The sequence below is a fragment of the Heterodontus francisci genome, chromosome 21 (assembly GCF_036365525.1).
Source record: "Heterodontus francisci isolate sHetFra1 chromosome 21, sHetFra1.hap1, whole genome shotgun sequence".
In the NCBI taxonomy this organism is placed as follows: Eukaryota; Metazoa; Chordata; class Chondrichthyes; order Heterodontiformes; family Heterodontidae; genus Heterodontus; species Heterodontus francisci.
In genome coordinates, this window is record NC_090391.1 from 75,626,776 (window position 1) to 75,770,954 (window position 144,179).

The following is a 144,179-nucleotide window of genomic DNA, read 5'->3' on the forward strand; positions in this document are numbered from 1 at the left end:
ACACACACAGAAACAGACACACACAGAAACACACACACACAGGAACAGACACACAGAGAACCACACACGGAAACACACGCATTGAAAGACACACACACAGAAACACACACACAGATACAGAAACACATGTACACAGAGAAACATGCACACAGAAACACACAGAGAAACACACACACACAGAAACACGCACGAACAGAAATACACACACAGAGAGACACACACACATAAAGACACACAGAGAAACAAACGCACAGAAACACACACACAAAGAAACACACACACACAGACACATAGAAACACACACACAGAAACACACACACAGAAACACAGACAGTGAAAAATACTCACAGAGAAACACACACACAGAGAAACAAACACACAGAATCACACACACACACACAGAAACACACATACACAGAAACACAAACAGAGAAACACACACACAGAAACACACACACTGAAACACACACACAGAAACACACACACAGAAACAGACACACACAGAAACACACACACACAGGAACAGACACACAGAGAACCACACACGGAAACACACACATTGAAACACACACACACAGAAACACACACACAGACACAAACACAGAAACACACACAAAGACACACAGAAACACACACACACAGAAACACACACACATAGAAACATACACGAAGAATCAGACACACAGAGAACCATACACTCAAAGAAGCACACTCACAGAAACATACACAGAAAGACACACACACAGAGAAACACACTCAGAGAAACACAGAGAGAAGCACACAATGAAGCACACAGAGAGAAACACACACATAGAAACACACACAGAAACACACACGCACAGATACACAGAGAAACACACACAGAAACACACAGGGAAACACACAGAGGAACATACAGAGAAACACACATGGAAACACACACACAGAAACACACACAAGCTGAAAAACACAGCGAAACACACAGAGAAACACAGACAGAAACACACACAAACGCACACACAGAGAAACGCACACACAGAAACACACACACAGATACAGAAACACATGTACACAGAGAAACATGCACACAGAAACACACAGAGAAACACACACACACAGAAACACGCACGAACAGAAATACACACACAGAGAGACACACACACATAAAGACACACAGAGAAACAAACGCACAGAAACACACACACAAAGAAACACACACACACAGACACATAGAAACACACACACAGAAACACACACACAGAAACAGACACACAGAAACACACACATAAACACACACACACAGAAACACACACACACAAACACAGAAAAACGCACACACAGAAATACACACACAGAGAAACACACACACATAAAGACACAAAGCGAACCACACACACACACAGAAGCACGCACAGAAGCACACACACACAGAAGCACACACACAGGAACACTCACAAACAAAGAAACACACACACAGAAACACACACAGAGAAAAACACACACAGAGAAAGACACACACACAGAAACACTGACAGAAACACAGACACAGAAACACACACAGACACACATACACACACAGAAACACACACACACACAGAAACACACACACACACACAGAAACACACACAAACAGAGAAACATACACACAGAAGTACAGACAGAAACACAGACACAGAAACACACACAGACACAGATACACACACACATAGAAACACACACACACACAGAAACACACACACACAGAGAAAAAACACAGAGAAACACACACACAGAAACAGACACAGAGAAGCACACACATAAAAACATAAACACATAAACACGCACACACTCACAGAAACGCACACACAGAAACAGACACAGAGAAGCACGCAGAGAAACACACACAAACACAGACAGAAACACACACACAGCCAGAAATACGCATCCACACAGAAACTCACACACAGTGAAACACACACAGAGAAAAATACACACAGAGAAACACACACACAGAGTAACACAAACGCAAGATCACACAGAGCGAAACACACACAGAAACACACACACACAGAAACACACATACAGAGGAACACGCACACAGAAACACACACACACAGAAACAGACACACACCTAAACACACACACACAGAAACAGACTCACAGAAACACAGACAGTGAAAAATACTCACAGAGAAACACACACACAGAGAAACAAACACACAGAATCACACACACACACACAGAAACACACATACACAGAAACACAAACAGAGAAACACACACACAGAAACACACACACTGAAACACACACACAGAAACACACACACAGAAACAGACACACACAGAAACACACACACACAGGAACAGACACACAGAGAACCACACACGGAAACACACACATTGAAACACACACACACAGAAACACACACACAGACACAAACACAGAAACACACACAAAGACACACAGAAACACACACACACAGAAACACACACACATAGAAACATACACGAAGAATCAGACACACAGAGAACCATACACTCAAAGAAGCACACTCACAGAAACATACACAGAAAGACACACACACAGAGAAACACACTCAGAGAAACACAGAGAGAAGCACACAATGAAGCACACAGAGAGAAACACACACATAGAAACACACACAGAAACACACACGCACAGATACACAGAGAAACACACACACAGAAACACACAGGGAAACACACAGAGGAACATACAGAGAAACTCACATGGAAACACACACACAGAAACACACACAAGCTGAAAAACACAGCGAAACACACAGAGAAACACAGACAGAAACACACACAAACGCACACACAGAGAAACGCACACACAGAAACACACACACAGATACAGAAACACATGTACACAGAGAAACATGCACACAGAAACACACAGAGAAACACACACACACAGAAACACGCACGAACAGAAATACACACACAGAGAGACACACACACATAAAGACACACAGAGAAACAAACGCACAGAAACACACACACAAAGAAACACACACACACAGACACATAGAAACACACACACAGAAACACACACACAGAAACACAGACAGTGAAAAATACTCACAGAGAAACACACACACAGAGAAACAAACACACAGAATCACACACACACACACAGAAACACACATACACAGAAACACAAACAGAGAAACACACACACAGAAACACACACACTGAAACACACACACAGAAACACACACACAGAAACAGACACACACAGAAACACACACACACAGGAACAGACACACAGAGAACCACACACGGAAACACACACATTGAAACACACACACACACACAGAAACACACACACAGACACAAACACAGAAACACACACAAAGACACACAGAAACACACACACACAGAAACACACACACATAGAATCATACACGAAGAATCAGACACACAGAGAACCATACACTCAAAGAAGCACACTCACAGAAACATACACAGAAAGACACACACACAGAGAAACACACTCAGAGAAACACAGAGAGAAGCACACAATGAAGCACACAGAGAGAAACACACACATAGAAACACACACAGAAACACACACGCACAGATACACAGAGAAACACACACACAGAAACACACAGGGAAACACACAGAGGAACATACAGAGAAACACACATGGAAACACACACACAGAAACACACACAAGCTGAAAAACACAGCGAAACACACAGAGAAACACAGACAGAAACACACACAAACGCACACACAGAGAAACGCACACACAGAAACACACACACAGATACAGAAACACATGTACACAGAGAAACATGCACACAGAAACACACAGAGAAACACACACACACAGAAACACGCACGAACAGAAATACACACACAGAGAGACACACACACATAAAGACACACAGAGAAACAAACGCACAGAAACACACACACAAAGAAACACACACACACAGACACATAGAAACACACACACAGAAACACACACACAGAAACAGACACACAGAAACACACACATAAACACACACACACAGAAACACACACACACAAACACAGAAAAACACACACACAGAAATACACACACAGAGAAACACACATACATAAAGACACAAAGCGAACCACACACACACACAGAAGCACGCACAGAAGCACACACACACAGAAGCACACACACAGGAACACTCACAAACAAAGAAACACACACACAGAAACACACACAGAGAAAAACACACACAGAGAAAGACACACACAGAAACACTGACAGAAACACAGACACAGAAACACACACAGACACACATACACACACAGAAACACACACACACACAGAAACACACACACACACACACAGAAACACACACAAACAGAGAAACATACACACAGAAGTACAGACAGAAACACAGACACAGAAACACACACAGACACAGATACACACACACATAGAAACACACACACACACAGAAACACACACACACAGAGAAAAAACACAGAGAAACACACACACAGAAACAGACACAGAGAAGCACACACATAAAAACATAAACACATAAACACGCACACACTCACAGAAACGCACACACAGAAACAGACACAGAGAAGCATGCAGAGAAACACACACAAACACAGACAGAAACACACACACAGCCAGAAATACGCATCCACACAGAAACTCACACACAGTGAAACACACACAGAGAAAAATACACACAGAGAAACACACATACAGAGGAACACGCACACAGAAAGACACACACACAGAAACAGACACACACCTAAACACACACACACAGAAACAGACTCACAGAGAAACACACACGGAAACACACGCAAGAGAACCACACACACAGAAACACAGACACAGAAACACACACACACAGAAACGCACACACACAGAGAAAGACACACAAAGATATACACACACAGAGAAAAACACACACAGAGAAACACACACGCAGAGAAAAACACACAGAGAAACACACACGGAGAAACGCACAGAGAAATACAAAGTGAAGCACACAGAGAAAGACACAGTGAAACACACACAGAGAAACACACACAGAGAAACACACACACACAGAAACACACACACACAGAATCACAGAGAAACACACACACACACTGAAACACACACAGAAACACAGACACAGAAACACACACACAGAAACACACACACAGAGAAACGCACACACACAGAAACACACAAACACAGAAACAGACGTACAGAGAAACACACACGGAAGCACACACACACAAGGAACCACACACACAGAGAAACACACACAGAGAAAAACACACACAGAGAAATACACACAGAGAAACACACAGAGAAATACAAAGAGAAACACGCAGAGAAACACACAGTGAAACACACACAGTGAAACACACACAGAGAAACACACACACACACACACACACACAGAAGCACAGAAACACAGAGAAACAGACACATACAGAAACACGCACAGAAACACAGACACAGAAACACACACAGACACAGATACACACAAACACAGAAAAACACGCACACAGAAATACATACACAGAGAAACACACACACATAAAGACACAAAGAGAAACACACACACAAAGAAACACGCACAGTAGCACACACACACAGAGGTACACACACAGGAACACTCACAAACAAAGAAACACACACACAAAAACACACACAGAGAAAAATACACACAGAGAAACACACGCACAGAAACACAGACAGAAACACAGACACAGAAACACACACAGACACAGATAGACACACACACAGAAACACACACACAGAAACACAGACACAGTAACACACACAGACACAGATACACACACACAGAGAAACACACACATACAGGAACACACGCACGCAGAGAAACACATGCATAGAAACACGCACATACAGACACACACACAGAAACACACACGCACACACACAGAAACACACACACACACACAGACAGAAACAGACACAGAAACACACACAGACAGAAACACACGCACATAGAAGCACACACGCACACAGAGAAACAGACACAGAGAAACACAGACACAGAAGCACATACAGAGAAACACACACATACACAGACAGACACAGACAGACACAGACATACAGAAACACACACACACAGAAACACACACAGAATCACAGACAGAGAAACACACACAGAAACACACACGCACAGTAACACGTGCACACAGAAATACACACACACAGAAACACTCTCACACACAGAAACACACACACAGAGAAACGCACACAGAGAAACAAACACACAGAAACACACACACAGAAACTCAGAGAAACACACACACAGAAACGCACACAGAAACACACACACAGAAACACAGGCACAGTAACACACACAGACACAGATACACACACGCAGAGAAACACACACATACAGGAACACACGCACACAGAGAAACACACGCATAGAAACACACTCAGAGAAACACACACACCGAAAAACACACAGAGAAACACGCACAGAAGCGCACACACACAGAAGCACACACACAGAAACTCAGAGAAACACACACACAGAAACACACACAGAAACACACACACAGAAACACAGACACAGAAACACACAGACACAGGTACACACACGCAGAGAAACACACGCACAGAAACACACTCAGAGAAACACACACAGAAACACACACAGAGAAACACACACACTGAAAAACACACAGAGAAACACGCACAGAAGCACACACACAGACACACGCACACACACAGAAACACACACAGAAACACACACAGAGAAACACACACAGAGAATAACACACACAGAGTAACACACACACACAGAAACACACACACAGAAACACACAGAGAGAAAGACACACAGAGAAAAACACACACAGAGAAACACCCACACACAGAAACACACACGCAGAAACACATATAGAAACACACACACACACACAAAGAAGCACACACCCACAGAAACACAAACCGTGAAACACACACAGAGAAACACGCACATACAGAAACACACACAGAAACACACACGCACACACACAGAAACACACACACACACACACAGAAACACACACAGAGAAACACACACACAGAGAAAAACGCACACACAGAAACACACACCGAAACACACACGCACACACAGAGAAGCACACACACACACAGAAACACACACACAGAAACACACACAGAGAAACACACACACAGAATCACACACTGAGAAACACACACAGAAACATACATGCACAGTAACACGCGCACACAGAAAGACACACACAGAGAAACACCTACATACAGAGGATCACGCACTGTGAAGCACACACACAGACACACGCACACACACAGAAACACACACAGAAACACACACAGAAACACAGACACAGAAACACACACAGACACAGATACACACACACACACAGAAACACACACAGAAACACACACAGAAACACAGACACAGAAACACACACAGACACAGATACACACACACACAGAAACACACACAGCAACACACACAGCAACACAGACACAGAAACACACACAGACACAGATACACACACACACAGCAACACACACATACAGGAACACACGTACACAGAGAAGCACACACAGAGAAACACAGACACAGTAAAACAGACACAGAAACATACATATACACAGATGCAGACACACACACAGACACACACACACAGAAACACACACAGAGAAACACACACACACAGATACACATTCACAGAAACACACACAGAAACACACACATGCAGAAACACACACACAGAAATACACACACAGAGAAACAGACACACAGAAAAACACACAGAGAAACACGCACAGAAGCACACAGAGACACAAAAGCACACACACAGAAACACTCACACTTACAGAAACACACACACACAGAAACACACACAGAGAAAAACACACACAGAGAAACACACACACACAGAAACAAACACACAGAAACGCACACAGAAAAACACACACACACACAGAGAAACACACGCAGAAACACACACAGAAACACACACACACACAAAGATGCACACACCCACAGAAACACAAACCGAGAAACACACACACAGAGAAACACACACACACAGAAACAAACACACAGAAACGCACACAGAAAAACACACAAACACACACAGAAACACACACAGAAACAAAGACACAGAAACACACACAGACACAGATACACACACACACACACAGACACACACACAGCAACACACACAGAAACACAGACACACAGAAACACACACATACAGGAACACACGTACACAGAGAAGCACACACAGAGAAACACAGACACAGCAAAACAGACACAGAAACATGCACATACACAGATGCAGACACACACACACACACACAGAAACACACACACACAGAAACACACATAGAGAAACACACACACAGATACACACTCAGAGAAACACACACAGAAACACACACATACAGAAAAACACACACAGAAATACACACACAGAGAAACACACACACAGAAAAACACACAGAGAAACACGCACAGAAGCACACACAGACACAGAAGTACACACACAGAAACACTCACACGTACAGAAGCACACACACACAGAAACACACACAGAGAAAAACACACACAGAGAAACACACACACACAGAAACACACACACAGAAACACACAGAGAGAAACACACACAGAGAAAAACACACACACAGAAACACACACACACAGAAACACACACGCAGAAACACACACAGAAACACGCATACGCACACACAAAGAAGCACACACCCACAGAAACACAAACTGAGAAACACACACACAGAGAAACACGCACACACAGAAACACACACAGAAACACACGCACACACACAGAGAAACACACACACACAGAAACACACACGGAAACAGACACAGAAACACAGACACAGAAACACACACAGACTCAGATACACACACAGAAACACACACATACAGGAACACACGTACACAGAGAAGCACACACAGAGAAACACAGACACAGAAAAACAGACACAGAAACATACACATACACATATGCAGACACACACAGACACACACACACAGAAACACACACACACAGAAACACACACAGAGAAACACACACAAAAACACACACATACAGAAACACACACACAGAAATACACACACAGAGAAACACACACACAGAAAAACACGCAGAGAAACACGCACAGAAGCACACACACACAGAAGCAAACACACAGAAACACTCACACACACAGAAACACAGGCACAGAGAAACACACACAGAGAAAAACACACACAGAGAAACACACACACACAGGAACACGCACACAGAAACACACAGAGAGAAACACACACAGAGAAAAACACACACACAGAAGCACACACACACAGAAACACACACAGAAACACACACACGCACACACAAAGAAGCACAAACCCACAGAAGCACAAACTGAGAAACACACACACAGAGAAACACGCACACACAGAAACACACACGCACACATAGAGAAACACACACTCACAGAAACACACACGGAAACTGACACAGAGAAACAAACAAGCAGACACAGAAACACACACACACTCGCCGAAACACACACACAGACAGAAACGCACACACACAGAAACACACTCATACAGAAACAGACACACAGAGAAACACACACGGCAGCACACACAGAGAAACACACACACAGAAAAACACACAGAGAAACACGCACAGAAGCACACACAGACACAGAAGTGCACACACAGAAACACTCACACATACAGAAACACACACAGAAACACAGACACAGAAACACGCACAGACACAGATACACACACACACAGAAACACACACAGCAACACACACAGCAACACAGACACAGAAACACACACAGACACAGATACACACACACACAGAAACACACACATACAGGAACACACGTACACAGAGAAGCAAACACAGAGAAACACAGACACAGCAAAACAGACACAGAAACATACACATACACAGATGCAGACACACACAGACACACACACACACAGAAACACACACACACACACAGAAACACACACAGAGAAACACACACACAGATACACACTCAGAGAAACACACACAGAAACACACACATACAGAAAAACACACACAGAAATACACACACAGAGAAACACACACACAGAAAAACACACAGAGAAACACACACACACAGAAACACAGACACAGAAACACACAGAGAGAAACACACACAGAGAAAAACACACACACAGAAACACACACACACAGAAACACACACGCAGAAACACACACAGAAACACGCATACGCACACACAAAGAAGCACACACCCACAGAAACACAAACTGAGAAACACACACACAGAGAAACACGCACACACAGAAACACACACAGAAACACACGCACACACACAGAGAAACACACACACACAGAAACACACACGGAAACAGACACAGAAACATAGACACAGAAACACACACAGACTCAGATACACACACAGAAACACACACCTACAGGAACACACGTACACAGAGAAGCACACACAGAGAAACACAGACACAGAAAAACAGACACAGAAACATACACATACACATATGCAGACACACACAGACACACACACACAGAAACACACACACACACACAGAAACACACACAGAGAAACACACACAAAAACACACACATACAGAAACACACACACAGAAATACACACACAGAGAAACACACACACAGAAAAACACACAGAGAAACACGCACAGAAGCACACACACACAGAAGCAAACACACAGAAATACTCACACACACAGAAACACAGACACAGAGAAACACACACAGAGAAAAACACACACAGAGAAACACACACTCACAGGAACACGCACACAGAAACACACAGAGAGAAACACACAAAGAGAAAAACACACACACAGAAACACGCACACACAGAAACACACACAGAAACACACGCACACACACAGAGAAACACACACACACAGAAACACACACGGAAACAGACACAGAAACATAGACACAGAAACACACACACAGAAATACACACACAGAGAAACACACACACAGAAAAACACACAGAGAAACACGCACAGAAGCACACACACACAGAAGCAAACACACAGAAACACTCACACACACAGAAACACAGACACAGAGAAACACACACAGAGAAAAACACACACAGAGAAACACACACACACAGGAACACGCACACAGAAACACACCCGCAGAAACACACACAGAAAAACACACATGCACACACAAAGAAGCACACACCCACAGAAGCACAAACTGAGAAACACGCACACACAGAAACACACACGCACACATCGAGAAACACACACTCACAGAAACACACACGGAAACAGACACAGAGAAACAAACAAGCAGACGCAGAAACACACACACACTCGCCGAAACACACACACACAGACAGAAACGCACACACACAGAAACACACACTTACAGAAACAGACACACAGAGAAACACACACGGCAGCACACACAGAAACACACACACAGAAACACACACAGCTACACACAGAAATACACACAGACAGCAACACACGTACACAGAGAAGCACACACAGAGAAACACAGACAAAGTAAAACAGACACAGAAACATACAAATACACAGATGCAGACACATACAGACACACACACACACAGAAACACACGCACACACACAGAAACACACACAGAGAAACAGACACACAGAAACACACTCAGAGAAAGTCACACAGAAACACACACGGACAGAAGCACACACACACAGAAATACACACACAGAAAAACACACAGAGAAACACGCACAGAAGCACACACAGAGAAAACACACGCACAGGAACACACACACACAGAAACACACACAGAGAAAAACACACACAGAGAATCTCACACACACAGAAATACACTCGCAGAAACACACACAGAAACACACACACACACAAAGAAGCACACACCCACAGAAACACAAAATGAGAAACACACACACAGAGAAACACGCACATACAGAGAACACACACACACAGAAACAAACACACAGAAACACTCACAGAATCACACACGGAAACACACACAGAGAGACATAAAAACAGACGTCAGAAACACACACACAGTCGCCGAAACACACACACAGACAGAAACGCACACACACAGAAACACACACACACAGAAACAGACACACAGAGAAACACACACGGCAGCACACACAGAGAAACACACACATAGAAACAAACACACAGAAACACACACACACACACACACGCAAACACGCACACAGGGAAACACACACACAGAGAAACACACACATAGAAAAACACACACGGAGAAACACACAGGCAGAGAAACACACACACAGAGAAACACACACACAGAAACACACAGAGAAATGCAAAGAGAAACAAACAGAGAAACACACAGTGAAATACACACAGAGAAATACACACAGAGAAACACACACACTCACATACAGAAACACACACACACTGAAACACGCAGAGAAGCTCACACAGAAACACACACAGAAACACACACACAGAAACACACACACAGAGAAACACACACGCAGAGAAACACACACACAGAAACACACACAAAAAAACATACAGAGAAACATACACACAGAGAAACACACACACAGAAACCTACACTGAAACACACACACTCAGAGAAATACGGAGAGAAACATACAGAGAAGCACAGATAGAAACACACATTGAAATATTCAGTGCAACACACACACAGAAACATACAGACACACAGATAAACACACAGAGAAACACACACACAGAATCACACACAGAGAAGCACACACAGAAACACGCATGCACAGTAACACGCGCAAACAGAAATACACACACACAGAAACACACACACAGAAAAACACACAGAGAAACACGCACAGAAGCACACACACACACAGATGCACACACACAGAAACACTCACACATACAGAAACACACACACAGAGAAACACACACAGAGAAAAACACACACAGAAAACACATACACACAGAAACACACACACAGAAACACACAGAGAGAAAGACACACAGAGAAAAACACACACAGAGAAACACACACAGAAACAGAAACACACACATACAGAAACAAACACACAGTAATACATACACAGAGAAACACACACACAGAAAAACACACAGAGAAACACACACAGAAGCACACACACACAGAAGCACACACACAGAAACACTCACACACACAGAAACACAGACACAGAGAAACACACACAGAGAAAAAAACACACACAGAAGCACACACACACAGAAACACACACGCAGAAATACACACAGAACCACACACACGCACACACAAAGAAGCACACACCCACAGAAGCACAAACTGAGAAACACACACACAGAGAAACACGCACACACAGAAACACACACGCACACATAGAGAAATACACACACACAGAAACACACACGGAAACAGACACAGAGAAACAAACAAGCAGACGCAGAAACACACACACACTCGCCGAAACACACACACAGACAGAAACGCACACACACAGAAACACACACATACAGAAACAGACACACAGAGAAACACACACACAGAAACACACACACAGAAACACACACACAGAATCACACACATGCAGAAATTCAGAGAAACACACACACACACGCAGAAACGCACACACAGAAACACACACACAGAAACACACACACACACAGCTACACACACACAGAAACACACACATACAGCAACACACACACACAGAGAAGCACACACAGAGAAACACAGACAAAGAAAAACAGACACAGAAACATACAAATACACAGATGCAGACACACACAGACACACACACACACATAAACACACGCACACACACAGAAACACACAAAGAGAAACAGACACACAGAAACACACTCAGAGAAAGTCACACAGAAACACACACACACAGAAATACACACAGGGAAAAACACACACAGAGAATCTCACACACACAGAAACACACTCGCAGAAACACACACAGAAACACTCACACACACACACAAAGATGCTCACACCCACAGAAACACAAAACGAGAAACACACACACAGAGAAACACGCACATACAGAGAACACACACCCACTGAAACACGCAGAGAAACTCACACAGAAACACACACAAAAACACACACAGAAACACACACATAAACACACACACAGAGAAACACACACGCAGAGAAACACACACAGAAACACACACAGAAAAAACATACAGAGAAACATACACACAGAGAAACACACACACAGAAACATACACTGAAACACACACACACACACACACAGAAACACACTCAGAGAAACACGGAGAGAAACATACAGAGAAGCACAGATAGAAACACACATTGAAACATTCAGTGCAACACACACACAGAAACATACAGACACACAGATAAACACACAGAGAAACACACACAGAATCACACACAGAGAAGCACACACAGAAACACGCATGCACAGTAACACGCGCAAACAGAAATACACACACACAGACACACACACACAGAAAAACACACAGAGAAACACGCACAGAAGCACACACACATACAGAGGCACACACACAGAAACACTCACACATACGGAAACACACACACAGAGAAACACACACAGAGAAAACACACACAGAAAACACATACACACAGAAACACACACACAGAAACACACAGAGAGAAAGACACACAGAGAAAAACACACACAGAGAAACACACACAGAAACAGAAACACACACGCAAAAACACACACAGAAACACACACACACACACACACACACACACACAAAGAAGCACACACCCACAGAAACACAAACCGAGAAACACACACACAGAGAAACACGGACGCACAGAAACTCACACAGAAACACACATGCACACACAGAGAAACACACATACACACACACAGAAATACACACACAGAGAAACACACACACATAAAGACACAAAGAGAAACACACACACAGAAGCACGCACAGAAGCACACACACACACACAGAAGCACACACACAGAAACACACACACACTGAAAAACACACACAGAGAAAGACACACACAGAAACACTGACAGAAACACAGACACAGAAACACACACAGACACACATACACACACACTAAGAAACACACACACACAGAAACACACACACACAGAAACACACACACACACAGAAAAAAACACAGAGAAACACACACACAGAAACAGACACAGAGATGCACACACATAAAAACATAAACACATAAACACGCACACACTCACAGAAACGCACACACACACAGAAACACACACACAGAAACAGACACAGAGAAGCAAGCACAGAAACACACACAAACACAGACAGAAACACACACACACAGAAATACGCATCCACACAGAAACTCAAACACAGTGAAACACACACAGAGAAATATACACACAGAGGAACACACACACACAGAAACACACACGCAAGATCACACAGAGCGAAACACACACAGAAACACACGCACACAGAAACACACACACACAGGAACACAAACAGAGAAACACACACACAGACACACACACAGAAACACACACACACAGAAACAGACATACACCTAAACACACACACACAGAAACAGACACACAGAGAAACACACACGGAAACACACGCAAAAGAACCACACACACAGAAACACAGACACAGAAACACACACACACAGAAACGCACACACACAGAGAAAGACACACACAGATATACACACACAGAGAAAAACACACACAGAGAAACACACACGCAGAGAAACACACATAGAGAAACCCACACGGAGAAACGCACAGAGAAATACAAAGTGAAGCACACAGAGAAAGACACAGTGAAACACACACAGAGAAACACACACAGAGAAACACACACACACACACACAGAAACACACAGAGAAATACAAAGAGAAACACACAGAGAAACACACAGTGAAACACACACAGTGAAACACACACAGAGAAACACACACACACACACACAGAAGCACAGATACACACAAACACAGAAAAACACGCACACAGAAATACACACACAGAGAAACACACACACATATAGACACAAAGAGAAACACACACGCGCAAAGAAACACGCACAGTCGCACACACACAGGAACACTCACAAACAAAGAAACACACACACAAAAACACACACAGAGAAAAATACACACAGATAAACACACGCACAGAAACACAGACAGAAACACAGACACAGAAACACACACAGACACAGATAGACACACACAGAGAAACACACAGTGAAACACACACAGTGAAACACACAAAGAGAAACACACACACACACATACACACACAGAAGCACAAACGCACAGAAACACAGAGAAACAGACACATACAGAAACACGCACAGAAACACAGACACAGAAACACACACAGATACACACAAACACAGAAAAGCACGCACACAGAAATACACACACACAGAAACACATACACATAAAGACACAAAGAGAAACACACACACACAAAGAAACACGCACAGTAGCACACACACACACAGAAACACACACACAGAAACACACAGAGAAAAAGACACACAGAGAAAAACACACACAGAGAAGCACACACCCACAGAAACACAAACAGTGAAACACACACAGAGAAACACGCACATACAGAAACACACACAGAAACACACACGCACACACAGAGAAACACACACACACACACCCACAGAAACACACACAGAGAAACACAGACACAGAATCACACACAGAGAAGCACACACAGAAACACACATGCACAGTAACACGCGCAAACAGAAATACACACACAGAGAAACACACACACAGAAAAACACACAGAGAAACACGCACAGAAGCACACACACACACACAGAAGCACACACACAGAAACACTCACACATACAGAAACACACACACAGAGAAACTCACACAGAGAAAAACACACACAGAAAACACATACACACAGAAACACACTGACAGAAACACACAGAGGGAAAGACACACAGAGAAAAACACACACAGAAACACACACACACAGAAACACACACGCAAAAACACACACAGAAACACACACACACACACACACACAAAGAAGCACACACCCACAGAAACACAAACCGAGAAACACACACACACAGAAACACGGACACACAGAAACTCACACAGAAACACACATGCACACACAGAGAAACACACATACACACACACAGAAACACACACAGAGAAACACGCACACAGATTCACACACAGAGTAAAACACACAGATTTATACACGCATAGTAACACGGGCACACAGAAATACACACACAGAGAAACACACACACATAAAGACACACAGAGAAACGCACACACACAGAGAAACACGCACAGAAGCTCTCACACAAACACACAGAAGCACATACACAGAAACACTCACACACACAGAAACACACACACGGAGAAACGCACACAGAGAAACACACACACACACACAGAAACACACACACACAGAAACTCAGAGAAGCACACACACACACACACAGAAACACGAACAGAAACACAGACACAGAAACACACACAGACACAGATACACACACACACAGAAACACACACATAGTGGAACACACGTACACAGAGAAGCACACACAAAGAGACACACACAGAAAAACAGACACAGAAACATGCACATACACAAAAGCAGACACACGCAGACACAGACACACAGAAACACACACAGAGAGAAACACACACACAGAAACACACTCAGAGAAACACACACAGAAACACACACATACAGAAACACACACGCACAGAAACACACACACAGAGAAACACACACACAGATAAACACACAGAGAAATACGCACAGAAGCACACACACAGAAGCACACACACAGAAACACACACACACAGAAACACACACAGAGAAAAACACACACATAGAAACACGCACAGAAAAACACAGAGAGAAAGAGGCACAGAGAAAAACACACATACAGACAGAAACACACAAGCAGAAACACAAAGAAGCACACACCCACAGAAACACAAACCGTGAAACACACACAGAGAAACACGCACATACAGAAACACACACAGAAACACACACGCACACACAGGGAAACACACACACACACACACAGAAACACACACAGAGAAACACACACACAGAATCAAACACAGAGAAGCACACACAGAAACACGCATGCACAGTAACACGCGCAAACAGAAATACACACACAGAGAAACACACACACAGAAAAACACACACACAGAAAAACACACAGAGAAACACGCACAGAAGCACAAACACACACAGTTGCCCACACACAGAAACACTCACACATACAGAAACGCACACACAGAGAAACACACACAGAGAAAAACACACACAGAAAACACATACACACAGAAACACACACACAGAAACACACAGAGAGAACGACACACAGAGAAAAACACACACACAGAAACACACACACACAGAAACACACACGCAAAAACACACACAGAAACACACACACACACACACAAAGAAGCACACACCCACAGAAACACAAACCGAGAAACACACACACAGAGAAACACGGACACACAGAAACTCACACAGAAACACACATGCACGCACAGAGAAACACACATACACACACACAGAAACACACACAGAGAAACACGCACACAGATTCACACACAGAGAAAAACACACAGATTTATACATGCACAGTAACACGCGCACACAGAAATACACACACAGAGAAACACACACACATAAAGACACACAGAGAAACACACACACAGAGAGAAACACGCACAGAAGCTCACACACAAACACACAGAAGCACATACACAGAAACACTCACACACACAGAAACACACACACAGAGGAACGCACACAGAGAAACACACACAGCAACACACACAGCAACACACACGCAGAAACACATACAGAAACACACACACGCACACAGAAAGAAGCACACACCCACAGAAACACAAACCGAGAAACACACACACACAGAAACACGCACATACAGAAACACACACAGAAACACACACGCACACACAGAGAAACACACACACACACAGAAACACACACAGAGAAACACACACACAGAATCACACACAGAGAAACTCACACAGAGAAAAACACACACAGAAAACACATACACACAGAAACACACACACAGAAACACACAGAGAGAAAGACACACAGAGAAAAAAACACACACAGAAACACACACGCAAAAACACACACAGAAACACACACACACACAGAAACACACACAGAAACACACACGCACACACAGAGAATCACACACACACAGAAACACACACGGAAACAGACACAGAGAAACACTCAAGCAGACGCAGAAACACACACACACTCGCCGAAACACACAAACAGACAGAAACGCACACACACAGAAACACACACACACAGAAACAGACACACAGAGAAACACACACACAGAAATACACACACACAGAAACACATATACAAAAAGACACAAAGAGAAACACACACACACAAAGAAACACGCACAGTCGCACACACACACACAGAAACACACAGAGAAAAAGACACACAGAGAAAAACACACACAGAGAAACACACACACACAGAAACACACCCACAGAAACACAAACCGTGAAACACACACAGAGAAACACGCACATACAGAAACACACACAGAAACACACACGCACACACAGAGAAACACATACACACACACAGAAACACACACAGAGAAACACACACACAGAATCACACACAGAGAAGCACACACTGAAACACGCATGCACAGTAACACGCGCAAACAGAAATACACACACGGAGAAACACACACACAGAAAAACACACAGAGAAACACACACACAGAAAAACACACACACACAGAAGCACACACACAGAAACACTCACACATACAGAAACACACACACAGAGAAACTGACACAGAGAAAAACACACACAGAAAACTCATACACACAGAAACACACACACAGAAACACACAGAGGGAAAGACACACAGAGAAAAACACACACAGAAACACACACACACAGAAACACACACGCAAAAACACACACAGAAACACACACACACACACACACACACAAAGAAGCACACACCCACAGAAACACAAACCGAGAAACACACACACACAGAAACACGGACACACAGAAACTCACACAGAAACACACATGCACACACAGAGAAACACACATACACACACACAGAAACACACACAGAGAAACACGCACACAGATTCACACACAGAGTAAAACACACAGATTTATACACGCACAGTAACACGGGCACACAGAAATACACACACAGAGAAACACACACACATAAAGACACACAGAGAAACGCACACACACAGAGAAACACGCACAGAAGCTCACACACAAACACACAGAAGCACATACACAGAAACACTCACACACACAGAAACACACACACAGAGAAACGCACACAGAGAAACACACACACACACACAGAAACACACACACACAGAAACTCAGAGAAGCACACACACACACACACAGAAACACGAACAGAAACACAGACACAGAAACACACACAGACACAGATACACACACACACAGAAACACACACATAGTGGAACACACGTACACAGAGAAGCACACACAAAGAAACACAGACACAGAAAAACAGACACAGAAACATGCACATACACAAATGCAGACACACGCAGACACAGACACACAGAAACACACACAGAGAGAAACACACACACAGAAACACACTCAGAGAAACACACACAGAAACACACACATACAGAAACACACACGCACAGAAACACACACACAGAGAAACACACACACAGATAAACACACAGAGAAATACGCACAGAAGCACACACACAGAAGCACACACACAGAAACACACACACACAGAAACACACACAGAGAAAAACACACACATAGAAACACACACAGAAAACAGAGAGAAAGAGACACAGAGAAAAACACACATACAGACAGAAACGCACACACACAGAAACACACACGCAGAAACACAAAGAAGCACACACCCACAGAAACACAAACCGTGAAACACACAGAGAAACACGCACATACAGAAACACACACAGAAACACACACAGAGAAACACACACACAGAATCAAACACAGAGAAGCACACACAGAAACACGCATGCACAGTAACATGCGCAAACAGAAAAACACACACACAGAAAAACACACAGAGAAACACGCACAGAAGCACAAACACACACAGTTGCACACACACAGAAACACTCACACATACAGAAACGCACACACAGAGAAACACACACAGAGAGAACGACACACAGAGAAAAACACACACACAGAAACACACACACACAGAAACACACACGCAAAAACACACACAGAAACACACACACACACACACACAAAGAAGCACACACCCACAGAAACACAAACCGAGAAACACACACACAGAGAAACACGGACACACAGAAACTCACACAGAAACACACATGCACGCACAGAGAAACACACATACACACACACAGAAACACACACAGAGAAACACGCACACAGATTCACACACAGAGAAAATCACACAGATCTATACATGCACAGTAACACGCGCACACAGAAATACACACACAGAGAAACACACACACATAAAGACACACAGAGAAACACACACACACACAGAGAAACACGCACAGAAGCTCACACACAAACACACAGAAGCACATACACAGAAACACTCACACACACAGAAACACACACACAGAGAAACGCACACAGAGAAACACACACAGCAACACACACAGCAACACACACGCAGAAACACATACAGAAACACACACACGCACACAGAAAGAAGCACACACCCACAGAAACACAAACCGAGCAACACACACACACAGAAACACGCACATACAGAAACACACACAGAAACACACACGCACACACAGAGAAACACACGCACACACACAGAAACACACACAGAGAAACACACACACAGAATCACACACAGAGAAACTCACACAGAGAAAAACACACACAGAAAACACATACACACAGAAACACACACACAGAAACACACAGAGAGAAAGACACACAGAGAAAAAAACACACACAGAAACACACACGCAAAAACTCACACAGAAACACACACACACACACACACACACACACACAAAGAAGCACACACCCACAGAAACACAAACCGAGAAACACACACGCACACACAGAGAAACACACACACACAGAAACACACACAGAAACACACACGCACACACAGAGAATCACACACACACAGAAACACACACAGAAACAGACACAGAGAAACACTCAAGCAGACGCAGAAACACACACACACTCGCCGAAACACACAAACAGACAGAAAAGCACACACACAGAAACACACACACACAGAAACAGACACACAGAGAAACACACACACAGAAATACACACACACAGAAACACATACACATAAAGACACAAAGAGAAACACACACACACAAAGAAACACGCACAGTAGCACACACACACACAGAAACACACAGAGAAAAAGACACACAGAGAAAAACACACACAGAGAAACACACACACACAGAAACACACCCGCAGAAACACATACAGAAACACACACACACACACACAAAGAAGCACACACCCACAGAAACACAAACCGTGAAACACACACAGAAAAACACGCACATACAGAAACACACACAGAAACACACACGCACACACAGAGAAACACATACACACACACAGAAACACACACAGAGAAACACACACACAGAATCACACACAGAGAAGCACACACAGAAACACGCATGCACAGTAACACGTGCAAACAGAAATACACACACAGAGAAACACACACACAGAAAAACAAACAGAGAAACACACACAGAAGCACACAGACACACAGAAGCACACACACAGAAACACTCACACATACAGAAACACACACACAGAGAAACTCACACAGAGAAAAACACACACAGAAAACACATACACACAGAAACACATACACAGAAACACACAGAGGGAAAAACACACAGAGAAAAACACACACAGAAACACACACACACAGAAACACACACGCAAAAACACACACAGAAACACACACACACACACACACACACACAAAGAAGCACACACCCACAGAAACACAAACCGAGAAACACACACACACAGAAACACGGACACACAGAAACTCACACAGAAACACACATGCACACACAGAGAAACACACATACACACACACAGAAACACACACAGAGAAACACGCACACAGATTCACACACAGAGTAAAACACACAGATTTATACACGCACAGTAACACGGGCACACAGAAATACACACACAGAGAAACACACACACATAAAGACACACAGAGAAACGCACACACACAGAGAAACACGCACAGAAGCTCACACACAAACACACAGAAGCACATACACAGAAACACTCACACACACAGAAACACACACACAGAGAAACGCACACAGAGAAACACACACACACACACAGAAACACACACACACAGAAACTCAGAGAAGCACACACACACACACACAGAAACACGAACAGAAACACAGACACAGAAACACACACAGACACAGATACACACACACACAGAAACACACACATAGTGGAACACACGTACACAGAGAAGCACACACAAAGAAACACAGACACAGAAAAACCGACACAGAAACATGCACATACACAAATGCAGACACACGCAGACACAGACACACAGAAACACACACAGAGAGAAACACACACACAGAAACACACTCAGAGAAACACACACAGAAACACACACATACAGAAACACACACGCACAGAAACACACACACAGAGAAACACACACACAGATAAACACACAGAGAAATACGCACAGAAGCACACACACAGAAGCACACACACAGAAACACACACACACAGAAACACACACAGAGAAAAACACACACATAGAAACACACACAGAAAACAGAGAGAAAGAGACACAGAGAAAAACACACATACAGACAGAAACGCACACACACAGAAACACACACGCAGAAACACAAAGAAGCACACACCCACAGAAACACAAACCGTGAAACACACACAGAGAAACACGCACATACAGAAACACACACAGAAACACACACAGAGAAACACACACACAGAATCAAACACAGAGAAGCACACACAGAAACACGCATGCACAGTAACATGCGCAAACAGAAAAACACACACACAGAAAAACACACAGAGAAACACGCACAGAAGCACAAACACACACAGTTGCACACACACAGAAACACTCACACATACAGAAACGCACACACAGAGAAACACACACAGAGAGAACGACACACAGAGAAAAACATACACACAGAAACACACACACACAGAAACACACACGCAAAAACACACACAGAAACACACACACACACACACACAAAGAAGCACACACCCACAGAAACACAAACCGAGAAACACACACACAGAGAAACACGGACACACAGAAACTCACACAGAAACACACATGCACGCACAGAGAAACACACATACACACACACAGAAACACACACAGAGAAACACGCACACAGATTCACACACAGAGAAAAACACACAGATTTATACATGCACAGTAACACGCGCACACAGAAATACACACACAGAGAAACACACACACATAAAGACACACAGAGAAACACACACACACACAGAGAAACACGCACAGAAGCTCACACACAAACACACAGAAGCACATACACAGAAACACTCACACACACAGAAACACACACACAGAGAAACGCACACAGAGAAACACACACAGCAACACACACAGCAACACACACGCAGAAACACATACAGAAACACACACACGCACACAGAAAGAAGCACACACCCACAGAAACACAAACCGAGAAACACACACACACAGAAACACGCACATACAGAAACACACACAGAAACACACACGCACACACAGAGAAACACACGCACACACACAGAAACACACACAGAGAAACACACACACAGAATCACACACAGAGAAACTCACACAGAGAAAAACACACACAGAAAACACATACACACAGAAACACACACCCAGAAACACACAGAGAGAAAGACACACAGAGAAAAAAACACACACAGAAACACACACGCAAAAACACACACAGAAACACACACACACACACACACACACACACAAAGAAGCACACACCCACAGAAACACAAACCGAGAAACACACACGCACACACAGAGAAACACACACACACAGAAACACACACAGAAACACACACGCACACACAGAGAATCACACACACACAGAAACACACACGGAAACAGACACAGAGAAACACTCAAGCAGACGCAGAAACACACACACACTCGCCGAAACACACAAACAGACAGAAACGCACACACACAGAAACACACACACACAGAAACAGACACACAGAGAAACACACACACAGAAATACACACACACAGAAACACATACACATAAAGACACAAAGAGAAACACACACACACAAAGAAACACGCACAGTAGCACACACACACACAGAAACACACAGAGAAAAAGACACACAGAGAAAAACACACACAGAGAAACACACACACACAGAAACACACCCGCAGAAACACATACAGAAACACACACACACACACACACAAAGAAGCACACACCCACAGAAACACAAACCGTGAAACACACACAGAAAAACACGCACATACAGAAACACACACAGAAACACACACGCACACACAGAGAAACACATACACACACACAGAAACACACACAGAGAAACACACACACAGAATCACACACAGAGAAGCACACACAGAAACACGCATGCACAGTAACACGTGCAAACAGAAATACACACACAGAGAAACACACACACAGAAAAACACACAGAGAAACACACACAGAAGCACACAGACACACAGAAGCACACACACAGAAACACTCACACATACAGAAACACACACACAGGGAAACTCACACAGAGTAAAACACACACAGAAAACACATACACACAGAAACACATACACAGAAACACACAGAGGGAAAAACACACAGAGAAAAACACACACAGAAACACACACACACAGAAACACACACGCAAAAACACACACAGAAACACACACACACACACACAAAGAAGCACACACCCACAGAAACACAAACCGAGAAACACACACACACAGAAACACGGACACACAGAAACTCACACAGAAACACACATGCACACACAGAGAAACACACATACACACACACAGAAACACGCACAGAAGCTCACACACAAACACACAGAAGCACATACACAGAAACACTCACACACACAGAAACACACACTCACAGAAACGCACACAGAGAAACACACACACACACACACAGAAACACACACACACAGAAACTCAGAGAAGCACACACACACACACACAGAAACACGAACAGAAACACAGACACAGAAACACACACAGACACAGATACACACACACACAGAAACACACACATAGTGGAACACACGTACACAGAGAAGCACACACAAAGAAACACAGACACAGAAAAACAGACACAGAAACATGCACATACACAAATGCAGACACACGCAGACACAGACACACAGAAACACACACAGAGAGAAACACACACACAGAAACACACTCAGAGAAAAACACACAGAAACACACACATACAGAAACACACACGCACAGAAACACACACACACAGAAACACACACACAGATAAACACACAGAGAAATACGCACAGAAGCACACACACAGAAGCACACACACAGAAACACACACACACAGAAACACACACAGAGAAAAACACACACATAGAAACACACACAGAAAACCACAGAGAGAAAGAGACACAGAGAAAAACACACATACAGACAGAAACGCACACACACAGAAACACACACGCAGAAACACAAAGAAGCACACACCCACAGAAACACAAACCGTGAAACACACACAGAGAAACAGGCACATACAGAAACACACACAGAAACACACACAGAGAAACACACACACAGAATCAAACACAGAGAAGCACACACAGAAACACGCATGCACAGTAACACGCGCAAACAGAAATACACACACAGAGAAACACACACACAGAAAAACACACACACAGAAAAACACACAGAGAAACACGCACAGAAGCACAAACACACACAGTTGCACACACACAGAAACACTCACACATACAGAAACACACACGCACACACAGAGAAACACACACACACAGAAACACACACAGAAACACACACGCACACACAGAGAATCACACACACACAGAAACACACACGGAAACAGACACAGAGAAACACTCAAGCAGACGCAGAAACACACACACACTCGCCGAAACACACAAACAGACAGAAACGCACACACACAGAAACACACACACACAGAAACAGACACACAGAGAAACACACACACAGAAATACACACACACAGAAACACATACACATAAAGACACAAAGAGAAACACACACACACAAAGAAACACGCACAGTAGCACACACACACACAGAAACACACAGAGAAAAAGACACACAGAGAAAAACACACACAGAGAAACACACACACACAGAAACACACCCGCAGAAACACATACAGAAACACACACACACACACACACAAAGAAGCACACACCCACAGAAACACAAACCGTGAAACACACACAGAAAAACACGCACATACAGAAACACACACAGAAACACACACGCACACACAGAGAAACACATACACACACACAGAAACACACACAGAGAAACACACACACAGAATCACACACAGAGAAGCACACACAGAAACACGCATGCACAGTAACACGTGCAAACAGAAATACACACACAGAGAAACACACACACAGAAAAACACACAGAGAAACACACACAGAAGCACACAGACACACAGAAGCACACACACAGAAACACTCACACATACAGAAACACACACACAGGGAAACTCACACAGAGTAAAACACACACAGAAAACACATACACACAGAAACACATACACAGAAACACACAGAGGGAAAAACACACAGAGAAAAACACACACAGAAACACACACACACAGAAACACACACGCAAAAACACACACAGAAACACACACACACACACACAAAGAAGCACACACCCACAGAAACACAAACCGAGAAACACACACACACAGAAACACGGACACACAGAAACTCACACAGAAACACACATGCACACACAGAGAAACACACATACACACACACAGAAACACGCACAGAAGCTCACACACAAACACACAGAAGCACATACACAGAAACACTCACACACACAGAAACACACACTCACAGAAACGCACACAGAGAAACACACACACACACACACAGAAACACACACACACAGAAACTCAGAGAAGCACACACACACACACACAGAAACACGAACAGAAACACAGACACAGAAACACACACAGACACAGATACACACACACACAGAAACACACACATAGTGGAACACACGTACACAGAGAAGCACACACAAAGAAACACAGACACAGAAAAACAGACACAGAAACATGCACATACACAAATGCAGACACACGCAGACACAGACACACAGAAACACACACAGAGAGAAACACACACACAGAAACACACTCAGAGAAAAACACACAGAAACACACACATACAGAAACACACACGCACAGAAACACACACACACAGAAACACACACACAGATAAACACACAGAGAAATACGCACAGAAGCACACACACAGAAGCACACACACAGAAACACACACACACAGAAACACACACAGAGAAAAACACACACATAGAAACACACACAGAAAACCACAGAGAGAAAGAGACACAGAGAAAAACACACATACAGACAGAAACGCACACACACAGAAACACACACGCAGAAACACAAAGAAGCACACACCCACAGAAACACAAACCGTGAAACACACACAGAGAAACAGGCACATACAGAAACACACACAGAAACACACACAGAGAAACACACACACAGAATCAAACACAGAGAAGCACACACAGAAACACGCATGCACAGTAACACGCGCAAACAGAAATACACACACAGAGAAACACACACACAGAAAAACACACACACAGAAAAACACACAGAGAAACACGCACAGAAGCACAAACACACACAGTTGCACACACACAGAAACACTCACACATACAGAAACACACACACAGAGAAACACACACAGAGAAAAACACACACAGAAAACACATACACACAGAAACACACACACAGAAACACACAGAGAGAACGACACACAGAGAAAAACACACACACAGAAACACACACACACAGAAACACACACGCAAGAACACACACAGAAACACACACACACACTCACAAAGAAGCACACACCCACAGAAACACAAACCGAGAAACACACACACACAGAAACACGGACACACAGAAACTCACACAGAAACACACATGCACGCACAGAGAAACACACATACACACACACAGAAACACACACAGAGAAACACGCACACAGATTCACACACAGAGAAAAACACACAGATTTATACATGCACAGTAACACGCGCACACAGAAATACACACACAGAGAAACACACACACATAAAGACACACAGAGAAACACACACACACACAGAAACACGCACAGAAGCTCACACACAAACACACAGAAGCACATACACAGAAACACTCACACACACAGAAACACACACACAGAGAAACGCACACAGAGAAACACACACAGCAACACACACAGCAACACACACGCAGAAACACATACAGAAACACACACACACACAAAGAAGCACACACCCACAGAAACACAAACCGAGAAACAGACACACACAGAAACAGACACACAGAATCACACAGAGCGAAACACACACATAAACACACACACACAGAAACAGACATACATAGGAACACAAACAGAGAAACATACACACAGATACAGAAACACATGTACACAGAGAAACATGCACACAGAAACACACAGAGAAACACACGCAGAAAAACACTGACTCAGAAACACAGACACGGAAACACACACACACAGAAACGCACATACACAGAAACACACACACAGAAACAAACACACACACAGAAACACACACAGTGAAACGCACACACACACAGAACCACACACACAGATAAACACACACAGAGAAAAACACACACATAGAAAGACACACGCATAGAAACACACACAGAGAAACACACACAGAGAAACACACAGAGAAATACAAAGAGAAACACAGAGAGAAACATACAGTGAAACACACACAGAGTAACACTCACACACAAACACACACACACACAGAAATACACACACACACGTCAGAAACACAGAGAAACACACACACAGACAGAAACAGACACAGAAACACACACAGACAGAAACACACGCACATAGAAGCACACGCACACAGAGAAACAGACACAGAGAAACACAGACACAGAAGCACAGACAGAGAAACACACACATACACAGACAGACACAGACAGACACACACATACAGAAACACACACACAGAAACACACACAGAATCACAGACAGAGAAACACACACAGAAAAACACACGCACAGTAACACGTGCACACAGAAATACACACACAGAGAAACACACACACACACAGAATCACGCACAGAAGCACACACACACAGAAACACACACACAGAAACACTCACACACACAGAAACACACACACAGAGAAACGCACACAGAGAAACAAACACACAGAAACACACACACAGAAACTCAGAGAAACACACACACAGAAACACACACACAGAAACACAGACACAGTAACACACACAGACACAGATACACACACGCAGAGAAACACACACATACAGGAACACACGCACACAGAGAAACACACGCATAGAAACACACTCAGAGAAACACACACACCGAAAAACACACAGAGAAACACGCACAGAAGCACACACACACACAGAAGCACACACACACAGAAACTCAGAGAAACACACACACAGAAACACACACAGAAACACACACACAGAAACACAGACACAGAAACACACAGACACAGGTACACACACGCAGAGAAACACACGCACAGAAACACACTCAGAGAAACACACACAGAAACACACACAGAGAAACACACACACTGAAAAACACACAGAGAAACACGCACAGAAGCACACACACACACACAGAAGCACACGCACTGAAACACTCACACACACAGAAACACACACACAGAGAAACACACACAGAGAATAACACACACAGAGTAACACACACACACAGAAACACACACACAGAAACACACAGAGAGAAAGACACACAGAGAAAAACACACACAGAGAAACACACACACACAGAAACACACACGCAGAAACACATATAGAAACACACACACACACAAAGAAGCACACACCCACAGAAACACAAACCGTGAAACACACACAGAGAAACACGCACATACAGAAACACACACAGAAACACACACGCACACACACAGAAACACACACACACACACAGACAGAAACAGACACAGAAACACACACAGACAGAAACACACGCACATAGAAGCACACACGCACACAGAGAAACAGACACAGAGAAACACAGACACAGAAGCACAGACAGAGAAACACACACAGAAACACACACGCACAGTAACACGTGCACACAGAAATACACACACAGAGAAACACACACACACACAGAATCACGCACAGAAGCACACACACACAGAATCACACACACAGAAACACTCACAGACACAGAAACACACACACAGAGAAACGCACACAGAGAAACAAACACACAGAAACACACACACAGAAACTCAGAGAAACACACACACAGAAACACACACAGAAACACACACACAGAAACACAGACACAGTAACACACACAGACACAGATACACACACGCAGAGAAACACACACATACAGGAACACACGCACACAGAGAAACACACGCATAGAAACACACTCAGAGAAACACACGCACAGAAACACACTCAGAGAAACACACACAGAAACACACACAGAGAAACACACACACTGAAAAACACACAGAGAAACACGCACAGAAGCACACACACACACACAGAGGCACACGCACTGAAACACTCACACACACAGAAACACACACACAGAGAAACACACACAGAGAATAACACACACAGAGTAACACACACACACAGAAACACACACACAGAAACACACAGAGAGAAAGACACACAGAGAAAAACACACACAGAGAAACACACACACACAGAAACACACACGCAGAAACACATATAGAAACACACACACACACACAAAGAAGCACACACCCACAGAAACACAAACCGTGAAACACACACAGAAAAACACGCACATACAGAAACACACACAGAAACACACACGCACACACACAGAAAAACACACACACACAGAGACAGAAACACACACAGAGAAACACACACACAGAGAAAAACGCACACACAGAAACACACACCGAAACACACACGCACACACAGAGAAGCACACACACACACAGGAACACACACAGAGAAACACACACACATAAAGACACACAGAGAAACACACACATACAGAGAATCACGCACTGTGACGCACACACACAGACACACGCACACACACAGAAACACACACAGAAACACAGACACAGAAACACACACAGACACAGATACACACACACACAGAAACACACACAGCAACACACACAGCAACACAGACACAGAAACACACACAGACACAGATACACACACACATACAGAAACAGACACACAGAGAAACACACATGGCAGCACACACAGGGAAACACACACACAGAAAAACACACAGGGAAACACGCACAGAAGCACACTCAGACACAGAAGCACACACACAGAAACACTCACACATACAGAAACACACACACACAGAAACACACACAGAAACACACACAGAAACACAGACACAGAAACACACACAGACACAGATACACACACACACAGAAACACACACAGCAACACACACAGCAACACAGACACAGAAACACACACAGACACAGATACACACACACACAGAAACACACACATACAGGAACGCACGTACACAGAGAAGCACACACAGAGAAACACAGACACAGTAAAACAGACACAGAAACATACACATACACAGATGCAGACACACACACAGACACACACACACAGAAACACACACAGAGAAACACACACACAGATACACATTCACAGAAACACACACAGAAACACATACATACAGAAACACACACACAGATATACACACACAGAGAAACAGACACACAGAAAAACACACAGAGAAACACGCACAGAAACACACACAGAGAAACACACACACTGAAAAACACACAGAGAAACACGCACAGAAGCACACACACACACACAAGCACACGCACTGAAACACTCACACACACAGAAACACACACACAGAGAAACACACACAGAGAATAACACACACAGAGTAACACACACACACAGAAGCACACACACAGAAACACACAGAGAAAGACACACAGAGAAAAACACACACAGAGAAACACACACACACAGAAACACACACGCAGAAACACATATAGAAACACACACACACACACAAAGAAGCACACACCCACAGAAACACAAACCGTGAAACACACACAGAGAAACACGCACACACAGAAACAAACACACAGAAACGCACACAGAAAAACACACAAACACACACAGAAACACACACAGAAACAAAGACACAGAAACACACACAGACACAGATACACACACACACACATACACACACACAGCAACACACACAGCAACACAGACACACAAACACACACAGACACAGATACACACACACACAAACACACACATACAGGAACACACGTACACAGAGAAGCACACACAGAGAAACACAGACACAGCAAAACAGACACAGAAACATACACATACACAGATGCAGACACACACACACACACACAGAAACACACACACACAGAAACACACATAGAGAAACACACACACAGATACACACTCAAAGAAACACACACAGAAACACACACATACAGAAAAACACACACAGAAATACACACACAGAGAAACACACACACACAGAAGCACACACACACAGAAACACACACAGAAACACACACACGCACACACAAAGACGCACAAACCCACAGAAGCACAAACTGAGAAACACACACACAGAGAAACACGCACACACAGAAACACACACGCACACATAGAGAAACACACACTCACAGAAACACACACGGAAACTGACACAGAGAAACAAACAAGCAGACACAGAAACACACACACACTCGCCGAAACACACACACAGACAGAAACGCACACACACAGAAACACACTCATACAGAAACAGACACACAGAGAAACACACACGGCAGCACACACAGAGAAACACACACGGAAAAACACACAGAGAAACACGCACATAAGCACACACAGACACAGAAGTGCACACACAGAAACACTCACACATACAGAAACACACACACACAGAAACACACACAGAAACACACACAGAAACACAGACACAGAAACACACACAGACACAGATACACACACACACAGAAACACACACAGCAACACACACAGCAACACAGACACAGAAACACACACAGACACAGATACACAAACACACAGAAACACACACATACAGGAACACACGTACACAGAGAAGCAAACACAGAGAAACACAGACACAGCAAAACAGACACAGAAACATACACATACACAGATGCAGACACACACAGACACACACACACACAGAAACACACACACACACACAGAAACACACACAGAGAAACACACACACAGATACACACTCAGAGAAACACACACAGAAACACACACATACAGAAAAACACACACAGAAATACACACACAGAGAAACACACACACAGAAAAACACACAGAGAAACACGCACAGAAGCACACACAGACACAGAAGTACACACACAGAAGCACTCACACATACAGAAGCACACACACACAGAAACACACACAGAGAAAAACACACACAGAGAAACACACACACACAGAAACACAGACACAGAAACACACAGACAGAAACACACACAGAGAAAAACACACACACAGAAACACACACACACAGAAACACACACGCAGAAACACACACAGAAACACGCATACGCACACACAAAGAAGCACACACCCACAGAAACACAAACTGAGAAACACACACACAGAGAAACACGCACACACAGAAACACACACAGAAACACACGCACACACACAGAGAAACACACACACACAGAAACACACACGGAAACAGACACAGAAACATAGACACAGAAACACACACAGACTCAGATACGCACACAGAAACACACACATACAGGAACACACGTACACAGAGAAGCACACACAGAGAAACACAGACACAGAAAAACAGACACAGAAACATACACATACACATATGCAGACACACACAGACACACACACACAGAAACACACACACACACACAGAAACACACACAGAGAAACACACACAAAAACACACACATACAGAAACACACACACAGAAATACACACACAGAGAAACACACGCACAGAAAAACACACAGAGAAACACGCACAGAAGCACACACACACAGAAGCAAACACACAGAAACACTCACACACACAGAAACACAGACACAGAGAAACACACACAGAGAAAAACACACACAGAGAAACACACACACACAGGAACACGCACACAGAAACACACAGAGTGAAACACACAAAGAGAAAAACACACACACAGAAACACGCACACACAGTAACACACACAGAAACACACGCACACACACAGAGAAACACACACACACAGAAACACACACGGAAACAGACACAGAAACATAGACACAGAAACACACACAGACTCAGATACACACACAGAAACACACACCTACAGGAACACACGTACACAGAGAAGCACACACAGAGAAACACAGACACAGAAAAACAGACACAGAAACATACACATATGCAGACACACACAGACACACACACAGAAACACACACACACACAGAAACACACACAGAGAAACACACACAAAAACACACACATACAGAAACACACACACAGAAATACACACACAGAGAAACACACACACAGAAAAACACACGGACAGAAGCACACACACACAGAAATACACACACAGAAATACACACAGAGAAATACACACAGAGAAACACACACACTCACATACAGAAACACACACACACTGAAACACGCAGAGAAGCTCACACAGAAACACACACAGAAACACACACACGGAAACACACACACAGAGAAACACGCACAGAAGCACACACACACAGAAGAAAACACACAGAAACACTCACACACACAGAAACACAGACACAGAGAAACACACACAGAGAAAAACACACACAGAGAAAACACACGCACAGAAACACACACACACAGAAACACACACGCAGAAACACACACAGAAAAACACACACGCACACACAAAGAAGCACACACCCACAGAAGCACAAACTGAGAAACACGCACACACAGAAACACACACACACACATAGAGAAACACACACTCACAGAATCACACACGGAAACAAACACAGAGAAACAAACAAGCAGACGCAGAAACACACACACACTCGACGAAACACACACACAGACAGAAACGCACACACACAGAAAAACACACATACAGAAACAGACACACAGAGAAACACACACGGCAGCACACACAGAAACACACACACAGAAACACACACACACACAGAAACACACACGGACAGAAGCACACACACACAGAAATACACACACAGAAAAACACACAGAGAAACACGCACAGAAGCACACACAGAGAAAACACACGCACAGAAACACACACACACAGAAACACACACAGAGAAGAACACACACAGAGAATCTCACACACACAGAAACACACTCGCAGAAACACACACAGAAACACACACACACACAAAGAAGCACACACCCACAGAAACACAAAATGAGAAACACACACACAGAGAAACACGCACATACAGAGAACACACACACACAGAAACAAACACACAGAAACACTCACAGAATCACACACGGAAACACACACAGAGAAACACAAAAACAGACGTCAGAAACACACACACAGTCGCCGAAACACACACACAGACAGAAACGCACACACACAGAAACACACACACACAGAAACAGACACACAGAGAAACACACACGGCAGCACACACAGAGAAACACACACATAGAAACAAACACACAGAAACACACACACACACAAACACGCACACAGGGAAACACACACACAGAGAAACACACACATAGAAAAACACACACGGAGAAACACACAGGCAGAGAAACACACACACACAGAAACACACACACAGAAACACACAGAGAAATGCAAAGAGAAACAAACAGAGAAACACACAGTGAAATACACACAGAGAAATACACACAGAGAAACACACACACTCACATACAGAAACACACACACACTGAAACACGCAGAGAAGCTCACACAGAAACACACACAGAAACACACACACGGAAACACACACACAGAGAAACACACACGCAGAGAAACACACACACAGAAACACACACAAAAAAAACATACAGAGAAACATACACACAGAGAAACACACACACAGAAACATACAGACACACAGATAAACACACAGAGAAACACACACACAGAATCACACACAGAGAAGCACACACAGAAACACGCATGCACAGTAACACGCGCAAACAGAAATACACACACACAGAAACACACACACAGAAAAACACACAGAGAAACATGCACAGAAGCACACACACACACAGATGCACACACACAGAAACACTCACACATACAGAAACACACACACAGAGAAACACACACAGAGAAAAACACACACAGAAAACACATACACACAGAAACACACACACAGAAACACACAGAGAGAAAGACACACAGAGAAAAACACACACAGAGAAACACACACAGAAACAGAAACACACACATACAGAAACAAACACACAGAAATACATACACAGAGAAACACACACACAGAAAAACACACAGAGAAACACGCACAGAAGCACACACACACAGAAGCACACACACAGAAACACTCACACACACAGAAACACAGACACAGAGAAACACACACAGAGAAAAACACACACACAGAAGCACACACAGACAGAAACACACACGCAGAAACACACACAGAACCACACACACGCACACACAAAGAAGCACACACCCACAGAAGCACAAACTGAGAAACACACACACAGAGAAACACGCACACACAGAAACACACACAGAAACACACGCACACACACAGAGAAACACACACACACAGAAACACACACGGAAACAGACACAGAAACACAGACACAGAAACACACACAGACAGAAACACACACGGAAACAGACACAGAGAAACAAACAAGCAGACGCAGAAACACACACACACTCGCCGAAACACACACACAGACAGAAACGCACACACACAGAAACACACACATACAGAAACAGACACACAGAGAAACACACACACAGAAACACACACACAGAAACACACACACAGAATCACACACATGCAGAAATTCAGAGAAACACACACACACACGCAGAAACGCACACACAGAAACACACACACAGAAACATACAAATACACAGATGCAGACACACACAGACACACACACACACATAAACACACGCACACACACAGAAACACACAAAGAGAAACAGACACACAGAAACACACTCAGAGAAAGTCACACAGAAACACACACGGACAGAAGCACACACACACAGAAATACACACACAGAAACACACACACAGTAACACACACACACACAGCTACACACACACAGAAACACACACATACAGCAACACACACACACAGAGAAGCACACACAGAGAAACACAGACAAAGAAAAACAGACACAGAAACATACAAATACACAGATGCAGACACACACAGACACACACACACACATAAACACACGCACACACACAGAAACACACAAAGAGAAACAGACACACAGAAACACACTCAGAGAAAGTCACACAGAAACACACATGGACAGAAGCACACACACACAGAAATACACACACAGAAAAACACACAGAGAAACACGCACAGAAGCACACACAGAGAAAACACACGCACAGAAACACACACACACAGAAACACACACAGGGAAAAACACACACAGAGAATCTCACACACACAGAAACACACTCGCAGAAACACACACAGAAACACACACACACACACACAAAGAAGCTCACACCCACAGAAACACAAAACGAGAAACACACACACAGAGAAACACGCACATACAGAGAACACACACCCACTGAAACACGCAGAGAAACTCACACAGAAACACACACAAAAACACACACAGAAACACACACAGAAACACACACACAGAGAAACACACACGCAGAGAAACACACACAGAAACACACACAGAAAAAACATACAGAGAAACATACACACAGAGAAACACACACACAGAAACATACACTGAAACACACACACACACACACACAGAAACACACTCAGAGAAACACGGAGAGAAACATACAGAGAAGCACAGATAGAAACACACATTGAAACATTCAGTGCAACACACACACAGAAACATACAGACACACAGATAAACACACAGAGAAACACACACAGAATCACACACAGAGAAGCACACACAGAAACACGCATGCACAGTAACACGCGCAAACAGAAATACACACACACAGAAACACACACACAGAAAAACACACAGAGAAACACGCACAGAAGCACACACACACACAGAGGCACACACACAGAAACACTCACACATACGGAAACACACACACAGAGAAACACACACAGAGAAAACACACACAGAAAACACATACACACAGAAACACACACACAGAAACACACAGAGAGAAAGACACACAGAGAAAAACACACACAGAGAAACACACACAGAAACAGAAACACACACGCAAAAACACACACAGAAACACACACACACACACACACACACACATACAAAGAAGCACACACCCACAGAAACACAAACCGAGAAACACACACACAGAGAAACACGGACGCACAGAAACTCACACAGAAACACACATGCACACACAGAGAAACACACATACACACACACAGAAATACACACACAGAGAAACACACACACATAAAGACACAAAGAGAAACACACACACAGAAGCACGCACAGAAGCACACACACACAGAGAAGCACACACACAGAAACACACACACACTGAAAAACACACACAGAGAAAGACACACACAGAAACACTGACAGAAACACAGACACAGAAACACACACAGACACACATACACACACACTAAGAAACACACACACACAGAAACACACACACACACACACAGAAAAAAACACAGAGAAACACACACACAGAAACAGACACAGAGATGCACACACATAAAAACATAAACACATAAACACGCACACACTCACAGAAACGCACACACACACAGAAACACACACACAGAAACAGACACAGAGAAGCACGCACAGAAACACACACAAACACAGACAGAAACACACACACACAGAAATACGCATCCACACAGAAACTCAAACACAGTGAAACACACACAGAGAAAAATACACACAGAGAAACACACACACAGAGAAACACACACGCAAGATCACACAGAGCGAAACACACACAGAAACACACGCACACAGAAACACACACACACAGGAAAACAAACAGAGAAACACACACACAGACACACACACAGAAACACACACACACAGAAACAGACATACACCTAAACACACACACACAGAAACAGACACACAGAGAAACACACACGGAAACACACGCAAAAGAACCACACACACAGAAACACAGACACAGAAACACACACACACAGAAACGCACACACACAGAGAAAGACACACACAGATATACACACACAGAGAAAAGCACACACAGAGAAACCCACACGGAGAAACGCACAGAGAAATACAAAGTGAAGCACACAGAGAAAGACACAGTGAAACACACACAGAGAAACACACACAGAGAAACACACACACACACACAGAAACACACAGAGAAATACAAAGAGAAACACACAGAGAAACACACAGTGAAACACACACAGTGAAACACACACAGAGAAACACACACACACACACAGAAGCACAGACGCACAGAAACACAGAGAAACAGACACATACAGAAACACGCACAGACACACAGACACAGAAACACACACAGACACAGATACACACAAACACAGAAAAACACGCACACAGAAATACACACACAGAGAAACACACACATATAGACACAAAGAGAAACACACACGCACAAAGAAACACGCACAGTCGCACACACACAGGAACACTCACAAACAAAGAAACACACACACAAAAACACACACAGAGAAAAATACACACAGATAAACACACGCACAGAAACACAGACAGAAACACAGACACAGAAACACACACAGACACAGATAGACACACACAGAGAAACACACAGTGAAACACACACAGTGAAACACACAAAGAGAAACACACACACACACACACAGAAGCACAATCGCACAGAAACACAGAGAAACAGACACATACAGAAACACGCACAGAAACACAGACACAGAAACACACACAGATACACACAAACACAGAAAAGCACGAACACAGAAATACACACACACAGAAACACATACACATAAAGACACAAAGAGAAACACACACACACAAAGAAACACGCACAGTAGCACACACACACACAGAAACACACACACAGAAACACACAGAGAAAAAGACACACAGAGAAAAACACACACAGAGAAACACACACACACAGAAACACACCCGCAGAAACACATACAGAAACACACACACACACACACAAAGAAGCACACACCCACAGAAACACAAACCGTGAAACACACACAGAAAAACACGCACATACAGAAACACACACAGAAACACACACGCACACACAGAGAAACACACACACACACACACACAGAAACACACACAGAGAAACACAGACACAGAATCACACACAGAGAAGCACACACAGAAACACACATGCACAGTAACACGCGCAAACAGAAATACACACACAGAGAAACACACACACAGAAAAACACACAGAGAAACACGCACAGAAGCACACACACACACACAGAAGCACACACACAGAAACACTCACACATACAGAAACACACACACAGAGAAACTCACACAGAGAAAAACACACACAGAAAACACATACACACAGAAACACACACACAGAAACACACAGAGGGAAAGACACACAGAGAAAAACACACACAGAAACACACACACACAGAAACACACACACAAAGAAGCACACACCCACAGAAACACAAACCGAGAAACACACACACACAGAAACACGGACACACAGAAACTCACACAGAAACACACATGCACACACAGAGAAACACACATACACACACACAGAAACACACACAGAGAAACACGCACACAGATTCACACACAGAGTAAAACACACAGATTTATACACGCATAGTAACACGGGCACACAGAAATACACACACAGAGAAACACACACACATAAAGACACACAGAGAAACGCACACACACAGAGAAACACGCACAGAAGCTCACACACAAACACACAGAAGCACATACACAGAAACACTCACACACACAGAAACACACACACAGAGAAACGCACACAGAGAAACACACACACACACACAGAAACACACACACACAGAAACTCAGAGAAGCACACACACACACACACACAGAAACACGAACAGAAACACAGACACAGAAACACACACAGACACAGATACACACACACACAGAAACACACACATAGTGGAACACACGTACACAGAGAAGCACACACAAAGAAACACACACAGAAAAACAGACACAGAAACATGCACATACACAAATGCAGACACACGCAGACACAGACACACAGAAACACACACAGAGAGAAACACACACACAGAAACACACTCAGAGAAACACACACAGAAACACACACATACAGAAACACACACGCACAGAAACACACACACAGAGAAACACACACACAGATAAACACACAGAGAAATACGCACAGAAGCACACGCACAGAAGCACACACACAGAAGCACACACACAGAAACACACACACACAGAAACACACACAGAGAAAAACACACACATAGAAACACACACAGAAAAACACAGAGAGAAAGAGACACAGAGAAAAACACACGCACATACAGAAACACAGACAGAAACACACACGCACACACAGGGAAACACACACACACACAGAAACACACACAGAGAAACACACACACAGAATCAAACACAGAGAAGCACACACAGAAACACGCATGCACAGTAACACGCGCAAACAGAAATACACACACAGAGAAACACACACACAGAAAAACACACACACAGAAAAACACACAGAGAAACACGCACAGAAGCACAAACACACACAGTTGCACACACACAGAAACACTCACACATACAGAAACGCACACACAGAGAAACACACACAGAGAAAAACACACACAGAAAACACATACACACAGAAACACACACACAGAAACACACAGAGAGAACGACACACAGAGAAAAACACACACACAGAAACACACACACACAGAAACACACACGCAAAAACACACACAGAAACACACACACACACACACACACACACAAAGAAGCACACACCCACAGAAACACAAACCGAGAAACACGGACACACAGAAACTCACACAGAAACACACATGCACGCACAGAGCAACACACATACACACACACAGAAACACACACAGAGAAACACGCACACAGATTCACACACAGAGAAAAACACACAAATTTATACATGCACAGTAACACGCGCACACAGAAATACACACACAGAGAAACACACACACATAAAGACACACAGAGAAACACACACACAGAGAGAAACACGCACAGAAGCTCACACACAAACACACAGAAGCACATACACAGAAACACTCACACACACAGAAACACACACACAGAGAAACGCACACAGAGAAACACACACAGCAACACACACAGCAACACACACGCAGAAACACATACAGAAACACACACACGCACACAGAAAGAAGCACACGCCCACAGAAACACAAACCGAGAAACACACACACACAGAAACACGCACATACAGAAACACACACAGAAACACACACGCACACACAGAGAAACACACACACACACAGAAACACACACAGAGAAACACACACACAGAATCACACACAGAGAAACTCACACAGAGAAAAACACACACAGAAAACACATACACACAGAAACACACACACAGAAACACACAGAGAGAAAGACACACAGAGAAAAAAACACACACAGAAACACACACGCAAAAACACACACAGAAACACACACACACACACACAAAGAAGCACACACCCACAGAAACACAAACCGAGAAACACACACGCACACACAGAGAAACACACACACACAGAAACACACACAGAAACACACACGCACACACAGAGAATCACACACACACAGAAACACACACGGAAACAGACACAGAGAAACACTCAAGCAGACGCAGAAACACACACACACTCGCCGAAACACACACACAGACAGAAACGCACACACACAGAAACACACACACACAGAAACAGACACACAGAGAAACACACACACAGAAATACACACACACAGAAACACATACACATAAAGACACAAAGAGAAACACACACACACAAAGAAACACGCACAGTAGCACACACACACACAGAAACACACAGAGAAAAAGACACACAGAGAAAAACACACACAGAGAAACACACACACACAGAAACACACCCGCAGAAACACATACAGAAACACACACACACACACACAAAGAAGCACACACCCACAGAAACACAAACCGTGAAACACACACAGAGAAACACGCACATACAGAAACACACACAGAAACACACACGCACACACAGAGAAACACACACACAGAAAAACACACAGAGAAACACACACAGAAGCACACACACACACAGAAGCACACACACAGAAACACACACACACAGAAACACACACAGAGAAAAACACACACATAGAAACACAGACAGAAACACAGACACAGAAACACACACAGACACAGATAGACACACACAGAGAAACACACAGTGAAACACACACAGTGAAACACACAAAGAGAAACACACACACACACACACAGAAGCACAAACGCACAGAAACACAGAGAAACAGACACATACAGAAACACGCACAGAAACACAGACACAGAAACACACACAGATACACACAAACACAGAAAAGCACGAACACAGAAATACACACACACAGAAACACATACACATAAAGACACAAAGAGAAACACACACACACAAAGAAACACGCACAGTAGCACACACACACACAGAAACACACACACAGAAACACACAGAGAAAAAGACACACAGAGAAAAACACACACAGAGAAACACACACACACAGAAACACACCCGCAGAAACACATACAGAAACACACACACACACACACACACAAAGAAGCACACACCCACAGAAACACAAACCGTGAAACACACACAGAAAAACACGCACATACAGAAACACACACAGAAACACACACGCACACACAGAGAAACACACACACACACACACACAGAAACACACACAGAGAAACACAGACACAGAATCACACACAGAGAAGCACACACAGAAACACACATGCACAGTAACACGCGCAAACAGAAATACACACACAGAGAAACACACACACAGAAAAACACACAGAGAAACACGCACAGAAGCACACACACACACACAGAAGCACACACACAGAAACACTCACACATACAGAAACACACACACAGAGAAACTCACACAGAGAAAAACACACACAGAAAACACATACACACAGAAACACACACACAGAAACACACAGAGGGAAAGACACACAGAGAAAAACACACACAGAAACACACACACACAGAAACACACACACAAAGAAGCACACACCCACAGAAACACAAACCGAGAAACACACACACACAGAAACACGGACACACAGAAACTCACACAGAAACACACATGCACACACAGAGAAACACACATACACACACACAGAAACACACACAGAGAAACACGCACACAGATTCACACACAGAGTAAAACACACAGATTTATACACGCATAGTAACACGGGCACACAGAAATACACACACAGAGAAACACACACACATAAAGACACACAGAGAAACGCACACACACAGAGAAACACGCACAGAAGCTCACACACAAACACACAGAAGCACATACACAGAAACACTCACACACACAGAAACACACACACAGAGAAACGCACACAGAGAAACACACACACACACACAGAAACACACACACACAGAAACTCAGAGAAGCACACACACACACACACAGAAACACGAACAGAAACACAGACACAGAAACACACACAGACACAGATACACACACACACAGAAACACACACATAGTGGAACACACGTACACAGAGAAGCACACACAAAGAAACACACACAGAAAAACAGACACAGAAACATGCACATACACAAATGCAGACACACGCAGACACAGACACACAGAAACACACACAGAGAGAAACACACACACAGAAACACACTCAGAGAAACACACACAGAAACACACACATACAGAAACACACACGCACAGAAACACACACACAGAGAAACACACACACAGATAAACACACAGAGAAATACGCACAGAAGCACACACACAGAAGCACACACACAGAAACACACACACACAGAAACACACACAGAGAAAAACACACACATAGAAACACACACAGAAAAACACAGAGAGAAAGAGACACAGAGAAAAACACACGCACATACAGAAACACAGACAGAAACACACACGCACACACAGGGAAACACACACACACACAGAAACACACACAGAGAAACACACACACAGAATCAAACACAGAGAAGCACACACAGAAACACGCATGCACAGTAACACGCGCAAACAGAAATACACACACAGAGAAACACACACACAGAAAAACACACACACAGAAAAACACACAGAGAAACACGCACAGAAGCACAAACACACACAGTTGCACACACACAGAAACACTCACACATACAGAAACGCACACACAGAGAAACACACACAGAGAAAAACACACACAGAAAACACATACACACAGAAACACACACACAGAAACACACAGAGAGAACGACACACAGAGAAAAACACACACACAGAAACACACACACACAGAAACACACACGCAAAAACACACACAGAAACACACACACACACACACACACACACAAAGAAGCACACACCCACAGAAACACAAACCGAGAAACACACACACAGAGAAACACGGACACACAGAAACTCACACAGAAACACACATGCACGCACAGAGCAACACACATACACACACACAGAAACACACACAGAGAAACACGCACACAGATTCACACACAGAGAAAAACACACAAATTTATACATGCACAGTAACACGCGCACACAGAAATACACACACAGAGAAACACACACACATAAAGACACACAGAGAAACACACACACAGAGAGAAACACGCACAGAAGCTCACACACAAACACACAGAAGCACATACACAGAAACACTCACACACACAGAAACACACACACAGAGAAACGCACACAGAGAAACACACACAGCAACACACACAGCAACACACACGCAGAAACACATACAGAAACACACACACGCACACAGAAAGAAGCACACGCCCACAGAAACACAAACCGAGAAACACACACACACAGAAACACGCACATACAGAAACACACACAGAAACACACACGCACACACAGAGAAACACACACACACACAGAAACACACACAGAGAAACACACACACAGAATCACACACAGAGAAACTCACACAGAGAAAAACACACACAGAAAACACATACACACAGAAACACACACACAGAAACACACAGAGAGAAAGACACACAGAGAAAAAAACACACACAGAAACACACACGCAAAAACACACACAGAAACACACACACACACACACAAAGAAGCACACACCCACAGAAACACAAACCGAGAAACACACACGCACACACAGAGAAACACACACACACAGAAACACACACAGAAACACACACGCACACACAGAGAATCACACACACACAGAAACACACACGGAAACAGACACAGAGAAACACTCAAGCAGACGCAGAAACACACACACACTCGCCGAAACACACACACAGACAGAAACGCACACACACAGAAACACACACACACAGAAACAGACACACAGAGAAACACACACACAGAAATACACACACACAGAAACACATACACATAAAGACACAAAGAGAAACACACACACACAAAGAAACACGCACAGTAGCACACACACACACAGAAACACACAGAGAAAAAGACACACAGAGAAAAACACACACAGAGAAACACACACACACAGAAACACACCCGCAGAAACACATACAGAAACACACACACACACACACAAAGAAGCACACACCCACAGAAACACAAACCGTGAAACACACACAGAGAAACACGCACATACAGAAACACACACAGAAACACACACGCACACACAGAGAAACACATACACACACACAGAAACACACACAGAGAAACACACACACAGAATCACACACAGAGAAGCACACACAGAAACACGCATGCACAGTAACACGCGCAAACAGAAATACACACACAGAGAAACACACACACAGAAAAACACACAGAGAAACACACACAGAAGCACACACACACACAGAAGCACACACACAGAAACACACACACACAGAAACACACACAGAAAAACACACACATAGAAACACAGACAGAAACACAGACACAGAAACACACACAGACACAGATAGACACACACAGAGAAACACACAGTGAAACACACACAGTGAAACACACAAAGAGAAACACACACACACACACACAGAAGCACAAACGCACAGAAACACAGAGAAACAGACACATACAGAAACACGCACAGAAACACAGACACAGAAACACACACAGATACACACAAACACAGAAAAGCACGCACACAGAAATACACACACACAGAAACACATACACATAAAGACACAAAGAGAAACACACACACACAAAGAAACACGCACAGTAGCACACACACACACAGAAACACACACACAGAAACACACAGAGAAAAAGACACACAGAGAAAAACACACACAGAGAAACACACACACACAGAAACACACCCGCAGAAACACATACAGAAACACACACACACAAAGAAGCACACACCCACAGAAACACAAACCGTGAAACACACACAGAAAAACACGCACATACAGAAACACATACAGAAACACACACGCACACACAGAGAAACACACACACACACACAGAAACACACACAGAGAAACACAGACACAGAATCACACACAGAGAAGCACACACAGAAACACACATGCACAGTAACACGCGCAAACAGAAATACACACACAGAGAAACACACACACAGAAAAACACACAGAGAAACACGCACAGAAGCACACACACACACACAGAAGCACACACACAGAAACACTCACACATACAGAAACACACACACAGAGAAACTCACACAGAGAAAAACACACACAGAAACACACAGAGGGAAAGACACACAGAGAAAAACACACACAGAAACACACACACACAGAAACACACACACAAAGAAGCACACACCCACAGAAACACAAACCGAGAAACACACACACACAGAAACACGGACACACAGAAACTCACACAGAAACACACATGCACACACAGAGAAACACACATACACACACACAGAAACACACACAGAGAAACACGCACACAGATTCACACACAGAGTAAAACACACAGATTTATACACGCATAGTAACACGGGCACACAGAAATACACACACAGAGAAACACACACACATAAATACACACAGAGAAACGCACACACACAGAGAAACACGCACAGAAGCTCACACACAAACACACAGAAGCACATACACAGAAACACTCACACACACAGAAACACACACACAGAGAAACGCACACAGAGAAACACACACACACACACAGAAACACACACACACAGAAACTCAGAGAAGCACACACACACACACACAGAAACACGAACAGAAACACAGACACAGAAACACACACAGACACAGATACACACACACACAGAAACACACACATAGTGGAACACACGTACACAGAGAAGCACACACAAAGAAACACACACAGAAAAACAGACACAGAAACATGCACATACACAAATGCAGACACACGCAGACACAGACACACAGAAACACACACAGAGAGAAACACACACACAGAAACACACTCAGAGAAACACACACAGAAACACACACATACAGAAACACACACGCACAGAAACACACACACAGAGAAACACACACACAGATAAACACACAGAGAAATACGCACAGAAGCACACGCACAGAAGCACACACACAGAAGCACACACACAGAAACACACACACACAGAAACACACACAGAGAAAAACACACACATAGAAACACACACAGAAAAACACAGAGAGAAAGAGACACAGAGAAAAACACACATACAGACAGAAACGCACACACACAGAAACACACACGCAGAAACACAAAGAAGCACACACCCACAGAAACACAAACCGTGAAACACACAGAGAGAAACACGCACATACAGAAACACACACAGAAACACACACGCACACACAGGGAAACACACACACACACACACAGAAACACACACAGAGAAACACACACACAGAATCAAACACAGAGAAGCACACACAGAAACACGCATGCACAGTAACACGCGCAAACAGAAATACACACACAGAGAAACACACACACAGAAAAACACACACACAGAAAAACACACAGAGAAACACGCACAGAAGCACAAACACACACAGTTGCACACACACAGAAACACTCACACATACAGAAACGCGCACACAGAAATACACACACAGAGAAACACACACACATAAAGACACACAGAGAAACACACACACAGAGAGAAACACGCACAGAAGCTCACACACAAACACACAGAAGCACATACACAGAAACACTCACACACACAGAAACACACACACAGAGAAACGCACACAGAGAAACACACACAGCAACACACACAGCAACACACACGCAGAAACACATACAGAAACACACACACGCACACAGAAAGAAGCACACACCCACAGAAACACAAACCGAGAAACACACACACACAGAAACACGCACATACAGAAACACACACAGAAACACACACGCACACACAGAGAAACACACACACACACAGAAACACACACAGAGAAACACACACACAGAATCACACACAGAGAAACTCACACAGAGAAAAACACACACAGAAAACACATACACACAGAAACACACACACAGAAACACACAGAGAGAAAGACACACAGAGAAAAAAACACACACAGAAACACACACGCAAAAACACACACAGAAACACACACACACACACACACACACAAAGAAGCACACACCCACAGAAACACAAACCGAGAAACACACACGCACACACAGAGAAACACACACAGAAACACACACGCACACACAGAGAATCACACACACACAGAAACACACACGGAAACAGACACAGAGAAACACTCAAGCAGACGCAGAAAAACACACACACTCGCCGAAACACACACACAGACAGAAACGCACACACACAGAAACACACACACACAGAAACAGACACACAGAGAAACACACACACAGAAATACACACACACAGAAACACATACACATAAAGACACAAAGAGAAACACACACACACAAAGAAACACGCACAGTAGCACACACACACACAGAAACACACAGAGAAAAAGACACACAGAGAAAAACACACACAGAGAAACACACACACACAGAAACACACCCGCAGAAACACATACAGAAACACACACACACACACACAAAGAAGCACACACCCACAGAAACACAAACCGTGAAACACACACAGAGAAACACGCACATACAGAAACACACACAGAAACACACACGCACACACAGAGAAACACATACACACACACAGAAACACACACAGAGAAACACACACACAGAATCACACACAGAGAAGCACACACAGAAACACGCATGCACAGCAACACGCGCAAACAGAAATACACACACAGAGAAACACACACACAGAAAAACACACAGAGAAACACACACAGAAGCACACACACACACAGAAGCACACACACAGAAACACACAGAGAAAAAGACACACAGAGAAAAACACACACAGAGAAACACACACACACAGAAACACACCCGCAGAAACACATACAGAAACACACACACACACACACACAAAGAAGCACACACCCACAGAAACACAAACCGTGAAACACACACAGAGAAACACGCACATACAGAAACACACACAGAAACACACACGCACACACAGAGAAACACATACACACACACAGAAACACACACAGAGAAACACACACACAGAATCACACACAGAGAAGCACACACAGAAACACGCATGCACAGTAACACGCGCAAACAGAAATACACACACAGAGAAACACACACACAGAAAAACACACAGAGAAACACACACAGAAGCACACACACACACAGAAGCACACACACAGAAACACTCACACATACAGAAACACACACACAGAGAAACTCACACAGAGAAAAACACACACAGAAAACACATACACACAGAAACACACACACAGAAACACACAGAGAAAAAGACACACAGAGAAAAATACACACAGAGAAACACACACACACAGAAACACACCCGCAGAAACACATACAGAAACACACACACACACACACAAAGAAGCACACACCCACAGAAACACAAACCGTGAAACACACACAGAGAAACACGCACATACAGAAACACACACGCACACACAGAGAAACACACACACACACACACACAGAAACACACACAGAGAAACACACACACAGAATCACACACAGAGAAGCACACACAGAAACACACATGCACAGTAACACGCGCAAACAGAAATACACACACAGAGAAACACACACACAGAAAAACACACAGAGAAACACGCACAGAAGCACACACACACACACAGAAGCACACACACAGAAACACTCACACATACAGAAACACACACACAGAGAAACTCACACAGAGAAAAACACACACAGAAAACACATACACACAGAAACACACACACAGAAACACACAGAGGGAAAGACACACAGAGAAAAACACACACAGAAACACACACACACAGAAACACACACGCAAAAACACACACAGAAACACACACACACACACACACACAAAGAAGCACACACCCACAGAAACACAAACCGAGAAACACACACTCACAGAAACACGGACACACAGAAACTCACACAGAAACACACATGCACACACAGAGAAACACACATACACACACACAGAAACACACACAGAGAAACACGCACACAGATTCACACACAGAGTAAAACACACAGATTTATACACGCATAGTAACACGGGCACACAGAAATACACACACAGAGAAACACACACCCATAAAGACACACAGAGAAACGCACACACACAGAGAAACACGCACAGAAGCTCACACACAAACACACAGAAGCACATACACAGAAACACTCACACATACAGAAACACACACACAGAGAAACGCACACAGAGAAACACACACACACACACACAGAAACACACACACACAGAAACTCAGAGAAGCACACACACACACACACACAAACACGAACAGAAACACAGACACAGATACACACACACACAGAAACACACACATAGTGGAACACACGTACACAGAGAAGCACACACAAAGAAACACACACAGAAAAACAGACACAGAAACATGCACATACACAAATGCAGACACACGCAGACACAGACACACAGAAACACACACACAGAAACGCACACAGAGAAACACACACAGCAACACACACAGCAACACACACGCAGAAACACATACAGAAACACACACACGCACACAGAAAGAAGCACACACCCACAGAAACACAAACCGAGAAGCACACACACACAGAAACACGCACATACAGAAACACACACAGAAACACACACGCACACACAGAGAAACACACACACACACAGAAACACACACAGAGAAACACACACACAGAATCACACACAGAGAAACTCACACAGAGAAAAACACACACAGAAAACACATACACACAGAAACACACACACAGAAACACACAGAGAGAAAGACACACAGAGAAAAAAACACACACAGAAACACACACGCAAAAACACACACAGAAACACACACACACACACACACACACACACAAAGAAGCACACACCCACAGAAACACAAACCGAGAAATACACACGCACACACAGAGAAACACACACACACAGAAACACACACAGAAACACACACGCACACACAGAGAATCACACACACACAGAAACACACACGGAAACAGACACAGAGAAACACTCAAGCAGACGCAGAAACACACACACACTCGCCGAAACACACACGCAGACAGAAACGCACACACACAGAAACACACACACACAGAAACAGACACACAGAGAAACACACACACAGAAATACACACACACAGAAACACATACACATAAAGACACAAAGAGAAACACACACACACAAAGAAACACGCACAGTAGCACACACACACACAGAAACACACAGAGAAAAAGACACACAGAGAAAAACACACACAGAGAAACACACACACACAGAAACACACCCGCAGAAACACATACAGAAACACACACACACACACACACAAAGAAGCACACACCCACAGAAACACAAACCGTGAAACACACACAGAGAAACACGCACATACAGAAACACATACAGAATCACACACGCACACACAGAGAAACACATACACACACACAGAAACACACACAGAGAAACACACACACAGAATCACACACAGAGAAGCACACACAGAAACACGCATGCACAGTAACACGCGCAAACAGAAATACACACACAGAGAAACACACACACAGAAAAACACACAGAGAAACACGCACAGAAGCACACACACACACACAGAAGCACACACACAGAAACACTCACACATACAGAAACACACACACAGAGAAACTCACACAGAGAAAAACACACACAGAAAACACATACACACAGAAACACACACACAGAAACACACAGAGAAAAAGACACACAGAGAAAAACACACACAGAGAAACACACACACACAGAAACACACCCGCAGAAACTCATACAGAAACACACACACACACACACAAAGAAGCACACACCCACAGAAACACAAACCGTGAAACACACACAGAGAAACACGCACATACAGAAACACACACGCACACACAGAGAAACACACACACACACACACACAGAAACACACACAGAGAAACACACACACAGAATCACACACAGAGAAGCACACACAGAAACACACATGCACAGTAACATGCGCAAACAGAAATACACACACAGAGAAACACACACACAGAAAAACACACAGAGAAACACGCACAGAAGCACACACACACACACAGAAGCACACACACAGAAACACTCACACATACAGAAACACACACACAGAGAAACTCACACAGAGAAAAACACACACAGAAAACACATACACACAGAAACACACACACAGAAACACACAGAGGGAAAGACACACAGAGAAAAACACACACAGAAACACACACACACAGAAACACACACGCAAAAACACACACAGAAACACACACACACACACACACAAAGAAGCACACACCCACAGAAACACAAACCGAGAAACACACACACACAGAAACACGGACACACAGAAACTCACACAGAAACACACATGCACACACAGAGAAACACACATACACACACACAGAAACACACACAGAGAAACACGCACACAGATTCACACACAGAGTAAAACACACAGATTTATACACGCATAGTAACACTGGCACACAGAAATACACACACAGAGAAACACACACCCATAAAGACACACAGAGAAACGCACACACACAGAGAAACACGCACAGAAGCTCACACACAAACACACAGAAGCACATACACAGAAACACTCACACACACAGAAACACACACACAGAGAAACGCACACAGAGAAACACACACACACACACAGAAACACACACACACAGAAACTCAGAGAAGCACACACACACACACACAGAAACACGAACAGAAACACAGACACAGAAACACACACAGACACAGATACACACACACACAGAAACACACACATAGTGGAACACACGTACACAGAGAAGCACACACAAAGAAACACACACAGAAAAACAGACACAGAAACATGCACATACACAAATGCAGACACACGCAGACACAGACACACAGAAACACACACAGAGAGAAACACACACACAGAAACAAACTCAGAGAAACACACACAGAAACACACACATACAGAAACACACACGCACAGAAACACACACACAGAGAAACACACACACAGATAAACACACAGAGAAATACGCACAGAAGCACACACACAGAAGCACACACACAGAAACACACACACACAGAAACACACACAGAGAAAAACACACACATAGAAACACACACAGAAAAACACAGAGAGAAAGAGACACAGAGAAAAACACACATACAGACAGAAACGCACACACAGAAACACACACGCAGAAACACAAAGAAGCACACACCCACAGAAACACAAACCGTGAAACACACACAGAGAAACACGCACATACAGAAACACACACAGAAACACACACGCACACACAGGGAAACACACACACACACACACAGAAACACACACAGAGAAACACACACACAGAATCAAACACAGAGAAGCACACACAGAAACACGCATGCACAGTAACACGCGCAAACAGAAATACACACACAGAGAAACACACACACAGAAAAACACACACACAGAAAAACACACAGAGAAACACGCACAGAAGCACAAACACACACAGTTGCACACACACAGAAACACTCACACATACAGAAACGCACACACAGAGAAACACACACAGAGAAAAACACACACAGAAAACACATACACACAGAAACACACACACAGAAACACACAGAGAGAACGACACACAGAGAAAAACACACACACAGAAACACACACACACAGAAACACACACGCAAAAACACACACAGAAACACACACACACACACACAAAGAAGCACACACCCACAGAAACACAAACCGAGAAACACACACACACAGAAACACGGACACACAGAAACTCACACAGAAACACACATGCACGCACAGAGCAACACACATACACACACACAGAAACACACACAGAGAAACACGCACACAGATTCACACACAGAGAAAAACACACAGATTTATACATGCACAGTAACACGCGCACACAGATATACACACACAGAGAAACACACACACATAAAGACACACAGAGAAACACACACACAGAGAGAAACACGCACAGAAGCTCACACACAAACACACAGAAGCACATACACAGAAACACTCACACACACAGAAACACACACACAGAGAAACACACACAGCAACACACACAGCAACACACACGCAGAAACACATACAGAAACACACACACGCACACAGAAAGAAGCACACACACACAGAAACACGCACATACAGAAACACACACAGAAACACACACGCACACACACAGAAACACACACACACACACACAGAAACACACACAGAGAAACACACACACAGAATCACACACAGAGAAACTCACACAGAGAAAAACACACACAGAAAACACATACACACAGAAACACACACACAGAAACACACAGAGAGAAAGACACACAGAGAAAAAAACACACACAGAAACACACACGCAAAAACACACACAGAAACACACACACACACACACACACACACAAAGAAGCACACACCCACAGAAACACAAACCGAGAAACACACACGCACACACAGAGAAACACACACACACAGAAACACACACAGAAACACACACGCACACACAGAGAATCACACACACACAGAAACACACATGGAAACAGACACAGAGAAACACTCAAGCAGACGCAGAAACACACACACACTCGCCGAAACACACACACAGACAGAAACGCACACACACAGAAACACACACACATAAAGACACAAAGAGAAACACACACACACAAAGAAACACGCACTGTAGCACACACACACAGAAACACACAGAGAAAAAGACACACAGAGAAAAACACACACAGAAATACACACACACAGAAACACATACACATAAAGACACAAAGAGAAACACACACACACAAAGAAACACGCACAGTAGCACACACACACAGAAACACACAGAGAAAAAGACACACAGAGAAAAACACACACAGAGAAACACACACACACAGAAACACACCCGCAGAAACACATACAGAAATACACACACACACACAAAGAAGCACACACCCACAGAAACACAAACCGTGAAACACACACAGAGAAACACGCACATACAGAAGCACACACAGAAACACACACGCACACACAGAGAAACACATACACACACACAGAAACACACACAGAGAAACACACACACAGAATCACACACAGAGAAGCACACACAGAAACACGCATGCACAGTAACACGCGCAAACAGAAATACACACACAGAGAAACACACACACAGAAAAACACACAGAGAAACACACACAGAAGCACACACACACACAGAAGCACACACACAGAAACACTCACACATACAGAAACACACACACAGAGAAACTCACACAGAGAAAAACACACACAGAAAACACATACACACAGAAACACACACACAGAAACACACAGAGGGAAAGACACACAGAGAAAAACACACACAGAAACACACACACACAGAAACACACACGCAAAAACACACACAGAAACACACACACACACACACACACACACACACAAAGAAGCACACACCCACAGAAACACAAACCGAGAAACACACACACACAGAAACACGGACACACAGAAACTCACACAGAAACACACATGCACACACAGAGAAACACACATACACACACACAGAAACACACACAGAGAAACACGCACACAGATTCACACACAGAGTAAAACACACAGATTTATACACGCACAGTAACACGGGCACACAGAAATACACACACAGAGAAACACACACACATAAAGACACACAGAGAAACGCACACACACAGAGAAACACGCACAGAAGCTCACACACAAACACATAGAAGCACATACACAGAAACACTCACACACACAGAAACACACACACAGAGAAACGCACACAGAGAAACACACACACACACACAGAAACACACACACACAGAAACTCAGAGAAGCACACACACACACACACAGAAACACGAACAGAAACACAGACACAGAAACACACACACACACAGATACACACACACACAGAAACACACACATAGTGGAACACACGTACACAGAGAAGCACACACAAAGAAACACAGACACAGAAAAACAGACACAGAAACATGCACATACACAAATGCAGACACACGCAGACACAGACACACAGAAACACACACAGAGAGAAACACACACACAGAAACACACTCAGAGAAACACACACAGAAACACACACATACAGAAACACACGCGCACAGAAACACACACACACAGAAACACACACACAGATAAACACACAGAGAAATACGCACAGAAGCACACACACAGAAGCACACACACAGAAACACACACACACAGAAACACACACAGAGAAAAACACACACATAGAAACACACACAGAAAAACACAGAGAGAAAGAGACACAGAGAAAAACACACATACAGACAGAAACGCACACACACAGAAACACACACGCAGAAACACAAAGAAGCACACACCCACAGAAACACAAACCGTGAAACACACACAGAGAAACACGCACATACAGAAACACACACAGAAACACACACAGAGAAACACACACACAGAATCAAACACAGAGAAGCACACACAGAAACACGCATGCACAGTAACACGCGCAAACAGAAATACACACACAGAGAAACACACACACAGAAAAACACACACACAGAAAAACACACAGAGAAACACGCACAGAAGCACAAACACACACAGTTGCACACACACAGAAACACTCACACATACAGAAACACACACACAGAGAAACGCACACAGAGAAAAACACACACAGAAAACACATACACACAGAAACACACACACAGAAACACACAGAGAGAACGACACACAGAGAAAAACACACACACAGAAACACACACACACAGAAACACACACGCAAAAACACACACAGAAACACACACACACACACACAAAGAAGCACACACCCACAGAAACACAAACCGAGAAACACACACACAGAGAAACACGGACACACAGAAACTCACACAGAAACACACATGCACGCACAGAGAAACACACATACACACACACAGAAACACACACAGAGAAACACGCACACAGATTCACACACAGAGAAAAACACACAGATTTATACATGCACAGTAACACGCGCACACAGAAATACACACACAGAGAAACACACACACATAAAGACACACAGAGAAACACACACACACACAGAAGCACGCACAGAAGCTCACACACAAACACACAGAAGCACATACACAGAAACACTCACACACACAGAAACACACACACAGAGAAACGCACACAGAGAAACACACACAGCAACACACACAGCAACACACACGCAGAAACACATACAGAAACACACACACGCACACAGAAAGAAGCACACACCCACAGAAACACAAACCGAGAAACACAGACACACAGAAACACGCACATACAGAAACACACACAGAAACACACACGCACACACAGAGAAACACACACACACACACAGAAACACACACAGAGAAACACACACACAGAATCACACACAGAGAAACTCACACAGAGAAAAACACACACAGAAAACACATACACACAGAAACACACACACAGAAACACACAGAGAGAAAAACACACACACAGAAACACACACGCAAAAACACACACAGAAACACACACACACACACACACACAAAGAAGCACACACCCACAGAAACACAAACCGAGAAGCACACACGCACACACAGAGAAACACACACACACAGAAACACACACAGAAACACACACGCACACACAGAGAAACACACACACACAGAAACACACACGGAAACAGACACAGAGAAACACTCAAGCAGACGCAGAAACACACACACTCGCCGAAACACTCACACAGACAGAAACGCACACACACAGAAACACACACACACAGAAACAGACACACAGAGAAACACACACAGCAGCACACACAGAGAAACACACACACAGAAACACACACACAGAAACACACACACACACAGAAGCACACTCGTACAGAAATTCAGAGAAACACACACACACTCACAGAAACGCACGCACAGAAACACAGACACAGAAACACACACAGACACAGATACACACACACACAGAAACACACACATGCAGGAACACACGCACACAGAGAAACACACACAGAGAAACACAGACAAAGAAAAACAGACACAGAAACATACAAATACACAGATGCAGACACACACACACACACACACACACAGAAACACACGCACACACACAGAAACACACAAAGAGAAACAGACACACAGAAACACACTCAGAGAAAGTCACACAGAAACACACACGGACAGAAGCACACACACACAGAAATACACACACAGAAAAACACACAGAGAAACACGCACAGAAGCACACACAGAGAAAATCACACGCACAGAAACAGACACACACAGAAACACACACAGAGAAAAACACACACAGAGAATCACACACACACACAGAAACACACTCGCAGAAACACACACAGAAACACACACACACACAAAGAAGCACACTCCCACCGAAACACAAAACGAGAAACACACACACACAGAAACACGCACATGCAGAGAACACACACACACAGAAACAAACACACCGAAACACTCACAGAATCACACACGGAAACACACACAGAGAAACACAAAAACAGACGTCAGAAACACACACACAGTCGCCGAAACACACACACAGACAGAAACGCACACACACAGAAACACACACACACAGAAACAGACACACAGAGAAACACACACACAGAAACAAACACACAGAAACACACAGAAACACGCACACAGAGAAACACACACACAGAGAAACACACACAGAGAAAAACACACACGGAGAAACACACACGCAGAGAAACACACACACAGAGAAACACACACAGAGAAACACACAGAGAAATGCAAAGAGAAACAAACAGAGAAACACACAGTGAAATACACACAGAGAAACACGCACACTCACATACAGAAACACACCCACACTGAAACACGGAGAGAAACTCACACAGAAACACACACAGAAACCCACACACAAAGAAACACACACGCAGAGAAACACACACACAGAAACACACACAGAAAAAACATACAGAGAAACATACACACAGAGAAACACACACACAGAAACATACACTGAAACACACACACACACACACACACACACAGAAACACACTCAGAGAAACACGGAGAGAAACATACAGAGAAGCACAGATAGAAACACACATTGAAACATTCAGTGCAACACACACACAGAAACATACAGACACACAGATAAACACACAGAGAAACACACACACAGAAGCACACTCAGAGAAATAAGCACAGAAACACACACATACAGAAACACACACATAGAAATACACACACAGAGAAACACACACACAGAAAAACACACAGAGAAACACGCACAGAAGCACACACACGCACAGAAGCATACACACTGAAACACTCACACACACAGAAACACACACACAGAGAAACACACACAGAGAAAAACACACACAGTGAAACACACACACAGAGAAACACACACACAGAAACACACAGAGAGAAACACACACAGAGAAAAACACACACAGAGAAACACACACACACAGAAACATACACGCAGAAACGATTACAGAAACACACACACGCACACAGAAAGAAGCACACACCCACAGAAACACAAACCGAGAAACACACACACAGAGAAACACGCACACACAGAAACACACACAGAAACACACACGCACACACAGAGAAACACACACACACAGAAACACACACGGAAACAGACACAGAGAAACACTCAAGCAGACGCAGATACACACACACACTCGCCGAAACAAACACACAGACGGAAACGCACACACACCAAATCACACACACACAGAAACAGACACACAGAGAAACACACACAGCAGCACACATAGAGAAACACACACACAGAAACACACACACAGAAACACACACACACACACACACAGAAGCACACAGGTACAGAAATTCAGAGAAACACACACGCACACAGAAACGCACACACAGAAACACAGACACAGAAACACACACAGAAACACACACGTACAGAAGCACACACACAGAAATACACACACAGAGAAACACGCACAGAAGCACACACACACACACAGAAGCACACACACAGGGAAACACACACACAGAGAAACACACACAGAGAAAACCACAGACGGAGAAACACACACGCAGAGAAACACACACACAGAGAAACACACACAGAGAAACACACAGTGAAATACACACAGTGAAACACACACAGAGAAACACACACACTCACATACAGAAACACACACACACTGAAACACGCAGAGAAGCTCACACAGAAACACACACAGAAACCCACACACAGAAACACACACAGAAACACACACACAGAGAAACACACACGCAGAGAAACACACACACAGAAACACACACAGAAAAAGCATACAGAGAAACATACACACAGAGAAACACACACACAGAAACATACACTGAAACACACACAAACACACAGAAACACACTCAGAGAAACACGGAGAGAAACATACAGAGAAGCACAGATAGAAACACACATTGAAACATTCAGTGCAACACACACACAGAAACGTAGACACACAGATAAACACACAGAGAAACACACACACAGAAGCACACTCAGAGAAACACACACAGAAACACACAAATACAGAAACACACACACAGAAATACACACACAGAGAAACACACACACAGAAAAACACACAGAGAAACACGCACAGAAGCACACACACACACAGAAGCATACACACTGAAACACTCACACACACAGAAACACACACACAGAGAAAAACAAACAAAGAAAAACACACACTGAGAAACACACACACAGAGAAACACACACACAGAAACACACAGAGAGAAACACACACAGAGAAAAACACACGCAGAGAAACACACACACACAGAACCACACACGCAGAAACACATACAGAAACACACACACGCACACAGAAAGAAGCACACACCCACAGAAACACAAACCGAGAAACACACATACAGAGAAACACACACACACAGAAACACACACAGAAACACACACGCACACACAGAGAAACACACACACACAGAAACACACACGGAAACAGACACAGAGAAACACTCAAGCAGACGCAGAAACACACACACACTCGCCGAAACACACACACAGACAGAAACGCACACACACAGAAACACACACACACAGAAACAGACACACAGAGAAACACACACAGCAGCACACACAGAGAAACACACACACAGAAACACACACACAGAAACACACACACACACACAGAAGCACACACGTACAGAAATTCAGAGAAACACACACAGACACAGATACACACACAGAAACACACACATACAGGAACACACGCACACAGAGAAACACACACAGAGAAACACTGACAAAGAAAAACAGACACAGAAACATACAAATACACAGATGCAGACACACACAGACACACACACACAGAAGCACACACACACACAGAAACACACACAGAGAAACAGACACACAGAAACACACTCAGAGAAACACACACAGAAACACACACGTACAGAAGCACACACACAGAAATACACACACAGAGAAACACACACAGAAAAACACACAGAGAAACACGCACAGAAGCACACACACACACACAGAAGCACACACACAGAAACACACATAGAGAAAGACACACAGAGAAAAACACACACACAGAAACACACACACAGAAACACACACAGAGAAACACACACAGAAACACACACACACACACACACAAAGAAGCACGCACCCACAGAAACACAAACCTAGAAACACACACACAGAGAAACACGCAGACACAGAGAACACACACACACAGAAACAAACACACAGAAACACTCACCGAATCACACACGGAAACACACACAGAGAAACACACAAACAGACGTCAGAAACACGCACACAGTCGCCGAAACACACACACAGACAGAAACGCACACACACAGAAACACACACACACTGAAACAGACACACAGAGAAACACACACAGCAGCACACACACAGAAACACACACACAGAGAAACACGCACACAGGGAAACACACACACAGAGAAACACACACAGTGAAAAGCACACACAGAGAAACACACACGCAGAGACACACACACACAGAGAAACACACACAGAGAAACACACAGAGAAATGCAAATAGAAACAAACAGAGAAACACACAGTGAACTACACACAGAGAAACACACACAGAGAAACACACACACTCACATACAGAAACACACACACACTGAAACACGCAGAGAAACTCACACAGAAACACACACAGAAACCCACACACAGAAACACACACACAGAGAAACACACACACACAGAAACACACGCACACAGAAACACACACAGAGAAACATGCACACACAGAAACACACACACAGACACACACACAGAAACACACACGCAGAGAAACACACACGCAGAAACACACACAGAAAAACATACAGAGAAACATACACACAGAGAAACACACATACAGAAACATACACTGAAACATACACACACACACAGAAACACGGAGAGAAACATACAGAGAAACACAGATAGAAACACACATTGAAACATTCAGTGCAACACACACACAGAAACATACAGACACACAGATACACACAGAGAACCACACAATGAAACACACAGTGAAAAACACAGAGAAACACACACAGAGAAACATCCACACACACACACACACACACACACATAAACACACACACACAGAAACACAGAGAAACACACACACAGAAACAGACGGAGGAACACACAGAGAAACACACAGTTAAACACACACACAGACACACGCACCGAAACACACATACACTGAAAAACACAGCGAAACACACAGAAAAACACAGAAACACACACACAGAGAAACACACACACATTGAAACACACACACAGAGAAACACACACACAGAAACTCACACACAGGTAAACACAGAGAAACACACAGTGTAACACACAATGAAACACACATAGAGAAATACACACACATAAACACACAGAGAAACACATAGAGGAACACACAGAGAAACAGACAGTGAAACGCACACACAGAAACACATACACAGTAAGACACAGAGAAACACACAGAGAAGCACAGACAGAAACACACACACAGACACAGAATCACACTCACACGGAGAAACACACACACACAGAAACACACAGAGAAACTCACACAGAAACCCACACACAGAAACACACACACAGACAGAGAAACACACACACACAGAAACACACGCACACAGAAACACACACAGAGAAACACGCACACACAGAAACACACGCACAGACACACACACAGAAACACACACGCAGAGAAACACACACACAGAAACACACACAGAAAAAACATACAGAGAAACATACACACAGAGAAACACACATACAGAAACATACACTGAAACACACACACACACACAGAAACACACTCAGAGAAACACGGAGAGAAACATACAGAGAAACACAGATAGAAACACACATTGAAACATTCAGTGCAACACACACACAGAAACATGCAGACACACAGATACACACAGAGAACCACACAATGAAACACACAGTGAAAAGCACAGAGAAACACACACAGAGAAACATCCACACACACACATAAACACACACACACACAGAAACACAGAGAAACACACACACAGAAACACACGGAGGAACACACAGAGAAACACACAGTTAAACACACACAGAGACACACGCACCGAAACACACATACACTGAAAAACACAGCGAAACACACAGAAAAACACAGAAACACACACAGAGAAACACACACACATTGAAACACACACACAGAGAAACAGACACACAGAAACTGACACACAGACACACAGGTAAACACAGAGAAACACACAGTGTAACACACAATGAAACACACACAGAGAAATACACACACATAAACACACAGAGAAACACATCGAGGAACACACAGAGAAACAGACAGTGAAACGCACACACAGAAACACACACACAGAAACACACACACAGTAAGACACAGAGAAACACACAGAGAAGCACAGACAGAAACACACACACAGACACAGAATCACACTCACACGGAGAAACACACACACACAGAAACACACACAGTGGAACACACAGACAGAGAAACACACACACACAGAAACACACACACAGAAACACACAACACCGAAACACACACACATACAGAGAAACACACACACAGAAGCACACACAGAGAAACAGACACAGAGAAAGACACACTGAAACACACACACACAGAAACACACACACAGAAACACACAACACCGAAACACACACACATACAGAGAAACACACACACAGAAGCACACACAGAGAAACAGACACAGAGAAAGACACACTGAAACACACACACACAGAAACATACACACACAGAGAAACACACACACACACATTGAAACACACACAGAGAAACACACACAGCGAAAAACACATAGACACACAAACACACACGCAGAGAAACAGGCAACCAGAGAAAATCTCACGGAAACACACACAGAGAAAAACACACACATAAACACACACACACGCACAGAACCACTCACCCACAGAAACACAAGCAGAGAAACACACACACAGAAACACATTCACAGAAACACACAAGGACACAGAAACATGCACACACACAGAAACACACGCACACAGAAACACACACACAGAAACAGACACACAGAGAATAACACACGGAAACACACACAGAGAAACACACACAGAGAAACACACACAGAGAAACACACATGGAAACACACACAGAGAAACACACACAGAGAAACACGCACAGAGAATCACATAGAAACACACACACATACAGAAACACACACACAGAAACGCACACACCCACAGAAGTACACACACAGAGAAACACACACTGAGAAAAACACTCACAGAGATACACACACGCAGAGGCACACACACAGAGAAACACACACAGGGAAACAAACACAGAGAAGTACACACACACACACAGAAACAGAGACACAGAAACTGAGAGAAACACACACACACACAGAGATACACGCAGAGAAACAGACGGAGAAACACACATTGAAACCCACACACACAGAAACAAACAGACAGAAACACGCACACAGACACAGAAACACACACACACATAACACACGCACACAGAAACACACAGACAGCGAAACACATACACAGAGAAATACACACACAGAAATGCACACAGCAACACACACACAGAAACACACACACACACACACACACAGAAACACACACACAGAGAAACACACACACAGTGAAACAAGCAGACAGAGAAACACACACACAGAAACACACACACGCAGAGAAACAGATGCACACAGAAACATACACACAGCGAAACACACACACAGAGAAATACACACACAGAAATACACACAGCAACACACACACAGACACACAGAAACACACACACGCACACAGAAACACACACACAGAGAAACACACACAGAGAAACTGATACACTGAGAAACACGCACACAGACGAACACACACACAGAAACACACACAGAATCACACACACAGGCACACAGAAACACAGACACACAGTAACACACACACAGAGAAACACACTCAGAGAAACACAAAGACAAACACACATAGAAAAACAGACAGAAAAACACACACAGACACAGAATCACACACAGACACAGAAACACACACACACAGAAACACACACACGGTGAAAGCACACACATAGAAACACACACGCACACAAAACACACACACAGGGAAACAGACACACAGAGAAATACACACACAGAAATACACACAGCGACACACACACAGACACACAAAAACACACACACACACACACAGAAACACACACAGAGAGAAACACACTCAGAGAAACACAAAGACAAACACACATAGAAACACAGACAGAAGCACACACACACACAGAAACACACACACACAGAAACACACACACAGTGAAACACACACAGAGAAACACACTCACAGAAACACACACACACAGAAACACACTCAGAGAAACACAAAGAGAAACACACATAGAAACACAGACAGAAACACACACACAGACACAGAATCACGCACACACAGAAACACACACACAGAGAAATACACACACAGTGAAACACACACACAGAGAAACAAACACACACTCAGAAACAAACACACAGTGAAACAAACAGACAGAGAAACACACACACAGAACACACACAGAAACACACACACACACAGAGAAACTCACACAGAGAAAAACACTCCCAGAGAAACACACACACAGAGACACACACACAGAGAAACACACAGATAAACACATAGTGAAACACACACAGAGAAACACACACACACAGAAATACGGAGAAACACACACACACTCACACACACAGAAACACATCGAGAAACACACAGAGAAACGCAGAGTGAAACACACAGGCACAGGAACACACACAGAAAAACACACACAGAAACACACAGAGAAACACACACACAGAAACACACACACAGACACAGAAACACAAACACAGAAACACACACACAGAAACACACACAGAAACACACACGCACAGAAACACACCCCACAGAAACACAAGCAGAGAAACACACACACAGAAATACACAGACACAGAAACATATACACACACAGGAACACACACACACACAGAAGCACACACACACAGAAACAGACACACAGAGGAGCACACACGGAAACACACACAGAGAAACACAAGCACAGAAACACACACAGAAACACACACACATACAGAAACACATACACACAGAAACGCACTCACACAGAGAAACACACACACAGAAACAAACAGAGAGAAAAGCACACACAGAGAAACACACACACACAGAAACACACACACAGATATATGTCTTAATGTCAAAGGTTTCAAGGGTTATGTGGAGAAAGTGGGAACAGGGGACTGAATTAGACCATCGGTCATGACCTTTATTGAATGGCAGAGCAGACCCGATGGGCCGAATGGCCTGCTCCTATTTTCTGTGTCTCTCTGAGAGAGACAAACAGAGAGAGGGACAGATGGAGAGAGAAAGAGAAACACAGGAGGAAGGAGAGATAGAGATGCAGAGAGGTGACCCTGAGATTCTCTCACACACACACACAAGCGTGCAGACACACACACACACACTCACACTCATAGAGACACACACACAGACACACACGCATAGACACACATACAACACTCACAACCACAGACACACACAGACTTTATAATCCACACTGATGACAGTAAAAATGGCCAACAGAACCTCAGTAATAATCCCCGGTGTCTGCCCAGTCCTGAGAGAGTAAGAGAGAGAGATAGGGAGTGACAGAGAGAGACAGTGGAAGAGGGGAGACAAAACAGCTTGTAGGAGAAATTTACATTTATTTGTGTTTTACAGATTTTATTAAAAGTTGAAAGGGACTGGACACTGAAAAAGCTGTCAGTGCGCAACATCAACCCTGAGAGACTTTAGAAGTGAGGGAAGGGGAGATACTTTACAGTCTACACTGATGACAGCAAAAATCCCCAAACACAAACACAGTAACAATCCCCATTATCTGCCCAGTCCTGTATTGCGGGTTTCGTGTGAAGATTTTACGGGTGAGTGTTGGATCACTGTTTGATATTTTCAAACTGTAGGGAAAGAATTAAAGGTTTAACATTAACTAAGAAATGGCTGAAAGCATTACTGTGCTGGGATGAACATATCAATGGACTGGAAGAGTCAGTAAGGTCCTGTCCTGGGATTAACATATCAATGGACTGGAAGAGTCAGGAAGGTCCTGTCTTGGGATTAACATATCAATGGACAGGTCCACGAGGCAGGAGATTGAATGACAACCCAACCTGTCAGAGGCTCAAGGGGTGGAGTTTGCAAACAGCTCACTCAGGATAGAACTGGGTAGAAACATCCCAGTTCCAATCACAAAATCCACCTTTCACTCTCTGTGGAGAGAGTAGACACATTCCCCAGACGGTTCAGTGTGTGTGTGTGTGTGTGTGTGTGTGTGTGTGTGTGTGTGCATGCGCTCTCTCTGTCTCAATCTGGTTTATAAAACTGTGATTTGGTTGTATTTGAATATTGCTGATTGACTGTATAACTGAGAATGGAAACCCTGGGCTCTTGCTGTGCTATTTTGTTTAAAAATGTCCTCGCTTTGTATTTTAATCCAATTTTTCTCCTTCTTTCCCCTGAGGAATTTTCATTCTGAAAACTGCATCGTGAAAGTGAAAAGAGGGAAAGTCTGGGATGAGGAATCCTTGGTGAGAAGCTTCCTCAAGAGGGGACGGACTGAGGCCTTGTCCACAGGCTGCACCAAAAGGGCCCACATGAGTTGTGTCTGTTTATTAGCCCGCGGTTTAATTTCCTCTCTGGGGCCCTGGTTGAAATAGTTCCTGTCGGATTGGGGCCCTGGAGTTTTAAACATGTTGAAAGCCTAAGGTTAAAGGAGCAACCCCAGGAGGGATTCCCATTTGCCACTTGCTCCTTCCAACCTGTCTGTGAGGTATGCTGCTGTTTTGGGCAATGCTATGAAGCTAACAGTTAACTAAAATGCACGGGGCCCATTTTAATTCATTTTACTGTCGTTCTGAGGTTGAATTTCTCTCTGTCTCCACATTCTTTCCCCGTGTTTCTATCTCCCGCACCCCCTCCCCATGCTTTCTCGTCTCTGTCTCTGTTTCACACTCAGCTTCTCCATTTAAACCTTTAATAAATAAAAAAACATGCCACACACAGCAATGCGATTTGTCGTTATTTGAAATGGTGAGACGGAATCAGCAGCTTGTTCCCAGTTTAAAGGGGGAGTTTCACCCTTTCTGGGGACTGAAATCTGGATATTGTCGCATTGCTGCTTGTGGGATCTTGCTGTGCATCTAGTGCCCTGTAGCATTACTTACATGACAACAATGAGGACACAATAAAATTCAGCTTCCTGAGGGTCTGAGTTTGGATTTCTCTCTGTTTTTACAATAATTTTACAATAATTACAAGAGCTGAACGTGAAGCTCTCTAAAGACTTGTTAGAAGTTTAATGATGGAGTTCAGCATTTTTTGAGGACTGTGATGGGATATCTGGCTATGATCACATTGTGGGATCCTGCTGTGCATACATTCCCTGCATCAATTTCTGCATTACAACACTGAGGCAGAAACAGATGGAGAGAAAAAGAGGGAGAGTGGGAAACAGCTGGAGGTGGCAGGTTAAACGCAGAGAGAGAGAGAGACAGGCGGAGTGTGCGTGAGAGCGGGAAGGCAGAGAAAGATGGAAGAAAACAGAGAGAGAGAGAGAGAAATCCACACTCAAAACCTCGGTAAACTGAATTTTGAAGTGTCACCATTGCTGGGATCTTGTTCTGCACAGCTTGCCTGCAGAATTCCCTGTATTGGAACAGTGACTGCATTTTAGAAGTAAATTCATTGTGTGTAAAGCTCTCCTGAAGGCCTGTAATTAAAGTCCTGAGCTTGAAGCCGGTATAATTCCCGAATAATGCTGGTGTTTGGAACAGTGACGTGAATTTCTCTCTCTCTCTCCATCTGTCTCTCTGAATGAAAGTAACAGGAGGGAGATAGTCGCAGGAGAGTGAGGGAAACATGGAGGGAATGAGAGGGGGCGGAGGGGTAGCCGACTGTTATTGGAGTACTGCTTGTGGGGTCTTGCTGTGCACCAATGGTCCACAGCATTTCCAACATTGCCAACCACTTTAAAAATTAATTAATTGGGTGTCAAATACTTCTGTGAATCAGCAATGAAATGGCTTAAATGTGCAGGTGTGTAAAGGCTTGTTCTCATCCACGAATATTGCTGGAGTTTTTGGCTGTGCTTTGAATTTGACAGTGAATGACACACCTGGGGGCCATTTGAATTCAGATTTTCAGGGATGGGAATGTGGATTTCTCTCTCGATCCTTCTATGGCAGAGGGGATGGGGGTCACCAGTGTTTGTGTGTTTTGACGATGAGGCAGAAACAGATGTTTCTTTACAGATGTAATGACAAAAAGTCAGCAATAGAAAAAAGACAGAAAGTCATAAATAGAGAAAAATCAGAAATAGAGAAAAGACAGAAAGTCATAAATAGAGAAAAATCTGAAATACAGAAAAGGCAGAAATAGAGAAAAGACAGAAAGTCAGAAATAGAGAAAAGACAGAAATCGAGAAAAGACAGAAAATCAGAAATAGAGAAAAGACAGAAAGTCAGAAATAGAGAAAAGACAGAGAGTCAGAAATGCAGAAAAGACAGTCAGAGAAATAGAGAAAAGATAAAGTCAGAAATAGAGTACAGACAGAAAGGCAGAGAAGGAGAGAAAAAGCAGAAAGAGACAGAGAAAAAGAGGAGGGGAAAAGTGGAGGAAAAGAACTGAGACACAATGAAATTGCAGGCAGCTAAGGGATAGACAGAACGCAGTGAGAAAGGCACACAGAGAATCAGAGAGATTGAGAGAGAGAAGGACAGAGAAATCCATTGAGACAGAAAGACACATAATGACACCGAGAGAAACAGAGAGAGAGAAACACAAAGTGAGAGAGTGAGAGATGGAGAAACAGAGAGGGAGAGAGAGAAACACAGAGAGAGAAACACAGAGAGGGAGAGAAACATAGAGGGAATGAAATGGATAGAGAGAAACAGAGAGAATGAAGTAGAGAGGTAGAGAAACAGAGAGAGACGCACAGAGAGAGAGAAGCACCAAGTGAGGGAGAGCGAGATCGTGAAATGGAGAGTGAGAGAGAACCAGAGAGAGAGAAAAACACAGAGTGAACCAGAGAGAGAGAAAAAACAGAGAGAGAGAGAAACACAGGGAGAGAAACACGGAGAGACAGAAACACACTGAGAGAGAAACATAACGAGAGAGATTGAGAGAGAGAGATTGAGGAACTGAGAGAGAGAAACAGAGGGAGAGAAACAGAGATAGAGAGAGAAACAGAGACAGAGAGAGAGAAAAACAGAGAGCAATAGAAACAGAGGGATTGAGAGAGATTGAGAAAGAGATTAAGAGAGTGAGAGTGAGTCAAAAGGAGGGTAAAAGGCAGAGAGAGACAATAAAGATATGATACTCACTATCCCACGTGGTCTGCGCTCCATCGTTGAACACTAACACCTTCCCTCCATCAGCTCATCCATGGGGAAAAGTTCCTGGTGAGGGAGATTGGGGTGGGAATTGGAGAAAAGGGTGAGGACTGGGACAGAGAGGGGGATTCAGACTGGACTCTCACACACACACTGTAATCAGCTTGCAATTCACCTGGGCACAGAGGCACAGAGACTGAGGCACAGAAACTCACGTTCACAAACCAGCTGCATGGAAAGAAAGAATGGAGGCTGATGTTGTCGAAATATATCCCAGAACCTGTCACTCAAAACGGACAGTCCACCCAAAATACAGCTCATGCAACCAGCTCTCAGCTTCCTCCATCTGGACACTCCCTCCCAGGTATGGGACAGTCCAAGGTGAGTCTCTGTGTAAACCCTGAGACACTTTAGAAGCAGGGGGACGGGGAGACAGGCTGTGTGGAGACTCTGGAGTAACGTTATAGACAGAAAGGGTAGATGCAGGTAAGATGTTTATCCTGGTTGGGGAGTCTATAACCAGGGGACACAATTTCAAAATAAGGGGGAATCCACTTGGGACAGAGATGAGGAGAAATTTCATTACTCAGAGGGTTGTGAATCTTTGGAATTCTCTATCCCAGAAGGCTGTGGAAGCTCAGTCATTCAGTATGTTTAAAGCAGAGATTGACATATTTCTAAAGGCCAGTGACATAAAGGGATATGAGGATAATGTGGGAAAAAGGCTTTGAAGTGGATGATCAGCCATGATTGTATTGAATGGCGGAACAAGCTCGATGGGCTGAATGGCCTACTCCTGTTCCTATGTTCCCATGCTGCTGAAATGGTTTCTTCCAAACTACCCCATCAGTTTCCCTTACTATCTCAACATCTTTGATCTAATCACCTTGATCCTCCTAAACTACAGGGACTAAATCCCTAGTTTGTGCAATATCACCTCGTAATTTAACCCTTGGAGTCCAGTTACCATTCTGGTAAATCTACACTACACTCAAAAGGACATGGAACCCCCAAGTCTCTCTGGACCTCCAGTGTTTCTATCTGTTCACCATTTATAAAGGACTGTGTTCTAGTCTTTTTTGCTGACATTCAAAGCAATCTACCACAGTTTTGCCCATTTATTTAAGATATTAATATCTCTTTGTAATTTGATGCTTCTGGCTATACTGCTTACAATCCTGCCTATTTTTGCGTCATTGGCAAACTTGGGTATGTGGCATTCTACCCCATCATCTTAAATAGTTAATAAATACAGAAAAACTGAGACTCACACGGGCTTTGCCCTAGTAGAAAAGAGTGAATCATTCCATCCGAGAGGTTTTTTAATGCCAGATTTATGTTTCTTTTCGAAAAAACAGAATTCAAATTCACTACAGCCCAAATGTGGGATTTGAACTCATGCATTTTCAATCATCAGCTCAGGCCTTCAAATTGAAACACATAAAAAGAGTTTCATTTTCCTACTGCTGTTGTCTGACTGTCTCAGGTTTTGTATATTGTTACCTTGTCCTCTTCTTCCATGTGTCTGAAGTCTCTGAAGTTTGTCAGACATTGGTAAACTACTTCATGTAGTGTTCTGTAAATACCTTCAATTCTGTGTATCTGCAAAGGACACAATTCAAATTCTCACCTTATTGCATCAACCGAAACCTGCAGGTCCATTCAAACACCCCTATTTCCTGTCTCTGCAAAGATGCATCACACTTCCAAAATGCAGGAATGTCTGAATGGAAATAGCTTTTGGCACATTTCCCAACACGTTTGCTAACACTTTTCAGGTTGAAGCTAAATTCAACTTACAGAATGCAAGTCCCAAATTGAATCTTCAAGATATAAAAAGTGACACAAATGAAATCCCAGATTTCTCTGTCCCTGCACCCATTTTAACATTGTACCATTTCGTTTATATCGCTTTTTCTCAGCCTTCCTTCCAAAATGCATCATTTTGCATTCCTCAGCATTGAAGTTAATGCCTTGTATCTGACCATTTCACCAGACTGCCTCTATCCTCCTGAAGTCTACTACTAATCCCTTCCCTGTTTATTACATTGCAGATGGCACAATGTTGAAGTTATGCCCTGTAAACCCAAGTCTAGGTCATCAATATGTATCAAAAAGATCAGTGCTTCTAATCCAAAGCCCTGGGGAATATTCGTGTACCTCAATAGACACTGTATACAGTGAGTACAAAAGCAGGGACGTTATGTTATAAAGCTCTAATTAGGCAAAAACCGGAGAATTGTGTCCAGTTCTGGTCACCACACTTTAGGGAGTAGGAGAGTGTCCTTGAGAGGGTGCAGAGGAGATTTGCCAGAATGGTTCCAGGGATGAGGGATTTTAGCGAGAAAGTTAGGTTGGAAAAGCTTGATTTGGTCTCCTTACAACAAAGCAGAATGAGGCGAGATTGAATAGAAGTGTGTAAGATTACGTCAGGCAAAGATACCGCCCTCCAGTCTGAAGCAAGCATTCACCACTACTCTCTGTGTTCTGTCCCTTAGCCAATGTTATATCCAGTCTGTCGCTGACCCGTTCATTCCATGAGCATTCATTTTGCTAACTTGTCAATTATGAGGCACCATTATGACGTGCCCATGAGGAAATTGGTCCCAAAGCATAAAAAACGCACACACGCAGAAAAAACACACAGACAGGCAATGAGCATCTGCAACAAGGGAGAATCCAACCACCTCTCCTTGGCATTCAAAGCATTATCCCATCGCTGAATTCCCCAGCATCAACATCCTGAGGAAACATTGACCAGGAACTGAACTGAAGAAATCGCATCAATACAGTGGCAACAGTGAATTAGAATTAGAATATTACAGCGCAGTACAGGCCCTTCGGCCCTCGATGTTGCGCCGAGCTGTGAAACCATCTGACCTACACTATTCCATTTTCATCCATGTGTCTATCCAATGTCCACTTAAATGCCCTTAAAGTTGGTGAATCTACTACTGCTGCAAGCAGGGCATTCCACGCCCTTACTACTCTCTGAGTAAAGAAACTACCTCTCACATCTGTCCGATATCTATCACCCCTCAACTTGAAGCTATGTCCCCTCGTGTTTGCCATCACCATCCGAGGAAAAAGACGCTCACTATCCACCCTATCTAACCCTCTAATTATCTTATATGTCTCTATTAAGTCACCTCTCCTCCTCCTTCTCTCCAACGAAAACAACCTCAAGTCCCTCAGCCTTTCCTCGTAAGACCTTCCCTCCAGACCAGGCAACATCCTAGTAAATCTCCTCTGCACCCTTTCCATAGCTTCCACATCCTTCCTATAATGCGGTGACCAGAACTGCACGCAATACTCCAGGTGCGGTCTCACCAGAGTCTTGTACAGCTGCAGCATGACCTCGTGGCTCCGAAACTCGACCCAACTACTAATAAAAGCGAACACACCATATGCCTTCTTGACAGCCCTATTAACCTGGTTAGCAACCTTCAGGGATTTATGCACCTGGACACCAAGATCTCTCTGCTCATCTACACTACCAAGAATCTTCCCATTAGCCCAGTACTCTGCATTCCTGTTACTCCTTCCAAAGTGAATCACCTCACACTTTTCCGCATTAAACTCCATTTGCCATCTGTCAGCCCAGCTCTGCAGCCTATCTATGTCTCTCTGTACCCGACAACATCCTTCGGCACTATCCACAACTCCACCGACCTTAGTGTCATCTGCAAATTTACTAACCCACCCTTCTACACCCTCTTCCAGGTCATTTATAAAAATGACAAACAGCAATGGCCCCAAAACAGATCCTTGCGGTACACCACTAGTAACTAAACTCCAGGATGAACATTTGCCATCAACCACCACCCTCTGTCTTCTTTCAGCTAGCCAATTTCTGATCCAAAGCTCTAAATCACCTTCAACCCCATACTTCCGTATTTTCTGCAATAGCCTACCGTGGGGAACCTTATCAAACGCCTTACTGAAATCCATATACACCACATCCACTGCTTTACCCTCATCCACCTGTTTGGTCACCTTCTCGAAAAACTCAATAAGGTTTGTGAGGCACGACCTACCCGTCACAAAACCGTGCTGACTATCTCTAATGTACTTATTCTTTTCAAGATGATTATAAATCCTGTCTCTTATAACCTTTTCCAACATTTTACCCACAACCGAAGTGAGGCTCACAGGTCTATAATTACCAGGGCTGTCTCTACTCCCCTTCTTGAACAAGGGGACAACCTTTGCAATGCTCCAGTCTTCCGGCACTATTCCTGTCGACAATGACGACATAAAGATCAAGGACAAAGGCTCTGCAATCTCCTCCCTAGCTTCCCAGAGAATCCTAGGATAAATCCCATCTGGCCCAGGGGACTTATCCATTTTCACACTTTCCAAAATTGCTAACACCTCCTCCTTGTGAACCTCAATCCCATCTAGCCTCGTAGCCTGAATCTCAGTATTCTCAACAACATTTTCTTTCTCTACTGTAAATACTGACGCAAAATATTCATTTAACACTTCCCCTATCTCCTCTGATTCCACACACAACTTCCCACTACTATCCTTGATTGGCCCTAATCTAACTCTAGTCATTCTTTTATTCCTGATATACCTATAGAAAGCCTTAGGGTTTTCCCTGATCCGATCCACCAATGACTTCTCGTGTCCTCTCCTTGCTCTTCTTAGCTCTCCCTTTAGATCCTTCCTGGCTAGCTTGTAGCTCTCAAGCGTCCTAACTGAGCCTTCACGTCTCATCCGAACAAAAGCCTTCTTCTTCCTCTTGACTAGCGCTTCAACTTCTTTAGTAAACCACGGCTCCCTCGCATGACAACTTCCTCCCTGCCTCACAGGTACATACTTATCAAGGACACGCAGTAGCTGCTCCTTGAATAAGCTCCACATTTCGATTGTTCCCATCCCCTGCAGTTTCCTTCCCCATCCTACGCATCCTAAATCTTGCCTAATCGCATCATAATTTCCTTTCCCCCAGTTATAATTCTTGCCCTGCGGTATATACCTGTCCCTGCCCATCGCTAAGGTAAACCTAACCGAATTGTGATCACTGTCACCAAAGTGCTCACCTACATCTAAATCTAACACCTGGCCGGGTTCATTACCCAGTACCAAATCCAATGTGGCATCGCCCCTGGTTGGCCTGTCTACATACTGTGTCAGAAAACCCTCCTGCACACACTGGACAAAAACTGACCCATCTAAAGTACTCGAACTATAGTATTTCCAGTCGATATTTGGAAAGTTAAAGTCCCCCATAACAACTACCCTGTTACTCTCACCCCTGTCGAGAATCATCTTCGCTATCCTTTCCTCTACATCTCTGGAACTATTCGGAGGTCTATGAAAGACTCCCAACAGGGTAACCTCACCTCTCCTGTTTCTAACCTCAGCCCATACTACCTCAGTAGACGAGTCCTCAAACGTCCTTTCTGTCGCTGTAATACTCGCCTTGATTAACAATGCCACACCCCCCCCCCCCCCCCCCTCTTTTACCATCTTCTCTGTTCTTACTGAAACATCTAAATCCCGGAATCTGCAACATCCATTCCTGCCCCTGCTCTACCCATGTCTCCGAAATGGCCACTACATCGAGATCCCAGGTACCAGCCCATGCTGCAAGCTCACCCACCTTATTCCGGATGCTCCTGGCGTTGAAATAGACACACTTTAAACCAGGTTCTTGCTTGCCAGTGCCCTCTTGCTTCCTTGTAACCATATCCCTGACCTCACTACTCTCAACATCCTGTCCACTGGCACTACAATTTGGGTTCCCATTCCCATGCTGAATTAGTTTAAACCCCCCCGAAGAGCACGAGCAAACCTCCCCCCCCCCCCCCCCCCCAGGATATTGGTACCCCTCTGGTTCAGGTGAAGACCATCCTGTTTGTAGAGGTCCCACCTACCCCAGAAAGAGCCCCAATTATCCAGGAAACCAAATCCCTCCCTCCTGCACCATCCCTGCAGCCACGTGTTCAACTCCTCTCTCTCCCTATTCCTCGCTTCGCTATCACGTGGCACGGGCAACAACCCAGAGATAACAATTCTGTTTGTTCTTGCTCTAAGCTTCCACCCTAGCTCCCTAAATTTCTGTCTTAAATCCCCATCTCTCTTCCTACCTATGTCGTTGGTGCCTATGTGGACCACGACTTGGGGCTGCTCCCCCTCCCCATTAAGGATCCCAAAAACACGATCCGAGACATCACGAACCCTGGCACCTGGGAGGCAACATACCAACCGTGAGTCTCTCTCGTTCCCACAGAACCTCCTATCTGTTCCCCTAACTATGGAGTCCCCAATGACTAATATTCTGCTCCTCTTCCCCCTTCCTTTCTGAGCAACAGGGACAGACTCTGTGCCAGATATCTGTACCCCATTGCTTACCCCTGGTAAGTCGTCCCGCGCAACAGTATCCAAAACGGTATACCTGTTGTTGAGGGAAACAGCCACAGGGGATCCCTGCACTGCCTGCTGGTTCCCTCTCCTTCCCCTGACGGTAACCCATCTACCTACTTCTTTTACCTGAGGTGTGACTACCTCCCCATAACTCCTCTCAATAGCCTCCTCCGCCTCCCGAATGATCCGAAGTTCATCCAGCTCCAGCTCCAGTTCCCTAACGCGGTTCTCGAGGAGCTGGAGTTGGGTGCACTTCCCACAGATGCAGTCAGCAGGGACACTCTTGGCGACCCTTACCTCCCACATTCTGCAGGAGGAACATACAACTGCCTTAATCTCCATTCCCACTATTCCAAATTCCCAACAAATCTACTGAAGAACCAAAAAAACAAAAAGTCAAAACTTGTTAGGTTAGCAATCCAACGGACAGAACTTCCCAAATAAAAAGTTTACCTTATCAACACACCAGAGTCCTTTTTTTTGGTTAGAGGAGGAGGGTGGGTGGGAGACACTACACGTGTAGTGTCTCGGGTACAGCCACCACACAAATATATACCCTTTTCCTTACCCAGCAGTCCCCTGGTCCTCCGAAAACAAAAGGGAATTCACTTTTAAACTTACGCTGAAATTGACTTCTCAGCTGTAAGCCCGTTCACGCACCTCCGTTGCTATCAACGCTGCAGTCACCGAAACTAAAAGAAAGAGATTCTAAACCACACAAATATATACCCTTTTCCTTACCCAGCAGTCCCCTGGTCCTCCGAAAACAAAAGGGAATTCACTTTTAAACTTACGCTGAAATTGACTTCTCAGCTGTAAGCCCGTTCACGCACCTCCGTTGCTATCAACGCTGCAGTCACCGAAACTGTGACTTACCTCCTGACTCCCCAAAGCCTTTCCACCACCTGCAAGAAACAGGTCAGGTGTGTGATGGTATCTCCGCACTTGCCTGGATGAGTGCAGCACCGATAATACTCCAATAGCTCGACACCATCCAGGACAAAGCAGCACACTTGATTGGCACTCCATACATCACTTTAAACTATGATGATATCACCCCTTAACCTTCTAAATTCCAGTGATACAGAGTAAAGCTCCATCGACACTGTCCCATCAAATGCTGCCAAGCTATTAGTTAGCTATTGAGTAAACCTCTGTCCTCGCTGTTCCATCAAACACTCCCACTCTATCTGTCTCTGTCTCTCTGTCTCTGTGTGTGTGTGTGTCTCTCTCTCTCTCTGCCTCTCTCTCTCTCTTTCTCTCTCGCTATCTGTTTCTCTCTCTCTCTGTCCCTCTACCTCTCCCTCTTCTCTCTGTCTCTCTCTCCCTCTGCCCCTCCCTCTCTCCCTCTCTCGCAGTCTCCGTCACTCTCTGACTTTCTCATTGTCTTTCCCCATCGCTGTTTCCCTCTCTCTGCCTCTTCATCTCTCTGCCTCTCTCTCTCTCTGTCTCTCTGCCTCTCCCTCTCTCCCCCTCTCTCCCCTCTCTCTCTCTCTGTCTCTCTGCCTCTCGCTCTCTGTCTCTCTTTCTCTCTCTGTCTCTCTCCCCCTCCCTCTATCTCTCTCAATCTCTGTCTCTCTGCCTCTCCCTCTCTCTCTCTGTCTTTCTCCCTCTCCGAATTTCTCATTGTCTTTCCCCATCACTCTCTCTGTCTCCCTCTCCCTCTCTGTCTCTCTCCCTCTCTCTGTTTCTCTCTCTCTCTGTCTCTCTGCCTCTCCCTCTCTCTCTGTCTCTCTCACTGCCTCTCACTCTACCTCTTCCTGTCTCTCTCCCTCTCTCTGTTGTTCTCGCTCTGTTTTTCTCCCTCTTTGTGTCTCTCTGCCTGTCTCTCCTCTCTCTCTCTGTCCATGACTCTGTGTCTCGCTCACATCATTTATCTCTCTCTCTCTGTCTCTCTGCCTCTCCCTCTCTCTGTGTCACTCTCTCTCTGTCCATCTCCCTCTCTCTCTGTCTTTCTCTCTCTCTCTGACATTCTCATTGTCTTTACCCATCATTGTCTCTGTCTCCCTCTCTCTCTGCTGATGCCTCTCCCTCTCTCTCTCTCTCTCTCTGTATCTGTCTCTCTCTGCCTATCTCTCTGTCTCTGTCTGTCTCCCTCGCTCTCTCTGTCTCTCCCTCTCCCTTTCTGTCTCTTCCTCTCTCTCTCTCCTTTCGCCACTGTCTGCCCCTATCCATCTCTCCCTGTCATCTAGGGGCTTGTGCCAAAGTTGGGAGAGCTGTCCTACAGACTGTTCAAGGAACAGCCTGACATAGTCATACTCATGGAATCATACCTTACAGAGAATGTCCCAGACACTATAATCACGATCCCTGGGTATGCCCTGTCCGAACGGCAGGACAGACCCAGCAGCGGTGGTGGCACAGTGGTATACAGTAGGGAGGGAGTTGCCCTGGGAGTCCTCAACATCGACTCAGGACCCCATGAAGTTTCATGGCATCAGGTCAAACATGGGTAAGGTAAGCTCCTGCTGATTACCACCTACCGCCCTCCCTCAGCTGATGACTCAGTACTCCACTATGTTGAACACCACTTGCAGGAAGCACTGAGCGTGGCAAGGGCACAGAATGTACTCTGGGTGGGGGACTTCAATGTCCATCACCAAGAGTGGTTCGGAGCACCAATACTGACCGAGGTGGCTGAGTCCTAAAGGACATAGCTGCGAGACTGGGTCTGTGGAAGGTGGTGGGGGAACCAACACGAGGGAAAAACATACTTGACCTCGTCCTTACCAATCTGCCTGCTGCAGATGCTTCTGTCGGTGACTGTGTTGGTAGGAATAACCAGCGCCCAGTCCTTGTGGAGACGAAGTCCCGCCTTCACATTGAGGGTACCGTCCATCGTGTTGTGTGGCACTATCACCATGCTAAATGGGATAGATTTCGAACAGATCTAGCAATGCAAAACTGGGCATCCATGAGGCGCTGTGAGCCAACAGCAGCATCAGAATTGTACTCAATCACAATCTGTAACCTCATGGCCCGGCATAACCCCCACTCTACCATTACCATCTAGCCAGGAGACCAACCCTGGTTCAATGAAGAGTGCAGGAGGGCATGCCAGGAGCAGCACCAGTAATACCTCACAATGAGGTGTCAATCTGGTGAAGCTACAACACAGGACTATCTGCGTGCCAACTGCGTAAGCAGAATGAAATAGACATAGCTAAGCGATCCCATAAGCAACGGATCAGATCTAAGCTCTGCAGTCCTGCCACATCCAGCCATGAATGGTGGTGGACAATTAAACAACGAACTGGAGGAGGTGGCTCAACAAATATCCCCATCCTCAATGATGGGGGAGCCCAGCACATCAGTGCGAAAGATAATGCTGAAGCATTTGCAACAATCTTCAGCCAGAAGTGCCGAGTTGATGAAGCACCTTGGCCTCCTCCTGAGGTCCCCAGCATCACAGATGCCAGACTTCAGCCAATTCGATTCAATCTGTGTGATATCAAGAAACGACTGAAGGCACTGGATACTGCAAAAGCTATGTGCCCTGACAATATTCCGGCAATAGGACTGAAAACCTGTGCTCCAGAATTTGCCACGCCCCTAGCCAAGCTGTTCCAGTACAGCTACAACACTGGCATCTACCCTGCAATGTGTAAATTTGCCCAGGTGTGTCCTGTACACAAAAAGCAGGAAAAATCCAACCCGACCAATTACCGCCCCATCAGCCTACTCTCTATCAGCAGTAATGTGATGGAAGGTGTCATCAACAGTGCCATCAAGCAGCACTTGCTTAGCAATAACCTGATCAGTGACGCTCAGTTTGGATTCCGCCAGGGCCAGTCAGCTCCTGACCTCATTACAGCCTTGGTTCAAACGTGGACAAAAGAGCTGAACTCAAGAGGTGAGGTGAGAGTGACTGCCCTTGACATCAAGGCAGCATTTGACTGAGTATGGCATCGAGGAGCCCTAGCAAAACTGAGGTCAATGGGAATCAGGGGGAAAACCCTCCGCTGGCTGGAGTCATACCTAGCGCAAAGGAAGATGGTTGTGGTTGTTGGATGTCAATCCTCTGAGATCCAGAACATCACTGCAGGAGTTCCTCAGGGTAGTGTCCTAGGTCCAACCACCTTCAGCTGCTTCATCAATGACCTTCCTTCAATCATAAGGTCAGAAGTGGGGAAGTTCGCAAATGATTGCACAATGTTCAGCACCATTAGTGACTCCTCAAATACTGAAGCAGTCCATGTAGAAATGCAACAAGATCTGGACAACATCCAGGCTTGGGCTGATAAGTGGCAAGTAGCATTCGCGCCAAACAATTGCCAGGCAATGACCATTTCCAACAAGAGAGAACCTAACCATCTCCCCTTGACATTCAACGGCATTACCATCCAGGGAGAAAACTCTCTGCTTGTTGGAATCATACTGAGCACAAAGGAAGATTGTTGTGGTTGTTGGAGGTAAATCACATCAGTCCCAGGACATCACTGCAGGAAAATATCGACAAGATAGACGAAAACTTTCTGTCTGTTATAAAAAGTGAAATGGTCGAACAATGGTGTTATGGGAGAGGCCTGGCGTCCATCTGATTCCATTCGGATGGAATGATGGATATCAATGTAAATGAAGACATATATTTGTCTGGGTTAGAGATGGAAGACGAAGCATTCACTTCAGTCTTGTTACTAGCTATCAGCAGCTGTGTACAATTTCTAATTGCTCTGGTTTGATGTGGGTAATATTCATGTTTGAAAGGATCGGGTGAATCTGATTACAATCTCCCCGAGATGTAGTGGGATTGAGTGACTGGAGTAAAGGTCAGTAATAGTGCAATGCACTTTACACGACTGAGTAGCATACTCTGTTGTGTTAAGTTTAATAAAGCATACGTGTGTTGCACTGTGACAATTGTTGGCAGTATTTTTAACAATAGGAATTGTTTTCTTTGCAGGATTTCCCACTGTACTTTCCTTTATCGGCCGATGTATAGAATATATTAGCAGGGAGGTTATGCTCGAACGATGGAAACACTAGTTAGACAACAGCTAGAGTACTGCAGACAGTTCTGCTCAGCAGATTACAGGAAGGATGTGATTGCAGGAGAGAGGATACAGAGGATGATGTCAGGAATGGAGAATTTGAGATATGAGGAAAGATTGGACAGGCTGGAGTTGTTTTCTTTGGAACAGAGGAGGCTTATGGGGAGATTTAATGGAGGTGTGTAAAATTATGAGGAGCCCAGATAGAGTGGATAGGAAGGACCAATGGTGAACAACCCAAGCTCTCCAATCTATTTATACATCTGAAAGGACTGAAGTAAAGACAGAGAGAGATAGAGAGAAAGAGAGGGACAGAGAGAGAGAGACAGAGAGACAGAGCGAGATAGAGACGGGGGAGGGAGAGAGAGAGAGACTCGGTGACAAAGAGGTAGGCGAGAGAGAGTTAGAGAGAGGGAGGGGGAGAGAGAAGGAGTGGGAGGGAGAGAGGGAGGGCGAGTGAGGGAGAGACAGGAAGAGAGAATGGGAGGGGGAGAGAGAGAGTGGGAGAAAGAGAGAAAGGGGAGAGAAAGGGGGAGAGGGGCCCTCAACTTCATCTACATTTCTCCCTCTCTCCTGATGTTTCTCTCTCCATACCTATCTCTAATATGTTTCTGCACACAGCAGTGAAGGATTAAATCAAATAAATATATCTTCCATTCTCCCTTTCAGATCAACTCAACAATCTCTCTATCTCCAACCTTGTCCCTCTCTACAGCCCTCTCTCTTCCTGTATATCTAACCCTGTCTCCCTCTGTCGCCCTCTTAGTGTCAGAGTTGCAGGCCGGAGGGACAGAGAGAGAGAAGCAGAGAGCAACCCCAGCTTCACCAATGTATTGATGTAACTGAAGACCCTCATCACTGGAACCAGGCTTGTGAATCTATTCTGCACCCTCTCTAATGCCTCCACATCCTTCCTCAAGTGCGGTGTGCAGAATCGGATACAATACTCCAGTTGATTCCAAACCAGTGTTTTGCACAGGTCTGTCATAACCTCCATGCTTTTGTACTCTATGTCTCCATTCAGAAAGAATAGGACAGCTTATGCCTTTTGACCACTTACTTAACTTGCCCTGCCACCTTCAGTGATGTGTGTACAAATGCCCCCCAGATCTGTCTGTTCCTGCACCTCTTTTTGGAATTGCAACCTTTACTTGATATCATCTCTCCTCCTTTTTCCTACCCGTGAAGGCGGAAGATGCAGACATGGTTCTTATTGAACACATTCAACTGTCTTCACAAAAGAGGGTCAACGCAGACATTGTAGTCAATGAGGAGGGGTTTGAAATATTGAATGGGACAAACAGTGAGAAAGGAAATATTCAGGGGTTTAGCATATTTGAAAGCTGATAATTCAGACTGTTAAGAGGTGCAAGGGAGAAAATAGCTGAGGCTCTGACCATCATTTTCCAATCCTCTTTGGTTACAGTCGTGCTGCCAGAGGACTGGAGGACTGCGCATGTTGAACTGTTGATTAACAAGGGATAAAGTAATAGTCTGAGGAACTACAGGCCACCCAGCTTAATCACAGTGGAGGGAAAATTATTGGGTACAAGGGATTGTTTGATTCCTCTCTAGTACTGTGTGTCTCAGAGTCTCCGTGTCTGCGTCTCTGTCACGTTTTAAGCAATACCCTAACATTGGTGAGGAGTCGGTCACTGAAATCAACGTCCCAGTGCTGTGGTAACATAGAATGGCCACCGAGAACCAGCCTAAAATGGCTGGCTGATGCGTGTGGATTTCCACAGATGTTTCTGAGAAGGGAGAGAGAGACAGACAGAAAGAGAAACAAAGAGAGAGAAACAGACCGAGACGCAGAGTGTGACACCAGGATATTTGTCGTTGGACAGAGGAAGATGAGGAGGCCATTTTGCCCATCAACCCTCTTCTGTCATTTAATCAGCTCATGGCTAATGTGGGATCTAACTCCATGTACCTATCTTTGCCCCTTAACACCTTTGGTTAATAAAAATCTATCAAACTCAGATATAAAAATTAGCAAGTGTCTCAGCATCAATTGCCATTTGTGGAAGAAAGTTCCAAACTGATACCACACCTGGTGTGTTGAAGTGTTTCTTCATTTTACACGTAGAAACGTTTTTAGACTACGTTTAGATTTTTAGACTGTGTCCCCAAGTTCCTGACTCCGCAGCCAGTGGGAATAGTTACTCTTTGTCCACCCTATTAGTTCCCTTATTATCTTGAACATATCCATCAAATCACCCGATAACCTACGAAATTCTAGGGGTACACAGCAAAAGCTCCAGCTACACTGTCTCATTAAACATTTCCAAGCCAAGCACAGTGTTGGATTTGACACAGAGTACATTTCCCTCTAATTTGTCCCACCACACACTCCAAGGGCAGAAACATCATGGGGTGGATACAGAGTGAATCTCACTCTGCACTGTCCGAAACAGACACAGAGAGAGTCAGAAAGAGAGAAACAGTGAGACAAAGAACAAAGAACCAAGAACAGTACAGCACAGGAACAAGCCATTCGGCCATCCAAGCCTGAGCCGATCTTGATGCCTGCCTAAACTAAAACCTTCTGCACTTTCAGGGCCCATATCCCTCTATTCCCTTCTTATTCATGTATTTGTGAAGATGTCTCTTAAACCTCGCTATCGGATCTGCTTCCACCACCTCCCCTGGCAGCAAGTTCCATGCACTCACCACCCTCTTTGTAAAAAACCTGCCTCGCACATCTCCTCTAAACTTTGCCCCTCGCACCTTAAACCTATGCCCCCTAGTAACTGACTCTTCTGAAGCTTCTGACTATCCACTCTGTCCATGCCGCTCCTAACTTTGTAAACCTCGATCATGTCACCCCTCCACCTCCGTCGTTCCAGTGAAAGCAATCCGAGTTTTTCCAACCTCTCCTCATAGGTAATGTCCTCCAGACCAGGCGACATCCTGGTAAACCTCCTCTGTACCCTCTCCAAAGCCTCCACGTCCTTCTGGTAGTGTGGCGACCAGAATTGCACACAATATTCTAAGTGTGGCCTAACTACAGCTGCAACATGACTTGCCAATTTTTATACTCTATGCCCCGACCGATGAAGGCCAGCATGCCGTATGCCTTCTTGACTACCCTATCCACCTGCGTTGCCACTTTCAGTGACCTGTGGACCTGTACGCCCAGATCTCTTTTCCTGTCAATACTCCTAAGGGTTCTGCCATTTACTGTATACCTCCCACCTGCATTAGACCTTCCAAAATGCATTACCTCACATTTGTCCGGATTAAACTCCATCTGCCATTTCTCCGCCTATGTCTCCAACCGATCTATATCCTGCTGTATCCTCTGACAATCCTCATCATTATCCGCAACTCCACCAACCTTTGTGTCGTCCGCAAGACTTACGAATCAGACCAGCGACGTTTTCCTCCAAATCATTTATATATATTATGAACAGCAAAGATCCCAGCACTGATCCCTGCGGAACACCACTAGTCACATCCCTCCATTCATAAAAACACCCATCCACTGATACGCTCTGTCTTCTGTGACCGAGCCAGTTCTGTATCCATCTGGCCAGCTCATCTCTGATCCTGTGTGACTTCACCTTTTGTACCAGTCTGCCATGCGAGACCCTGTCAAAGGCTTTAGTAAAGTTCAATTAGGTAACATCCACTGCCCTTCCTTCATCAATCATCTTCGTCACTTCCTCAAAAAACTCAATCAAATTACTAAGACACGAACTCCCCTTCACAAAACCATGCTGTCTGACATGGAGACATAGACTGACAGGGTGACTGACAAAGAAAGAAGGATATTTTAAAAGGGGATATTGGAAGTGGAGGATGCAATTTAACCCCACAACTCCGTTCCAGCATTCAATGAGATCATGGCTGATCTGTGATCTAACCCTCTCTCCCACTGTCTCTCTCCCTGTGTCAGTGATAGCAGGAGGGAGAGACAGAGAAAGAATGTTGAAGGAACTGTACTCTGTTCCTAAGCTGTGCTGAACCTACTCTGGGAATGTTTGATCGGCTGTATTAATCGGCCATGTACAGTCCTGTATCAGGCTGTGAAGAAGCAGAGCATGTTCAGTACACAAGGGGTCCATGGGAATGATTCACTCCTGTCTACGACTGGGAAGAGAGACTGACCTTAATATAAAGGCAGAATTTGACTGAGTGTGGCATCGAGGAGCCGGAGTAAAATTGAAGTCAGTTGGAAGCAGAGAGAAAACTATCCACTGGTTGGACTCATACCGAGCACAAAGGAAGGTGGTTGTGGTTGTTGGATGTCAATCATCTCAGTCCCAGTACATCACTGCAGGTGTTTATCAGCGTACTGTCCGAGGCCCAATCATCTTCAGCTTATATCCCAGCAGAAAATGCTGGATATACTGAGCAAGGCAAGCAGCATCTGTTGACAGTGGAAAAGAGTTAGTGATTCAGCTCGATGGATTCCAGATTTCCAGCACCCACAGTATTTTGCCTCAGATAATGGAGCAATCCATAGCCACATGCACCAAGACTCGGACAACAATCAGGCTCGGGCCAACCAGCGACAAGTAACATTCACGTCACACAAGTGCCAGGCAATGACTATCTGCAACAAGAGAGAATCCAAACGCCTCCACTTTAGCGTAGAGAAAGTGCCCCCTCCACGTTATACCTTGAGAAGGATATCCCTCCACTTTTTATTTAGAGAGGGAGCTCCCTCCACTTTATACAGAGAGACAGAGCTCCTTCCACTTTATATGTAGAGTGGGAGCTCCCTCCACTTTATACATGGAGAGGGAGCTCCCTCCAATTTATACACAGAGAGGGAGCTCCCTCCACTTTACATACCGAGAGGGAGCTCCCTCCACTTCAGACATAGAGAGAGAGCTCCCTTCCTTTTACGCACAGAGCGTGAGCTCTCCCCACTTTATAGGTAGAGAGGGGGCTCCCTCCATTTTATTAGAATTAGAATTAGAACACTACAGCGCAGTACAGGCCCTGCGGCCCTCGATGTTGCGCCGACCTGTGAAACCATCTGACCTACACTATTCCATTTTCATCCATATGTCTATCCAATGACCACTTAAATGACCTTAAAGCTGGCGAGTCTACTACTGTTGCAGGCAGGGCGTTCCATGCCCCTACTACTCTCTGAGTAAAGAAACTACCTCAAACATCTGTCCGATATCTATCACCCCTCAACTTAAAGCTATGTCCCCACGTGTTTGCCATCACCATCCGAGGAAAAAGACTCAAACTATCCACCCTATCTAACCCTCTGCTTATCTTATATGTCTCTATTAAGTCACCTCTCCTCCTCCATCTCTCCAATGAAAACAACCTCAAGTCCCTCAGCCTTTCCTCGTAAGACCTTCCCTCCATACCCGGGAACATCCTAGTAAATCTCCTCTGCACCCTTTCCAAAGCTTCCACATCCTTCCTATAATGCGGTGACCAGAACTGCACGCAATACCCCAGGTGTGGTCTCACCAGAGTTTTGTACAGCTGCAGCATGACCTCGTGGCTCCGAAACTCGATCCCCCTACTAATAATTTTGTGGGGCTGCTTTAGTTTGAGGAGCTGGATTAGATTGAGGGTCTGCCTTAGATTGAGGGTCTGCCTTAGTTTGAGGGGCTGCCTTGGTATGAGGGGCTGCCTTCGTTTGATTGGCTGCCTTAGTTTGAGGGAATGCATTAGTTTGAGGGTCTGCCTTAGTTTGAGGGGCTGCCTTAGATTGAGGAGCTGCATTAGATTGAGGGTCTGCATAAGTTTGAGGGGCAGCCTTAGTTTGAGAGGCTGGCTTAGTTTGAGGGTCTGCCTTTGTTTGAGGGTCTGCCTTTGTTTGAGGGGCTGCCTTCGTTTGAGCGGCTGCATTAGTTTGAGGTACTGCTTTAGTTTGAGGTACTGCATTAGTTTGAGGGTCTGCATTAGTTTGAGGGTCTGCCTTAGTTTGATAGGCTGCCTTTGTTTGAGGCGCTGCCTGACTATGAGGGGATGCATTAGTTTAAGGATCTGCATTTGTTTGAGGGTCTGCATTAGTTTGAGGGTCTGCCTTAGTTAGATGGGCTGCCTTTGTTTGAGCGGCTGCATTAGTTTGAGGTACTGCATTAGTTTGAGAGTCTGCATTAGTTTAAGGGGAAGCATTGGATTGAGGGGCTGCATAATTTTGTTGGGCTGCTTTAGTTTGAGGAGCTGGATTAGTTTAAGGCGCTGCTTTAGTTTGAGGGGATGCATTAGTTTGAGGGGATGCATTCGATTGAGATTCTGCATTATTTTGAGGAGCTGCATTAGTTTGAGTGAAGTCATTAGTTTGACTGAAGTTATATATTTGAGAGGGTGCATTAATTTGAGGGGCTGCTTTAATTTGAGGAGCTGCATTAGCTTTAGAGGCTGCCTTCGTTTTAGGGGCGGCATAACTTTAGGCACTGCATACGTTTGAGGGGCTGCATTAGTTTGAGGGGTGCCTTAGTTTGAGGGGCTGCATAAGTTTGAGAGGCTGCCTCAGTTTGAAGGGGTGCCTTAGTTTGAGGGGTTGCCTTCGTTTGAGGGGATGCATTATTTTGAGGGGCTGCATTATTTTGAGGGGCTGCCTTAGTTTGAGGGGCTGCCTTAGATTGAGGGCCTGCTTTAGTTTAAGGGACTGCCTTAATTTGAGGGGCTGCATTAGTTTGAGGTACTGCATTAGTTTGAGGGGCTGCATTAGTTTGAGGGGCTGCCTTTGTTTGAGGGCATGCCTTAGTTTGAGGCCCTGAATTAGGTTGAGGGGCTGTCTTAGGTTGCAGATGCATTATTTCGAGGGGTTACATTAGTTTGAGGGGCTGCATTAATTTGAGTGAAGTCAGTAGTTTGAATGAAGTTATTTATTTGAGGGGCTGCATTAGTTTAAGGGGCTGCATTACTTTGAGGAGCTGCATTTGTTTAAGTGAGGTTGTTAATTTGACGGGCTGCATTAATTTGAGGAGCTGCATTACATTAAGGTGCTGCATTAGTTTGAGGGGCTGCCTTAGTTTGAGGGGCTACTTTAGTTTGAGGCTCTGCCTTAGTTTGAGGCTCTGCCTTAGTTTGAGGGGCTGCCTGAGTATGAGGGGCTGGCTTAGTTTGAGGCGCTGCTTTAGCTTGAGGCGCTGCTTTAGTTTGAGAAGATGCATTAGTTTGAGGGGATGCATTCGATTGAGATTCTGCATTATTTTGAGGAGCTGCATTAGTTTGAGTGAAGTCATTAGTTTGACTGAAGTTATATATTTGAGAGGCTGCATTATTTTGAGGCGCTGCATTAGTTTGAGGGTCTGCCTTAGTTCGATGGGCTGCCTTAGTTTGAGGGGCTGCCTTTGTTTGAGGCTCTGCCTTACTATGAGGGGATGCATTAGTTTGAGTGGATGCATTAGTTTGAGAGGCTGTAATAGTTTGAGGATCTGCCTCAGTTTGAGAGTCTGCATTAGTTTAAGGGGAAGCATTAGCTTGAGGGGCTGCATTATTTTGTGGGGCTGCTTTAGTTTGAGGAGCTGGATTAGATTGAGGGTCGGCCTGACATTGAGGGTCTGCCTTACTATGAGGGGATGCATTAGATTGAGTGGATGCAATAGTTTGAGGGGCTGCATAAGTTTGAGGCGCTGAATTAGCTTGAGGGTCTGCCTTAGTTTGAGGATCTGAATAAGTTTGACGATGTGCATTACTTTGAGGAGCTACATTACTTTGAAGAGCTACATTATTTTGAGGGGCTGCATTAATTTGAGGGGCTGCTTTAATTTGAGGGGCTGCCTTATTGTGAGGGGCTGCCTTTGTTTGAGGGGCTGCCTTACTTTGAGGGGCTGCCTTACTTTGAGGCGCTGCCTGACTATGAGGGGATGCATTAGTTTGCGGGTCTGCATTAGTTTGAGGGTCTGCATTAGTTTGAGGGTCTGCCTTAGTATGAGGGGCTGCCTTAGTTTGATTGGCTGCCTTAGTTTGTGGGAATGCATTAGTTTGAGGGTCTGCCTTAGCTTGAGGGGCTGCCTTAGATTGAGGAGCTGCATTAGATTGAGGGTCTGCATAAGATTGAGGGGCTGCCTCAGTTTGAGGGTCTGCCTTTGTTTGAGGGGCTGCCTTCGTTTGAGGGTCTGCATTTGTTTGAGCGTCTGCATTAGTTTGAGGGGCTGCCTTAGTTTGAGGTGCTGCATAATTTTGAGAGGCTGCCTTAGATTGAGGGTCTGCATTAGTTTGCGGGGCTGTCTTTGTTTGAGAGGCTGCTTTAGTTTGAGGGGCTGCCTTAGTTTGAGGGGCTGCCTTAGATTGAGGGACTGCCTCAGTATGAGGTACTGCCTTAGATTGAGGGCCTGCCTTAGTGTGAGGTGCTGCCTCAGATTGAGGAGCTGCCTTAGTTTGAGGCTCTGCCTTAGTTTGAGGCTCTGCCTTAGTTTGAGTGGCTGCCTGAGTATGAGGGGCTGGCTTAGTTTGAGGCGCTGCTTTAGCTTGATGCGCTGCTTTAGTTTGAGGGCTGCATTATTTTGAGGGGCTGCCTTATTTTGAGGGGCTGCCTTAGATTGAGGGCCTGCTTTAGTTTAAGGGACTGCCTTAATTTGAGGGGCTGCATTAGTTTGAGGTACTGCATTAGTTTGAGGGGCTGCATTTGTTTGAGGGGCTGCCTTTGTTTGAGGGCATGCCTTAGTTTGAGGCCCTGAATTAGTTTGAGGGGCTGTCTTAGGTTGCAGATGCATTTTTTCGAGGGGTTGCATTAGTTTGAGGGACTGCATTAATTTCAGTGAAGTCAGTAGTTTGAATGAAGTTATTTATTTGAGGGGCTGCATTAGTTTAAGGGGCTGCATTACTTTGAGGAGCTGCATTAGTTTGAGTGAAGTTATTAATTTGAAGGGCTGCATTAATTTGAGGAGCTGCAATACATTAAGGTGCTGCATTAGTTTGAGGGGCTGCCTTAGTTTGAGGGGCTACTTTAGTTTGAGAAGCTGCATTAGATTGAGGGTCAGCCTTAGTTTGAGGGACTGCGTTAGTTTGAGGGGTTGCATTAGTTTGTGGGGCTGCATATGTTTGAGGGTCAGACTTAGTTTGAGGGGCTGCATAAGTTTGAGGGGCTGCATAGGTTTGAGGGGCTGCCTTAGATTGAGGGGCTGCCTTAGATTGAGGGTCTGCATTAGTTAGCGGGGCTGCCTTTGTTTGAGAGGCTGCCTTAGTTTGAGGGGCTGCCTTAGTTTGAGGGGATGCCTTAGATAGAGGGTCTACCCCAGTTTGAGGTGCTGCCTTAGATTGAGGGCCTGCCTCAGTTTGAGGTGCTGCCTCAGATTGAGGAGCTGCCTCAGTTTGAGGCTCTGCCTTAGTTTGAGGCTCTGCCTTAGTTTGAGGGGCTGCTTTAATTTGAGGTACTGCATTAGATTAAGTGTCTGCATTAGTTTGAGAGGCTGCTTTCGGTTGAGGGGCTGCATAAGTTCAGGCGCTGCATACGTTTGAGGGTCTGCATTAGTTTGAGGGGTGCCTTCGTTTGAGGTGCTGCATAAGTTTGAGAGCCTGCCTTAGTTTGAAGGGTTGCCTTAGTTTGAGGGACTGCCTTCGTTTGAGGGGATGCATTATTTTGCGGGGCTGCATTATTTTGAGGGGATGCCTTTGTTTGAGGGGATGCCTTAGTTTGAGGCCCTGAATTAGTTTGAGGGTCTGCCTTAGTTTGAGGGGCTGCCTTAGATTGAGGGGCTGCTTTAGTTTAAGGGACTGCCTTAATTTGAGGTACTGCATTAGTTTGAGGAGCTGCATTAGTTTGAGTGAAGTCATTAGTTTGACTGAAGTTATTTATTTGAGGGGCTGCATTAGATTGAGGGTTTGCATTACTTTGAGGAGCTGCATTAGTTTGAGTGAAGTCATAAGTTTGAATGAAGTTATTAATTTGAGGAGCTGCATTAATTTGAGGAGCTGCATTAGATTAAGGGGCTGCATTAGTTTGAGGGGCTGCATTAGTTTGAGTGAAGTCAGTGGTTTGACTGAAGTTATTTATTTTAGGGGCTGCATTAGTTTGAGGGGCTGTATTACTTTGAGGAGCTGCATTAGTTTGAGTGAAGTCATTAGTTTGACTGAAGTTATTTATATGAGGGGCTGCATTAGTTTGGGGGGTGGCTGCATTACTTTGAGGAGCTGCATTAGTTTGAGTGAAGTCATTAGTTTGAGTGAAGTTATTTATTTGAGGGGATGCTTTAATTTGATGGGCTGCATAAGTTTGAGGGTCAGCCTTAGTTTGAGGGTCTGCATTAGTTTGAGAGGCTGCATTAGTTTGAGGGGCTGCATAAGTTTGAGGTACTGCATAAGTTTGAGAGGCTGCCTTAGTTTGAGGGTCTGCATTAGTTTGAGGGTCAGCCTTAGTATGAGGGTCTGCATTACTTTGAGGAGCTGCATTAGTTCGAGGGGAAGCCTTAGTTTAAGGGGCTGCCTCAGTTTGAGGGGCTGCATAAGTTTGAGGGGCTGCCTTAGTTTGAGGGGCTGCATTAGATTGAGGGTCTGCCTTAGTTTAATGGGCTGCCTTTGTTTGAGGGGCTGCATAAGTTTGAGGGTCAGCCTTAGATTGAGGCTCTGCATTAGTTTGAGAGGCTGCCTTAGTTAGAGGGGCTTCCTTAGATTGAGAGGCTGCCATAGTTTGAGGGGCTGCATAGTTCTGAGGAGCTGCCTTCGATTGAGGTGCTGGATAAGTTTGAGGGGCCGCCTCAGATTGCGGGGCTGCCTCAGTTTGAGGGTCTGTCTTAGTTTGCGGGGCTGCATTGGTTTGAGATACTGCAGTAGTTTGAGGGTCTGCAGTAGTTTGAGGGTCTGCATTCATTTGAGGTTCTCCATTAGTTTGAGATACTGCACTAGTTTGAGTGTCTGCAGTAGTTTGAGGGTCTGCATTAGTTTGAGGGTCTGCATTAGTTTGAGGGTCTGCTTTAGTATGAGGGTCTGCTTTAGTCTGAGGGTCTGCTTTAGTCTGAGGGCCTGCCTTAGATTGAGGGGCTGCATTAGTTTGAGGGGCTGCTTTAGTTTGAGGGTCTGCCTTTGTTTGAGGGGCTGCATTTGTTTGAGGTACTGCATTAGTTTAAGTGGCTGCCTTAGTTTGAGGGTCTGCATGAGTTTGAGGGTCTGCATTACTTTCAGGGACTAACTTAGTAAGAGGTGCTGCCTTAAATTGATGGGCTGCATTAGTTTGAGGGGCTGTATTAGATTCAGGGCCTGCCTTAGTTTAAGAGGCTGCATTAGTTTGAGGGTCTGCCTTAGTTTGAGGGGCTGCATCAGTTTGAAGGTCTGCAAAAGTTTGAGGGGCTGCATTAGTTTGAGGGGCTGCCTTAGATTGAGGGTCTTCCCTGGTTTAAGGTGCTGCCTTAGACTGAGGGTCTGCCTTTGATTTAGGGTCTGCCTTTGATTGAGGGTCTGTCTTCGATTGAGGGGCTGTCTTCGATTGAGGGGCTGCAGAGGTTTGAGGGGCTGCAGAGGTTTGAGGGGCTGCATTAGTTTGAGGGTTTGCATTAGTTTGAGGGGCTGACTTAGAATGAGGGTCTTCCTTGGTTTGAGGTGCTTCCTTAGATTGAGGGATTGTCTTAGATTGAGGGGCTGCCTTAGATTGAGGGGCTGCCTTAGATTGCGGGGCTGCCTTAATTTGAAGTGTTGCAGAGGTTTGAGAGGGTGCCTTAGTTTGATGGGCTGCCTTTGTTTGAGGGGCTGCCTTTGTTTGAGGGGCTGCCTTACTATGAGGGTCTGCCTTAGTATGAGGGGATGCATTAGTTTGAGGGGCTTCATAAGTTTGAGGGTCAGCCTTAGTTAGAGGGTCTGCATTAGTTTGAGAGTCTGTATTAGTTTGAGGGTGCCTTAGTTTGAGCTTCTGCATTAGTGTGAGGGGAAGCATTAGTTTGAGGGGCTACATCAGTTTGAGGGGCTGCATTAGTTTGAGGGGCTGACTTAGAATGAGGGTCTTCCTTGGTTTGAGGTGCTTCCTTAGATTGAGGGATTGTCTTAGATTGAGGGGCTGCCTTAGATTGAGGGGCTGCCTAAGATTGCGGGGCTGCCTTAATTTGAGGTGTTGCAGAGTTTGAGAGGGTGCCTTAGTTTGAGGGGCTGCATTAGTTTGAGGGTCTGCCTTAGTTTGATGGGCTGCCTTTGTTTGAGGGGCTGCCTTTGTTTGAGGGGCTGCCTTACTATGAGGGTCTGCCTTAGTATGAGGGGATGCATTAGTTTGAGGGGCTTCATAAGTTTGAGGGTCAGCCTTAGTTAGAGGGTCTGCATTAGTTTGAGAGTCTGTATTAGTTTGAGGGTGCCTTAGTTTGAGCTTCTGCATTAGTTTGAGGGGCAACATCAGTTTGAGGGGCTACATCAGTTTGAGGGGCTGCATTAGTTTGAGGGGCTGCATTAGTTTGAGGGGCTGCATTATTTTCAGGGGCTGCTTTAGTTTGAGGAGATGGATTAGATTGAGGGTCTCCCTTAGATTGAAGGGCTGCCTTAGATTGAGGGGCTGCCTTAGTTTGAGCGGCTGCCTTAGAATGTGGGTCTTCCGTAGTTTGTAGGGCTGCCTTAGATTGAGGAGCTGCATTAGATTGAGAGTTGGCCTTAGTATGAGGGTCTGCATAAGTTTGAGGGGTTGCCTTAGTTTGAAGGGCTGCCTCAGTTTGAGGGGCTGTCTCAGTTTGAGGGGCTGCCTTAGTTTGAGGGGCTCCATTAGTTTGAGGGTCTGCCTTAGAGTGAGGGGCTCCCTTAGTTTGAGGAGCTGCCTTAGTTTGAGGGGCTGCCTTACTTTGAGGGGCTGTCTTAGTTTGAGGGGCTGCATTAGTTTCAGGGGCTGCATTATTTTCAGGGGCTGCTTTAGTTTGAGGAGCTGGATTAGATTGAGGGTCTCCCTTAGATTGAGGGTCTGCCTTAGATTGAGGGGCTGCATTAGATTGAGTGTTGACCTTAGTTTGAGGGCCTGCATAAGTTTGAGGGGCTGCCTTAGTTTGAAGGGCTGCCTCAGTTTGAGGGGTTGTCTCAGTTTGAGGGCTGCCTTAGTTTGAGAGGCTCCATTAGTTTGAGGATCTGCCTTAGAGTGAGGGGCTTCCTTAGTTTGAGGGGCTGCATAAGTTTGAGGGGCTGCATTAGTTTGAGAGTCTGCCTCAGTTTGAGGGGCTGCATATGTTTGAGAGGCTGTCGCAGATTGTGGGGCTGCCTTAGTTTGAGTGTCTGCCTTCGTTTGAGTGGCTGCATATGTTTGAGGGGACGCATTAGTTTGAGGGGCCGAATAACGGGGTGGCACAGTGGCGCAGTGGTTAGCACCGCAGCCTCACAACTCCATCGACCCGGGTTCAATTCTGCGTACTGCCTGTGTGGAGTTTGCAAGTTCTCCCGATGTCTGCGTGGGTTTCCTCCTGGTGCTCCGGTTTCCTCGCGCATGCCAAAGACTTGCATGTTGATAGGTTAATTGGCCATTATAAATTGCCTTAGTACAGGTAGATGGTAGGGAAATATAGGGACAGGTGGGGATATGGGATTAGTGCAGGATTAGTATAAATGGGTGGTTGATGCTTGGCACAGACACGGTGGGCCGAAGCGCCTGTTTCAGTGCTGTATCACTAAACTAAATATTGAGTTGCTGCATTAGTTTGATGATATGCATTGCTTTGAGGGGCTGCATTGCTTTGAGCAGCTGGATTAGTTTGAGGGGCTCCATTAGTTTGAGGGTCTGCCTTAGAGTGAGGGGCTGCATTAGTTTGAGAGGCTGCCTCAGTTTCAGGGGCTGCATATGTTTGAGGGACTGCAATAGGAACAGGGAGAGAGTGGAGTTGAACACGTGGCTGCAGGGATGGTGCAGGAGGGAGGGTTTTGGTTTCCTGGATAATTGGGGCTCTTTCTGGGGTAGGTGGGACCTCTGCAAACAGGATGGTCTTCACCTGAACCAGAGGGGTACCAATATCATGGCGGGGGTGCGGGGGGAGATTTGCTGGTGCTCTTCGCGGGGGTGGGGTTAAACTAATTCAGCAGGGGAATGGGAACCTAAAATGTAGTGCCAGTGTACAGGATGTTGAGAGTAGTGAGGTCAGGGATAAGGTTACAAGGACGCAAGAGGGCACTGGCAAGCAAGAGCCTGGTTTGAAGTGTGTCTACTTCAACACCAGGAGCATCCGGAATAAGGTGGGTGAGCTTGCAGCATGGGTTGGTACCTGGGATCTCGATGTAGTGGCCATTTCGGAGACATGGGTAGAGCAGGGGCAGGAATGGATGTTGCAGGTTGCGGGATTTGGATGTTTCAGTAAGAACAGAGAAGATGGTAAAAGAGGGGGGCGGTGTGGCATTGCTAATCAAGGAGAGTATTACAGCGACAGAAAGGACGTTTGAGGACTCTTCCACTGAGGTAGTATGGGCCGAGGTTAGAAACAGGAGAGCTGAGGTCACCCTGTTGGGAGTCTTTTATAGACCTCCAAATAGTTCCAGAGATGTAGAGGAAAGGATAACGAAGATGATTCTCGATAGGGGCGGGAGTAACAGGGTAGTTGTTATGGGGGACTTTAACTTTCCAAATATCGACTGGAAATCCTTCGAGTACTTTAGATGGGTCAGTTTTTGTCCAGTGTGTGCGGAGGGTTTTCTGACACAGTATGTAGACAGGCCAACCAGGGGCGATGCCACATTGGATTTGCTACTGGGTAATGAACCCGGCCAGGTGTTAGATTTAGATGTAGGTGAGCACTTTGGTGATAGTGACCACAATTCGGTTAGGTTTACCTTAGCGATGGGCAGGGACAGGTATATACCGCAGGGCAAAAATTATAGATGCGGGAAAGGAAATTATGATGCGATTAGGCAAGATTTAGGATGCGTAGGATGGGGAAGGAAACTGCAGGGGATGGGAACAATCGAAATGTGGAGCTTATTGAAAGAGCAGCTGCTGCGTGTCCTTGATAATTATGTACCTGTCAGGCAGGGAGGAAGTTGTCGAGCGAGGGAGCCGTGGTTTACTAAAGAAGTTGAAGCATTTGTCAAGAGAAAGAAGAAGGCTTATGTTAGGATGAGAAGTGAAGGCTCAGTTAGGACGCTTGAGAGTTACAAGCTAGCCAGGAAGGATCTAAAGGGAGAGCTAAGAAGAGCAAGGAGAGGACACGAGAAGTCATTGGCGGATAGGATCAGGGAAAACCCTAAGGCTTTCTATCGGTATATCAGGAATAAAAGAATGACTGGAGTTAGATTGGGGCCAATCAAGGATAGTAGTGGGAAGTTGTGTGTGGAATCAGAGGAGGTAGGGGAAGTGTTAAATGAATATTTTGCGTCAGTATTTACAGTAGAGAAAGAAAATGTTGTCGAGGAGAATACTGAGATTCAGGCTACTAGGCTCGATGGGATTGAGGTTCACTAGGAGGATGTGTTATCAATTTTGGAAAGTGTGAAAATAGATAGGTCCCCTGGGCCAGATGGGATATATCCACGGATTCTCTGGGAAGCTAGGGAGGAGATTGCAGAGACTTTGTCCTTGATCTTTATGTCGTCATTTTCGACAGGAATAGTGCCGGAAGACTGGAGGATAGCAAAGGTTGTCCACTTGTTCAAGAAGGGGAGTAGAGACAGCCCTGGCCATTATAGACCTGTAAGCCTTACTTCGGTTGTGGGTAAAATGTTGGAAAAGGTTATCAGAGACAGGATTTATAATCATCTTGAAAAGAATAAGTTCATTTGCGATAGTCAGCACGGTTTTGTGAAGGGTAGGTCGTGCCTCACAAACCTTATTGAGTTTTTCGAGAAGGTGACCAAACAGGTGGATGAGGGTAAAGCAGTGGATGTGGTGTATATGGATTTCAGTAAGGCGTTTGATAAGGTTCCCCATGGTAGGCTAATGCAGAAAATACGGAAGTATGGGGTTGAAGGTGATTTCGAGCTTTGGATCAGAAATTGTCTAGCTGAAAGAAGACAGAGGGTGGTGGTTGATGGCAAATGTTCATCCTGGAGTTTAGTTACTACTGGTGTACCGCAAGGATCTGTTTTGGGGCCACTGCTGTTTGTCATTTTTATAAATGACCTGGAAGAGGGTGTAGAAGGGTGGGTTAGTAAATTTGCGGATGACACGAAGGTCGGTGGAGTTGTGGATAGTGCCGAAGGATGTTGTAGGGTACAGAGGGACATAGATAGGCTGCAGAGCTGGGCTGAGAGATGGCAACTGGAGTTTAATGCGGAAAAGTGCGAGGTGATTCATTTTGGAAGGATTAACAGGAATGCAGAGTACTGGGCTAATGGGAAGATTCTTGGTAGTGTAGATGAACAGAGAGATCTTGGTGTCCAGGTGCATAAATCCCTGAAGGTTGCTAACCAGGTTAATAGGGCTGTTAAGAAGACATATGGTGTGTTAGCTTTTATTAGTCGGGGGATCGAATTTCGGAGCCACGAGGTCATGCTGCAGCTGCACAAAACTCTGGTGAGACCGCACCAGGAGTATTGCGTGCAGTTCTGGTCACTGCATTATAGGAAGGATGTGGAAGCTATGGAAAGGGTGCAGAGGAGATTTACTAGGATGTTGCCAGGTATGGAGGGAAGGTCTTTCGAGGAAAGGCTGAGGGACTTGAGGTTGTTTTCGTTGGAGAGAAGGAGGAGGAGAGGTGACTTAATAGAGACATATAAGATAATCAGAGGGTTGGATATGGTGGATAGTGAGAGTCTTTTTCCTCGGATGGTGATGGCAAACACGAGGGGACATAGCTTTAAGTTGGGGGGGGGATAAATATAGGACAGATGTCAGAGGTAGTTTCTTTACTCAGAGAGTAGTAGGGGCGTGGAACGCCCTGCCTGTAACAGTAGTAGACTCGCCAACTTTAAGGGCATTTAAGTGGTCATTGGATAGACATATGGATGAAAATGGAATAGTGTAAGTCAGATGGTTTCACAGGTCGGCGCAACATCGAGGGCCGAAGGGCCTGTACTGCGCTGTAATGTTCTAATTCTAATTCTAATAGTTTGAGACGCTGTCTTAGATTGAGGGGCTGCCTTAGTTTGAGTGTCTGTCTTAGTTTGAGCGGCTGCATATGTTTGAGGGGACGCATTAGTTTGAGGGGCCAAATAACGGGGCGGCACAGTGGCACAGTGGTTAGCACCGTAGCCTCACAGCTCCAGCGACCCGTGTTCAATTCTGGGTACTGCCTGTGTGGAGTTTGCAAGTTCTCCCTGTGTCTGCGTGGGTTTCCTCCTGGTGCTCCGGTTTCCTCCCACATGCCAAAGTGTTGCAGGTTGATAGGTTAATTGCCCATTATAAATTGCCCGTAGTATAGGTAGATGGTAGGGAAATATAGGGACAGGTGGGGATATAGGATTATTATAAATGGGTGGTTGATGGTTGACACAGACACGGTGGGCCGAAGGGCCTGCTTCAGTGCTGCATCACCAAACTAAAGTTTGAGAAGCTGCCTTATTTTGAGCGGCTGCCTGAGTTTGAGGGTCTGCCTAAGTCTGAGGGGGTCCCTCAGTTTGCGGGCTGCCTTAGTTTGATGATCTGCATAAGTTTTCTGATCTGCATTAGTTTGAATGAAGTCATTTGTTTGACTGAAGTTATTTATTTGAGGGGCTGCATTAGGTTTAGCGGCTGCCTTAGTTTGATGGGCTGCCTTTGTTTGAGGGGCTGCCTTTGTTTGAGGGGCTGCCTTACTATGAGGGTCTGCCTCAGGTGAGGGGCTGCCTTACTACGAGGGGATGCATTAGTTTGAGGAAATGCATTAGTTTGAGGGGCTGCATTCGTTTGAGGGTCAGCCGCAGTTCGAGGGTCTGCATTAGTTTGAGAGGCTGTATTAGTTTGAGGGTGCCTTAGTTTTAGCTTCTGCGTTAGTTTGAGGGGAAGCATTAGTTTGAGGGGCTGCATTAGTTTGATGATCTGCATAACAAAGAACAAAGATAATTACAGCACAGGAACAGGCCCTTCGGCCCTCCAAGCCTACGCCGATCCAAATCCTCGATCTAAACCTGTCACCTATTTTCTAAGGGTCTGTATCTCTTTACTTCCTGCCCATTCATGTATCTGACTAGATACATCTTAAAGACGCTATCGTGCCCGCATGCACCACCTCCGCTGGCAATGCGTTCCAGGCACCCACCACCCTCTGCGTAAAGAACTTTCCACGCATATCCCCCCTAAACTTTTCCCCTTTCACTTTGAACTCGTGTCCCCTTGTAATTGAATCCCCCACTATGGGAAAAAGCTTCTTGCCTTCCACTCTGTCTATACCTCTCATGATTTGATACACCTCAATCAGGTCCCCCCTCAACCTTCGTCTTTCTAATGAAAATAATCCTAATCTACTCAACCTCTCTTCATAGCTAGCGCCCTCCATACCAGGCAACATCCTGATGAACCTCCTCTGCACCATCTCCAAAGCATCTACATCCTTTTGGTAATGTGGCGACCAGAACTGCACGCAGTATTCCAAATGTGGCCGAACCAAAGTCCTATACAACTGTAACATGACCTGCCAACCCTTGTACTCAATACCCCGTCCGATGAAGGAAAACATGCCGTATGCCTTCTTGACCACTCTATTGATCTGCGTTGCCACCTTCAGGGAACAATGGACCTGAACACCCAAATGTCTCTGTCCATCAATTTTCCCCAGGACTTTTCCATTTACTGTATTGTTCACTCTTGAATTGGATCTTCCAAAATGCATCACCTCGCATTTGCCCTGATTGAACTCCATCTGCCATTTCTCTGCCCAACTCTCCAGTCTATCTATATTCTGCTGTATTCTCTCCCTTCACTATCTGCTACTCCATCTGTCTTAGTGTCGTCTGCAAATTTGCTAATCAGACCACCTATGCTTTCCTCCAAATCATTAATGTATATCACAAACAACAGTGGTCCCAGCACGGATCCCTGTGGAACACCACTGGTCACACGTCTCCATTTTGAGAAACTCCCTTCCACTGCTACTCTCTGTCTCCTGTTGCCAGCCAGTTCTTTATCCATCTAGCTGGTGCACCTTGGACCCCATGCGCCTTCAATTTCTCCATCAGCCTACCATCGGGAAGCTTATCAAACGCCTTACTGAAGTCCATGTATACGACATCGACAGCCCTTCCCTCATCAATCATAAGTTTGATGATCTGCATTAGTTTGAGTTGCTGCATTAGTTTGAGGGGCTGCATTACTTTGAGGACCTGCATTAGTTTGAGTGAAGTCATTAGTTTGACTGAAGTTATTTATTTGAGGGGCTGCATTACTTTGAGGAGCTGCATTAGTTTGAGTGAAGTCATTCGTTTGACTGAAGTTCTTTATTTGAGGGGCTGCATTTGTTTGAGGTGCTGCATTAGTTTGAGTGAAGTCATTCGTTTTTTGAAGTTATTTATTTGAGGGGCTGCATTAGTTTGAGGGGCTGCATTAGTTTGAGGGGCTTCAGTGCTTTGGGGAGCTGCATTAGTTTGAGTGAAGTCATTAGTTTGACTGAAGTTATTTATTTGAATGGATGCATTAGTTTGAGGGGCTGCATAAGTTTGAGGGTCAGCCTTAGTTTGAGGGGCTGCCTTAGTTTAAGAGTCTGCCTTAGTTTAAGGGTCTGCATTAGTTGAAGGGTCTGCCTTAGTTTGAGGAGCTGCATAAGTTTGAGAGGCTGTCTTAGTTTGGGAGGCTGCCTTAGTTTGAGAGGCTGCCTTAGTTTGAGGGTCTGCATTAGTTTGAGGGTCTGCCTTAGTTTGAGGCGCTGCATTAGTTTGAGTGCTGCATTAGGTGAAGGGTCTGCCTTAGTTTGAGGGGCTGCATAAGTTTCATGGGCTGCCTTAGTTTGAGGGTCTGCCTTTGTTTAAGGGTCTGCATTATTTGAAGGGTCTGCCTTAGTTTGAGGGGCTGCATCAGTTTGAGAGGCTGCCTTAGTTTGAGAGGCTGCCTTAGTTTGAGGGTCTGCATTAGTTTGAGGGTCTGCCTTAGTTTGAGGCGCTGAATTTGTTGGAGTTGCTGCATTAGTTTGAGGTGCTGCATAAGTTTGAGGCTTCCTTTGCTTGAGGGTCTGCCTTAGTTTGAGGGGCTGCCTTAGTTCGAGGTACTGCATAAGTTTGAGAAGCTGCCTTACTTTGAGGGTCTGCTTCAATTTGAGGGTCTGCATTAATTTGAGCGGCTGCATTAATTTGAGCGGCTGCATGCTCCATGTTGGGCTGCTGCAGCCGGAGGATTGGGCCCGGCGGAATGCTCCATGTCGGGCTGCTGCAGCCGGAGAATTCTGCCAGGCAGAATGCTCCATGTCGGGCTAATGCCAGTGCGATCTTGTGTCACTGCCAAAGAGCCTGATGTCAGGAGTGCAAGGAAATCCCGGTTGATATGTCAGGAAGCGTTATAAAGGAATACTGAACATTCTAAAGAGTTAGGAAATATTGTGAATGTTTTAAAGGGACATAAAGGATGGTAAATGGATATCAATCTTTATGTCAGATTCTGAAGCATTAGAAACGGTTTTGTTTCGCAGGCTTTAAAGGATTATGAAGAATTGTAAAGGGTTATAAACTATTTTAGAGCAATATAAATGACTATAAAAGATAAGATAGGTTCATCAAGTATTATAAAAGATGATAAATTACTGTAATGGGATATAAAGGATTATCTAGGTATCTAAATATTGATGTAGGATTCTACATTGTTATGTCGTTGTTTAAAGAGGTCAGGAGCATTTCAAATATCTGTAAAGTAGATGGACCATTGTAAAGTATTGTGAATGATTCTCCATTACCAAGTGCAACAAAGGAATATACAGATGTATAAAGGATAATAACGCATTGCAAAGTTATACATCATTGCAACGTGTTATAAAAATGTAAAGATTTATAAACGAAAATAAAACATTAAAATGTTATCAATTGTCATGAAATATTCAGGCTGAGCTCAAACCAGATTCTCTCGTGCAGTTGTTGATCTGGTTGTGATGGAAACGGAAGTTGACGTGGCTGCTGCTAATGCTGAAGGTGGTGGGCGGGGCCGCTGTTATAATGAGGGTGGTGGGCGGGGTCGCTGCTGATGCTGAAGGTGGTGGGTGAGGCCGCTGTTGATGCGGAGGGTGGTGGGCGGGTCCGCTGCTGATGATGGGGGTGGTGGTGGGCAGCGCCGCTGTTGTGATGAGGGTGGTGGGCGGAGCCGCTGCTGATGATGAGGGTGGTGGGCAGCGCCGCTGTTATGATGAGGGTGGTGGGCGGTGCCGCTGCTGATGATGAGGGTGGTGGGCGTGGACGCCGTTATGATGAGGGTGGTGGGCGGGTCCGCTGCTGATGATGCGGGTGGTGGACGGGGTCGATGCTGATGATGAGGGTGGAGAACGGGACGGTTGCTGATGATGAGGGTGGTGGGGGGGGCGCTGCTGATGCTAATTGAGGTGGGCGGGGCCGTTGCTGATGCTGAGGTTGTTGGGCTCGGCCGCTGCTGATGCTGACGGTGAAGAAAGAACAAGCACAAAGAACAGTACAGCACAGGAACAGGCCATTCGGCCCTCCAAGCCTGTGCCGATCTTGATGCCTGCCTAAACTAAAACCTTCTGCACCTCCGGGGCCCATATCCCTCTCTTCCCTTCCTATTCACGCATTTGTCAAGATTCCCCTGAAACGTCGATATTGTACCTGCTTCCACCACCTCCGCCGGCAGCAAGTTCCAGGCACTCACCGCCCTCTGTGTAAAGAAATTGCCTCGCACATCCCCTCTAAACTTTACCCTTCACTCTTAAACGTATGTGCCCTAGTAACTGATTATTCCACCCTGGGAAAAAGCTTCTGACTATCCACTCTGTCCATTCCGCTCATAACTTTGTAAACCTCTGTCATGTCGCCCCTCCATCTCCGTCGTTCCAGTGAAAACAATCCGAGTTTTTCCAACCTCTCCTCATAGCTAATCCGCTCTGGACCAGGCAACATCCTGGTAACCCTCCTCTGTACATCTCTCCAAATGCTCGACGTCCTTCTGGTAGTGTGGTGACCAGAATTGCACGCAATAATCTAAGTGTGGCCTAACTAATGTTCTATACAGCTGCAGCATGAACTACCAATTTTTATACTCTATGCCCCGACCGATGAAGGCAAGTATGCCGTGTGCCTTCTTGACTACCTTATCCCCCTGCATTGCCACTTTCAGTGACCTGTTAACCTGTACGCCCAGATCTCTCTGCCTTTCAATACCCCGAAGGGTTCTGCCACTTACTGTATACTTCCCACCTGCATTAGATCTTCCAAAATGCATTACCTCACATTTGTCTGGATTAAACTCCATCTGCCATCTCTCTGCCTAAATCTCCAACCGATCTATATCCTGCTGTATCCTCTGACAATCCTCATCGCTGTCCACAACTCCACCAACCTTTGTGTTGTCCGCAAACTTACTAATCAGACCAGCTACATTTTCCTCCAAATCATTTATAAAAATACAAACAGCAAAGGTCCCAGCACTGATAATAAAAGCAAAATATTGCGGATGCTGGAAATCTGAAACAAAAACAAGAAATGCTGGATTCACTCAGCAGGTCTGGCAGCATCTGTAGAAAGAGAAGCAGAGTTAACGTTTCGGGTCAGTGACCCTTCTTCGGAACTGCAGTTCCAAAGAAGGGTCACTGACCCGAAACGTTAACTCTGCTTCTCTTTCTACAGATGCTGCCAGACCTGCTGAGTGAATCCAGAATTTCTTGTTTTTGTCCCAGCACTGATCCCTGCGGAACACCACTAGTCACATCCCTCCATTCAGATAAACACCCTTCCACTGTCACCCTCTGCCTTCTGAGCCAGTTCTGGATCCATCTTGCCAGCTCACCTCTGATCCCATGTGACTTCACCTTTTGTACCAGTCTGCCATGAGGGACCTTGTCAAAGGCTTTACTAAAGACCATATAGACAACATCCACTTCCCTTCCTTCATCAATCATCTTCGTCACTTCCTCAGAAAACTCAATCAAATTAGTAAGACACGACCTCCCCTTCACAAAACCATGCTGTCTCTCGCAAATAAGTTCTTTTTTTTCCAAATGGGAGCAAATCCTGTCCCGAAGAATCCTCTCTAATAGTTTCCCTGCCACTGACGTAAGGCTCACGTAAGGTGGTTCGTGGCGCCACTCCTCATGCTGAGGGTGGAGTGCGGTGCCGCTGCTGACTCTGCTGAGGGTGCTGGGCGGGGCCGCTGCTGATGCTGAGGGTGGTGGGCAGGGCCGTTGCTGTTGGTGAGGGCGGTGGGCGGGGCCGTTGCTGTTGGTGAGGGTGGTGGGCAGGGCCCGTTTCTGTTGGTGAGGGTGGTGGGCAGGGCCGTTGCTGATGGTGAGGGTGGTGGGCAGGGCCGTTGCTGTTGGTGAGGGTGGTGGGCAGGGCCGTTGCTCTTGGTGAGGGTGGTGGGCAGGGCCGTTGCTGATGGTGAGGGTGGTGGGCAGGGCCGTTGCAGTTGGTGAGGGTGGTGGGCAGGGCTGTTGAAGATGGTGAGGGTGGTGGGCAGAGCCGTTGCTGATGGTGAGGGTGGTGGGCAGGGCCGCTGCTTATGCTGAGGGTGGAGGATTTGGCCGTTGCCGTGGGTGGGGCTGCTGCTTATGCTGAGGTTGGAGGGTGGGGCTGCTGCCGATGCTGAGCGTGCTGTGCGGGGCTGCCGCTTCTACTGAGGGTGGTGGGTGGAGCCGCTGCCGATGCTGAGGGTGGTGGGTTGGGCCGCTGTATATGCTGAGGGTGGTGGGTGGGGCTGCTGCCAATCCTGAGGGCGGTGGGCGGGGCCGCTGCTGATGCTGATCGTGGTGGGCGGGGCCGCCAGTGGTCAGACACCGCGATCTTTCCATTGTGGTGTCACCATGGGAACAGGCTCCAACCCCATATCCGATAACCACGGTGAACCGCACTCGCCCCCTCTGCCCGTCCCCAGTTGAATGAGGCCCGACACTCACCTCCCTACCAAAAAAGCGAACACTCAACTTTGCGAATGGGCTCAGGCCCCACCAGCAGCAGTCACCGTAGCGATAGGCCCCGCCCCTCTTGTTCACCACAGTGATAGGCCCATGCTGCTTTGTCACCACAGTGATAGGCCCCGCCCCGCTTTGTCACCATTGCGATAGGCCTCGCCCCTCTTGTTCATCACAGTGATAGGCCCGTCCTGCTTTGTCACAAGAGTGATAGGCCCCGCGCTGCTTTGTCACCATAGCAAAAAGCCAGGCCCCAAACCCTGTGGCATCAGATCTACAGGTTCGGCCACCGCCTTTCGCCATCACGACAGGCCCAGCCGGACTCTCCCGTCACGACAGCGACTGCCCCCCACCCCCCCCACCCCCACCCCACCTGGCTGCTGGAAATGGTCAATCAGTTTCTCTCATCATCCAATGAATTGAACAATTGCAGTAAAGGGATATTTCAGCACATTCTTCAACTGCTCTCTGAACCGAGTTTGGGTCACGGCATAAATCGTAGTGTTTGTGCAGCAACTCAGGAGCTGCAGCATGAAGCCCAATTCCTGCAGGAAAACATGTGGATAAGCAAACGTAGCGTCCAAAAACCACATCCGGAACCATATTGAATACACCATTAACGCTGCCCATAACAGGATGAAATTCAACGAGATAACTAACAGTAAAATGATGGATTTCCTTCGACTCTCCATCTCTGGATCTCTGCGACTCTTCCCACTGCTGTGATCTCGGAGTCTCCTGCGACCTCTGCTGCTCACTGAAATGTGTCTGACGGTGAGAGCATTGAGCAGCAGGATCAGCACAAATGGGAGCCCCGGAGTTAGAATGTGGTGGAGCAACTCGATTGTTCCCCAGACCCGAGAGAGCAGAACATCCGGTGTTGCATCACAAAACCAGGGTATGTTAAGCAGACTATATGGACCTGTTAACATAAAATACCAGATGATGTTCTTTAAACAGCTCAGAACAGTCACTGCTCCAAGTACCACAGACGCCATTTTCTCACTGCAATATCTACTTCTCCGCTTCTGGCAACAAATGGCCACAAATCGATCAAAGGTGAAAGTGACGGTGAACCAGACAGAACAGTCTGTGGCTGCATAAAGCAGGACGGCGTGGAAATTACACACGTAGATGGACCGCAGGAACTGAAACTGTTCCCAATAAACAATCGGAATGTGCCTCAATATCAGGTCCAGGATAATGACCAGTAGATCCGCCGCTGACATGGCCACCAGGTAACAACTGACACATTTGGAGAGACCGCACTTTCCCCGAGACAGGATCCCAATCGTCAGCAAGTTAACTGTGAGGAAGGGAAATAAACAGAGAAACTATACATCAGGCTGGAGCAAAGTTAGCAGTTCGATTGAGGACTTATTGAGTTTAACAAATGTGTTCCTGTATCCAGTGATGTATTAAAATAACAAAGTAATTCATGACAACGCTACTTCATCGGACAACGTCATCAGGATGCGCCGCGGTGCGCACATGCGCAGACGGTCTCATGCCCCCTGCGCATGCGCCGCGGTCCGGCGTACCAGGACCGCTTTGCGCATGCGCAGACGACGTCGTCGCGTTATTTCGTCTTCCTCGCCGACGCGCCAGTTTGGCCTCTGCGCATGCGTCAAAGCTTCGGCGCGACTTTTTGAAAGTGGAAGGAGGGGAGGTTTCGTCGGGCATTTTCTCTGAATTATTTATTCGTTTTGGAGACTTGCTTCATTTTTATTTGACACAGGAGATTGTTCCAAGGTAAGTTGCTCTGCCTTTGCAAGTTGCTCTGAAAACATTTCCATTGTCTGGGCCACCGCATGTTCTTCAGTCCCTGTTGTGAGTTGTTCTGAAAACATTTCCATTGTCTGGGCCACCGCATGTTCTCCAGCCCCTGTTGTGAGTTGCTCTGAAAACATTTCCATTGTCTGGGCCACCGCATGTTCTCCAGTCCCTGTTGTGAGTTGCTTTGAAAACATTTCCATTGTCTGGGCCACCGCATGTTCTCCAGTCCCTGTTGTAAGTTGCTTTGAAAACATTTCCATTGTCTGGGCCACCGCATGTTCTCCAGTCCCTGTTGTGAGTTGCTCTGAAAACATTTCCATTGTCTGGGCCACCGCATGTTCTCCAGTCCCTGTTGTGAGTTGCTTTGAAAACATTTCCATTGTCTGGGCCACCGCATGTTCTCCAGTCCCTGTTGTAAGTTGCTTTGAAAACATTTCCATTGTCTGGGCCACCGCATGTTCTCCAGTCCCTGTTGTGAGTTGCTCTGAAAACATTTCCATTGTCTGGGCCACCGCATGTTCTCCAGTCCCTGTTGTGAGTTGCTCTGAAAACATTTCCATTGTCTGGGCCACCGCATGTAACAGGATGAAGGCACAGTGACTGTGATTTCTGGCGCCAAATAGTACACACTGCAGATACATGATGGCCAGGCTACCTGCAGCTGCATCTTCTCCATTCAGACTTTGTTGCCCTGCAAACATGCTGTTGTTGTGCAGAGGCATCTGGGTCTGCCTTTGGACAGGCTCGCCCCCAATTGTCGCTGGCGTGCATCTCAGACACCAACGACGACAGGCATGGCTGCTGCCATTGTGATTACAGAGGAACAGCCAAGGCCCCTCAGCCACAATGAAAAATACCGCTTGCTTTCAGATCAATTGTACCAGCTACAACAGGCCGTTCTGCAGAGTGGAACGGCAGCATTCATGAGGAGACTGGACTGGCTGCGGCAACAGACTCTCCGCTGGCAGCAAGGACTGGCTGATGAGATGGAGCCATTTACTATGCCCAACAATTGCCTGGAAGCACCTTCGGATGGAGGTGGCCGCGCGCTGGACATCAATCACGTGTCACAAACCCTGGATCCTGAGCGTCTCACCCCCTGGCCTAATGATCTGATGGACCATACATATGCCTGCCTGTTCAAATCTCCACTTCCCCTACCTGCGGTACCCTCTCCTTGCTGCTCAGTTACACAGTCACCTGCTCCTACACCCATCAGGGCAGTGCACATGGACACACAGTTACCTGCTCCTACACCCATCAGGGCAGTGCTCATGGGCACACAGTCACCTGCTCCTACACCCATCAGGGCAGTGCACATGGACACACAGCCACCTGTTTCCCCATCCGACGTTGAAACAACCATGCAGAGCCTTGTGAGACTCCGCAATTGCCAGTTGCTGCCTGTCAAGCAGAGAGGGCGTCCAAAGGGGTCAAGCACTTAGGGAACATTCAGCAAGAAGAGACTGAGCACTAAAAGAAACAAGCATGCCGTGTCCAGTGGTAGCACAAATGTGAATGCTCTTGCTGTGAACACAACTGGTGATAGTAGTAGGCAGGATTAAATGGGAATGGATGGAAAGACGCACGAGTAACATAACCACTGGCAGGGAACTGCTGGGCTAAATGGCCAGCTTTATGTTCATAGCCCAAAACAAATGTGCTGCTTTTACAGCACCCTCACATCATTCATGTTTTCCCTGAGAGCAGCATTGAACCATCACGAGATAGGGGCAATAACATCATCCTGCCTCCTACAGCTGAGGTGGGTACTCAGTGATTCATTGGCGGTGTTCTCAGTGCATGCCTTTACCGCAGAACACAAAGCATGCTCAACAGTAATTTCATTGGAGGGAGGGAAGCTCTGACACTGATGTTCTTTCCTTATTTTCTTTCATGTAAAACGTGCCCTTGAGAAAACCATCCTTGACACTTAAGGACGGCATTCAAGCAAAGGAGGCAGTGCGGGAGAGGACGCAAGGATGTGCTGATTCCTGCATCTGAGGTGGGTAATAAGTGCTTCATTGGCGACGTTATCAATTGGTGCCTTCACTGCAGAACTTAAAAAGGTGTGCGCAACAGTAATTTCAGTGGATGGAGGGAGGCAAGCTCTGACTCTGATTTGCTTTATTTCTTTTCATGTAAAACATGCCGTCGAGAAAACAATCCTTGAGACTTAACGTCAGCATTCAAGCAACGAAGGCAACTAGATCATGCTGCGGAGCTCATCACGATGTGGAAAGGAACATTGCATTTATAGATGAATTGGAAATGCACATTGGGATGCGCTTGGGGAGCATTCACCAAGAATAGACTGAGCTCAGACTCTTGTGACTTTGCCTTCTTCACATGGACAATACAGTAGTGGAATAGAGAGCCAAGCTTTTATTCACCACAAGGCTCTCCAGGAACAATCTCTTTAGCTGTGCATAGCAGAGACTTGGCCTGTCTGTCTAACGGGAATGCTGGACACAACACTCATGTATCCATGCACAGCAGTTCCTCGGATACTTAATGAACTTAATAAAACTTTTCAATAATTAAACCCAGAATTGTTGAGGTTTTGTTTTGCATGCTATTTCCCCGATTTTGCAACTGCACTTCAGATATTCAACTATGGTGGGGGGGGTGGGGTAGAGGGAGGGGTGGGTGAAGAGGGGGAGGGGTGGGGAGAGGGAGCATGCAAAATGCAGGGACCAAACAGTTGCAATGCCGGAAGTACTGAGGAGAAGTAGAGAAAGCAACTGGGTAGGGGAGAAAGCAACTGGATTGGGCATCCGCAGCTAGAGGGAACGGCTGAATGGAGAGGGCCGGAAGCGAGAGGCCGTAGAGAGCCACGGGGAGCGAGCGTGCGAAGACCTTGGTGTCACCGGGTCCAGGGACTGGCCGGTAAGTCTTTTGCTGTTGTGTTTATGGCGCATGCACAGAAAAAGGCACTCCTCTTCCGTTCCGCTGCTCCCCCCCACTATCTCACCTTCCTCCCTCTCCCCCCAGCTCTCCCCCTCCCCCTTCCTTACCCCTCCCTCTCCCTCTTTCACCCCCTCCCCCTTTCTCTCCCTCTTTCTCCCCCTCTCCCTCTTTCTCCCCTCTCCCTCTTTCTCCACCTCCCTCTCCCTCTTTCTCCCCCTCCCTCTCCCTCCCCCTCCCTCTCCCTCTTTCTCCCCCCCTCCCTCTCCCTCCCCCTCCCCCTTCCTTACCTCTCCCTCTTTCTCCCCCTCTCCCCTCCCTCTTTCTCCCCCTCTTCCCTCCCTCTTTCTCCTCCCCTCCCTCTTTCTCCCCCCCTCCCTCTCCCTACCCCCCCTCCCCGGCACCGCTACCGCTGGTCTCCCCGCGCTGGTCTCCCCGCGCTGGTCTCCCCGGCCCCCGCGCTGCTGTCCCCGGCCCCCGCGCTGATCTCCCCGGCCCCCGCGCTGCTCTCCCCGGCCCGCTCCACTCTCTCACTCCGGCCATTGTTTTCTGCCACGTGTTTGTTAGGTTTCATCTCTGTGATTTTTTGAGCAGCGCCATCTTTAGTCCTGGCAGCTGCAACAGTCGCAGGCTGTGACGTTCTCGTGGCACATGCTGTATCTGCGCATGTGCCAAAACAGCGCCACTTACCGATCGCGTTGTCAACAATTGCGGTCTTAAAATAATTGAGAGTGAAAGAACAAACGGGATGGTCTACGAATTGGTGGAAGGCAGGAGAGATTAAATAACAAAAGGATGATACCGAAATTGTTAAACATAATCCTCCCTCTCCCTCCTTTCGCTGTTTAGTTTAAAAATTGTTCCATATCTAATCTGTCCCAGTTCTGATTAAGGGTCACTTAAATGAAATATTTTCTCGGTTTCTCTCTCCAGAGATGCTGCCGGACCTGCTGAATATTTCCAGCATTTTCTGTTTTTATTTCAGATTTGCAGCAGCTGCAGCACTTTGCTCTTGTATAAAAAGTTAAATGTTGGACTGACTGAGAGATTCCCTCACTTGTGACAGGAAACACGGAATTCAATTATTTCAAAGCAATAATAGGTATGAAGTGCTGTTCCTCAGGTTTCAGTCCTTGGACCACTGCTGTTTTTCAGACTGGAGTGCGGGATATAGTGCTGTTTCCCAGGACTCAATACTGGTACCACTGCTGTTTTTCAGACTGGAGTGCGGGATATAGTACTGTTTCCCAGGGTACAGTACTAGAATCACTGCTGTCCTTTTCAGACTGGAGGGCGGTATACAGTGCTGTTCCCCATGTTTCAGTACGAGGATGACTGTTCTTTTTGACTAGAGTGAGGTATACAGTGCTGTTCCCCAGGGTTCAGTACCAGGATCACTATTGGTTTTCGGACTGGTGGGAGGTATCCAGTGCTGTTCCCCAGGGTTCAGCACTAAGAAAGGAAAGAAAGAACAAAGAACAAAGAAAAATTACAGCACAGGAACAGGCCCTTCGGCCCTCCAAGTCTGCGCCGATCCAGAGCCTCTATCTAAACATGACGCCTATTTTCGAAAGGGTCTGTATCTCTTTACTTCCTGCCCATTCATGTATCTGTCTGGATACATCTTAAAAGACGCTATCGTGCCCGCGGCTACCACCTCCACTGGCAACGTGTTCCAGGCACCCACCACCCTCTGCGTAAAGAACTTTCCACGCATATCCCCCCTAAACTTTTCCCCTTTCACTTTGAACTCGCGACTCCTAGCAATTGAAACCCCCACTCTGGGAAAAAGCTTCTTGCTATCCAACCTGTCTATACCTCTCATGATTTTGTACACCTCAATCAGGTCCCCCCTCAACCTCCGTCTTTCTAATGAAAATAATCCTAATATACTCAACCTCTCTTCATAGCCAGCGCCCTCCATACCAGGCAACATCCTGCTGAACCTCCTCTGCAACCTCTCGAAAGCATCCACATCCTTTTGGTAATGTGGCGACCAGAACTACACGCAGTATTCCAAATGTGGCCGAACCAAAGTACTATACAACTGTAACATGACCTGCCAACTCTTGTACTCAATACCCCGTCCGATGAAGGAAAGCATGCCGTATGCCTTCTTGACCACTCTATTGACCTGCGTTGCCACCTTCAGGGAACAATGGACCTGAACACCCAAATCTCTCGGGACATCAATTTACCCCAGGAATTTTCCATTTACAGTATATTTCACTCTTGAATTGGATCTTTCAAAATGCAACACCTCGCATTTGCCCTGATTGAACTCCATCTGCCATTTCTCTGCCCAACTCTCCAGTCTATCTTTTTTGTGCTGTATTCTCTGACAGTCCCCTTCACTATCTGCTACTCCATCAATCTTAGTGTCGTCTGCGAACTTGCTAATCAGACCATCTATACTTTCCTCCAAATCAATTATGTATATCACAAACAACAGTGGTCCCAGCACGGATCCCTGTGGAACACCACTGCTCACACGTCACCAATTTAAAAAACTCCCTTCTACTGCTACTCTCTGTCTCCTGTTCCCCAGCCAGTTCTAGCTAGTACACCTTGGACCCCATGCGCCTTCACTTTCTCTATCAGCCTACCATGGGGAACCTTATCAAACGCCTTACTGAAGTCCATGTATACTACATCTACAGCCCTTCCCTCATCAAATCAACTTTGTCACTTCCTCAAAGAATTCTATTAAGTTGGTAAGACATGACCTTCCCTGCTCAAAACCATGTTGCCTATCACTGATAAGTCCATTTTCTTCCAAATGGGAATAGATCCTATCCCTCAGTAACTTCTCCAGCAGCTTCCCTACCACTGACGTCAGGCTCACCTGTCTATAATTTCCTGGATTATCCCTGCTACCCTTCTTAAACAAGGGGACAACATTAGCAATTCTCCAGTCCTCCGGGACCTCACCCGTGTTTAAGGATGCTGCAAAGATATCTGTTAAGGCCCCAGCTATATCCTCTCTCACTTCCCACAGTAACCTGAGATAGATCCCATCTGGATCTGGGGACTTGTCCACCTTAATGCCTTTTAGAATACCCAACAGCTCCTCCCTCCTTATGCCGACTTGACCTAGAGTAAGCAAACATTTGTTCCTAACCTCAACATCCTTCATGTCCCTCTCCTCGGTGAATACCGATGCAAAGTACTCGTTTAGAATCTCACCCATTTTCTCTGACTCCACGCATAACTTTCCACCTTTGTCCTTGAGTGGGCCAATCCTTTCCCTAGTTACCTTCTTGCTCCTTATATATGAATAAAAGGCTTTGGGATTTTCCTTAACCCTGTTTGCTAAAGATATTTCATGACCCCTTTTAGCCCTCTTAATTCCTCGTTTCAGATTGGTCAATCATTCCCGATATTCTTTCAAAGCTTCGTCTTTCTTCAGCCACCTAGACCTTATGTGTGCTTCCTTTTTCCTGTTAGCTAGTCTCACAATTTTACCTGTCATCCATGGTTCCCTAATCTTGCCATTTCTATCCCTCATTTTCACAGGAACATGTCTCTCCTGCACGCTAATCAACCTCTCTTTCAAAGCCTCCCACATATTACATGTGGATTTACCTTCAAACAGCTGCTCCCAATCTACATTCCCCAGCTCCTGCCGAATTTTGGTGTAGTTGGCCTTCCCCCAATTTAGCACTCTTCCTTTGGGACCACTCCCATCTTTGTCCATGAGTATTTTAAAGCTTACAGAATTATGATCATTATTCCCAAAGTAGTACCCTTCTGAAGCTTCAACCACCTGGCAAGGCTCATTCCCCAAGACCAGGTCCAGTATGGCCCGTTCCCGAGTTGGACTATTTACATACTGCTCTAGAAAACCCTCCTGGATGCTCCTTACAAATTCTGCTCCGTCTAGACCTCTAACATTAAGTGAATCCCAGTCAATGTTGGGAAAATTAAAATCTCCTATCACCACCACCCCGTTGCTCCTGCATCTTTCCATAATCTGTTTACATATTTGTACCTCTATCTCACGCTCGCTGTTGGGAGGCCTGTAGTACAGCCCCAACATTGTTACATCACCCTTCCTATTTCTGAGTTCTGCCCATATTGCCTCACTGCTCGAGTCCTCCATCGTACCCTCCTTCAGCACAGCTGTGATATCGTCTTTGACCAGTAATGCAACTCCTCCACCCCTTTTACCTCCCTCTCTATCCCGCCTGAAGTATCGATATCCTGGGATATTTAGTTGCCAATCATGCCCTTCCCTCAACCAAGTCTCAGTAATAGCAATAACATCATACTCCCAGGTACTAATCCAAGCCCTAAGTTCATCGGCCTTACCTACTACACTTCTTGCATTAAAGCAAATGCACCTCAGATCACCACTCCCTTTGCGTTCATCATCTGCTCCCTGCCTACTCTTCCCCTTAGTCACGCTGACTTCATTATCTAGGAGCGGTGCAGTTTTTTCTAGATTGGGGAAGGTATACAGTGCTGATCCCCAGGGTTAGATAATAGGACAGCTGCTGCTTTTCAGACTGGAGCGCGGTATACAATGTTGTTCCAGAGGGTTCTGTACCAGTATCACCGCAGTTTTTCAGATCGGAAGGAGGTTTACTGTGCTGTTCCCCAGGGTTCAGTACTCGGAGCACTGCTGTTCTTTTGAGACTGGAGGGAGGTATGCAGTGCTGATCCCCATGGTTCAATAAATGAACCACTGCTGCTTTTCCGACTCCAGGGAGGTATACAGTGCTGTTCCCCAGGATTCAGTACTAGGATCACTACTGTTTTTCGGACCGGAGGGAAGTATACATTGCTGTTCCCCAGGGTTCAGTACTAGGATCACTACCGTTTTTCAGACTGGAAGGAGGTATACAGTGCTGTTCCCCAGGTTTCCATACTAGGATCACTACTGTTTTTCGGACCGGAGTGAAGTATACATTGCTGTTCCCCAGGGTTCAGTACGAGATTCAGTACTGTTTTTCATACAGGAGGGAGGTATACAGTGCTGTTCCCCACGGTTCAGTCATTGGACCACTGCTGATTTTCAGAGTGGAGGAGTATACAGTGCTGTTTCACAGGGTTCAGTACTAGGATCATTGCTGTTTTTCAGAGTGGAGGGAGGTACACAGTACTCTTCCCCAGGGTTCAATACTGTTGCAACGGCTGTTTGTCACACTGGAGGGTGGTGTAAAGTGCTGTTCCCCAGCGTTCAGTACGAAGACCAGCGCTGTTTTTTGCAGACTGGAGTGACGTATGCAGTGCTGTTCCCCAGGGTTCAGTACTAGGATCACTACTGTTTTTCGGACCGGAGGGAAGTATACAGTGTTGTTCCCCAGGGTTCAGTACGAGGATCACTACTGTTTTTCGGACCGGAGGGAGGGATACAGTGCTGTTCCCCAGTGTTCAGTACTGGGATCACGACTGTTTTTCAGACTGGAGGGAGGTACACAGTGCTAATCCTCAGGGTTCAATGAAAGGATCACCGCTGCTTTTCAGACTGGAAGCAGGTTTACAGTGCTGTTCCCCAGGATTCAGTACTAGCATAACTACTGTTTTTCAGACTGGAGTGAGGTATGCAGTGCTGTTCCCCAAGGTTCAGTACGAGGATCACTACTGTTTTTCAGACTGGAATGAGGTTTACAGTGCTTTTCCCCAGGATTCAATACTAGGATCACTGCTGTTTTTCCGACTGGAGTGACGTTTACAGTCCTGTTCCCCAAAATTCAGTACCAGGACCACTGCTGTTTTTCAGGCGGGAGGGACGTATACAGTGCTGATCCCAGGGTTCAGTACTCGGATCAATACTGTTTTTCAGACAGGAGTGAGGTTTACAGTCCTGTTCCCCAGAATTCGGTACAAGGATCACTGCTGTTTTTCAGACTGGAGGGAGGTTTACTGTGCTGTTCCCAAGGTTTCAGTACTAGGATCACTGATGTTTCTGATATACATTAATGACTTCGACTTCAGATATCAGACCACAAGGTTGAAATTTGCAGATATCATGAAGAGTGGAAGTATAGTGACGGGCGATGAAGAAGGCAATAGAATTCAAGAGGACACAGACAGGGAGGTATACTGTGTCGAAGCAACAACAATATGCATTTAAATTGCACCTTTAATGTATTAGAAGATCCCAAGATGCGTCACAGGTGCATTATATTACAGAATTAAGACGCCAAGTCACACAAGGAGATTGGAGGTAAGATGGAGAAAAGCTGGATTTAAGGAATGGCTGAAATGTGGAAACCGAGTTGGAGAGGTTTGGAGAAGATATTACAGATCTTAGGGCCCAGGCAACTGAAGGTATGGCCACCAATGGCGAAGAAACTAAAATTAGGGTTGTACTAGAGGCCACCATTAGATGAAAATAGATATCTTAGCGTATTGTGAGGCAGGAGGAGATTACAGAGATGGGAAAAGGACATGTCTAGGAGGCGGGATTCCCAGCACCGGGCCAGAGAGGAGGGGAGCCTCACTTTGGCGTTTTTGTGCCATCCAGCCTGCCCACCAGAGAGTCCTGTGTTGATTTTCTGACTTGGATCTTGTTCCTTTATCGACATTGTGCTCCGTGGCAGGGTGCATGGATGTTTAGTGTGGCAGCAGCCCGCCAGGAAATGCCGGGTTTACCAGGCCCGATATTCACAGTGGTGGGGAACCTTGGTGACAAACCCTCCACCGCTCTGTGACAGGACCCGACTTCACATATTTAAATAAATGGTTTGCCTGAGTTAAAATGAAAACTGTAGCAATATTACTGCAGTTCCAGATGTTCAGTGTGATGGGTGGAACTCACGTGCCTCAACTTTCCCGTCCAGGGAAAACCAGCGCCACCAAGGTGGTAAAGGTGAAACAATGCGTTTATAAAGAAGTGCAGGCGGAGGGGAAAGTGTCAACTTGCATTGTTGCGGTCGGACAATATGCAATTTTGGTTTAGTTGAGCGGGCAACCGCTTTAAAATATAGTACCTACGCCTATCCATAAACAATTGACTCAAGTCGCAGCGCACAGAGGCTGTTCCTGATTTCGGGACTTCAGGATTCAGCCCGCTGTCTCAGTGACCTGAGTCTGGAATCCCTTTCCCTTTGACGATGGCATTCCTGCCTCCATGAGCTGCTGGCCAATCAGAGGGCCAGCAGCTCAGCAGAAATGGTAATGTCACCGGAAGTGGTGGTCACTTTCAGTACTGCAGAGGTCTTGGACGCTGTCACAGTGCTGGAAACTGGGACCAATGTGTGTGCGGTGGGATCATCCGGAAGGCTAGTCACTGTCTGTCCTGCAGAGGTCTTGGACACTGTCACAGTGCTGGAACCTGGGCCCAAGGTGAGTGCAATGTGTTCACCAGGAGTGGTGGTCACTGTCAGTACTACAGAGGTCTTGAACGCAGTCACAGTGCGGGAACCTGGGACCAAGCTGAGTGCAGTGGGTTCACCGGGTGTGGTTGTCACTGTCATTACTGCAGAGATCTTGGACCCAGTCACAGTGCTGGAACCTGGGCCCAAGGTGAGTGCAGTGGGTTCACCGGGAGTGGTGGTCACTGTCAGTACTGCAGAGGTCTTGGACCCGGTCACAGTGCTGGAACCTGGGCCCAAGGTGTGTGCACATGCATCACCAGGAGGGGAGGTCACTGTCAGTACTGCAGAGGTCTTGGACCCGGTCACAGTGCTGGAACCAGGGACCAAGGCGAGTGCAGTGGGATCACTGGGAAGGCTAGTCACTGTCTGTACTGCAGCGGTCTTGGACCCAGTCACAGTGCTGGAACCTGGGCCCAAGGGGAGTGCAGTGGGATCACCGGGAAAGGTGGTCACTGTCAGTACTACAGAGGTCTTGAACGCAGTCACAGTGCTGGAACCTGGGCCCAAGGTGTGTGCACTGGCATCACCAGGAGGGGAGGTCATTGTCAGTACTGCAGAGGTCTTGGACCCCTCACAGTGGACACAGGGTGAGTGCAGTGGGGTCACCGGGAGGGGCTGTCAATGTCAGAACTGCTGAGGTTTTTGTGCCAGTCACAGCACTGTAACCTGGACCCAAGGTGAGTGCATTGGGGTCACCGGGAGGGGTGGTCATTGACTGTACTTCAGAGGTCTTGGACCCAGTCACAGTGCTGGACCCTTGGACCGCAATGAGTGAGGCAGAGTTACCAGGAAGCATGGTCACTGTTAGTCCTGCTGAGGTCTTGGACCCCCTCACAGCGGACACAGGGTGAGTGCAGTGCGTTCACCTGGAGGAGTGATCACTGTCAGTACTGCAGAGGCCTTGGATGCAGTCACTGTGCTGGAATCTTGACTTAAGTTGTGTGCAGTGGGGTTACCAGGAGGGGTTGTCTCTCTCAGTATTGCAGAGGTCTCGACCCAGGCCCAGCGCTGCACCCTGGACTCCAGGTTAGTGAGGCAGTGTCACCAGGAGGTCTGGCCCCTGTCAGCACTGCAGAGATCATGGACCCAGGCCCTGAATTGAATGTGGACCCACGTGATTGAGACGGGGTCAACGGTACATGTCTGGAAGCTCCTGCTGAGGGGAACTGGTGTTCATAAAGTCCAGGTGGAGGGGTGTCCTGGGAGGTTCATTGTTTCAGAGTCAGGGCCCTTCGTTGGCCACAGTTTGCCCATGGAGAAGGAAAGGCCCCAAGCCCGATGGAGGGGTCCACATTTTTCAAGATACCCTCCCCAATTAGCAGAGGTACCCCCTCCATAGGTTAGATCCAAGCGATGGCAGAAAGCTGCCCTTTAGTGGCCATTAAAGGTCCTCATTTGGCCGCTGTGCGGTAATGTCATCGTCGGCGAATCTCGTCCCCAGAAAGATCACTTGACGATGGGGTGACCATCGGCCCTCCACCACAATCACCCGTCGGTCCCGCCTCTGACCTCACTTAGGGGGTACCATAAAATCCAGTGGTGAAGCTATGGAGGAATTTAAAAATGGTGATGCAAATTTTAAAATCAAAGTGTTTCTTAATCGATGGCCAATGTAGGTCAGCAAGCACAGGAGTGATAGGTGAACGGGCGTTACTGTGAGTTAACACGGCAGCAGCAAAGTTTTGGATGGCCTGCAGTTTACAGGCTGTAGACTGTGGGACAGAGGGTGGTGGTTGATGGCAAATGTTCATCCTTGAGTTAAGTTACTAGTGGTGTACCGCAAGGATCTGTTTTGGGGCCACTGCTGCTGGTCATTTTTATAACTGACCTGGAAGAGGGTGTAGAAGGGTGGGTTAGTAAATTTGCAGATGACACTAAGGTCGGTGGAGTTGTGGATAGTGCCGAAGGATGTTGTAGGGTACAGACGGACATAGATAGGCTGCAGAGCTGGGCTGAGAGATGGCAAATGGACTTTAATGCAGAAAAGTGTGAGGTGATTCACTTTGGAAGGAGTAACAGGAATGCAGAGTACTGGGCTAATGGGAAGATTCTTGGTAGTGTAGATGAACAGAGAGATCTGGGTGTCCAGGTGCATAAATCCCTGAAGGTTGCTACCCAGGTTAATAGGGCTGTTAAGAAGGCATATGGTGTGTTAGCTTTTATTAGTAGGGGGATCGAGTTTCGGAGCCACGAGGTCATGCTGCAGCTGTACAAAACTCTGGTGAGACCGCACCTGGAGTATTGCGTGCAGTTCTGGTCACCGCATTATAAGAAGGATGTGGAAGCTATGGAAAGGGTGCAAAGGAGATTTACTAGGATGTTGCCTGGTATAGAGGGAAGGTCTTACGAGGAAAGGCTGAGGGACTTGAGGTTGTTTTCGTTGGAGAGAAAGAGGAGGAGAGGTGACTTAATAGAGACATATAAGATAATCAGAGGGTTAGATAGGGTGGATAGTGAGCGTCTTTTTCCTCGGATGCTGATGGCAAACACGAGGGGACATAGCTTAAAGTTGAGGGGTGTTAGATACAGGACAGATGTCAGAGGTGGTTTCTTTACTCAGAGAGTACTAAGGGCGTGGAACGCCCTGCCTGCAGCAGTAGTAGATTCGCCAACTTTAAGGGCATTTAAGTGGTCATTGGATAGACATATGGATGAAAATGGAATAGTGTAGGTCAGATGGTTCCACAGGTCGGCGCAACATCGAGGGCCGAAGGGCCTGTACTGCGCTGTAATGTTCTAATTCTAAAAAAATCAGCAGGAGGACATTGGAATGGACAAGCCAAGAGGGAATGAAGGAATGAATGAGGGTTTTGAGCACAGGGGCGAAGTCAGGCGATGTCACAGAGGTAGGAACAGGCCATTTTAGTGAATGTGCATATTTAATGTCCTAAACTCATCTTGGGGTCAAATAAGAAACCAAGGTTACGAACAGTCACACACAGGTGCCAGGAAGAGGGTTGGAATCGGTAGCTAGAGAATGGAGTATGGAACAGCATCTGAAGACAACGGCTGGATTTCAAGGAGCCCTATATTTCCTTTTCCAGAGCGTGAATATGAGGTGGGGGCTGAAGATGTCCCCAGATGAGACCTCCCACAGACCTCGGCGTTAGCTGGTCCCAGACTGATTATCCAAGCTGTAGTAAGGCTCCCTGGCACCTCTCCATCTCTCAATGAAGGGATCACAATCAGCAGATGCAAACTAAAATACTTAATTGATTTACGTATACTTATATCTCATCAGGGTGGCAGCTCTCAATCTCCGGCCCAGTGGCCTGTAGCCGAGCACCTTTAGATCCCCGTCTGAGAGGATGATGTGCCTCATTGGTCGGGCGGGGGGAGGAGGCAAATTGCTCAGAGTGAAATTGGGGATACGGTGCCAAATTAGCGTCATGGATGTCGTATGACAATGAGAGGGGTTGTAGATGCAAGTTTGTGCATACTGGCGGATGATGGGGCTGGGGGAGGGGAGGCGGTGGGTGGGGGGTGTGGGTGTTGGGCGGAAGGTTATATGGTTAACCATTTTGGAGAAAAGCGGTAATTAATTTATTTAGTTGTCATTGGTGTTGGGAGAGGGACAAAGGAAATGAATGTATTTAATTTTTATCAACTCTGTATTTAAATATTTAAGTAAGCTGGTAGGGCTGGCAGCTTTTTAAAAAATGTCTTCAGCATCTGTGCACAGGCAGCTGGCGCCATTACTGGGGTGTGATGCAACATCTCTTGAATGAATAAAAGAAAATAAAAAAGAAAGGTGTTGCTGCTAATCCCGGGGTGGTATGGCACATCCCCAACCCCTGTCCCCTGTCCCCTCTCTTTACAGAGCTTCTCTTCTCTGCAGCTTCTGCACCATTTGTTGGTCATGTTACAGACTCAGAGGAACTTTAACTACAGTCCCCATACCTCGCCCAGAGTTGAGTCACCAGATCTCCTGCCCTCCCTGAATCTCTGCAGCAACTTACAACACAACCTCCAGAAAACCATCCATAGCACCTCCCATAACGTTACATTAGCAGAAGTCTTTCAAAATCCCTCACATGCAATTTGGATGACTGGTCCCTTTGAATAAAACTAGAGCGAGTTCCCGTGCTGCTGAAAACATGTTTGCCTGAAAGTGAGTAGCACAGGTGGTCAGAGGACATGCACAGACCAGGTTTGAAAGACGTCTGCCAATGCTGCCAGAACGCCGAGTGCACCATGCAACAGCATGCACGAGAAGTCATAAGTGGCTGGCAGGGCATCCCCACAATATAAAAATATATAATCGTCATAGCCTTGGCACCGGTGGATCTACGGAGTCCAGAGTTATGGTCAGCGAGAGATACGGAGGGAGAAAATAAATCACTTTTAAAAGTGAATAGGATAAATGTTTTAAGGGAAACATTTTGCAGGAATATGGGTAACAGAAGTGGGACTACTTGGAAGAGTGGGGTCATGGAGGCATTTTAACCCAAGAATAAGAATTTTAATGCTGTGCTTTTATCAGATCAGCAACCAATGTAGGTCAGTGAGCACATGAGTGTTGGCTGAGTGGAATTTGGTGTAAGTTGGGATATGTGCAGCAGAGTTTCCGACTGGCTGTGGTTTATGAAGTTTTGTAACCGGGAGTCTTGTCAGGGCAGCATTAGAATAGTCGGGTCTGGATTTAACAAAGCCATGGATGGTAGTTTAAGAAGCAGATTTGCTAAGGCAGGGAAAGATATGCCGGTGGTGACAGCTGGCAGGATTTGTGAAGGACAGGATACGGTATTGGAACTCAGCTCGGGGTCAAAGGCATAAGTGAGGTAATGAACAGTCTGTTTCAGTGTCAGGTATGACTGGGGCATGGCAGTCGTTGGAAAGAGAAGAGAATTTGCGATGGGGACTAAAAACAATGACTTCCACCTTGCTAATACTTAAATAACAATAGCACGACTACATTGAATAGCTGGACACATAGGCTGAACAGGAACCCTGACAACAGCAAAGATGAGACAGGAAATTAAAAGGACATAAAGTCTGTAATAATTAGATTCGGTGAGAGAGACTTACCAGTGACACCAACAATAGCGAGGATGGGATAGTAAAATAATTGAATTATCTTCAGTGCCCAAAAAATCTGATCAGGTAATATTATCCAATCATAATGCGCAGTAAAAAAGGCAAACCAATCGGATAAACTCCTGTCCAATGTAGTAACATTCCAATCTATTATTCTCAGATTCTGACTCATTGTTGTAACATTCCAATCGATTCTTATTAAATTCTGACCCATTGTTGTTGCATTCCAATCTATGTTCTCAGATTCTGACCGATCCACTCCTCTCTCTGGAGTTGCTGATCCTTGTTTGTACCGATGGTGATGCTCCCGCTGACACTTTGGGATGACACATTGAAAGCAGTCAGTTATTGAAATGAGATGAAGATCCTCCAGTGACACAATTAGTGTTCATTGAGACTAACATTAATCACAGTCTCTGAACAAACAGGTTCAATTAACCCCTTTTAATCCAAAGCATTATGTACCGTTTATTCATTCATGGGATGTGGGCGTTACTGGCTATACCAGCATTTATTACCCATCCCTAATTTCCCTTGAGAAGGTGGTGGTTAACTGCCATCTTGAACCGCTGCTGTCCATGTGAGATAGTTACACCGCAGTGCTCTTAGGAAGGGAGTTCCAGGATTTTGATCCTGCAACACTGAAGGAATGGTGATACTGTTCCAAGTCAGGATGGCGTGTGACTTGGAGGGGAACTTGCAGGTGGTGGTGTTCCCCTGCATCTGCTGCTCTTGTCCTTCCAGTTGGTAGAGGTCGGGGTTTGGAAGGTGCTGTCTAAGGAGCCTTGGTGTGTTGCTGCAGTGCATGTTGCAGATGGTACACATTGCTGCCACTGTGCATCTGTGATGGAGGGAGTGAATATTTGTGGATGGGGTGCCAATCAAGTGGGCTGCTTTGTCCTGTGTGGTGTCAAGCTTCTTGAGTGATGTTGGACCTGCACCCATCCAGGCAAGTGCAGAGTGTTCCCTCACACTCCGAACTTGTGCATTGTAGATGGTGGACAGGCTTTGGGGAGTCAGGAGGTGAGTTACTCGCCTCGGTATTCCGAGCCTCTGACCTGCTTTTTTACCTGCGGAATTTATATGGCTACTCCAGTTCAGTTTCTGGTCAATGGTAGCCCCTGGGATGTTGATAGTTGGGGATTCCACGATGATAATGCCATCGAATGTCAAGGGGAGATGGTTAGTTTCTCTCTTGTTGGAGATGGTCACTGCCTGGCACTTGTGTGGCTCAATTGTTACTTGGCACTTATCAGCCCAAGCCTGGATAGTGTCCAAGTCTTACTGCATTTCTACACGGACTGTTTCAGTATCTAAGGAGTCACGAATGGTGCTGAACATTGTGCAATCATCAGCGAACATCCCGACTTCTGACGTTATGATTGAAGGAAGGTCATTGATGAAGCAGCTGAAGATGTTTGGGCCCAGGACAATACCCTGAGGAACTCCTGCTGTGATGTCCTGGAGCTCAGATGATTGACCTCCAACAACCACAACCATTTTTCTTTGTTTTAGGAATGACTCCAAACAGCAGAGACTTTTCCCCGTGATTTCCATTGACTCCAGTTTAGCTAGTGCTCCTTCATGGAATACTCAGTCAAATGGTGCCTGGATGTCAAGGGCACTCTCACCTCACCTCTTGAGTTCAGCTCTTTTGTCCATGTTTGAACCAAGGCTGTAATGAGATCACGTGCTGAGTGGCCTTGTCAGAACCCAAACTGTGTATCACTGAGTAGGTTATTGCGCAGGAAGTGCTGCTTGATGGCACTGTAGATGACACCTTCCATCACTTTGCTGATGATTGAGAGTAGACTGATGGGGCGGTAATTGGCCCGGTTGCACTTGTCCTTCTTTTTGTGTGCAGGACATACCTGGGAAATTTTCCACATTGCCGCGTAGATGCCAGTGTTGTAGCTACACTGGAATAACTTGGCTAGAGTGCGACAGGTTCTGGAGCACAGGTCTTTAGTACCATTACTGGAAAATTGTCAGGACCCATAGCCTTTTGCAGTATCCAGTGCCTTCAGTCATTTCTTGATATCATGCGGAGTGAATCGAATTGGCTGAAGTCTGACATCTGTAATGCTGTAGGTGGTAATCAACTCGGCACTTCTTGCTGAAAGTTGTTGCAAATGCTTCTGCCTTATCTTTCGCACTGATGTTCTGGGCTCCCCCATCATTGCGGATGCGGATATTTGTGGAGCAACCTTCTCCAGTTAGTTGTTTAATTGGCCACCACCATTCACAGCTGAATCATGGCAGGACTGCAGAGCTTAGATCTGATCCTTTGGTTATGGGATCGCTTAGCTCTGACTATTGCAAGCTGCTTATGCAGTTTGGCACGCAAATCGTCCTGTGTTGTAGATTCACCCAGTTGACAACTCATTTTGAGGTATGTCTGGTACGGCTCCTGGCATGCCCTTCTGCAATCTTCATTGAACCAGTGTTGTACTCCTGGCGTGATGGCAATGCTGGAGTGGGGGATATGCTAGTTTGCCATGAGGTTGCAGATCGTCGTTGAGTACAATTTAGCTGCTGATAATGGCCCACAGCTCCTCATGGATGCCCAGTTTTGCATTGCTGGATCTGTTCGAAATCTATCCCATTTAGCACGGTGATCGTGCCACAAACACGATGGGTGCTATCCTCAATTATAAGGTGGGACTTCGTCTCCATAAGGACTGTGCGGTGGTCACTCCTACCAATACAGTCATGAACAGAAGCATCTGCGGCAGGCAGATTGTTGATGACAAGGTCAAGTATGTTTTTCCTTTTGTTGGTTCCCTCACCACCTGCTGCAGAGCCAGTTTAGCAGCTATGTCCTTCAGGACTCGGCCAGCTCAGACAGTAGTGGTCCTGCACTTGGTGATAGACATTGAAGTCCCCCACACAGAGTACATTTTGTGCCCTTGCCACCCTCAGTGCCTCCTCCAAGTGGTGTTCAACATGCAGAAATACTGACCCATCAGCTGAGGGAGGGCGGTAGGTGTTAATCAGTAGGAGGTTACCTTGTCCATATTTGACCTGATGCCATGAGAATTCATGGGGCCCAGAGTCGATGTTCAGGACTCCAAGAACAGCTTCCTCCCTACTGTTGACCACAGTCCTGCTGGGTCTGACCTTTCGGTGTGACAAGGGATCCCCAGGGACAGTGATTGCAGTGTCTGGGACATTGTCTGTGAGGTATGATTCCGCGAGTATGACTATGTCAAGCTGTTGTTTGACTAGTCTGCGGGACAGCTCTCGCGACGTTGGCACAAGCCCCCAGATGTTAGTAAGGTGGACTTGGCAAGGTCGGCAGGGCTGGGTTTGCCGTTGTCGTTTCCAGTGCCTAGGTCGATGCTGGGTGGGGCATCCCGATTTCATTCCCTTTTATTGTCTTCGTAGTGGTCAGTTACAACTGATTGGCTTGCTATACCTTTTCAGAGGGCATGTAAGATTTAACCACACGGCTGTGGGTCTGGAGTCACATGTAGACCAGACCAGGTAAGGACAGCAGATTGCCTTCCCTAAAGGACGTTAGTGAACCAGATGAGTTTTCACAACAATCGACAATGGTTTCATGGCCATCATTAGAATAGCTTTTAATTCCAGGTTTGTTAATTACAATCCAATTCCACCTTCTGCTGTCGTGGGATTCGAACCCATGTCTCCAGATCAACACACTGTGTCTCTGGGTTACTAGTGCAGTGATAATACCACTACTTATCCGCCTCATTCCACCTCACTACAGTACACCAATTACTCCAGATGGGATGTATGTGGGTTGCTTAGGAAAGGAAAGATACAAATAGCAAAAGCACTGGACAGAATCTGTCATTCTACCTTGGATAAAGGAATGGTTTTAGAGAGCTGGTTGGCTATACATGTTGCATGAAAAGAAGAGATGGAGTAAACCCGGTAGTTACAGGTCTGTTAGTTTAATCTCGGTGACACATGCTGGAAAATTCAGATTCTATAATCTGCGGCAAAAATTGTGTGGCTTGGAAAATGACAAGCAGCATGGATGTAGTAATGTCAAATAATGTTAGGCAACCTTGATTAAGTTTTGTTGATGAAGCAATAGCGAAGTTTGATGCAGATAGCATGGTTGACTGGCTTTGAGAAGGTTGTGGTGAGCTGCCTCCTGGAACATCTGCTGTCCGTGGGGTGTAGGTCCTCTCACAGTATTGTTGGTCAGGGAATTCCAGAAATTAGACCTGGTGACAGTGAAGAATGGCAATATAGTTCCAAGTCAGGATGGTGTGTGACTTGGAAGAGAACTTGTAGTTGTTGGTGTCCCCATACATCTGCTGCCCTTTCCCTTCTATGTGGTAGAGATCGCAGGTGTGGAAACCGCGACCGAAGGAGTCTTGGTAAGTTGCTGCATGCTTCTTCTAGATGGTAAACACTGCTGCCACTGTGCATCAGTGTTGAAGGGAGTAAATGTTGAAGGTGGTAAATGGGGTGCCAATCAAGCGGGCTTCTATGTCCTGGATGGTGTCAAATTTTTGAGTGCTGCTGCAACTGGACCCGTCCAAGCATGTGGAGAGTATTGCATCACACTCCTGACTTGTGCCTTGTAGATGATGGACTTGCTTTGGGGATTCAGGAGGTGAGTTAGTCGCCGCAGAATTCCCAGACTCTGTCCTCTTCTTTCAGTCGCAGTATTTACGTGGCTGCTCCATTTCTCTTTCTGGCCAATGGTTATCCCCAGGATGTTGATAGTGGGGGATTCAGCGTTGATCCTACCATTGAACATCAAGAGCAGATGGTTAGATTCTGTCTTGTTTGAAATAGTCATTGCCTGGCATTTGTGTGGGGCAAATGTTACTTGCTGTATATCAACCAAAACCTGGATGCTGCCCAGCTCTTGCTGCATCGGGACATGAGCTGCTTCAGTAACTGAGGAGTCACGAATGGTGCTGAACATACCACAATGATCAAGGAATATCCCCACTTCTGACCTTATAACGGAGGAATGCTCATTGATGAAGCAGCTGAAGATGGTTGTGTCTAAGACACCAGCCTGAGTAACTCCTGCAGTGATTTCCTGTGACTGAGATGACTGACCTCCAACAACCACAACTGCAACCAGCAGAGAGTTATCGTCCTTTTTCCCATTGACTCCAGTTTTGCTCGGACTCCTTGATGCCAACTCGGTCAAATGCAGTCTTGATTTCGAGGTCAGTGACTCTCACCTCACCTTTGGAGTTCAGCACTTTTGTCCATGTTTGAACCAAGGCTTTAATGAGATCAGGAGCTGAGTGAGCCTGGTGGAACCCAAACTGAGTGTCACTGAGCAGTTTATTGCTGAGCAAGTGCCGCTTGATGGCACTCTCGATGACACCTTCCATCAATTTACTAATGATCGACAGTAGATTGATAGGGTGGTAATTGACCAGCATGGATTTGTCCTGTTTATTTCTGTGCACAGGACTATACCTGGGTAATTTTCCACAATGCCGAGTCGATGCCAGTGCACTGCAGCTGTACTGGAACAGCTTGGCTAGGGATGAAGCGAGTTCTGGAGCACAGGTCTTCAGTACATTTACTGGAATGTTGTCAGGGTCCATAGTCTTTGCAATATGCAATGCCTTCAGTCGTTTCTTGATGTCACACGGAGTGACTCGACTTGGGTGAAACTGGCATCTGTGTTGCTGGAGATTCCAGGAGGAGGCCGAAATGGATCATCCGCTCGGCATTTCTGTCTGAAGATTGTTGCCAATTCTTGAGCCGTATCTTTTGAACTGATACGCGGGGCTCCTCCATCTTTGAGGATGGGGTATTTGTGGCGCCAACTCCTCCTGTTAGTTGTTTGAAATTACATTCTCTCTGCCCAAGTCCATTTACATATGGCAAGAAAATATAAAGGTGAGGATATTTTCCTGCAGCAATACAAAACTCCGGTTAGATCACACTTGGAGGACTGTGTGTAGATCCTGGGCACCTTAGAAAATATTTATCGACCATCGCAGGAGTGCAACGCTAATTCCCCAGAATATTATGAGGGCATCAAGGGTTAAATTGTGCGGCCAGTCTACAGACATTAGGCTTGTAGCTCGTATTCTCTGGAATGTCAAAGGTGCAAAGGTGATGCCAACTGAATGAGGTTTTAGGGCTTTGAAAGTATTGAGACTGCAGATAGAAACTTTAATCGGCTGGGCTGAGAGTCAAAAATAAGGGGACATATTCGTATAATCACAGCGAGTCAACGAAGGAGAGGAAATCGGAAACAGTCCTTCACTCAAATTGTGCTTTGAATGTGGAACTGGCTCCCACAAAAACAGTAGAAACGAGCTCAAGAAATAATATAAATATACAGCTGATAGATTTTCACCAAACAAAGTAGTGGGGACAATGCAGCCAAGACAGGTGAATAGAGTTAGGATCCAAGTCAGCCATGATCTCAATGAATGGTGTAATGTATCCAGGAGTTGAATGGCCCTCTCCCGTTCCTATGTTCCTACCTGAACGTGATACCCAGTGCCAGTATCGAGCTCTCCGAGGGCAGGTGCAGAACAGAGCACATTCAACATTACCTTAACACTATATATCCACTTTATGCCCGCTTTTAGCATCGAGCTCCCTCAGGGCAGGTACAATGCAATGCTCCCTCAAAATAAGCTGAACGGTGTGACTCCACATTGCACAGAATGACAGCATCAAACAGAAGCAAGACAGTGAGAATACAAAGCTCGGCCTATGTAACCTAATGGCATACCCCCACATTTGCAACAGTTCAGATCACAGGGACTTCAAAAATTGCATCCTCACCGGGACAGCTTAGGGTCAGACAGTGAGCACGCTGCACCCCACGGGGACAACACAAATTGTCCCCTCCCTAGGACAGCTCAGGGACAGATACTGAACCCATTGAACCCCACAGGGACATCACAATCTGTACCCTCCCTGATGCAGCCCAGGGTCAAACACTGCGCCCCACAGGGGCCTCACAACCTCTCCCTGACCTGGGAGAGCTCATTGTCAGATACGGAATACACTGCAGCCCACATGGACCTCACAATATGTCTATTCCCTGGGACAGCTCCTGGTCAGACACTGAACACAATGCACCACAAAGGGACATCACCAATTGTGCCCTTGTTGGGAAAACTCAGGGTCAGACGGTAAACACACTACACTCCACAGGGACGTTACAAAATGTCCCCGCCTTGACGCCTCAGGATAACACACTAACACACTGCACCCCGCAGGGTTAAAACAAGCTGTCCCCTCCCTGGGGCTGTTCAGGGCCAGACACTGAACAAACTGCACCCCGCAGAGTTAAAACAAACTGTCCCCTTCCTGGAGCAGCTCAGGGACAGACACTGAACACATTGCACCCACAGGGTTATCACAAAATGTCCCCTCCGTGGGACGTCTCAGGGTAAGACACTGAACACAATGCACCCCATAAGCTTAACACAATGTGTCCCCTCTCTGGGATAGTTTATGGTTAGACCCTGAACACAGGGCTCCCCACAGGGACATCACAGTCTGTCCCCTCCCTGAGACAGCTGAGGGTCAGACATTGAACACACTGCACCTCACAGGGATATCACAAACTGTTCCCTCCCTGGGGCAGATCAGGATGAGACACTGAACACATTGCAAACCACAGTGATATAACAAACTGTCGCCTCCCAGGGACAGCTCCAGGTAAGACACTGACCACACAGCACCCCACATGGACCTCACAATCTGACCTCTCACTGCAAGCCACGGGGAAATCACAAAATGTGCCCTCCCTGGGACATCTCAGGTTGTGATATTGAGCACAGTGCACCCCACAGGGACACCACCAACTGCCCACGTCCAGGGAAAGCTCATGATGTGATACTGAAGACACTGCAGCCCACAGGGAAATCACAAACTGTCCCCTCACTGGTACAGCTCAGGGTCAGACACTGAACACAGTGAACCTCACAGGAACATCAAAAACTGTCCCCTCCCAGGGGAAGCACAGGGTCAGTCACGAGACACACTGCACCCCACAGAAACCGTATAATCTGTCACCTTCCTTGGGCAGTTCAGTGCCCGAAACTGAACAAACTGCACCCCAGAGAGACATGACAAAATGTCCCCTCCCCGATACAGCTCAGGGTCAGACAATGAACACACTGCACCCCACAGGGATATCACAAACTGTCCTCTTCCTGGGACAGCTCAGGGTCTGATACTGAACACGCTGCACTCCACACGGAGATCACAAACTGTCCCCGTCCCTGGCACAGCTTACGATCAGACACTGAACACACTTCACCACACAGGAACACCCCATACAGAGCTTCTCTGCGACAGCTCAGGGCCAGACATTGAACACCCTGCACCCCACAGAGACATTACAAACTGTCCCCTCCATGGGAGATCTCAGAATCACACACTGAACACACTGCAAACCCACAGGGACTTCATAATATGTCCACTCCCTGGGACAGCTCAGGGACAGACACGGAAAATAGTGCACCCCACAGCGTCATCGCCATCTTCCCCCTCCTCGGAGGCGCGCTCAGTGTCAGATACTGAACACACTGCACCTCATACTGACAACACAAAATGCCCCCTCCTTGGGTCTTCTCACGGTAAGGTACTGAAAATATGGCATCCCAAAGGAACATCACAAACTGTCCCTTTCCTGGGACAGCTCAGTGTCTGATACTGAAGACACTATACCCCACAGGGGCATCACAAACTGGCCACTCCCTGGGACAGCTCTGGCTGAGATACTGAAAACACTGTACCCACAGGGAAATCACAAACTGTCCCTTCCCTGGGATAGCTCAGAGTAGGACAGTTAACAGACTGTACCCCACAGGGACACCACAAACTGTCCCTTCCCTGGGATAGCTCAGAGTCAGACAGTTAACAGACTGCACCACACAGGGACACCACAAACCCCAACCTCCCTGGGACCGCTCAGGGTCAGATTTTGAACACAATGTGAATCACATGGCTATCACATAATGTCCCATCACAGGGCTGCTCAGGATCAGACACTGAACACATTACATCCCAGAGGGCCATCACAAATCTTCTCCTCCTTGGGGATAGCTCAGTGTCAGACACTGAACACACTGCACCCTCGCAAGACATCACAAAATGTCCCCTCCCTGGGAAAGCTCATGGTCTGATACTGAACACACTGCACCCCACAGGAACATCACAATTCGTCCCCTCGCTGGGTCAGCTCAACGTCATATACTGAATTAATTTCACCCTACAGGGACATCACAAACTATACTCTCGCTGGGACAGCTCACGGCCAGTTGTTGAACACTTTACACTGCACAGGTACATCACAAATAGTCCATTCCCTGGGACAGCTCAGGGTCAGACAGTCAACACACTGCACCCCACAGGGACATAACAAACTATCCCCTACCCAGGGCAGCTCAGGCACAGACAGTTTGCACATTGCACCTGACAGGGATATCACAAACGGTCCCCTAACTGGGATAGCTCCGTGTCAGACACTGAACACATTTCACCCCACAGGAACATCACAAAATGTGCTTTTCCTGGACAGCTTCGGCCTTTTTAGCCGAACCGAACCCAACCAACCCCGACTACATGTGTCGGTTTCGGATCGGGTCTGGTCTATATTCTGTGTCATACATTCTGGGTTGTGTGGGGTCGGGCAGGATTGTATTGTTTAGCTTTGGCAGTCTTGGTGCCACTTGTCATGTCTGCTTATGTGAAAATCCTAATATAAATACTTGCTGTACATTAAAACTTATGTGTGACATTTTAAAACCATCTTGTCAATGTTATGATTAAAATAAATCATTTTAAATTGTGGGAGCACATGTTTTATTTTGAAGACTGGTTTTAACCCTGGAAATTCTTATGAATTGCATTTCTAATGCAATTTTATTTAAAATGACTTTTGAGTATGTCATTCAACAACACAAATTAGGGGCTTACTTCTCTGCCCAAAGGAAACCCAGGGGTAGATTGGAAGATCCTTTAATATTTCAGTTATAGTGGCTGCCCATCTATGAGTCAGCTTTGACCACCTACGGCAAAAGTGCGAAGAGAAATGCAGACTGGTTTCAATCTCATAATGAAGAGCTGGAACCTGTCATAGCCGCTAAGCGCATTGCACTTTTGAACTACAAGAAAGCCCCCAGCGATTTAACATCCGCAGCACTTAAAGTAGCCAGAAGTACTGCACAAAGAACAGCTAGGCGTTGCGCAAACGACTACTGGCAACACCTATGCAGTCATATTCAGCTGGCCTCAGACACCGGAAACATCAGAGGAATGTATGATGGCATGAAGAGAGCTCTTGGGCCAACCATCAATAAGATCACCCCCCTCAAATCTAAATCGGGGGACATAATCACTGACCAACGCAAACAGATGGACCGCTGGGTTGAGCACTACCTAGAACTGTACTCCAGGGAGAATGCTGTCACTGAGACTGCCCTCAATGCAGCCCAGCCTCTACCAGTCATGGATGAGCTGGACATACAGCCAACCAAATCGGAACTCAGTGATGCCATTGATTCCCTAGCCAGCGGAAAAGCCCCTGGGAAGGACAGCATTACCCCTGAAATAATCAAGAGTGCCAAGCCTGCTATACTCTCAGCACTACATGAACTGCTATGCCTGTGCTGGGACGAGGGAGCAGTACCCCAGGACATGCGCGATGCCAACATCATCACCCTCTATAAAAACAAAGGTGACCGCGGTGACTGCAACAACTACCGTGGAATCTCCCTGCTCAGCATAGTGGGGAAAGTCTTTGCTCGAGTCGCTCTGAACAGGCTCCAGAAGCTGGCCGAGCGCGTCTACCCTGAGGCACAGTGTGGCTTTCGTGCAGAGAGATCGACTATTGACATGCTGTTCTCCCTTCGTCAGATACAGGAGAAATGCCGTGAACAACAGATGCCCCTCTACATTGCTTTCATTGATCTCACCAAAGCCTTTGACCTCGTCAGCAGACGTGGTCTCTTCAGACTACTAGAAAAGATCGGATGTCCACCAAAGCTACTAAGTATCATCACCTCATTCCATGACAATATGAAAGGCACAATTCAACATGGTGGCTCCTCATCAGAGCCCTTTCCTATCCTGAGTGGTGTGAAACAGGGCTGTGTTCTCGCACCCACACTTTTTGGGATTTTCTTCTCCCTGCTGCTTTCACATGCGTTCAAATCCTCTGAAAAAGGAATTTTCCTCCACACAAGATCAGGGGGCAGGTTGTTCAACCTTGCCCGTCTAAGAGCGAAGTCCAAAGTACGGAAAGTCCTCATCAGAGAACTCCTCTTTGCTGACGATGCTGCTTTAACATCTCACACTGAAGAATGCCTGCAGAGTCTCATCGACAGGTTTGCGTCTGCCTGCAATGAATTTGGCCTAACCATCAGCCTCAAGAAAACAAACATCATGGGACAGGATGTCAGAAATGCTCCATCCATCAATATTGGCGACCACGCTCTGGAAGTGGTTCAAGAGTTCACCTACCTAGGCTCAACTATCACCAGTAACCTGTCTCTAGATGCAGAAATCAACAAGCGCATGGGTAAGGCTTCCACTGCTATGTTCAGACTGGCCAAGAGAGTGTGGGAAAATGGCGCACTGACACGGAACACAAAAGTCCGAGTGTATCAGGCCTGTGTCCTCAGTACCTTGCTCTACGGCAGCGAGGCCTGGACAACGTATGCCAGCCAAGAGCGACGTCTCAATTCATTCCATCTTCGCTGCCTTCGGAGAATACTTGGCATCAGGTGGCAGGACTATATCTCCAACACAGAAGTCCTTGAAGCGGCCAACATCCCCAGCTTATACACACTACTGAGTCAGCGGCGCTTGAGATGGCTTGGCCATGTGAGCCGCATGGAAGATGGCAGGATCCCCAAAGACACATTGTACAGCGAGCTCGCCACTGGTATCAGACCCACCGGCCGTCCATGTCTCCGTTATAAAGACGTCTGCAAACGCGACATGAAATCGTGTGACATTGATCACAAGTCGTGGGAGTCAGTTGCCAGCATTCGCCAGAGCTGGCGGGCAGCCATAAAGACAGGGCTAAATTGTGGCGAGTCGAAGAGACTTAGTAGTTGGCAGGAAAAAAGACAGAGGCGCAAGGGGAGAGCCAACTGTGCAACAGCCCCAACAAACAAATTTCTCTGCAGCACCTGTGGAAGAGCCTGTTACTCCAGAATTGGCCTTTATAGCCACTCCAGGCGCTGCTTCACAAACCACTGACCACCTCCAGGCGCGTATCCATTGTCTCTCGAGATAAGGAGGCCCAAAAGAAGTGGCTGCCAAAATTGTATGACATTTACTGGGTAATTTGAGTAACTGTCATGTGAGTTAAAATTAGCCTCTAAAGGAATAGTAACGTCTCATGTTATACAGAAAACAAGATTAAATTATAATTGATGAACTGTTGTTTCAACATTGCAACTATAGACTTGGAGAAATAGCTATCATTCCCTGCCCAGATGACCCTGGTTGTCAGCATATTGATGATTTGTCTTAACTTGAAAACAACATCAAGAATTAGATCGAGCCAGTTATTGAAAGAGGACAAAAACAATTAGTCTAACACGGAATTCCATGATAGATGGTTAATGTGAAAAGTGATGTTGTCGCTGCTGTGTAATTCACATTTGGAAAGCTGCCACATTATGATTGAAAGCGAGTGCCATTAACCACATCAATGGATCTTGTAGACAGAATCCACTAGGAATTATGAGATAAGGCAAAACACAGGATCCAATTTACATAATTCTCATTACTTAGTGGGTGAGAGACTAACTTATACCAAACTTATCTTAGTTTTGATAATCCACTGTTTCAAGTGCAAATATTAAAAATAAAAATGCATAGAGACAATATTTATTGGATCTAGTCTGGACCTTAATTGGCTTTGTGCACATTATTTTTTCATATATAGTGGGTGGGTGGGGGGTGGGGGTTGAATAATCAACACTGGCCATCCAACTATAAATTTTATTCCTCCAGGTAATAAATTAAAATACTCTGACATATTAATCTGCCATTAAAGTCTATATTAGTCAACCTAATAGCTAGTGTTCCTTGAATGAGGTATTCCTCTGATTCCAAAGTCTCGTCCCAAAGGGCGGGTGCTCTGTTCCATGCGAGTGAATAGTGAGTTGGCTATCTGTCGAAATTTTCCATTCAAGTCAAAACCAATTTGAAGACATTAAACAGTGCAGCATTATTAATGCAATATTTCCCCATCAAATATAAATAATTTCAATCAAGATATAATGGCTGTAGAAGTAATGTTTGATTTTCAAAAGCAAGCCTTTGCTACATTATTGACCACTAGTTGTTTCACAGTGGCAGACAAGTAACATTTCAGAGAGAAAAACATCTGTGAGCTTAACTAAAAAAAATGTATATAAACTTTGTAGATGGAGGAATAGACATGATATTCAGTGGTTGTTTTCCAAGAAAATGCAGAGCCTCTGGAATACATTGTCAGCTGGTGTGGTGGGTACTGACTTTCTCTGCAGCTTCAAGAGGGAGCTCCATCAGTTCCTGACTGTAAGAAAGATTGTGTCATAAAGAAGGTACCTTTGTTTATAGGTCCAAGTGATCTCCTGGAAAGGTTTTGGTTGCCAGGGCAGCAGGGCATTGGAGAGGAGTTTGGTCCCCACATTGTCCCAGGGCTTTTATGTTTTTTGCCACTCCGAGTAGATTTAGATGCGAATTAGGGAAAGGGCAGAAACATTTAGCCATGATTGCCCAGAATAATGTGGGTGACTCACCCCGACACTTGTGGGCTTTTCTTGTCTTCCTTAGGCGCCCTAGCGGAGTTTGCGAACTCTCTTGCATAGTGTTACTGATGCAGATTTCCCAAATGCACTACGAATTGCCGTTCCCATGAGCTGGTGATATCTTGATGTGGGACAGTCTTGATGGGCCAGCTAGTCTTCCTGCATCATTTCCATACGTTTATAAGCGAGCAATCTCCCTCGATGTCTACTCAGAATTCACAGAGACCTGAATTTAACAAATGCTGTAAGTACTTCCTTCCTCAATATTGTAGATGAAGAAGTAGTAGCAGAGGATCTAAAACAGACACAAGTTAGTTATAATCACTGACAGCGCCATGTCTGGGTTTATAAACTGTCTGCTCATGGAAGAATAATGTGGGTGGCTCACCCCTACACTTATTGACTTATCTTATCTTCCTTAGGCGCCCTAGCAGAGTTTGGGAACTCTCTCACATAGTATTACTGATGCAGATTTCCCAAATGCACTACGAATTGCCTTTCCCATGAGCTGGTGATATTGTTTTCCTTTTCATCTACATTTTTCTGCCTGTTTCAAATATATGCTTGATATTTTCGGGTCAGGTTAGGCATGAAAAGAAATGAAGGGACTCGGATCCGGGTCGGGTTTGGGTTGGCTGTTGTTAGGTCGGGCCCGTGTCGTGTTTTAATGTCATCCTCGAGCCAGGCTTTATTCCGTGGATCACTATGTGCAGGGGGAGGGGGAAAGGTGTGTGGGCATCACTTCAAAGCAACCAATCTTTAATCACTGTTGTCAGACTTCTCCTGTTACAAGCTGCTTCACAGTGCAGTATCAGCACCACATTGTCAGCTTTCTGTGTGGTCTCCAATTCTGACCGAAGATGACACAGAGGAGTGACCGGTACGACAGAACCATCTCTTTTTATGTGGACTCCCTGTCTGGCTGGTGACACAGTGCAGTGACTGGCATGACAGAGCCATGTATCAGTATGGACTACCTGTCTGGCTGGTGACACAGTGCAGTGACTGGCACGACAGAGCCATGTATCAGTGTGGAATCCCGGTCTGGCTGGTAACACAGTGCAGTGGGAGGGAAATATGGAAAATCTGTCAAAGAGGAGAAGGCTCTTGTCATCCATCAATGTGGTAGGAAAGAGGAATGTTGATCCCAGGGTAAATGATACTTTCCTGTATCGAAAGGAGATCCCCACACCGAGCACGAATCCACACCTCCTTCAATTCAACTTGATCGTCCATTACCAATACCCGCTATTCAAAAACACAGGAGAGCTTTCAAGACTGAAACGAGTCCATAGAAAGTTGACGCGTTCATCGAAGCATTATCCAATCACTGTTTGGTCTCTGCAGAAAAGAGTGCATTGTGAGTAGCCAATACCATATTAGAATCAATACTAAGTTAGAATAAGTACAAGTATCTGCCTATTTCATCCAGAAGGAATGTTTGGAACCCTCTGGATGAAAAGCGAGGAGGGGAAAGAACAGGTGTTGCATCATTTGACAATTGCATCAGATTTTTTTTTTGGAAGAGGAGTGATTCGGGAATTGATGGAGGAGTAAACTAGGGCGTCACAGAGTGAATGGTCCGTTTGGATTGTTGAAAGGGGAAGAAAGGGAATGATGCCTTTGGTGGTCACATGGCGCAAGATGTGGCAGAAATTGCAGAAAATCGTTGAATGTGATGGTGTTGCTGTGGAAAGTGAGGACAAGGCGAACTGGACCATGGTTCTGTTGGTGATGAGGAGGGATGAGGGCAGAATTGCAGCTAACAAGCCAGAAGAAGGGAACACTTCAGCTGAGTAAAAATAGAAGCCAATTCGGAAACGATGGTACGGAAGGTGGCATCATTGGAACTGATGCGACAGATTTGCAGTTACCTGGAGAAGGCAATAGAGACCTGACAGGAAGGAGGATGGGAGAGGGAGGGGTGCATAATTAATTGAAATCCATTTGCCACAGTTTTGTCCATTCACCTAATGTATCAATATCGCTTTATAGTTTTATTCTTCCATCTACACTCTTGCAACGCTGTCCTGTGTCATTGGCCAATTTGGATATGTAACTTCATATCCCAACATTTAAGTTGTCATTGAAGACAGTGAATAACTGACTCCAAATGTGTGAGGAAACTAGTTATATTCTGCCAATTAGAGCAGTTTTACATTATCCCTACCCTCTAATTCCTGCTGCTCAGCCACATTCATAACCAGGTCAACAATTTGCGACTAATTCCACGATCTACATAAACAGCCTTTTCTGAGGGACTCAGAAATCATAGAAAACAGATGACACAGAAGGGAACTATTTGACCCATAGTCCCCATGTCATGGAGTCATCAGAGCCACCCAACTACACATACTTAATGCCTTATGGAAACCATTTAAATATCATTCATATTTAGCAGGTCTGGCAGCATCTGTGAAGACATAAACAGAGTTAAAGCTTCAGCTTTGTCCAGCATCCGCAGTATTTTGCTTTTATTCATAGATATTCCTCTGTCCATTATTTTACTCACCACTTTAAAAAAGTCAGCCAGGTTTATCAGGCTTGACTTATCCTGAACAAATCCATGCCATCTGTCTCTGATCAGCTGAAAGATATCAAGGTGTTCAGCCACTGTATCCTTAATTATAGACTCCAGTAATTTCTCAACAGTAAACGTTAGGCTAACTAGTCTTTAATTTCACTATTACCCTTTATCACCTTTTTTAAGGCCTTTCAATCACCATAAAACACGAGCTAGATCACTCATTTCACGCCAGAAGTGTCTAACCTTTTTGCGTGATGAGCCACATTACAGTTTTTGTCATACATGAGGGCGGTGGCGGGGAGTAAGCAGTGAGAAAATTTCAGAAAGATAAAGGCATTAGATTTTTTTTTTGCAATTTTGATTAATAGTAAAATATTTTTGTGAACAAGCTTGAAATGAGAGGACTAACTTATTAACTTACTTTCACATCACAATCTGAACACAGATTTCGAGAGATACCGACCATTGGGTTTTTGCTTACCCATGTGGATTATGTCTGGCTGCACACCAAATGTAACGATGCAGCTGTTCTGGACAGATGTCCATCTGTCAGGAGTGATACTGATTGCTCTCTTCCCCCCCTCTATACTTTTTCACTGTCAGACTCTCTGGTTGGAACTTTATTTTGGGGCACAGGCCCTGTCATCTGGCTTAAAAGTCGGGGGCGAGCGCAGCTTTGAAAGGCCTGGGAGCCAGGCAGAGATTTTATGTTCCAAAGAAGGGTCACTGACCCGAAACGTTAACTCTGCTTCTCTTTCCACAGATGCTGCCAGACCTGCTGAGTGATTCCAGCATTTCTTGTTTTTATTAGAGATTTTATGTGGTCCAGGCTCCGACTTTGCCTTGGGCATGAATTCTGCCTTTCTGAGGCAGGAAGTCCAGCCTGCAGGAACTGCCAGCCAATCCGGGAGCCTAAGCTCCTCAGTCCCAGCAGCACCACCGGGTGCAGTGGCCACTGCGGGAATGCACCCAGCTTCAGGAGGATCAAGAACGCTGGTGCAGAAAATGGGATGTGGGGTTTTAG